Genomic DNA, 144,179 nt, shown 5'->3' with positions numbered 1-144,179 from the left:
AGATGAACTATTCATTTTTCTGTTTCGTATTGTGCCGGACAACGATAGGTTCTACTGCAGTTGTTCTCAACCTTTTTTAACTCACGGAGTCCTTTTTAGTATTTAATTTCTATGGCGGGCTCCCCCGTAGGCTTCCTTTTTTATATATATACATTTGAAATCAATTACGACTTCCGTTGTAACGGCAACTCGGCCATAACGTCATTAATTGGCGGCTCTGACTAATTTACGCGGATAATAATGCTTACGGATCTCGCTTATAACGTCGGTCATAACGTGATGTCCTCGGATATAACGACGCGTTTTTTTTGTCATAGTTAGGCTGATAATATAGCACGTCTATGCTGAAAATTTCGTAATTTTGCCTTTCAGGACAATTTTCTTGTAATAAAAAAGCCCTTTCTTTCCACACACACACAAACACACAACAAAGCTAACTTTAATTCATATCCTTAACTAAAATAGGCAACGGATGTGCGTGTATGGTAATTATGATTATAAGTATTAATATATTAATCCCACGTATTTGCCATGTTCAATGCCGTCTTAACACATGGGCTCACCAGGCGCGGTCCGAGGAATCAATTACGGAAAGGGCCTCGTGAAAATGAGATCATATTTTCGACACTGAATATGAAACTGTATAGCAGGTAATTTTTTTCTTCCCCTATCTCTCTCTCATTCTAGGCAAGTGGGAAGCCCCCCAGAAAAATCACTTTGCCCGTAGGATATGTAATGCTGATAAGATTGCCCGGGCTGTGCTTCAACGTTTTTTGGCCAATGCTTATTTTAAGGAATTAGTGATTTCACTGACAATAGGCAACATTTTAGTCAGAGTTTGCGGTGTCAAGTATTTATGATCTCAATTTCACGTATTTTTCTTGATCAAATATGCTCACCCTCAATGTAATAAAAGCAACTTCCCAACACGCAACCACGCTACTCTCCATTACACCTGATTATATTTTTCATTCCCATAAGGGCTTGAAACCGTCGACCTTCTGGTGTAACGACAGCTCGGTTATAACGATGAAATTTCGCCGAATCTTCTATGTCGTTATAATCCAGTTTGACTGTATTTATCAAATTCACTGATTTGTTCACACGGAGTCCCCAAGGGTTCTGCGGAACACCGGTTGAGAACCACTGTTCAGTAAACGAGAAATTACTGTAACTTTCTCGGGTTTTACATGTGAGAGCACATGTAGGTTTATCTTGAAATGATGTGTTTTTTGCATTGATAAATTCTGGCCAATCGGAGTAGTCCCGGACAGTGTTTTCCAACAGTTGGTCCGCCAAACATTTGGAACAGTTGATATACACACTATAAACACTATTTGCACGTTATACCGTCTTTAATATTGGTTTTTACTTTTTGTCTTATTCGTCAGCAGTTCGCTGCGAATAATATTCACTTATTCTTTGAAGGTCCGCAATTTATTTTCTTTCGTTTATTTAATTTTTTGATAGCCAATAAACTATTTTTTCCAATTTATTCATTTCTTGAAGAGTGCGCGGGACACTTAAGTGACCTAGAAATGTGCCGCAGGTGACTTCAGTGATCTGGAAATGTGTCGCGAGTCACTGAAATGAAGTAAGAATGTTCCGCGAGCCATTTAAGTGATTTGAAACAACGGCAAAATCACTTAGGCGATCTGTAAATGCACTGCAGATGACTTAAGTGGTCTGAAAATGTGCTGTGGGTCACTTAAGTGGTCTGAAAATGTGCCGTTGGTCACTTGAGTGGTCTGGAAATGTGCCGTGGGTCACTTAAGTGGTCTGAAAATGTGCCGTTGGTCACTTGAGTGGTCTGGAAATGTGCCGTGGGTCACTTAAGAGATTCAAGAATGTGCCGAGGGTCACTTTAGTGATTTGGAAACAGGCCTTGGGTTACTTAAATAAAGTAAGAATGGGCCGCGAGCAACCAAGTGATCTAGAATGGCGTACCAGGTCACTTCAAGGATTTGTAAATGTGCCGCGGGTCAGTTAAGTGATCTGGTTATGTTCTGCTTACTTCATTTTTACAAAATTAAGTTTGAGGTCGTGCGCAAATGCGGCCGGCGGGTTATAGGTTGAGCATGTATGGGTAAACTAATTGTAGCCTCTTCTGGTCAGCGCTCCGGATAATTTTGACTTCCTCACTGTGAGGAGTTTCAAACACACGGTGCATGAAACGTCCATTGCCTAGCAACAAGGACCATCATGGCTGAAAAAAACGCACACACTAAATTGTATAATACACTAAAAGGAATACGCTAAGATTGTCATACATATATTCAACAACAATAATACCTGGAGTTCTCCGGATATTAGCAACTCTTGTGCGATTCTTCCCAATAGGTCAGTGGTTCTTAATGTCCACGCAACACTTGGGGTTCTTCGAGAGGTTTCAGAGGGTCAGTGACGTTCGATGATTAAATTGTTAATTTATTGTTCTTATATTATTATGTACTGAACGTCATTCGGTAAAGGAGCCCGTGTCTATGTCTTACTGGCACAAAATGTCCGGAGAACACGAAAGGTTTAGAACCCCTGCGCTATATGCATGAAGACAAAGGTTGTTTCTTGTACCATGGGTTCATTAACGCTCCTGAAGCGACAACTTAAACGAACAAACCTTCAGAAATGGCAGCAAATTTGGGACCAAGGAACAACAGCTAGGAAAGTGCTCGAAATCGTCCCTCGAGTCGCATACAACACATTAAACTGGAATACGGAGGAGACTATGCTCATAACAGGACACGGCCCATTCTCTATGTATCTACACGAACGGAAACGCCGCCGAACAGACAAATGTGCCTGCCGTATGGTGGGAACTCCAGTTCACTATACCACAGAGTGCAAATTTACGAAGCATCTACACATGTACAAATATTCCGAAAACAATGGAAAACAATGGTTCACTCAAATAATAAGAAACAAAAACACGGCAGCGTATTCATGTTGCTCACCGAATAAGGTGCTAAGGGAGATGGCACGGTTGATCCCTAATTGTATATATATTCCCCCACACAATATTTCTATTTTGTGTATTTTCATCAAATCCATCCGAGCGAGTGAACTCAACCCAATAAAACTGATGCTGGCTTGGAGTCCGCAAGTTATCAAACCCATTTTCTCACAAATAAGGTGTTAAGCGAGATGACTCGTTCTGATGGATATTTTATATTTCACAATAAGATTCTCATTTCGTTGGTTTCATTTGTATCCTGTTTATATGACAAGTGTAAGATAACAGATGAGATGGCATGGGGGCCCTCAATTGCTTTTAAAACTTTAAAACATACCTCCATCCTAATATGTGTACATTCATCTTAACAAAACCCAGAAACATTTCTCCAACTTCCAACCCCATCTCGCCTGTAATCACCACAAAATTTGTTAATCGCGACAATACCCATTGTCCGTTGAAAATATGCTGTAAAAATCTTGTATGTTATGATTTTTTTTTTCTTTTCTTTTCTTTTTTTTTGACACAAAATAAAGTATTCCGGACTCTGCCACGAAGATGGGCTGGAAGAGATCTCATCAACAGGATAAGTCCGCGTTGGCAAAGTTCTGGCGTTCATTCATTCGTTTACCATGGGTTCTTATTCTCCCTTCGAAATAGTCTGGATTGTCACTAGAAAAAGAAGTGTCAACCACTGGCGTATGCAATGAGGGTGGTTTTGGGTTCAAACCCCTTCCCTTCACTGAGCCAAGATTATGGTGTTTTTTGGGTAAAAGATGAACCCCTCCCCGAGAAAATCCTTCGTAGGCTGCTGATGACGCCTATCAATTAAATATGGCTTTGTTAGCAATGCTCTGCGGTTCATTTCGGTTCATACGGTTCATTTCGATGTCCCCTGGAAAGGACGTTTTAAGACGTACTTTAATAGATCTCAGAGATTTATCAGATTTCAAGGTCGGAAATTTATGAGGTTGTGACATAAATGCGGAATATACGACAAAAATAGTCAGAAAATGTAAAAAATGGTACTCAAAAAAATTTGTTTATTCGTCCTTGTACATTGGGACGAATTGCAGAAACCTTTCATATGCTGCTTTTCCCAGGAAATCTCTTCTGCGAAAACTGAATTCGTACTTTATTCGTATTTACATACAGAACAATGCAAAGCCTTTTTTTCCTTTTTCTATCAAGGGAAAAAAAAGACCGATGTAACAAATCGAATTGGACAAGAAGCAAAACAGATATTCCCAGCTTTTGATTTCTCCTACACTTTATTTTCCAAAGAAAACTTCCGAAGAACATCACACAAAGCAGTCAGTTTACAGAGAATTCGAGGAATAGTATTGTGCTTTCCTTTTGATATCTTTACTGAATGAATATAAAGGAACCTCTCGAAAAGTTCGCATCAAGGAGAAGTCATCGGAATATCAAATTAAACTTTGTGGGTGTAACGTTTATATGCACTGACCGAGCAGAAAAAATTTAATCCTACGGGGAATCCTTAGTCCGCCATTTGACGGGAAAATGGATGCAAATTGTGACAGGGATTTTACAAGTGAGGGAATTCGATTCGCATCCATGCTGTGCCAGAAATCTATGGTCGGAAAGATTTCCCGAATGTTGTTGCCCTGGATAGTCTGCAAATTTATTTTATGGGGTCGAATAAGGGAGATAATGGCTTAGAGATTTGATTTCTTGAATATGTTTACATTGCAAGAGCACAGGTGTCGGTTCGATATGGATCGAAGTGAACATTTTCAACGGGATGGATAGGATGGACTACGTGTTATCAAAACACCGTCAATCAACTGCTTCGATAAGGGGACAACATCAGCATCTGTCTCATCTCTCTCTCTCTCTCGAAGTAAGGAACAACTCCAGGTTGTGGTGTCGCAGAGTGTTTTTCTCTAATAGGCTTGTTAATAAATGGAATAGCTTACCTCCGTGGGGTCGTAAATTTTAACACAACTGACGCGTTTAAAAAGAAGTACGAGAGGCATAGTTGGATAAATCGAGAATCTATCCATACTTAGATAAGACAACCGTGACCTTTTTATGGGCAGTGTATTCATCATCAACGACAACAACAACCATTTTTAATCCACTGCTGGATGAAGGTCTCCTCTAAATTTTTCCATTCTGCTCTGTCTGATGCTTTAGCCATGCCATCCAGTTGATTCCAGTCACTTTCCTGATCTCGTCGATCCATCTTGCGTGGGGACGCCTTCTCGGACGTTTGACACCACGGGGGTACCAATCTAGAATACTTGTGGTCCATCTGTTGTCCTGTCTTCTTGCAATATGTCTAGCTCATTTCCATTTCAAACGTTTAATTCTTCCCATTATATCATATACCTTTGTTTGTTTCCTTATCCAAGTGATTCGTTTTCTGCCTCTTCTCGTGATGCCTAGCATACATCTCCCCATGCTCCTTTGTGTTGTCTGTAGCCTTTGTGTCGTCTTGCTTGTGAGTGTCCATGTTTCAGCTCCATAAGTCAGTGCTGGTAGCATACACTGGTTAAACACTTTTCTTTTCAGGCATAACGGCATGTGGCTCTTCAGAAATACACAGTTTTTGCCAAAAGTGCTCCATCTCCAATCCTGATCCTTGTGTTTGTTTCATTAATTATTCCGTTGTCCATGGTAATTTCTTGTCCCAGGTGCAAAAAAAATATATATAATTATATATCATTAATTATTTTTATTTTTTTGGTGATATATGCGTTTGGGGGACGGGTATATTATATTGTACGGGTATATAATATTGGGTATTTTGTTATATTTGACATCCATATTCTGTGTGGGCAAATTTTTTTCAGCCACCTCTGTGGGCAATTTGCCTGCTGCATTTATATAATCTCTTAAGTTTAGAATTTATAGCAATTAATCAGTGCATAATTAATGTGAAGAATTAATTGTAAAGAACTAAATTTTCTAACAAACAGACACCACATCATTCAAGATGCTGCAGGGAGGTAAATCAAATCGCACCGCGAGGTGGAAAAAAAGGTTGAAATCTACTGACAGGATTTCGTCTACAAGTGTGAAGATTTAGTTACTACTCCGATAAATGAGTTTCACAATACTGTAGTCAAAGTCAGTACACTATAGTACAGAACACATTACGATACTACAACGGCAAATTAAACAGCTCCATTAGTTCATTATCTTGCATCGATGGCCGTGAAATGTGGACTTGTTTGCGTGAATCAATATTAATCCTATCTAATATTTACTTCTGCGGTTGCCTTCGCGCCCATAATGACAAACATTCTGTGGATCTGCATGTGATGGGATTCAAAACCATATTCTATAGTTTCCAATTCGAAACAAAGACAAAGGCCTAACAGTTTTAGTTTTAAAAAGCGGAAAACTTAGATCTAACTCGTCTGCATCTCGATGACACAATGAATACTTCCCCGTTGTGTCTGACGGAACAATTGTGAAAGTTCAGACGAACTTCTGAGAAGTTTAAGAAGTTGTCTCCTATCAGGGGAATACGCATACATATATATATCATGATAATTAACATATCCCTGCACATCCACCTAATATAAGGCGGAAAGATCCGCTCACACATATTATCTCGCAATGCGAGGGAAGCCAATCATTTCTACGAGACAAGATTTCAATAGATGTTTTTCCTTTTGAACGCGCTTAAGATCGTACGTTTTGTTTTATTAGCTGAGCTTCACGACCATTATTCAGAGCTTTCAAAGCGTCAAAAAATAGTTGGGGAATGACACCAACAGCAGTCTCCTTCGGTGAATCGCATCGATGCGATTATTGTAGTCGTCGTAGATTTAGGGAAATTGCGTGTAATTCCGGCTTCTCCTTTTGTCTGGCATATTCTGTTTAGAAGTCCTATTATACTTACGAGTCACTGAGAAATGTCGTATGGCTTTGACAACTTGTGATGTCCTTCCTTTTTTTTAGCAAATGATATTTCTAAAGACATGCTTTTTTACATCTGAGAGCTGAACCAAAATCCTGTGATATGAGAGTTTGTTTCCCTGTCTTAATGATGCGCTTTAGGATTTTATGTGTAATGGGAAAATATTTGAAGTCTTAAAAAGAATGTACCAGTTCAGACCCGAGCATTCATTTCTTGAAATTTTCAAGATATATCTGCATTTTTGATACTCAAAAAAATGCATTGAATAGATAAATGTCATCAAATGAGCCGTTAAGTGCAAGAGTGGTGCAAGTCAAAAAATGTACTTTTACGATAATTAGTCCTTTATCAGAACTTCTGTAAATTTTGAGTTATTGAATGAAATACTTTTTTTTTTTCGCAGTCAAGTCAGTATTGAACATGTCCAACTATTTCAGTGATACTCATTCAGAACTGGATGAATTATTCCATAGTAAATTAGGATTTACGCTGTTTTTGTAGGAAAGATTTCCCGTGAAAAGTAACTTGCGCTATTTGAGAAGTTTATTTTCGAAAGGGAACATTTCCACTTTTGCTAAATTTACAGTAAAGGTAAAAAAACGTATTCAAAGACTATTGGAAAATAACGTGAACAAACTATTGGACTATTTTCGACGTATTCCTACGTTTTCTTTACAAAAGTCGAAAATAGCCCAACAGGTAGTATGTAGGAATGGTAGAAAGATATTTGAATACTATGTTTTTCTTGATCAACATTCAAGAGTTATCCACATTTGAATTTTGGAAATGTCCCGTTTCGAGAGAAAATTAATGGAAATGTTACTTTTTGTTAAAATTAGAGCTTGTCGAGGGCGAAAAATTGGAAATTTTCACGTCACTTCTTGATTCCAGAAGGTTTTAGCGTTTCAACTAAGAAGGTACCCTTACTGCCATCTCATCATTAACATAAGAAACACGATAATTCCGCCGCTGTGGTGGTCGAGTGGTTATAGTGACGGACTCGCGATGCGAGGATCCGGGTTCGAACCCCACAGTGGTGGTCGGCTGAAGTTGGTTTTCTGTGGTTCCCAACTTCAAGGCGCAAATGCGAGCCGATCTCCCCGTTAAAAAGTCTCGCCACAGAGAGCAACAGTCCTACAACGATAAATCATTCAATCATAACACTTAACTCATAGTTAGAAAAACTGGTGGCAGATGGCAGCACTACACATAACAAGCATTACAGAGAAACAAAAAAACTTCACGTCAGGTTTCACTACACGTACACGCTCATTCCCGCATGTACCGATTCGTTGGAGGTTCCGCGGGGGGGTGCATGTAGTACGTAGGGCAACCAAAAAATGGCTCGGGGATCCTTGATGTTCTTAAGTCAGCCACCTCGTTGGGCAATTTGCCCGTTGTGGCGTTGTATTTGTAATTCTACAGGGGAAACCTCCCACAACGGACACTCCCGTTAGCGGACGCCTCCACTGACGGACAGAATTTTGAATTATATCAACTGGACTCAGCGTAACTTACTATCCATCAACGGACACTCCTCGTTAGCGGACAAAATTTTCGTCCCGTGGGTGTATTATCGAGAGATGAAAAATACCGAAGTGTGTGAAAAAGGTGGATATGTTCCCCTTTTGATAGAAACGTCTAACTCTACGCATCGTAATTTCTACTAAAAATATTCCAGTTTGAATAATCCCGGTTGCATAATCTGGCAGAGCTTATCCAAAAAACTCACAAGGGGGCCGTTCAAGTATTACGTAAGCAAATTTTTAGCCATTTTTGACTCCCATCCCCCCCTTGTTAGCAAAATTTCGTCATCATCTCTGCCCCTCTGAATCCTAACGCATATCGGTGGGATCGGGGACGTACACGGGGGGGGGGGGGCATAGGGGGGCTCGTGCCCCTTGGCACGATCAAATATTTATATTTTTAATGCAAAAAAAATATTTTTTTAATTGAAATTTCGCAAGAAAATACCTTTATATGTCATTATAATCAATTTCTGTTAATTTCAATGTTATTTGAAGGTTATGAGCTCAAAATTTATCTTTAATGAATTTATTGTGACCCACCTTCTAAGCCATACAATGATAAATCGCATAAACGCCGTGGCCCGCGGACCAAATATGACCCTGGGGGTTATCTGATGCGACCTGCCCTCCTCAAACGTAATTTTGTAAAAATGAACTAAGCGGCACATTTACAGATCGCTTAAGTGTCCCGTAGTACAATTACAGGGCATTTAAGCGGACCGTGTCACATCACTTAAATGACCCGGGGCACAGTTCCAGAACACTTAAGGGATCCGCGACACATTTAGAGACCCCTTCAGTGACATGTGACGTAGTTTTAGAGCACTTAAGTGGCCCACGGTGTGGTTCTACATCACTCGAGTTACCCGCGGCACATTCTCAGATTATTTAATTGATGAGTATCATTCTGCTGCACACCTTCCTCTAGTTCTTATATCTTTTCGTGTCCTTGATCTCTTGAGTTTGATTTCTTATCTCTTCCGTTGACCGCAGTTGTTCAATTTCCTCTGTTTGTGTGTCCTTTTTGTTAATGTTTTTCCCACTACCTTCGTGACTATAAGTTTGTAGGCATTGGCTTCTCTTCCCATTTCCAAATCCTTCCAGTTGCTCTCTTCTCTCTGAATTTGACATCTTCTGGTTACCTTGGTTTTGATTTACTTTCTGTGCCGTATCCCACAGTTGTGTTGATTCCTCCATCATCTGATGTCTCAATTGTATTTTTTTTTTTGCTCTTCCTTATCCTGGTACTTGATGGTGGTGTCCTGATATTTGTGAAATTAATCGTATTCTCTGATTGAGAGCTTCATCTAATCGGCCGATAGCTTCGTACAGAAATTGATGCACCATTCTCTTCCACAGTTGATCGTCTTCCAGCAATTCGTTACCGTTGCCCCCCCCCCGAGGGGGTGGAGCTTCCATTACAGAAGGAAAATGTTTCATAATAATTATAACGAAGTGGAGTTTGTTTCTCGCGTCATTATTTAGGAGCAATTTGTTCGTCTTCGATCAATGGCAATCCTCATCAGACTCGCATTGATCGTGATCGCCAAATGAAGCGAATTACGAATAGCTAGAAAGATGGCAGTTCTTGAACATTCGAAGACGTATAGTGACCCCCCCCCCCCCCCCACGACTTTCCTTTAATATTTTTTATTTTCAAGAAAAAAGTTAGGAAGGCAGAACTTACGGAAAATGTCTCGAAAAACGAGTCAAGGTACGAGTCAATTATAAAGTCAGCTAAGTATTTCTGAAATAGTAATATGACCAGTTGAGATCTGAGTGGCCATACGTCCCGTATTTCCAAGTGAATTCCGGTACTTTCACGTGATTTTAGTCATCCGACTTTGTCGCAAAAAATGTCCCGTTTCCTCACGTATTTTAAACGAAGCCTGCTTGAATTTTTGTCTTTCATTGAAATCAAGGATTGAAATTATTTTTCAACTAATAAATTAGATAAATACAACCATAAATAAGAATATTCATCTCATATAGGCTGACCATCTTTTCTCGGGGAAATTTTGTTTTTAAATACGGGACATAGTCAATTGCCATCAAGTTGTAGCGAAATTGACAATTACGGCGCAAAACTTTCGAAAATATCACAAAAATAGCTGTTTTCAATCCCGAAGTTTGAAAATATTTTCAGAATAAGATCGTTTGTGATGATTCGCCAATTTCAAATGTGTATTTTGTTTCCCATTACTGATTCAAATTAATTTTTTTCATTCCCCACCCAAACTTTTCCTCTCAAGTGAAGGAAAAAGACTGCTACCAGAACGTTTCCATATTTGCCCACATTTTCACTTTGTGCTCAGATTGTGCTTACTCTGAAAATTATATTATAAAATGGGGTTTTTGGGTGAAATTCACAGGCTATGCTCACGTTTTATTTGAAAAAAAAATCAATGTTACTATCAATGCATAAGATGCTGAATTAAATCTTTTAAATTTATTAACACGATCACAACTGCCTGCCAAATGTAAAAAGCAGGAGGTTTCTGACAAAAAAATAATAATAATCACAATGCTCTGTATGGTTTTATGTACATTGAAAAATACTGCCTCACTCAATACAGTATTTCAAAGTTTTTCAACTCACTTTTCATCAAATTATAATACAACAAAGGGAAAAAACGGTAATTAATGCTTAATTGCCAGGTTTGACCGATTTCCAAAAAATAATTCCAAAGAAGAATGAATCCATTGTGTTTGGTTAAATATAATACCTGTCTGATGCGTTAGTACTATATTTGTATTTTCTCTGAATGTTACATGTATTGGCAATACTTGAACTGTCAAAAGTGAGTTGAAGGATTTTAAGCTATTTAGTGAGGAGTATTTTCCAACCTAAGTAAACCATACAGAGTAGAATGCTTATTAACTTTGTCATAAGCCTGCTGCTTTTCATATTTGACACGCAGCTGTGAATAAATTAATTCATTCAATTAATTTTAATCAAATTATTATTTGTGCTTTGAGAGTAACATTGAGTTTTTTTTAAGTAGAAATGGCCTGTGAATTTCACCGAAAATCCTTCTTTTATTATGTATTTTTCAGAATAAACACATCCAGAGTACAAAGGGTAACTGTAAACAAAGTGAAAATGTTCTGGTAGCTTTTTCCTTCATTTGAGGTAAAATGTTGAATGGGGGATTGGAAAAAATGAATCTGAATCCGTTAATGAGGGGAAAAATTTTCGGAATTCTCGAATCAACACAAACGAACTTATTCTAAAAATATTTTTATACTTGGAGATTGAAAACAGCTATTTGTGGTATTTCGGAAAATGTTCTTTAGTTTTGTGCCTTAATTGGCAATGTCCCGTATTTTTCTCGAGAAAATATGGTCACCCTAGTTAGTACTCAAAAATGATGTGAATCACGGCCATCTTAGCAGCATCATAAGCCGCCCCCCCCCCCCGGGCTAAATGATTTTTATGGGGGCCCTTCTACTCGGCTGAAAATACCTGCTATCCAACTTAAATACTTACTGCCGAAATTTTGACCAGATCTCATTTCATGAGGTCCTTTAGCCTTTCAGCATTTGAAGCCCCCGAGCCGTGCCCGGGTGAGCTGATGTGTTAAGACGACACTACTGCAATATGTGTAATGGTCAGAAAAAATACAAATATATATCTGAAAATAATGTCAACTCATACTTATTGAGTTACGGAAATTACCTGTATCAACGTTTTCGATTAACATGACATATTCAAGAAAACTCCGACCAAAAACCGAGGAAAAACCGGGACTGTCCTAGGAAATATGGGATGAATGGTCACCTTAATCTCATATATTTGCCACGTTTAAACGTCTTATTTTAGCCGCAAAGATATCTCTGAGGCTAAATTTGCCCTCTCCAGGAAGTGCCTCATTCTTACAATCTCGACAGCAATGTCTACATTGGAAGCGCTAAGTTGTTTGGAGCTCACGTTTCTACGAAATTCCTCTTGGAGAACTGTTCAACTAGATTCTTCGTTAGAAACATAGTCAGATCTTCCTGTTTATAAACTGGCAGAGAAAATTCAAGGTAATAGCATGATTACTCTTGAACTCCGACGCTTCAGCAAGAATGGTACTCCATTTTTCACAGTGTTAGTGACGAAGCTGGGAACACACTTGCCTGCAGATGTAAAACTTTGGTACCTTCGCCAAAAGATCTCTCTATTTGTTGACAGACAACGGCAATGCAAGTTATGTTTCAAATTTACTCACATCGCAAAGCTTTGCCCAGCGAGGGCCCAATTTCGTGAAAAATGTGGAGAGCAGCATCATGTATCAGTGTGAGGCTCTCATTCAGCACTAGACAAATCATGCGACTATTACAACAAGCAATGTGAAGTTCTTCAGATCAAACCAGAGCGACACGTCTCTATCGCTGTGGTTCGACAATCTGTTAACACAGAATCATATGCCACAATAACATCAAAAATAGATCCTCCTGAAAAAAATAAGGTCACTTCGTTTCTTCAGTGTGAACTTCAAACTTTTAGGGGAAGCATTGTTAAACGAAATCAAAATATTGCTAAAACCCTTTACCATGTTACCAGCAAAAGTGACCCTGGAGCCTGGCGGCAAAAGAAAGATCACCAATTCAAGTGAAAATGACCAAGCTGGTATCAACTCATCTCAGAATCAAAGGTCCTCTTCCCGTTCTTCATGTCCGGGAAAGAAAAAAAGTGGAAAAAAAGAACATTCTAGTTTATTTTAGTAGATAAGTTCTCTTCTGGCTCTATATTGTTACGATCTATAGACGATAGACGGCGCGATTTGTTCGATGGCTCTCAGAAATATCAAAATCTGTTGATACCGGTTTCGATATTGCGCAAAGGAATGCGATTGGCGAAGAAATGATGAAGGGTTGGACAGAAGCTTCCAGAAGGTTACGCCCATCCAAACAGTGGCACCACAAACCCGGTACTATGACATGAAATAAAACTTTGTGGAATGTTCGTTGTCTCGAAGTTTCGACAGGAGCTTTAAGTATGAGGCGATCGCTAGAAAGAAGAGAGATTCCAGATTGGAGAGACTGGATGAAAAGTCAGTTGTGATTGAACTTTGCGAGAAAGTCGTTAACTCTCTGATTAGCTAGTAGATACGTGTAAATTGCTGTTCTGTAAATTAATCTGTGTTTGTCCGTCGAACCGCTTCCTGTTTTGCAATTTCGAAGTCTTGTGAACAATATTTTACCTACCTTCCATAAACTGCTTTACTTTCAATAATAGACTTAATAATAGCCCAATTGGTGAATCTATCACTCAGGGAATGCCAGGGGCATAAAAAACAAATATTCTTCTCCGAAACAATTTCTGCTTGGACATTCTGATATCTTTCTCATTCAAGAATCCCATTTGGATCCAAATAAAAAAACATTTTCCTTCCTGGTTGCCATATTTATGGCCGAGACAACTCTTACTGCTATCAAGAAACAAATTTCTTAAAAATTCCAATTTTGCAACGATGAACTTTAAGCTCTCATCATTTCAGTTTATTTCAATGACAAAATTATATATATATTGCAAATTGTTACAGACCACCTTCAGCTCCATTCTCTACCTTTTACCTCAATATCATCAAAGGAAAAATGAGAAGTTATTTTATTTTCGCAGGTGACTCCAATGCTCACCATCCAGCCAGTTGTCCCTAGAATTTTCTACCTCTGGCAATAAAATTCTTGACTGACTTAATCTGAACAGTACCGCTCTCATAATTCAATGTAGTCTCACATACTTCTCTGCTGAGAGAAACTAAGTTATTGACATGTGTATAAACCATAGACTAAAGATATAAATAGACCGCGCTCGCTATTCATAAAACTTGTCGAACGTGAAGAAAAGATGAGCAGTATTGTCGGGGGAAGAACAGGTTCTGCGCTATTACATTTGGCTCGTTTTCGCAGAACATAGTGATTTCGTGTTAATGCTAGGATGTTGTTGTAACGAAATTTGACTCGATCGAGTTGATGAAAACTTTCCTTCATTTGTTCAATGAATTTCGTTCATTCTTTTGTAAAATATTTAGGGAATATGGGATTTGAAAAAAAAAATCAATTGTATATAATATAAACAAGTATTGAAAAACGAAATTTTTTTATTTTCCAAAAGGGATAATTCCTAATAATTTAAGACTTTTGAGTTTTTAAATCTTATTATATATATATATAACCTATCTCTTATATATACAGCCTATTTCATTTATATTTTTAAGTATTCTCTTCTCATTCACTTTGTCACTTTTAATTTCGAAAATTTATTTTAACTAGGAGTTATTAAAACATAAAAATTATCATCCAAGAACATTAAAATTACTTTAATCATACATTTATTTTGAGTATATAATTATAATGCAATATATTATGTTATGTAATGTAACTCATTCACACTCATACCATATTCAGTCATGAAATATTTAAATAATAAGTAAAAGTTTCATTTCTAACATTTTCTTGAAAAACCTTTTATAACTTTATCACACAAAAATGTAAACACTTACATAATATTTCAGAAATAAAATGAATTTTTCAAGAAAATTGCAATACCTCATCGTCAGTACTTTTCTAAATTATAAGAAATGAAATTTCGTGTAGCGTATACATGTAATAATTTAGAGTACGTAAATTTATGTTACATGTGACATATGTGTAACCTCTTCGATCCAGAAGTACACATATGCGAATCTTCATTTTTTAGGCATTAAGTAGTTTTTAGAATGATTCTTTCATTCAATTAACATCTGAGGTGCACATAGTGACTTCAGATCTTAGCTCAGACGGTCCTAATAAAGATATTGACTGAATATTAATTAATAAATTAATTAATTGATTTTTCTTGTTTGAGGGCAATTTCACACATACAACACAAACACAAATTAATCAATAAAAAAATTTCTTTTCTGTAATAGTTTTATCTCAAGCGTGAAGAGAGGTAAAAATACTATTTTTAGAGGTAGTTATACATTTTTATGCAAAACTGCCATTGTCTAGAGGGTGAGTTTTCATTACATTCTATTTAAATACAATATTTGCCATAAATTCCTCATTCTGAAAAGCATATTATCTTCAAGTTGAGCGAAACTCGAATAATCTCACTATCTCGCCAAATATCGCCAAATCTTGCGGAGACGTATATTTCAGTTAAAAGTTAATAAAACTCATTACTTCAATCATTTATTACCAAAAATTCTATTAAAACATTTAATAATGGCTCATGACATTTGAATTTTACCAAAACTCGGAACTTTAATTGAATTAAATCCAAAATGGAATCGTTAAAAACTGAGACTACGTCAGAAATCCATCAAATCGTCAATTTAATATTCCAATTTTTAATTTATAAGAAGGGGAATCAGCAAAAAAGTTGTGAAAACACAAACCTTCACAAACCCTTGTGAAAGGATACTGGTCCCCCTTCCCTAAACCGTTCAGAACATCCGAAAGCTGCGCAAGTGTTGACCATTCTAATCAAAAATAAGACAGCACGTGTAGATCGTCATACGAATAGCCATAAGGAAAGCATTGCTAGCGAGATTCCCTGACCAGCCTTTTGACCGGAGTCACGTGACTCCAGATCTTTGCTTCACATTGTAACCCCTCGCGCGCGCTCTATATTATTCTTACTCTGTGGTATAAACATTGGAGTGTAGGAAACTTCTTTTTAAAAAGAAGGCCGTAGTTATATATATAGACAGTCTCCTCCTGTTATAAATTTGATAGAATACAAAAAAGCTCACGCTACTTTTCGACACAATTTAAGTTTACCTTCAAGGAACTTCAACCACCAAACAAAAAGGGTAAAGACTCTGCTTCTGGACCAGACAATATCCTCAACAAAGCCATTCGTCAACTACCTCCAGACATCTTACAATATTTACTCCAAAGTTTCAACTCTATTTGGATTTCACATCTTCTGTCCCTGAATCTTTTAACGAATGAAAAGTTATTTTTATCCTAAAAAAGGAAAGACTTCCACTGAAATTGTTTTATATAGACCCATTACAATGATTAGCACCTTCACTGAACTTTTTGAACGAATCATTCTTTCTTGTCTTCAATGGATCTCTCTACAGCATAACTTTTTCTCACATAACATACATGGATATCGGCCTAAAACTGGTACTGAAAGGTGTCTAAGAGAGACACTGTTACTAATATTTATGGAAGTTTCTCGAAAGGCCACCAGGGCTATCTGATTGGTTTGGACATCCAAGGTGCATGCGTTCCTAATGATATTTTGATTCATAAACATTATAACATTAGTTTTGGTACTTTATTTTGCAAGTGCATCACTCATATCTATCCAACAGAAACCACTATATTCATTGGCGGGGCAATAGGTCACCCAAGTTTCATGTCAGTAAAGGTCTTTCACAGTGTTCTACCCTTTCGCTATTCTTTTTTTCTGTTTTTTACACTCGATTTGATTCCGATAATTCCAAAATTTGTAAAACTTTTTGTTTATCCAGATGACCTGATTTTATATGCTAGCTCCCCTGAAGGATTACAAGAAGCTCTCGTAATTGCCTATGGCTTCAATCGTCTCAACATCCAGAACAATCCAAACATCACAATTTTTTCAGACTCTAAAGTATCTTCTATTTTAACTTCTATTTTCCTCTTGCTCTGAACGATACTAGCATCCACTCACATTCTGTCATGTTATTACTCTATAAATGTATTGCTTATATTTGTAACCAGATCAACTCGCTGACTCTTGTGTGGGTGCCAGGTCATGTCAACATCTCTCTCAATGAAACTATTGGTAAAGCAGTTCGCATTGTAGCTACTCGTTTTGCTCCACTGATAGCTCCAACAGGTTTCTTCATGGAAGATTGCAAAGCCAGAACCAGAGGCATTCGCAAAACAACTTGGCTGAATCAACTTCAAGCTACTTGTCCACCTCAATTTTCTATTTTCCCCAATTTTGTTGATAAAATCTCTGGAATAATGTCCTCTAGAAAAATAGAAAACCTTATTTACAAACTCATTTATGAACGAGCTCCTCTCAACAAGTACTTATACACTATTAAAAGTCAAACAGACCCCAACTGTTCCCATTGTCCAACGGAAGAAACTGCTTGTCATTTCTATTTCGATGTCCTTTCTATCAAAATATTTGCAACAATAGTCTCTCATAGATCCTTTCTCAAACTAATACATTTTATGCATTTTAGAGTGGACCTAAGAAATCAAGTCAATCAACCTAAAGAAATCACTTACCAGAGTTTTGCTTGCAGTAATGCTTCATTTCCTGCCGTTGTCATTTTTCCGTAATTTCACCAATATTTGGCAACTTTGTTAAGTTTTGGCGTCATTTTTGTCAATAATTGATGTCCTGTGTTTTTCCGTACTTGGAATCCCAATTACCCGTATTTCTCTCCATGAAATATGGTCAGCATGAGAATGACCCGCATTTTCTCGTATTTGAAATTTTCCAAATGCATATGCTTTATTTCTCTTGCGAAAGATCATGTTGCGTGCTGCCATCTGTTTCCGTACAGCGGTAACCAAAATATTTTATCAATGTTGAAGATGTTAATGGCGGAGAAAAAAATGTTCCATTGAGAAATCAGAGCCCAGAGACGCCATAAGAGGTGTGCGACAGCTGCGTTTCGGAAGGGGTCCCACACTTACGGTAATTATAATGACTCATAAATTCTGAATCGTGTCATCCATATATAGTTTAATTTTAAATTATTTTTCATTCTGGAACGTAATAACATATTTCGTTCGAAAATGATGAATTTTCATCCATTCTGGAACTACCTCTCATTTACTTTGAATTTTCGTTCGGGCGATGGAGTTGTTTCTTTACTTTATTCTGCATTTTCATGGGTGTTGGAAGTTTTTTCGGTTTAGACAGGTTTCTGTTTTATAAAGGTGTCCCTAAAAATACGTATACAGCGTGATTCAGAAAAGATGGGAAAAACTTTAAGAGGTGAGCGTACACACCAATACCAACAATTGTCATCAAAGAATTAGTGGTCTGAAACAAAATGCAAACGCGCTAGCGCGTTTCGAAACGGCCTCTGTGCAAACGTTGAAACGGCATTCCTGTTGAAATTTATCAGGGAAGAAAAAGAACATCATGCATAGGTTGACCATATTTCCTCGAGAGAAATACGGGACATTGAGATTCCAAATACGAGAAAATACGGGACATCGCCAATTATCGCCAAAAATGACGCTAAAGTTGAGCAAAGTTGCTAAATATTGTTAAATTACGGTAAAATCACAATGGCGGGAAATGAAACGTTACTGCAAATTGCAGTGGATTAAAATGAATTTCACGAAAAAAACGTTCACCAAGACAAATGTGGGAGATAAATATTCTCATTTATAGTTGTAATTATCATAATATAGTTTATTAGTTGAAAAATAATTTCAATCTTTGACTTCAATAAAGAATAAAAATTCAAGTAAGCGTCATGTAAAATACGGGAAAAACCGGAACACTTTTGCGAAAAAGTCGGGACGACAAAAAATACAGAAAGCTCACGCTACTTTTCGACACAATTTAAGTTTACCTTCAAGGAACTTCAACCACCAAACAAAAAGGGTAAAGACTCTGCTTCTGGACCAGACAATATCCTCAACAAAGCCATTCGTCAACTACCTCCAGACATCTTACAATATTTACTCCAAAGTTTCAACTCTATTTGGATTTCACATCTTCTGTCCCTGAATCTTTTAACGAATGAAAAGTTATTTTTATCCTAAAAAAGGAAAGACTTCCACTGAAATTGTTTTATATAGACCCATTACAATGATTAGCACCTTCACTGAACTTTTTGAACGAATCATTCTTTCTTGTCTTCAATGGATCTCTCTACAGCATAACTTTTTCTCACATAACATACATGGATATCGGCCTAAAACTGGTACTGAAAGGTGTCTAAGAGAGACACTGTTACTAATATTTATGGAAGTTTCTCGAAAGGCCACCAGGGCTATCTGATTGGTTTGGACATCCAAGGTGCATGCGTTCCTAATGATATTTTGATTCATAAACATTATAACATTAGTTTTGGTACTTTATTTTGCAAGTGCATCACTCATATCTATCCAACAGAAACCACTATATTCATTGGCGGGGCAATAGGTCACCCAAGTTTCATGTCAGTAAAGGTCTTTCACAGTGTTCTACAATTTCGCTATTCTTTTTTTCTGTTTTTTACACTCGATTTGATTCCGATAATTCCAAAATTTGTAAAACTTTTTGTTTATCCAGATGACCTGATTTTATATGCTAGCTCCCCTGAAGGATTACAAGAAGCTCTCGTAATTGCCTATGGCTTCAATCGTCTCAACATCCAGAACAATCCAAACATCACAATTTTTTCAGACTCTAAAGTATCTTCTATTTTAACTTCTATTTTCCTCTTGCTCTGAACGATACTAGCATCCACTCACATTCTGTCATGTTATTACTCTATAAATGTATTGCTTATATTTGTAACCAGATCAACTCGCTGACTCTTGTGTGGGTGCCAGGTCATGTCAACATCTCTCTCAATGAAACTATTGGTAAAGCAGTTCGCATTGTAGCTACTCGTTTTGCTCCACTGATAGCTCCAACAGGTTTCTTCATGGAAGATTGCAAAGCCAGAACCAGAGGCATTCGCAAAACAACTTGGCTGAATCAACTTCAAGCTACTTGTCCACCTCAATTTTCTATTTTCCCCAATTTTGTTGATAAAATCTCTGGAATAATGTCCTCTAGAAAAATAGAAAACCTTATTTACAAACTCATTTATGAACGAGCTCCTCTCAACAAGTACTTATACACTATTAAAAGTCAAACAGACCCCAACTGTTCCCATTGTCCAACGGAAGAAACTGCTTGTCATTTCTATTTCGATGTCCTTTCTATCAAAATATTTGCCCCATCGAGGGGTTAGCGCACCAACCTCTCGACGAGTATAAAAAACAAGCCTGCCGTTCGGAATCGGCAATAAATGGTAGGTCCCGGTCTAATTAGCCCTCGTGTGCAGAAAATGACCGTGGTGCGACAAAAATGATCAAATGATCAAAATATTTGCAACAATAGTCTCTCATAGATCCTTTCTCAAACTAATACATTTTATGCATTTTAGAGTGGACCTAAGAAATCAAGTCAATCAACCTAAAGAAATCACTTACCAGAGTTTTGCTTGCAGTAATGCTTCATTTCCTGCCGTTGTCATTTTTCCGTAATTTCACCAATATTTGGCAACTTTGTTAAGTTTTGGCGTCATTTTTGTCAATAATTGATGTCCTGTGTTTTTCCGTACTTGGAATCCCAATTACCCGTATTTCTCTCCATGAAATATGGTCAGCATGAGAATGACCCGCATTTTCTCGTATTTGAAATTTTCCAAATGCATATGCTTTATTTCTCTTGCGAAAGATCATGTTGCGTGCTGCCATCTGTTTCCGTACAGCGGTAACCAAAATATTTTATCAATGTTGAAGATGTTAATGGCGGAGAAAAAAATGTTCCATTGAGAAATCAGAGCCCAGAGACGCCATAAGAGGTGTGCGACAGCTGCGTTTCGGAAGGGGTCCCACACTTACGGTAATTATAATGACTCATAAATTCTGAATCGTGTCATCCATATATAGTTTAATTTTAAATTATTTTTCATTCTGGAACGTAATAACATATTTCGTTCGAAAATGATGAATTTTCATCCATTCTGGAACTACCTCTCATTTACTTTGAATTTTCGTTCGGGCGATGGAGTTGTTTCTTTACTTTATTCTGCATTTTCATGGGTGTTGGAAGTTTTTTCGGTTTAGACAGGTTTCTGTTTTATAAAGGTGTCCCTAAAAATACGTATACAGCGTGATTCAGAAAAGATGGGAAAAACTTTAAGAGGTGAGCGTACACACCAATACCAACAATTGTCATCAAAGAATTAGTGGTCTGAAACAAAATGCAAACGCGCTAGCGCGTTTCGAAACGGCCTCTGTGCAAACGTTGAAACGGCATTCCTGTTGAAATTTATCAGGGAAGAAAAAGAACATCATGCATAGGTTGACCATATTTCCTCGAGAGAAATACGGGACATTGAGATTCCAAATACGAGAAAATACGGGACATCGCCAATTATCGCCAAAAATGACGCTAAAGTTGAGCAAAGTTGCTAAATATTGTTAAATTACGGTAAAATCACAATGGCGGGAAATGAAACGTTACTGCAAATTGCAGTGGATTAAAATGAATTTCACGAAAAAAACGTTCACCAAGACAAATGTGGGAGATAAATATTCTCATTTATAGTTGTAATTATCATAATATAGTTTATTAGTTGAAAAATAATTTCAATCTTTGACTTCAATAAAGAATAAAAATTCAAGTAAGCGTCATGTAAAATACGGGAAAAACCGGAACACTTTTGCGAAAAAGTCGGGACGACAAAAAATACAGAAAGCTCACGCTACTTTTCGACACAATTTAAGTTTACCTTCAAGGAACTTCAACCACCAAACAAAAAGGGTAAAGACTCTGCTTCTGGACCAGACAATATCCTCAACAAAGCCATTCGTCAACTACCTCCAGACATCTTACAATATTTACTCCAAAGTTTCAACTCTATTTGGATTTCACATCTTCTGTCCCTGAATCTTTTAACGAATGAAAAGTTATTTTTATCCTAAAAAAGGAAAGACTTCCACTGAAATTGTTTTATATAGACCCATTACAATGATTAGCACCTTCACTGAACTTTTTGAACGAATCATTCTTTCTTGTCTTCAATGGATCTCTCTACAGCATAACTTTTTCTCACATAACATACATGGATATCGGCCTAAAACTGGTACTGAAAGGTGTCTAAGAGAGACACTGTTACTAATATTTATGGAAGTTTCTCGAAAGGCCACCAGGGCTATCTGATTGGTTTGGACATCCAAGGTGCATGCGTTCCTAATGATATTTTGATTCATAAACATTATAACATTAGTTTTGGTACTTTATTTTGCAAGTGCATCACTCATATCTATCCAACAGAAACCACTATATTCATTGGCGGGGCAATAGGTCACCCAAGTTTCATGTCAGTAAAGGTCTTTCACAGTGTTCTACAATTTCGCTATTCTTTTTTTCTGTTTTTTACACTCGATTTGATTCCGATAATTCCAAAATTTGTAAAACTTTTTGTTTATCCAGATGACCTGATTTTATATGCTAGCTCCCCTGAAGGATTACAAGAAGCTCTCGTAATTGCCTATGGCTTCAATCGTCTCAACATCCAGAACAATCCAAACATCACAATTTTTTCAGACTCTAAAGTATCTTCTATTTTAACTTCTATTTTCCTCTTGCTCTGAACGATACTAGCATCCACTCACATTCTGTCATGTTATTACTCTATAAATGTATTGCTTATATTTGTAACCAGATCAACTCGCTGACTCTTGTGTGGGTGCCAGGTCATGTCAACATCTCTCTCAATGAAACTATTGGTAAAGCAGTTCGCATTGTAGCTACTCGTTTTGCTCCACTGATAGCTCCAACAGGTTTCTTCATGGAAGATTGCAAAGCCAGAACCAGAGGCATTCGCAAAACAACTTGGCTGAATCAACTTCAAGCTACTTGTCCACCTCAATTTTCTATTTTCCCCAATTTTGTTGATAAAATCTCTGGAATAATGTCCTCTAGAAAAATAGAAAACCTTATTTACAAACTCATTTATGAACGAGCTCCTCTCAACAAGTACTTATACACTATTAAAAGTCAAACAGACCCCAACTGTTCCCATTGTCCAACGGAAGAAACTGCTTGTCATTTCTATTTCGATGTCCTTTCTATCAAAATATTTGCCCCATCGAGGGGTTAGCGCACCAACCTCTCGACGAGTATAAAAAACAAGCCTGCCGTTCGGAATCGGCAATAAATGGTAGGTCCCGGTCTAATTAGCCCTCGTGTGCAGAAAATGACCGTGGTGCGACAAAAATGATCAAATGATCAAAATATTTGCAACAATAGTCTCTCATAGATCCTTTCTCAAACTAATACATTTTATGCATTTTAGAGTGGACCTAAGAAATCAAGTCAATCAACCTAAAGAAATCACTTACCAGAGTTTTGCTTGCAGTAATGCTTCATTTCCTGCCGTTGTCATTTTTCCGTAATTTCACCAATATTTGGCAACTTTGTTAAGTTTTGGCGTCATTTTTGTCAATAATTGATGTCCTGTGTTTTTCCGTACTTGGAATCCCAATTACCCGTATTTCTCTCCATGAAATATGGTCAGCATGAGAATGACCCGCATTTTCTCGTATTTGAAATTTTCCAAATGCATATGCTTTATTTCTCTTGCGAAAGATCATGTTGCGTGCTGCCATCTGTTTCCGTACAGCGGTAACCAAAATATTTTATCAATGTTGAAGATGTTAATGGCGGAGAAAAAAATGTTCCATTGAGAAATCAGAGCCCAGAGACGCCATAAGAGGTGTGCGACAGCTGCGTTTCGGAAGGGGTCCCACACTTACGGTAATTATAATGACTCATAAATTCTGAATCGTGTCATCCATATATAGTTTAATTTTAAATTATTTTTCATTCTGGAACGTAATAACATATTTCGTTCGAAAATGATGAATTTTCATCCATTCTGGAACTACCTCTCATTTACTTTGAATTTTCGTTCGGGCGATGGAGTTGTTTCTTTACTTTATTCTGCATTTTCATGGGTGTTGGAAGTTTTTTCGGTTTAGACAGGTTTCTGTTTTATAAAGGTGTCCCTAAAAATACGTATACAGCGTGATTCAGAAAAGATGGGAAAAACTTTAAGAGGTGAGCGTACACACCAATACCAACAATTGTCATCAAAGAATTAGTGGTCTGAAACAAAATGCAAACGCGCTAGCGCGTTTCGAAACGGCCTCTGTGCAAACGTTGAAACGGCATTCCTGTTGAAATTTATCAGGGAAGAAAAAGAACATCATGCATAGGTTGACCATATTTCCTCGAGAGAAATACGGGACATTGAGATTCCAAATACGAGAAAATACGGGACATCGCCAATTATCGCCAAAAATGACGCTAAAGTTGAGCAAAGTTGCTAAATATTGTTAAATTACGGTAAAATCACAATGGCGGGAAATGAAACGTTACTGCAAATTGCAGTGGATTAAAATGAATTTCACGAAAAAAACGTTCACCAAGATAAATGTGGGAGATAAATATTCTCATTTATAGTTGTAATTATCATAATATAGTTTATTAGTTGAAAAATAATTTCAATCTTTGACTTCAATAAAGAATAAAAATTCAAGTAAGCGTCATGTAAAATACGGGAAAAACCGGAACACTTTTGCGAAAAAGTCGGGACGACAAAAAATACAGAAAATACCGGGACTGTCCCGGGAAATACGGGACGTATGGTCACCCTAATCATGCATGTAAATGTAATCTGGGGAAGAAGAAGAAACCATATGCAAATCTGCGTCACAGTGAATATCTACTTTTCCAATATTGCTAAAGTGCCTTTTATTCACCGTGACGCAGATTTGCACATATGGTTTCTCCTTCTTCCCCATTACATTTGCATGCATGGTGTTCTTTTTCTCCCATTAAATTTCAACAGGAATGCCATTTTAACGTTTGCGGGGCGGCCGTTTCAAAACTCGCTAGCGCGTTTGCATTTTGTTTCAGACCACTCATTCTTTGATGACAATTGCTGGTATTGGGGTGTACTATCTCCTCTCAGAGTTTTTCCTTCTTCGAATCTTTTCTGAATCACCCTGTATGCAGTGATTTATTTCTGTCACTTTGCGAAACTTAAATTTTGATAATATCACCCTAAGGCCGGGATTACATTATAAAAGTTTGAATAAATCCCTCGTATAAAAGTTGAAAAATCCAACCAATAAAGCTCATAGATTACATTTGTGAAAATGCAACCGATAATAACTATTGGCTAAATTTTTCAAATTTTATAAAAGACCTTTTTGAAAACTTTTATAGTGTAATCCCGGCTTAAAGCCATTATTATACTATGTATAAATGTTTGATAAAATACCCTTTTCAAAACTTGAAAAATTAAACCAATAAGCATATCGGTAACATCCGAGTGAATGGAATCAACAGGCTCATTGGTTGTTTCCTTTTCAAGTTTCGTAAAATATTTTTTGTCAAACTTTTATAGTGTAACCTGGCGTAACGAGTATTAAACAGAGACAGGCATATTTGAATTTTTTTATGTTTGTTGTTTCAAATTAATATGCATTTGAAATTGCATATTTAATCCGCTAATCGTTAAAATTCAATGTAAAACGTCCTCCTGAATAGCAATAGAATGAACTTTTGTCAAAAGTGAAAAATGTTTAATATTTGAAATAGAAGAATTTTTTTAAAATCGTCACAATGAGATCAACAAGCAAGATCGTTTGTGAAAGAAAGATCTACATCTCTGTAACACTTAAGTTCTACTTCTCTTCAGCCTCTTGTCAAATGCAGTTTTGTGTTCAAATCTAGGACGTATTACTTGTTTTCGTCTCATATATTGCCCGTCTTAGACAGGTTTCACTGTATATGTTTCACTTTATTTTATTATTTTTTGTATTGTTATGAAAACTGCTTACATTGTTTTAATTTAATTTAATTGTTATTGCAAAATATATGTTGCATACGTACCATGCACAGGTGAAAATAATTAATTGGTTTTATGAAAAGAAGAAAGGTTATAATTTTTTTCATATTTATCAAACTGTTTGGGAATTATTAATAATCACCGGTAAAAGTAATAAATGTAGTGAAATGTAATCAAACTTTCTCTATCGGGATGATTGGTGATTATGCATAACCATTGGCGTATCATTTTTACACATAGTGACATATAAGTGTCCCAGAGCTGCTCTCAGCATCTGGAGCTGGCTCATGATCGTATACTCGTAATACCAATTAATACTAATCAATTATCCAACCATTACGTCCTCAAGTCGGAGTGAAAGATTTACAGCTAGGATGACCATATTTTCTCGAGAGAAATACGGGACATCGGGATTCCAAATACTGGAAAATACGGGACTTCGCCAATTATCGCCAAAAACGACGCCAAAACCAAACAAAGTTGCCAAATATTGTTGAAATTACGGAAAAATCACAATGGCGGGAAATGATGCATTACTGCAAATTGCAGTGGATTAAAATGTATTCCACGGAAAAAAAACGTTTGCCAAGGCAAATGTGGGAGATTAATATCCCATATATAGTTGTAACTATCATAAAATAATTTGAGTTGAAAAATAATTTCAATCTTCGACTTTAATAAAGAATAAAAATTCAAGTAGGCTTCGTGTGAAATACGGGAAAAATCGGGACACTTTTGCGAAAAAGTCGGGACGGCCAAAAAAAGAGAAAATACCGGGACTGTCCCGGGAAATATGGGACGTATGGTCACCCTATTTACAGCTATAACAAATAATGTTTTATATGAGTAGGCTGACCATATTTCCTCGAGAGAAATGTGGGATTCCAAATACGGAAAAATACGGTAGATCACCAATTATCGCCAAAAATGACGCTAAATCCAAACAAAGTTGCCAAATATTGTTGAAATTACAGAAAACTCAAAATGGTGGGAAATGAACCATTACTGCAAATTGAAGTGAATTAAAATGAATTCCACGAAGAAAAACGTTCACAAAGACGAATGTGGGAGATTAATATTTTCTTTTATAGTTGTAACTATCATAAAATAATTTATGAGTTGAAAAATAATGTCAATCTTTGACTTCAATTAAGAGTAAATATTCAAGTAAGCTTCGTGTAAAATACGAGAAAAACCGGGACACTTTTGCCAAAAAGTCGGGACGACCGTAAAAACAGAAAATAAAAACAGGACTGTCCCGGGAAATACGGGACGTATGGTCACCCTATATATGAGGATATTCTTAAATTCCACACTTATAAATTAGTACATATATATTATGCTACTACTCCTTGAGCGAGAGAGGAATGGAGAAAGCAATACGTCAAGACTTACCCCAAGCTTTTTGTCATCTTCCGCTCCTCCCGCTGATCCATTTGTCTTCCCACCAACTTTTTCCCAAAACTTTTCATCCAAAAAACGGGACAATCACTTCTCCCCAACCCCTAGTTCCTTCTCCCTCCTACAAACCACCTTTTTTCGTCCAATTTCTTCCTGTTCCCTCTCATTGGTTCCGGTCTCCTAAACATCACACCTGCCCCCTTTGGGTCCCAGCTAGAATCCCCTACTGGAATCTCGCTGCCGCCCCGATGTCTACATACCAATGACAAAATCCGTCTGGCACTCCTTCTCAAGATATCAATTCTGAGAATCTGAACAAGGCGTTGGATATCCTGTGCATATAGGTGCCTCACCTATTTTTATACATGGATTTGCTCATTTCTGAATAAAGGTCCGACCCAATTCCCAGACTGTCTGGCGTCGTAAATATAAATATATTCTAAAAGGCTTCATTAAAATTCAGTGATTAGGGTGAATTATAAATATTAATTAATAGTCTACAAATTTTTGTAACAAGCTAACGAGTAGCTTGTTACATAAGAACCAATTGAGACCGAAGCCAACGTCGTAAAAATGTTGAAGTCGTATAAACAAAGTTTTACTATATATCGTACCTCCCCAATAGCGGGCAAAAGTTTTGGTCCCATGGATGTGCGTTATCGAGAAGTTCTACTGTACGGAGTAAACGTCCACAGAATTCTATCTGCCAACAGGGAAAAACTTTGGCCAGGAACGTGGAGTGCTGTGCTTCCAAAAACTCCACACGCCATACAAAAGCGTCCGAATTTCGCCACGCGCTCCCTCTCTTGGAAAGCCGCGGTTCTAACCGCGTCCAATTTTTCGCGCAAGACTGCCCCGCTCCGGGCGCGAGGGAAAGATTGTACGTGTAAAGGGACATGCGACAGGATTATCGAGAGACTATTCTACTTGTTTTCCTAGGAACTGCTTTCAAATGGTACTGGACGGGGAAGAGGGGTGTTGATTCTTTCCGAATGCGAAAACTGCTTTCCCAGATGGCCCCTCCACGTACTAGATCAGGGCCCCAAGGCTGGGATCTTTGGCGGGATCCTGGATCAGACGTAATATAACTCTACAGCGTCCTTCTATATTTTTACGCTATGAATTCATAGCGTGAAAAAACAAAAAACGATGAGAATTACCCAGGGCCCCAACGCCTTTCTGGGGGCTACGAGTACAATGGAGAGAATAAATTTTGTTCTTGCCTTCTTAAACTTATCAAACTCAATTTGAAACTGAAATCACCAATTTTCGTTGAATCGACATCCTACAAATTTGATCAATATATACAATCGGATTCGTCATATAAATCAAATTAATTTATGAACTTTTAAGGGGCCATTCAAATATTACGTAAGCAGATTTTGAGCCATTTTTGACCCCCCCCCCCCGTCAGCAAAATACTGACCCCCCCCCCCCCTCAGCAAAATTTCGTCAGAAGCTTAGAATATTTCATATCTTCAAAAAGGGGTGGTTGATGAAGTAAGCAACCTTCAGACCACCCTCCCCCTCTTGGTCATCAAAAGTCAGCAAATATGAACCCCCCCCCCCCCCCCCGATGCTGACGTAATACTTGAATGACCCCAAATAAAAATTTCACTCAAATTTTAATCGGATCTATCGAGTTAATAAACTCAATCAAAATTTTTATCTGGGATTAACATTTGATCGATCAATCGGACCAGCCCAATTGTTTACATATCTAAAAATAAAATTTCCACAAACAATCTTCAAATGAGCACACGATGAACGGGAGCAGAGAGAAAAACGGGGGATGAGAGAAAAATGTAAAAAAAAAACAGTGTTGTGGGTAGTTTCATGAATTTCACAATACATGTTGTTTACGGACACAACAGAAAAAGAATGTGCACTATTTTAAATGAGAGACGTAATGAAAAATTCTCCAGAAATATATCATAATTAATGATTTTTTTCTCACTCTCATATGAGCAAAGTCATTTATAATGTCATCAAAATCTAATTTTTGAGTTATCTCAGCTTTAATACATGATAAAGCTAAAGATGACAGGTTTTCTTGTAAAATACTTGAGTGAGCTGATGAGTTTATCCTTTTTAACCACTTTACGATCAAAGACGTAATATTGCGTCGAAGCGCCAATGGAATAAATTCAAACAAGTCTCCCTGTTTTGTTTCCTCTCTCCTAGTCACCGCAAAGCTTTGTTGCAACCCTATGACAAAAAAGTAGTTCTTTTTACCTCTGTAATGTATCCTTCTACTACGTATATACATGTACGTAAGAGTGAAAGAGAACTGACACAGGCAGGGCCGCAACTAGGGGGGGAGCAAGCGGGTCTCGTGTCCCTGACCACAGGTTGCGCAAAGTTTATTCTCAAACCTCTTCTTCAATATTATAAGGGGGCGCCAAAATGCGCACTTGCCCCGGGTGACCAAACATCTAGTTGCGGCCCTGGACACAGGTGAGAGTGAAAAGATAAATCTACTTCACACCTTACAGAGAGAGCGTATAGTACTCTATTATACTGTTTTATTTTCTTTTTTTTCTCACTTTCTACTTTTTTTCCCCTTCCTTTTTCTGACATGCAGTTAGGTTAGGACAAGGCTACCATATTTTTTGCCAATTCGTCAAACATTGGTTATCACTTGAAATATTTTGTATTATCTAACACGTTTTGTGAAAACTAATTATCATGCTAACCGTACACAACTTCAATTTGGCTCAAAATTATTCAAGCCAAAACCGGGATATTAACGCTTCACAAAAATAATCACGAGGTCCCGGATTCGAACCCCACCGTCGCAACAGTGGTGGGTGGCTGAAGTTGATTTTTTGTTGTTCCCACAACTTTCTCGCACAGAGAGAAACAGACCTACAAAAGGTACAATCGTAATTCAAACATTGCACTTCACTCAAACTTCTAAAATATAGATGGCAGCACTGAAAAATCAGACACAACACTAGACACGCACTCAGACAGTTAAGCCCCGTTCACATGTACAAGATTGGGGGTCGCTTTGGTGGTAATTACCGGCATGACAACTTTTATCCCCTCGTAGGGAAGAAAAAGGTGGGAGAGAAGCTCATCAAAAAAAGCCCATCTTTCTTGGGGTAGATTGGAGGTCGACACCGACCTTCTCTCCCATAATCCTTTGCGCCGCGAAAACTGCTATAAGCTCCTTCGTCAACCATCTTGAATCAATCACTTCCGTTCAACCTACGTAACCAGCGACGACTTCCGGAAAGAATAGGGGGATTACCGGCTTAAACTAAACGACATGTGAACGGTTTGTAGCGAAAATCCCCGTTACCAGGAATTTAACCGGGATGTTTTATTGCACATGTGAACGGGGCTTTAGGTACACACACTTACACTTCCGGCACAACTCACTAGGTAGTGAATTGTCCATAGATGGCGAGAGGTCTGAGATGTGCTCGGTTTGAACGAAGTCGTGAAATACCAACCAACATTCAAAGCAAAATCACACGCATGAACATTCATACAAATGATTTACTGTTTGGAGACGCTTCTCAGTTTCACAAGAAAAAACTAGAGGAGGAATAGTTGCCTCTTTTCGAAACCCCCCCCCTAATATCGGGGATGTCCGGAAGAAATACGGGATGTATGGTCACGGTGAAGACATCAAATAACCCTCTAGGAATAAAGATTATATGGTCACACTGTTATCTTGGCGGCTGCCCATGCATGAAAAAAACTATGTACGTCATCCCTATCAACGAATCAAAATGTGTTTTACAATCTAATTCTCTCTGACATACAATAAAACGCTGACTTTGATTGGCTCAATTTCGTTATAACCACCCACGTGTTTATGACCTACATGAAAACAGTTAAATGAACCTGTTAGGAAGCGTAGGAGGATTCACGTATGGACTTCAACATGCCATCAGCTGTCATCTCCGCCGATAGTACTTTTAAACAACATATTCAACACTGATTGTTGGAGGTTGATAGCTGGAGCTGGTTTGAAAATTAACTTTGCTTGGTTATTTTAGTGTTTAGGGTTATCTCTATATTGTATTTTGTGGTTTTGAAAAATATATATTTAAGTAATTTATTGATAATAGTAGCGTCAAGAGTATTTTTAGGCCTACTTCAATAAGTACATTTTTTGAGGCTTGGTAAGCCACATTGTTGGCTTTTGGTCCAGTTGACGTCCAATACTAATTTTCACCTTTTCCTCACGGTGACCTTAGTATGTTACACTGAAGGATAATTATCAAGAGTACTTAGTCATGACGAACAGTATGGAAACTAATGAAAATGGACAACAATACACGGATTCGGTTTTCAACAACGCCCCATTTTGGAGCTCTAATCTTTCTGGAGAGACCATACTTGAGCTGGCTTCCGATTTTGACAAAGATATCACAATCAAACTTCATGGCTCGACCCCTATACCTGATTCAAACCCGAAAAAGGTTCGAGACTTTATAGCTAATAAAATTTCGGATACCAATCGAATTAAAGAAGTAAGATTTTCTCGTGCTGGAGACCTTCTGATTTCAACATCGTCAACCGATATTGCGTTAGAGGCTCTGAAAATTACATCTTTTGGTGATATCCCAGTTGTGACTTGTGTGCTAACAGACTCGCTGTCCTCACGATACATCGTCAGAGGTATTCCTACATCAGTAGAGCTTTCTGAGGTGGCCCAGGAGCTGGAACATAATGATCTTACTCCACTTAATATCCGTAGAATTCTTCGTAATAAACAACCTACAACTTCAATTATAGTGACGTCATTGGGCTCTTCAATGCCTGCTGAACTTAAACTTTGGTACCAATTATTCAGACCTGATCTATTCATTGAACGTCCCCAACTTTGTCTACGTTGTTTTCAGTTTTCTCACAGAACAAAGTTCTGCCGGTTATCATCCCCCCTTTGTCTTTATTGTGGTGAAAATCACCTTGCCAAGGACTGTAAAGGTGTGAAAAGATGTAAAAATTGTAACTCTGAAAATCATCTACCCACTGATAAGCTTTGTCCTAAGTATCAAAACGAAGTGAGAGTATTGAATTACAAGTTAACTAAAAATGTCCCGATCCATGTTGCTAGACAGGCATGCAGAACATCCAGCAGTTCATATGCAGGAGTAACAGCTTCATCAATTTCTTCGGATAGTTTTCAGTCTTTTAAATTGGACATAATGAATGCAGTTTCTTCCGAACTAAAAAAATTCAGGGAGGCACTTGTTGAAGAAACAAAGCAGTCTATTGTGGAAGCAATCACACAAGCAATAAAAGAGGTTATTCCCGACATGTTGAAGTCCCTGATGGAGGGTGTTCAACCTAATTTGATGGATCCGAGAAATGTTCGAAAGAGGCCTAGCTCACCGGAGAACTTAATATCTGATGCAATTCAGTTTAACCCTGTTCGAGGAGGTAAATCTAAATTACCTCGTGAACTGGGATCTCCATCGCAGAGCAGTGGAAAGTGAATGAAATCATGGTTTTGTTTGTTTTTTTTTCCCCCCCTTTTTTTGCCAACTACTTTTCTTTTGAAGAGCTTAATCAGCTCCTTTTTTTTTGATTTTCATGTCAAGTCGACGTCATATAAGGTTATCTTAATGTTTTTATGTTTTGTGGAAATGAAGTTAATTTCCCAGTAGTAAGCATGGTGCAGTAATTTTTTTAACACTGAGTTTTTTATGCCTAATTTTAGAAATTTCAATATCCTTCAATGGAATGTCAATAGCATCTCTTCAAAAATTACAATTCTTAAGCAGTTTATAGATAAATTTGATATTCTGGTTTTCCAGGAAACATGGCTCTCTCCGTCCAAAAAATTCTTTCTTCCTGGTTTCCATATTTATCGTCTTGACAGGAATTACTCCTCAGGTGGTGGTATCATTACAGCCATTCGCTCTTCAATATCCTCTAAATTGGTGTGGTCCTTCTGTGATCCCTCAATGGAAATTCTTATCACGCTAGTTTTTATCAACAATAAATCCTTTTTCCTAATCAACATATATAGACCTCCTTCTCCCTTTTCATCAGGTCCTTTAGACCAGGCTATTTCACATGTTTCTGGTGATTTTTTATTACTTGCTGATATGAACTGTCATAATAAAGCATGGGGTAGTAATCACGACTCTAGTGCGGGCAATCAATTATACAACTGGATCCTCCAAAATAACATTTGCCTTTCTCCTCCCAAATGCCCAACCTTTTATAGAGGTTCTACAGCATCTTATATTGACTTGTGTTTCAGCTCTCCCAACTTAAATCGTCATTTGATCTGGTCTACAACTGCTTCTCTTTACAATAGTGATCATATTCCAATTCGGATTTCTTTACCCTCATACCGTCTTGCTGCCATCAATATAAAACATTCCATTCACTGGCCTACTGTTGTCGCTCATCTAAAAGAGATCAACATGGAATCAATTTATAATAATCTTTATGACCAGATCAAACAAGCAGTTCATTCATCCTATAGGAAAAAACAAAAAACATTCTCTTACAAATTAAGACTTGATCAGGATGGACGTCAATTACTTAAGAGAAAGAAATGTCTGTTCCGTACTTATCGTAGAATTCCTTCCATTCAAAACTTAATCAATTACAAACAGCATGCTGCCATTTTCAGGCGTCATCTTAGAATCCTTCGGTTCAAAAATTTTGTTTCAGAGATAATGCCACTTTCTTCCCCTTCACAAATTTATTCAGTTCTTCGTAAACATAAATATGTGGCTTCTAAGTCATGGGATAATTCCAACCATATTTTTTCTACTGCTCAGAATAATGTGGTAACTCCTTCAGACCAAATAGCTCTTCTAAAATCTCATCATTTTCCAACATTCAATGATGTTCCTTGTTCCTTGTTTATTGGCCCACCTCGATCATTTTGTGACACCACTAATAGTTCCTTCACTGAAGGTGAACTCATGAAAGCTATCAAGTCTGGCAGATCAAATACACCAGGTCCAGATGGCATTCCTCTTAAAACTTTCAATCATCTCCCCAAAAAGGGACTGGAACTTTTATTACCCTTTAATAATTTATGGCAAACTTCAACTTGTCCTCACTCATTCAAAGAGGGCAGAATCATTTTTATACACAAATCTGGTAAATCACCATCTGAGCCGAAATCCTTTCGTCCTTTGACACTTATTAATACAATTAACAAAATCTTTGAAAGAATAATTCTTTTCAGACTAAATTGGATCTCATTGAAATTCAATATTTTTCCTCCATGTTTTTATGGGTTCAGAATTAAAACAGGGTCAGAAGCTTGTCTCAGAGACATTGTATTTAACATTCATAAGTCTTTTCAAAGGAAGGAAACCAGTTATTTGTTGGCATTGGATATTCGTTCTGCATACGATTCTGTAAAGCACAATTTGTTAATTCACAAACTGGCCAGGATGGGTTTCCAAGGTCTCATACTTGATTGGCTCTATGAATACTTGACTCATAGATCTCATTACATTGATTGGAGAGGAGATAAATCCCAAATATTTTCTCCGTCCTGTGGTCTATTACAGGGCTCCTCATTATCTCCCATCCTTTTTGCTCTTTTTACACTTGACATAGTCACATATATTCCAAATCATACAAGTATTTTTATTTTTGCTGATGATATTTTCCTTTATACGAGTTCAGATGATGGTACTACAGCAGAATTAAATATGAAAGAATCCATTTCGCAAACTCTTTGTTGGGCCAGAAATAGCTCTTTAGATATCTCAGTAACGAAATCCAAATTCTCCATCTTCTCGAGAAAACGAAATGTTCACTTTCCTTCTTTTGTCATTGACAATATTCCCATTCCTTATGACCCTTTTATTAAAATTTTAGGTATTTACTTCGAGCGCACTTTACGTTGGAAAAAACACATTCATCATCTTCATTCTAAGGGTACCTATAGTCTAAACATTTGCAAATCCATTAATCATGCCTCGAGGAATATTCCATGTAGTTTTATCAAACCGGTGTTCAGAAACATTATTACAGGTATTCTTGGGTATGGATCAGTCATTTGGCTCAATGCAGCTGAGTCTTCTCTTCTTAAACTTAACACAATTTATAATTCAGTCATGCGCTCAATTCTCTGCCTGCCAAGGTCCACTAGAATCAACAAAATGAAAATGATTCTTGATTTTCCTAAATTTCAGGATCTCTTACTCTTAAGGATCACCAATTTTTGCATTAACTCAACTGCTTCTCCTACTCAGGGTCCATCCAACCTTTTGAATACTGGTTTTAACAAACTTGCTCCTCCTTTGTCAAACAAAATGGACCAATTTTTGGCACACTGTCAGTTCTTTCCACTGCCTGTTATTCAACCAGTATTTCCAAATGAGCCTTGGCGGCCTGACAATATCTCTATTATCACAGATTCAATTTTATTTCAACAATTCCCCAAAATTCCAGGTGTTCAACATCTCTTTCAAAGTTTTCTGGATTCTATTGATCCAAATACAATAATACTAGCAACAGATGCTTCAAAGAAACAATATGTTTCTTGTGGTGCTTACTATCCTGCACAAAATACTATTAGAACTTGGTTTGCTCATCCTGACTCTTCAATTTTCTCAGGGGAAGCCTTGGCCATTTCAATGTGTTTAAAAACATTTCTTCCTAATAACAAACAATGTATGATGATCTTTTCGGATAGCAAATCAGTTTTGTTGGCATTGAAATCATTCTCTTTCCGTTCTCACACTGTCATTCATCTTCTTCATTCACATTTAAACTGGGCCAGTTCTTTCTCAGAACATATTTCACTTATCTGGGTTCCTAGTCATTCAGGCATCATTTTAAATGAAATAATAGATAGAAGTGTTCGTCTTATGGCTTCTTCTGTACAGGCTCCTTCTCCTACGCACATATACCCTGAGGACCTTCGTGCAATTTTTCACCAGAAATTTAAAAACTCAAATTCAGTCTCTCAGAGAAGTTTACTTCCAGAATTTTCTGGCTTCTATAAGTCCTGTGAAAAGTATTCCCATCTCTTTTCTTCTCGGAAGTTGGAAATTTTGTTTTTCAAACTCATTGTTAATAGGGCTCCTCTTAACACTTATTTACATTTTATACACGAACTGGATAGTCCAAACTGTTCACACTGTGGTGAGTTGGAAACTTCTGAGCATTTTCTTTTTCACTGTTCTAAGTTCTCTCATATTCGGAATCAGACACTTAATATTTGCCATCCTCAAATAAACAATTGGAATAAATTTCTTTCTACTTCTCCTAAAGTTGCGATTCAGAGGTTAGAAGAATTCCTTACTCTATGTAATCGCTGGTAATTTTGTTTTTTCGGTTTTTTGGGTTCCATTTTTTCTCTACACACACTCATCAAGGGACTACATATCATTAGCATTTTGTTTGTAACCAAGATCGTCCCCTTGGTTTGAAGAAATCATACTCTCCTTCCCGCTCATCACCATTTTCGTGTTTTTTTTTTTTTTTTGTCAAATTTTTGTGTTTCCTTGATGGTTGTATTACTTTGTATTTTTCATATGCCTTACCTGTGGTTTTTTTTTTTTTTTTTTTTCTTTTCTTTTCTCCCTCTCTCCCCCCTTTCACTTCAGGGATTAGCCTTGGCAGCATAGAGCCCTGAATAATAAGACCAAGACCAAGAACACTGATTGTTAATTATAAAAGGCAAGCTTTTCAACTGTCAATAGTAAGATGTCAAATATTTATCTTTGGCAATTTAAACGAATCCGCGGAGATGTGTGTTTTAAATGACCTATTTATTACGTATTTACTTTGTGACATTCATTGTGTAAATAATCTCTCTACTAGGTTTGTTGTTGACTAGTGTTTCTCGATGAGGGGGGCGCCCATATGGGGGTCCTTCTTGCTGTAGTGGGACATTTTAAGGGGGACCCACAGTTGAATATAAAATGGAAGGGGAGCCCTAGCAGGGGGCTAATGAGGTTACACAGCCCTGTGGGACGAAAATGAGATGTGAACAAATAAAGCTTCCAAGTTCAAAATTGTGGTTATTTTTAGAATCTATTTCAAACTTCCCATCGAATCGGTCCTATAAACACATGGGGGTCCATCCAGTTAGGGCCATGGGGGGGAAGGAGTCCTCATCTTGAGATCTGGTGCTATGTTATTTAGAATACGTATATGTGAACTGTTGCTTCTGGCTCAGAAAGGGCCCCCTAGAACATCACTCGTGTCTGGAAGCCCATGATCTTGAGATGGCCCTATGTAAAATCATGAAGCTCGCTCTCTTAGATTTTTGGTGTGGACCCTACATAACAGCTCCACAAAAAATTTCGTGCAATGCCTTCAGGAAGCTTATTGAACTTTAGTGTGGCTTCTCTCTCTCTCTCTCCCCCTCAGAAGCCTCTTCTGTGAAGGATTGGAAACGGCCCAAAATCTCTATAAGAGGGAAGCTCACTGAACTCTAGCACGTTTGCTCCCCACCCTCAGAACATTTGCCTGGATGCCCATGATGTTAAGACAGTGAAGAGAAAAAGCCGTCTCTCTATCTCTAAACCATCCCGACTGGGGGCCATAGGCGGAGATAGACTTGGAAGTCTGGGGGGGGGGACACTATGATGATGATGTCAATTCATATATACATTAGATCAGTCGACTCCATCTTTGACACTAGGGGATTGCCCCCCCCCCCCGCTACTCGTATCTCCACCCATGCTGAGAGGCTACTAATGTCTCTACTTCAGTGCCTCACGCCACAGCACATGAAATTTTTATGATTATTTCAATGTTTTGGAGAAGGAGACATAGAATGAAATAACAATACTTTTTATACCCAGAGCCATATTTATGGGGGGGACTAAGTTGGCTATAGCCTAAGGTGACAAATTTGGAGGGGGCTTCGCAATTGAGGAATTAGTCAAGTAAATTAGACTGCAATGGGAGAAGTATTGCACTCTGATTATAGAGTGGTCAGCTGTGTACAGAATTTTCACATTTCAGAGTTTTTATTCCTCCCCCTGCAGATTTCAGTACTTTTGCAGCTATCTGTCAGCATTCAAAGACAGCATCTATAAGGCCTGAATTCGCCTTGTTCCTATAAGATCGGGAATGCACATTTTTTGAAAAGTCGTAAAGAATTGGGAAGCCTGTTCAAATTGTGAAACACTTTCCGAGAAATTGTTCAGAAAAAAAACTGAATCTGCAAAAAACTTTACCTTGAATGTCCACAGTTTTGTCGTCTAGCTGCTATGTGGTAGTCGCAGTTTCACATCACAAAAATCATGGATATGTACATAGAATCAGCTTTTGGAGGCTCTACCAGGATTTCTTCCACAGAAATTCTGTGTGGGTCACTAGCGCTCAAAAAGAATTTTAAATTAACACATATTTTTTTTTCTACAATATTTCAGTTTTCTACAAAAATATTTCTAACTTTTGATTTTCTTAAGGTAAACATGGTCCCCCCCCCCCCTCCTCAAAACACATTTTGCTTTTGATGAAAATCCAGGTTTGGAAACACTTGATTGTGAAGTGGTAATTGGCTAAAAATATGATTTCCTAAAATTTCCCAATTTTGTATTGGCTATTTCTTTGGAAAAAAAAGCTCTGGTTTCCACGATGATCACACAGACCCACAACACAAATATGTATACATTAAATTTTTCAAATCCGCAAATTACCAATTTAGAAGATACATGGGAACAGCTTTGGTATAAGGGACAGGTTGGCGATTTTTGGTGACTTTTTTTTCCGACGCCAAATATGTCCGACGGTCCAAGAAAGAGCCGCCAGACACTACATGCGCCAGAAAAAAAAACCGCCAGCATAGAAAACAGTAAAAATCAATAAAAAAGAATGGTATAAACAAAAATAAGCTCTGGATTGTTTAAAAAATAAAACTGTGGATAAAAATAAATCGATCAGGGTTTAAATAAAACCCGGGCATTGTTTAAAATAAAGCCCCGACCGTTGTTTAAATAATAAAGCGATCAGGGTATAAATAAAATACGGGCACTGTTTAAATAAAGGAAAAAAAAGGGAACAATACAACCTGACCAGCGATGAAATGTTATCCAAACACTCGGAATAAGCACAAACGACAAAATGGCTGTACGGCTGTTTGAAAAGACGCGCTAAAAAACTAATGCCGCCTGGCAGAATTTTTCAGAACAACGACAACCCAGCAGAACAACACCGAACCAGAGTGCGCCAACGATGGCAACTTATCACCGGAAAAAAGTCGCCAATTTGGCCTGTCCCTTATACCAAAGCTGTTCCCCACAATGGCTGCTTGCCCTGTTTGAGAAAGTATCTAGTTGCAGCCCTAGATAAATGACACCACACCTACTGAACACAAAACGGAATCCCACAAAACACGCCAAATGTCGGGCACACGTACACTGTTAAGTTTCACCAACATAAATCTGACATAGCTCCCATATTCAGGGGTGAAAATATGTGGCAGTTAAATGGCGACAGATCAGAGTGGTGGACCATCAGGAAGGGAAAATAAAATCATTCTAGCAGGAAATCGCTTCGCAAGGATTTATATGAATAGGGAATCAGAACATGAGTGTCTGAGAGAATGAATCTCATTTGCTTTAAGTTTTATCAGAAGATAATATTGAAAGAGCCAAGATTTCTTTAACGAAATGGAAAATCAACCAGAAGGGAATTTATATAAATATATTGATTTATTAGTAAATATGTAACTCTAACCAATTTTCCAATTACAGTGGATCCTTCTTATAATGTTTTTCAGAAAACTGTCATAAAAAAAACGTAAGCAGCAAAACACTTTAAACGGGAAATCTTAATGAGAATTACTTAGAGCTGGGACTGTGTGTGGAAATAAGTTATATTAAAGCGTTCTTAATAGGAACGTTATAAGCGGGATCAACTGTATATTTTCGATTTATTACATGTGCAGAATTCGATACGTTAAATTCTCAGTGCCAATGAGCTTCTTTGCAAGCTTTTCCTACTAGTAGACAATGAAAGTAAATGAGCCTTTTTGGATAAAACCTGTTTTTAGAAATGTATTATATTTGATTCACAGAGATACCTGATTCTCCTATCCAAAACATGACCCGCTGCTCTGTCTCAAAGAATAGATATAAGCAGGTGATCAAATATATACAAGAGATACAAGTGAATTATAGGGGCCCTACTTTTTTTTTCAAGATAATTTTTTTCCGAGAGGGTCCTACTTTCACTCAAAGACCCAGATTTTTCTAATAACCTGGGTCTGGACCCAGGTAAATTAGAGTACAGCGACATCTCTGTATAGTTATGATTCCATTATTTATTATTACTCCTTAACAGAATTTTATTACTCCTTAACAGAAGTCCTACGTCCTGATGTGATCACATTAAGTGATGTAGACTGTATATATATAATATATTTGCTGCATTTTTAATATCAAAGTACTAGTTGGAGGGGTATAGGGGTCGTCTCAAAACTGTGAACTTGGCGAGGATATGAACTATGACCATAGAAAGCTGGCACAGCTCTCACTATAATTATTTTTTTCTTGATTCACACAAGACAAATAAATCATATCATGGCATGGTAATCAGTTTTTTCCTTAAACATTTGAAAGTGAAGATGTGTGTGTGTTTGCAATGGCCTTCCTACTATATAATGTGACGCAAATATATAACTTCCTTCAGTTTCTTTCAAGTTGATTTTGAATTTCCTTTTCCGAGACCTTCCTTCCTACTGTACATTATAAGAAGTATCATGATTCTTTATATACATTAGGCAGTTTCATTCTACTGCCTCACAATTTGTAAATAACAAAAATATGGGATTTTCACCCAAAGGGGAAAAAGTTATGTTTTATAACAGAATAAAAAAATGGAAAAGGATTGAACCTTTCACAACCAATTATGTGGGAAAGAAAGTATTGTGGCGTTTTACACCGATAACCGTTTACCATAAATCCTGTTCAATCAAACGGTATGTATGGTCACCGTACGCATGAACAGGACTTTTTCAGATATTGGTATTATTCGGTTACTGTTATCAGAAATTTGGATGTGAACACATTAAGCATTGTGGACTGTAATGCAAATGATAAAATTAAAAAGTTTAAGTAAGTAGTATTATCCACAAGCAACAAAATCATACATTTGCCTCTGTCTGTAACGATAATTGCTTACATAACTGTATTACCCTCTGGTCCTGATGCACTTTTCATAGTGTTAACATATTCCATTTACAATGATAACTCTATTATAATATTTTTTTCAAACACCGACGAGGACAAAAAAAATTAATCTATTAAGGAAAAGGGTTCTTATTGAAGCTTTATGAATGAAACCTAAATATTATTTGACTGTAAAATGGGGGAGGGGGTTGACCATTAAGAGAAGTTTCACTTTATTTCTATCATTTACAAGTTTTTCATCGAGTATGAAATCTGACGAAATTTTCATTGTCTCTTTACAGCGATAAATCCCCGATGTCTCCCATCGAAGAATAGATTTTTCTATTTATTCAAGAGTTCATAAGAAGTGACACATACCAGTAATTATGGAGTTCGCACGAGCTGTATTTGGAAAGTCGCCTGAAGGTTACAGTGGAAAAAACACTACAGGTTCATTCATATATTTATATTGCTATACTGTAGATTGGGATCATTCAAGTATTACATCAGCATCGACGGGGGTTTTCGATTTGCTGACTTTTGATGACAAGAGGAGGGAAGGGGGGTTTGGATGATACTTACGTCATCAACCACCCTTTATGAAGATATGAAATATTCTTAATTTCATCTTATTCGGTGCACCAAAAATGGAAGAAAACGTTTCAATAGTTATTGGGCATCTGAACTAACATTTTCCCTATTGGTAAGTCCCCTACAGAGCCACTTTAGTGATCTCTAAATGTTTCACTGATCCTTCAAGTGCTCTAGAAATGTGTCCAGGTTGTGTAAGTGCTCTGGAACTGTGCCACGTATCACTCAAGTGATCCATAATTATGCCATGGATCACTTAAGTAATCTGGGAATGTTCTGCAGATAACATGAGTGATGTAGAACTGCACTGGGGGGCTGCTTAAGTGCTTTAAAATTGTGCCACATGTCACTCAATGGATCTCTAAATGTGCCACGGATCATGTAGTGTTCTGGAACTGTGTCGCGGGTTACTTAGGTGATCTTTGAATGTGAAAGTGATCTTTGAGGCTTACTTCAGTGATCTGAAAATGTGTCATGGGCCACTTAAATGCTCTGGAATTCTGCCACAGGCCATTTAAGCGATTTGTAAATGTGCAGCTTAGTTCATTTTTAAAAAATTACGTTTGAGGTGGCGGGCACATCAGATAACCCCAAGGACCATGGATTTAGAATGTATGGCTTGGAGGGTGTGTCACAATTAATTTCTTAAAGACAAATTTTGAGTTCTTAGCCCTCAAAAATAGCATTGAAATTAACTGAAATTGATTCTAATAACAAATAAAGGTATTTTCTTTCGAAATATTAATTTAAAAAAAATGTTTGTATTAAAATGTAATTAAATTATGAAATTAAAATTATTTTTAAAAAATTGGGGGGGAGGAGCCCCTATGCTCCCTCCCGCGTATGCTTCTGATCCCACAAATAAGCGTTGGAAGGTAAGGGGCAGTGCTGACGAAATTTTGCTGACAAGAGGGGTCAAAAATGGCAAAAAATTTGCTGATGTAATACTTGAACAGACCCATTCCTGATTATCCAATGTTCATATGGCCATAGATGTGTTAGAAAATCAAAATTGCCAGATTTAATTTTGCCCGTCATAGTACATTGCTCAAAACAATTAGGGATTATTGCAAATTAGATGATAATTAGTGACATAACCACATCGCTTTTTTATTCATGGTGAAAGAAAAAGGATTGAAATGCAAATTTATCGCATTTGCAAACTTTGGAGCATGCAAATTTTTTTGTGAAGTTGAAAATCATGTGTCACCGGCAGCCAATGGATCATGGCTCACAACGAACTTTATAATGGTGGTCAAATTGAATTTATTAAATGCTTCTTGTGATTGCTTCAACAAATGAATGTTTCAACAGCGTGATTTAGACAAATCAGCAGTATGGAGGGCTATTGGTCATCTAGAAGTAGGTCAAAGACAACCCTTGCGTGATGGAAGTCATTGGCATTTCTCAAAATATGATTTCCTATCTGTGAAATTGACTATTGGAAACTGGAGATGTAACCCGAAGTTCAGGGCAAGGCTATAGGCTTTCAACATCACAAAATGAAGATCAGTATTTGTGGGAAAACCGCAGGATGAATACCATTCATTTACACAGCAACATCTTCGGACATTTACTGGAACCAGTGTTTCAACTCAAATAGTCAGAATCTGACTCTACTCTATTGGTCTTTATGCTTGCAGACCTATGGTGCTCATTGCTTTGACCAGAAACCACCGTGCTGCCTGCAGACTGTGGGCACAAAAACGTGTCAGTTTGGATCGAAATTAATGATCCAATTTTCTGTTCCCATTTCACTTTTCAACCTGATAGTAGGTGACTGTGGATCTGGAGAGAATGTGGCACTCAAAACAATCCATCATTTTTGTCTAAAAGTACCCAGTATGGAGGAGGTGGATTGATGATCAGGGCGGGTATCTCAATAAATGACTGCACCTACCTGTACATCATCAGGAATGGATCACTGATGGCTTAGGGCTATATAGATGAGGTTCTCTGACCTTTTGTGATCCTTACACCGCAGCAATTGGCAATAAATTCTTTTTCATTTACACTAGCATTACCCCCACATCATGCTCAGCTTGTGGATGACTTATATTTTGATGAAGGAAACCTTAAAATGAACTGACTATCATTTTCTCCTGACATGAATCACATTGAACATGTTTGGGACATTCTGGATAGAAGAGTTTCTGGTCAACATCCCCCCCCCCCCAATAGACTGTTCAGTAATTGGAAACTGCAGTCTCTCATGCGAGTCCATGCCTCACAGGTATCAAATATTGCTTTCTGTCTGGGAAAGGCACGGCCGTATTAAAATTATTTTCATCCAAAAAAAAAACACATTTCCCCCCTCCCCTGTTTTTATGCATAAAATATGCATTTCCCTGTTCTTCAGCATAAAACTTGAATAAAATTTTATTATTCCATGCATGATTACCTTTTCTCATTGTACTACAGGGGTCTGGATGACATTTCAGCCTCCAAAACTTCCCCTGTCTCTCTTTACAGCTGAAACTGCTATATATCCCTAAAACTGACTAATGTCATGACATGGAAAAAATTCATTTATAGTTATCAAGGCTTCAGATAATGTTATTCATTTTTTTCCCTGGTAAGGTTTTTCCTGTGCATTCTGCAGCTAAAGTTATTATCAGACTGCACAACTATGTTAGAGGCTAGAAAGTGTTTCGCTCCTCCCTTTTGACAAACATTTACATACCTAATATTGTAATCATTTTGTAGTATTCACTGTGATCCATGAGCGTGTGGAGCTGCTTTTGCAGTGGCGCCTCTATAGCGAACGCAAAGTGTATGACAAAAAACAATCCCCTTCCTTCAGTTTTTTAATCAGTTTCTTTCATTCTATTCCATTTGAATTCCCTTTTCTTGAGAGACTTCCAGAACAGAATTACTGAATGTACCGTACATTATGAAAAGTATCATGATTGGTGATATACATTAGATAGTTCCATTCTAACGCCTCACAACGACTTAATAACAAAAATGCAGGATTTTGTTTTAGCAGTGTAAGTAAGGTTTGTTGGATGATTGAGAGTCTACTGTGCTTTATGCATGGTTATTTGAATATATGCAACTTTGTGTTGCAATAGGAAATAATGTAATAATAATGTATTTTTGTAATACTTTTTCTAGTTGAGACTCTAAGTGAAGATGAAGACGATGCATATTTTGCTGATGTCACTGAAGCAATCAGTATTAGGGCTAATTTATTTGGCTCACCTTCAAGTGGCAATGGTTACTCACCTGCTCCGGGTGGTTCATTTTCTGCACTGACGCCTTCTATGTGGCCTCAAGATCTTCTCGCATCTCTAGCTCAGGTGATATTTTTCTCTCACATCTTTATTGGCACAACTTGACACGGTTTTCTTTGTTGTTGTTTGGGAATTTTTTTATCTTCTGAAGAATCTAATTTTATTTTTGTGTTTTACCTCGTAACAGCCAGAAGATGCTGGCTGCCACCCTGATTACAGATTTGACGAATTTGGTTTTCGAGTTGATGAAGAAGGTAACTATTCTAGTCATTGCATTCAACTTTTGTTTCTGACAACTTTGGCATTTCACTTCCATTGGGAGAAACATTACCCTCAAGCATACTGCAGACTAGTTACATTATGCAGGGACAAATCTTGAATGCTTCGAACTAGGTGGCCACAGAAAGCACCTACTGAAGGGGACTTGTTTTTTTTAGGGTGCCATTTGAGGGGAGGGGTGATTTTTTGTCACCAAAATATTATTCACTTACACTTGAAAAATGTCCAGAACTGGCCCTGACATTGTGCCATATGAGAGGTTAAAAAATTTGACATTTTGTGGTTGTCTATTTTTTCTACTCAATCAAGACATTTTTTATGAATTTGTCCCAAACAAAAGATGTCATTTCTTTGAATGAATTTCCCATTTACAAACTAATTGTTCTTGTCTGTACAAGTTCATAAAAACAAATGTGGACTGTGTATGTATTTTTTATGCAATATAGTGCCTCATTATAACATGCATATGGATATTTTGCACATTTTATTGGAACTGCTGTTGAAAATTTAACCTACTGTCATGAATTCATGTTAAAAAGTGGAATAAAAATTAAATTATAGAATTGGCAAACTATTGAAATTGGTTGAGCACGTCTCACCTAGGTGATCTAAAAAGAAGTGGGAAGATGAGAGATAGTAACAAATGCAAAAATGAATTCGGCTAAATCATATAAGGAGTAAAATAAAATTATGTTTATCACACACACTTAAAACCTCAACATCGGTGGCTAACTGCATATCTTAATTTTTTGACCCATTATGAATTATTTCACGATCACATCCTGGGTGCCTTTTCCAGGGCTACAACTGGGGAAGGGGGGGGGGGAGAAAATTTGGTTGGTCTGATGCCTCGGGCGCTAGACCAGAGCTGATCTCCTTGTTAAAAAGGCTCGCTACAGAGAGCAACAGCCTTGCAACATTACAAATATTTAATCACTACATTCCCCTCACAATTTGCAATAGAAATGACTGCACTGAAAAACAGGGAAAGGCTGGAGGGGGGGCATGATGATGATTTTGTTAATTCATATACACATATGCATAGACCAGCTCCATAGATGATAGCTTCCCCCCCCCCCCCATATCTCCATCCGTGTGGAAAAATCGGGCACAACACACTAGCACTCAGACCATTAGATATACACACACTTTGTTCCAGACTCTGCCACCAAGCTGGGCTGGAAGAGATCTCGACAATGAGATAAGTCTAGTGGCTAAGTCCTATCATTCATTCATGGCATTATTACTCCTGCTCATTCAAGTAACAACCTTTTTTTTTAAGTTAAAATTTTATTGTTAGGGGGTGCCATTGACCAGAGCTGGAGAAATATTAGGTGCCAGGTTGCCATGGTAACTAAAAAATAGGTATTGGCACCTAAAATTTTCTTTGTGTAGTTACTAAATTGCAAGCTGAGAGCAGCATGAAATGTTGGAAAGCAGCATATCTGCCAACATGAAAGAGGGTCACTATGCCCTGAAAAAATCAAAGGAAGCATTATTTTAGACCTTTTTGTTTGAGTGCAATTTTTTTTGGTGCCTTGAAGATTGTTCTGGCACCTAGATTTTTTGCAATTTGTCCAGCCTTCAGCCTTGCCATAGGTTGTAATTACTAGCACTAAGCAACTTGTTTGTAAGATATGAACTTATATATATATTTATCAGCCAAAAGGGAAAGAAATTTTAAAATTTTATCAATCGTCTTAGAAACATCATTAGTCATAGTTTATATAATTTTTATATTTGTGATTTCTTAACTCACAGATGGTCCGGAACAAAGCTCAAGCAAATTACTGAGTGTAGCTTTTGTAGAAGACCCGCAGCATCGCCTACAGTGGATTGCTCATCTTGAGTTCACTCACAACAATGAAGTCGGGGATCTCACTTGGGACAAGGTGAGTTCTTTTCAGTTAAGTTTAACACCAAGTGTTCATGAATGGTATCAGATTTTCTTTCAAGAAGCCATTGCACCTTTTAGTGTACATGCATCTTGCATCAACGTTGAATTTTTAGTTGTAGCTTTGTCTTTTAATCAGTAGATGGTGTTGCGGCACACATGAGAATGAATAAGTTTAAGATATAGAAGGATGGAAATGGGTAGTTGTTAGGAAAGATGGTGTGAAACACCACTTTTTTTATGTCTGTCAGTGTAAAGTTTGTAATTTATATATTTGTGCATGTAGTAAAGGAAACTGGATGTGTTTTTCTCTGTGAAAAGCCCTCATGATATTTATATTAATGCATAATTAATGCCGGAATTATCATGTCATGTAATTAAAGTCCACGGTGCTTAATCTGATCAAATCAGGACTCAGGGTTTCTGATAACAATAACTGAATGATAACTACATCTGAAAAAAATCTATTTGCAAGTATAGTAACCATACATGCTGTTTGGTCAAGTAGGATGTTTGGTAAACAGGTATTGGTATAACGGGGCAACTGTTTTTCTTTCCCATATAATTGGTTGCAAAATGTTCACAATCATTACATTTCTATTTTATTTTATTCTAAAACTGAACTTTTTCCCCTTTAAGCTAAAATCTTGTATTCAGTCATTAAAATGCAACTGTTTAATGATATCAAGAAGTACGAAATGTTTTTTAATGTGCACTATACATTGATCTCTTGAAGTCTCTCGGAGGGACTTTTTTCAAATGGAAGATTAGCTAGCATTAAAAAAAGAATCTTACTGCAGAGAGCAAACAGGTCTTCAACACTGCACTTTTGTAAAACAAGTAGCAGTACACATGAAAACTTCAGTTTTATTGGAACATCTTTTTCTCTCCCTCTCTTCCAGGTTGAGCCATACCTTCCAAGAACTGAGAAGTTAGGAGCGATGGTCAGGCAAGGTATTCCTCATTCCTTGAGACCACAGATGTGGATGAGGCTTTCGGGTGCTATGAAAAAGAAGATGGCTTCAGATCTCACTTATAAAGATGTTGTGAAAGCAAGTTCGAATGATCATATTATGACTTCAAAGCAAATAGAAAAAGTGAGTGGTGCTACCGTTCTCATACTAGTATTTCTCATTATGCAGTGCAATAATCATAATTTTAATAATTTGAGAGAAAAGAAAGAATGTGTGTAAACATGTGTTATTATAACTAAATGGCTGGTATCAGAGTGAGCCATATTGGTAAATTAGGCCTCCAACTTGCCATAAATTTATTTCGGTTTGGCTTATTCTTGATTTATTGATTGCGTTAACTCTATTTGCTATCAATTTTGTGCTACCACAGACTTTTAGTACTAGGAAGAAATAATTTTTTGTAAGTGATTGGGATGCATAGGGAAATCTTTTGATAATTTTTTTTTTTATTCTTCTCCAATGTTGGCGGCTATGATATCATGACATGAAGTGTGATAAAAAAAAAACCCACTGTATTATTGTCATTTGCATTTCCAGGTTTTAATAATTTTATACTATCTATTTATTTCATATAAACTCTGAAATTGTATTGAATCTATATACAGTCGAATCCTATTACAAAAAACTCCAAGAGACCGGAGAAATCACTTCATTATAAAGGAATTCCAGGTTTTCGCATTGTTTCTATGTAAACTTATCTGGGAGATTAGAAAAGAGTGTTCGTTAAAACTTTTTTTTTTTTGCTATAATAGGATTTGACTATATAAAATTGATTTTCTATGCATGTGCGCGCACTTGTGTTCTCTATACAAATCTACAATTTTAGACCAATTGTCGCCAAATTTTGCCAAACGGGACCCGACTACTTCAAAAGTTTGTCAGAGTAAGGCAAATGCCCAAAATGGCCAAAAAACTGTCGGACAACAATGGTTTCTCTGCCTCAACCATCACTTTTGAAATGTTTTCTTTGGTTACCGTGGTTCCCTAGCAATGTGTTTCAGACATGCATATGCCTTTGCAAGGGTTGTCACTTCTTTAATCCTGTCAGTATATGTATAATATGACACGAATGTTGCTCTTCACTTGTTAATACAAGTTATAAGGATGACTGGATGTTGTGAAGATATTTATTATTTGAGATGTTAATTTTTTTAAGGAAGGAAAAACTCACCAATGCCTCTACCGGGAGTCGAACCCGGGTCCCTCGATTGCCGGACGAGTGCTCTGACCACTAATATACGCTCTAGCGAAGGAGAATCTCTATCTCCTCTGTAGCTTAGTGGTCAGAGCATTCGTCCAGCAATCAAGGGACCTGGGTTCGACTCTTGGTAGAGGCAGAGATGAGTTTTTCCTTCCTTAAAAAAATTAACATCTCAAATAATAAATATCTTCACAACATCCAGTCTTCCGTATATATTGTATATGTATAATAGTTTATATGCCTTTATAATGGTTTGTCATTTTTTTAATCCTCCCAATAATTGAAGAAAACCCTAGCAGCGCCAAGTATTAGAGCTAGTAGCATATAAAAAAGCAATTGCTGTGTAAAAAAGTGTTCATTTACATACTTATATTTCTTTCTTTGGTTCTTATTTTTGTTTTTTGCAGGATATTTTAAGAATTCTTCCAAGCAATGCGTGTTTTTCCAGCTCGAACAGTACTGGAATTCCTCGTTTAAGAAGAATCCTCCGGGGATTAGCATGGCTTTATCCTGACATAGGTTATTGTCAGGGCACAGGAATCGTGAGTATTGTCTACTTCAGCATTCTTCAACTTCTAGTCTGTTGACTGGTGCCAGTCAGTGAGAATTTCCTGTTGAAGAATATTTTTATTGATCAACTTTATTGATAAAAACTGGATCAGGGTATTGGTGAGATTATTAGCAAATTCACATATCGCATGAAACTAAGGGAGGTAGTCGGGAATCAATTAGGAGATGCTCCAGACGAACTTGAATATGATTACAGTATGGGCTAATGAATGGAGCATGACCTTTAGTGGTAAGTGCTCATTTGGTCGCTCATTTTGGTTCAAACAACTTTTATTTCACTTTCAAGTTGAATGTTATTACTATCCCGGATGCAACAAGGGTCACCGATTTGGAAATCATCATTGATAGCAGCTTAGATTTTCTGAACATTGTTCAGCAGTGGTCAGAAAAGGTATGTAGAATGCTCTTGTTTTATTCTTAAAGTCACTTTGCATTCTCCTAAAGTCATTCTTCCACTTTTCCAAGGTTAAGTCCCGCACTGGAGTATGCCATAAAGTTTTGGATACCATACCTAAAGAGTGACATAGACGTAGTTGAAGGGGGTGCAGAGAAGAGCTACGCATACTTTTGTTGGCATAAAAGCCTTGCACTGGGAAGAAAAACTTGATTTCTTCAGTATGTTTACATTTGAGGAATTCAGGTGTCTGGAGATATGATTGAACTGTTTAAAACTTTCTACGGGATGGATGGGATGAACCATGAATTTTATTAATACACAGTCAATCAACTGCTTCGACGAGAGAACACCAGTATCGTTTAGTAAAGGACAACTCCAGGTTGTGGTGTTCTGGTTTTAGAGGATAGTAAATTTTAACTCGATGAACATGTTTAAAAAGTAATATGATAAATAAATATATATATATATATATTGGGATAAATCAAGGAGCTATCCATGCTTAGATAAGACAAACATAATCTTCTTTATTATATAGTATTAATTATTAGTTTTTTCTTTCATGATATATTCTTTTATATTGAGTATTTTGGTTACATTTGGCATCCATATTTTTTGTCATCTTTTTTCAGCCGCCTCGTTGGGTAATTTGCCTGTTGTGGCGTTTGTGTTTGTGTTTTTATAATATTCATATAATAATCATAATTCAACCAATGCATACTAGTTATACTATAAACTAGATATGATAAATATGGAAGAAATCATGATGAAATATCACTTAAATTCAACCAATTTTCAGTTTTTCGCAGTATGTGATGGAAGCACTACATATATTTTGGCGGGAAAAAAAATTAAATCAAATGAAAAATAAGTGTTATAAGGATAAAATATGTAAACTATATTATCAGCCTTGTAATGCTAGCCTTCTTAAGATTTACCACCATTTTTAAACATAACATCACCGACCAAATACATCATCCCAGACTGAAGTTTTAGGAAAATGTCTGGTAAATTTAAATAATTCATTGATATACTGAGAAATTGCATTTTCTGGATGTTATGCTGAAACTAATATTTGGAAAGAAAAGCGATTTGTCTCCTCCGGGAATCAAATCCGGGTTCCCTTGAATACCGGGAGAGTGCGCTAACTAATTCACCAGAGAGACACTTTTCAATTCCTTATACGGTAACACTCATTAGTATCATGAAGCGCTGAGTGGAGACATAGCAGCCTCCCTTAACTACAGCCCGTTTCTCCGCAGTTGGCGTTTGTTGGCCCAGTTGGCAGTGGGAGGCTGTTATGTCTCCAATTAACGCTTCATGTTACTAATGCGTGTTATAAGGAATTGAAAAGTGTGTCCCTGGTGTATTGGTTAGCGCACTTGTCCGGTATGCAAGGGGACCTGGGTTCAATTCCCAGAGGAGACAAATCACTTTTCTTTCCAAATATTAGTTTCGGCATAACATGCAAAAAATTCAATTTCTTAGTATATTTCAGGCCAAAAAATACCATCTCTTAATATAATTCATTGATAGTTTATCATATTTACCAATAAGAGTTCGGGATTATATATAACAGCTGGTTAATATGATAAATTCAAAAAATTGGTACCAAAATGGTTTGTGGTTATGCATAATAACCGGACTGATCAGATTTACTGAGACATCTAATCATGTGATATTCTATATATGCTATGGAAAAAGCCAGAAGACTGGTGAAACCTAGGATTTACCAGTAAGACTTTTACCAAGGCGACTTGGTAAAAGCCAGAAATACGCTTACAAACATTTTCATTTCAGACTTTAACCAAGTCAAAAACTTTTTTTAATGAATCAATTGACCATGATCACAACATATTGCTACCACTGGGAGTCCCACATCGAGGGGTTAGCACACCGAACCTCGATGAGTATAAAAACAAGCCTGCTGTTCGGAATCGCCAATAAGTTGTAGGTCCCGGTCTAATCGTTGGTGCGACAAAAGTGATCAAATTGATGCCATATTAGTACCATAGATGTACTTCATACTGTTCGAAGTAAATTAAAAAACCCATTTTTTCAATTAATAAATTATGACCATCATGAATTTATTATTTCCTGAATTTTATTAATTAATAATTACAGTTATCTAATCATAATTAATGATTAACTAGTTAATTATAATGGATAATTATTAGTTATTTAATAATTATGTGGGGCATGACAAAACAAAAGTTTACTTGTGATTAATTAAAAACAAGCTTTTACTGTGCAGAGTAAATTAATTAATTTTTTCATAATCAGGGGATTGAGATAAGTTCATATGAGTGAGTTAATTCATTTGTTAATTATTAATTATAATTAATAAATAATTATCAATTAGTAAATGACAGTAACTGAAGGTTAATTGATTCATTTAGAAAGGGGTTTGACTTGGTGAGAAAGTCTGAAATGGAAACGTTTACAAGCATAATTTGGGCTTTTACCAACTCACCATGGTAAAACTAGTATTACGGGTAAATTTTAGATTTTACGAGGCTTCAAGCTTTTACTGTATATAGATATTTTTTTCTCTCTTTCAGATTGCATCCTCAATACTGTTGTTTCTAGAAGAAGAAGATGCTTTTTGGTTGATGTGTACTATAGTAGAAGATCTATTACCTGCATCCTACTATTCTAGTACATTACTCGGAGTGCAGGCAGACCAAAGAGTTCTTGCCGCTTTGATTTCAAATTTATTGCCCGATCTGGATTCTGTTCTACGAGAGCATGATATAGGTAAAATTTTGTGGATTTCTGTTTTGAATTTCAACCAAGTTTGAACATTTGATTATCAGTGATATTTGTTGGTGTATCTGTTATGTTGCCTTTTTGCTCTCTCACAACTTCACGGCACTAACATGTCATGATGAACAAGTCTCTCGTTATTTATTTATTTCAAATATCACGTCTGAATTTCTCTCAAACTTTTTTGTTTGTGATCGTATAGTGAAAGTTTTTATTGATATTGTTACCATGCCCACATAACCCACAATATTAAGCATTAATTACCTTAGCTGTGCCATTAAATTAAACGAATGAAACAAACAAATTTTTGTCACACACACATTATCTATACTTAAGAAAATGATTTATTACTTTCTTTTTTTATTGTTTTTGTATTTGTTTATACTATGAAACATTTCTCAGAGTAGGTTCTTTGACATTCTCATGTTATCATTAAACTTATAAACATATTCACCTTTCAAAGGTTTTGAACAACATGCCTCGCTCTCTCTCTCTGCACACACCATAATAGTAAAAAGAATTATTATACTGTTATCATCTGGGAGAATTTATCATGTTACACCAAAATTTGACCCATTAAAAAACTTCAATGTATGTGTCCATATTTGCCTGACCACACCAAAGACAGAGAGGAAAATTTACATACTCATGTGTCAGCCAGGAATGACATCACTCCACCAAAAGGATCAGTTCTACATTTTTTTCTGGAGTATGGTTCAGTTCAGCTGTGCACGTGCTTACAGGTAGCATCAGCAGTTTCACATTTCTCCTGGACAATAGGACAAAAAGTCATTTGGACAGACTGCCAGTTGAATTTTAAAGACCCTTCTATGAGATGGCCAGAATGACGGGGAGACACAGTTCGCACAAATCTACTTGAAGATTTATTTGAGAACGATGATGACCCGACTCAGGTGAGTGGAACTGGATGAGGAGAACTTTGTCACAAGTGGCCGCATGGTTACCACAGGAACAATAGGATGAAGACTGGACTAAAGCATGTTCACAATTTACCAAACTTGGCCATTTTACCAAACGTGGGGCTCAGGTGGACGATGGAGTGAACAAAGAATGACAACTTGATAAAATCAGCAACTAGGTTGAACTATGACCAAGTAGGATGATAACTGATAATTAGGGATGAAGCGAAAGTGGGTGATGATGATGTTGGGCCCAGCATGAACTCGATGGACAGACTCAGTGAGCACAGTAATCCCTCCAAGTGTTGGACTAGTGTACGCCCTGCCCATGAGAGGGAGAGGATTTTGATTCCATTGCTGCTGTGTGAAGTATTATTGATTATTTTATCCCAAATTGGTGTTTTAAGTGATTTCCCCATAAACATATATGTATATCTGTCTAATTTCCAAACACACATTATAATATATATACACACAGCTCAATACAAAGCTGGTTTTTCTACCAAAACTTTTTTTACTCCCAGTCATTTTTTTGGGTTCAACTTATACATCCCAGCTGCTTAGTTAACTGAAGTTATGACAGTTTCTTTATTTCGTTTTTTATTTGCATCATATCTTGGAGTAATGCAAATGAAAATTGCTTTGTGAGACTAATAAGCCTATGTGGCCATTCAAGTATCACATCAGCATCGATAGGAGGGGAGGGGGTTTGATTGATGCTTATGTCATTAACCACCCTTTATAAAAAATATTAAATATTCTTTATGACATCTTACTAGGTGTGCCAAAAACAAAAAAAACCTTTCGCTAGTTTGTGGGCACCTGAACTGACATTCTCCCCATTAATAAATCCTCCATAGAGCCACATTAGTGATCTCTAAATGTTCAGCTGATCCTTCAAATGCTCTAGAAATGTATCGGGGCTGGTTAAGTGTTCTGGAACTGTGTGCTATGCCTCACAAGTGATCCGCAATTATGCTGGGCATCATTAAGTAATCTGGGAATGTGCCGGAAACTTAAGTGATTTAGAACTGCACTGGAAGCCACTTAATGCCTCTAAAACTGTGCCACATGTCACTGAAGGGATCTCTAAATGTGCCATGGACCTACTTTAACCGATGTGCCACTGGCTGCTTAAATGCTCTGGAATCGTGCTGCTCAGTTCAGTTTTACAAAATTAGGTTTGAGGTAGCAGGCCACATCAAATAACCCAGAGGGCCACAATTTGTCCTCTGGCCATGGATGTAGCATATATGGCTTAGAGGCATTTTCTTCTGAAATTTTAATGTTTTGAAATATATTTTGCATCAAAAATTTTTTTTATCATCTGGGGAGCAAGATACCTCCCCAGCCCCCTGCCTCCTACCCACATATGTCTCTGATCCCAATATGTGTTAGGAGGTGAGGGACAGAACTGAGATGAAATCTTGCTGACAAAGTGGGGAGAGTTAAAAATTGCTAAAAATCTGCTGACATAATATTTGAACGGCCCCTAAATATTCAAGCATAATGTGTGATTTGCATAATTAGATGACTGATGAAGCAGTAAAGTGCACAGTCATTTGCTGAAGCTGAGTTCATATTTCTTTTTATTAGAAATGTGATGTTATGCGTGCAAATTTGTCTATTCATCATCAGGATGTGTTCTGAAATATATTAAAAAATTTCTTTTTTTCTCCTTGAACATCAGAAATGTCTCTTATCACTCTGCATTGGTTCTTGACAATATTTGCGAGTGTCGTGCATACAAGGATTCTCCTCCGTGTCTGGGACTTGTTTTTTTATGAGGGCTCTGCTATACTTTTCCAGTGTACTCTGGGGATGTTAAAAATGAAGGTACAGACTGCGGTTTTTTAATTAATGTTATTTCTCTGATTGTTATATAATGTTTTTGCTTTAAAATATTGTACATGCAAATTTCTTGTAAACAAAAAATTATATCAAATATTACACACTATGAAATCTAGATTGTTGTATACAGTCCTAAGAAATACAATATTAATTTTAGAAGATATAGAGCTACAGTTCAAGCTACTAAATTTGAATGGCAGACTACTTAACCCCTTTACGTACAGGCTTTTGGTAACAAGTATGGACGACGTGCAGTTGAACTAGCACCCCACCATCACTGCAGTGGTGATCGGCTGAAGTTGGTTTTCTGCTGTTCCCAACTTCGAGGTGCAAATGCGAGCCGATCTTCCCATTAAAAAGTCTCGCCACAGAGAGGGATAGGCCTACAACGGTATAATTATTCATTCATTACACTTCATGCACTGTGAGTTGAGGAAAAACTCATAGTTTAAAAAAATTGATTGCAGATGGCAGCACTGCACATAACAAGGATTACACGGAAACAAACTTCACGGAAGTTTCACTATACATACACACACATTCCAACATGTACCAATTCGTTAGAGGTTCCGCAGAGGAATGTGGACAAGGTGCATGCCTGGTTTAGTAGTAGTAGTAGAACTAGCAGAAATAAATGTCAAAAACTGGTATCATTGTTTACATATGTGCAATGAAGCAGGGTTGGGGTTTTGGACGTCCGAAACTGGTTTTGGACAGGACACGTGGGATAAACTGTCCAAAAGTGTCTGAAACTGTCTAAAACCTCCAAGTTTCAAAATGTTATGTGGAAACCTTTTGGATTTTTTGTTTTTTTTCATGATACTAACATATTACCAAAAATTCTAGCAGAAAATAAAACTAAATCAAAAATATTTCAAAAAGGTGTCATTTGTTTTTTTTCCTAAGTAAACTTTCACCAAATTGATGGTTTTAAGTTGGAAATCTGATAGTAAATTAATATCACGTATATAACTGTTTAAATATAAACACATTAGTTTATGACAAACTAAAAACTCAGTTTTTAGTTTCTCATAAATGTTAGGAGTAGAAAACTCCTCATCTTATTTTTCATGTATGATTATGAAGCAGGTACTGTATTTAGTACAGTGATTGTCCAAAACCCTGCCGAATCTCTCCAAACACTTTTCTTTAAAAAATATATTATATTGAAGGTACCAAATACGCATAGTCACAGTTAAATAATCATTGCATTATTGTGAAACTCAACATAAATATTATTTTTTATTAGATAGCAATATAATGATGTGAATATATATCAATGGTTAAAGTGTTTATTTAATGCAAATTGCTCTATTTTGACTTTTCAAACTTTTTTTTTTAATTTTAAATAGATCTTTCTATTTTACATTCTCAATTTTTAAAAACTAATTATAAATAAAAGAAAATATATCTGAAGAAAATGAGGCCACTATGTAGCACCTACTCATGACTAACAAAACACAATTTCACAAACACTGATTACGCCTATATGATGATAAAAGACTTCAAGACCCAAAGTTTTTGTTAAATTTAAATTGCTGCGGTTATGAGGCCAGGAGCTAATATTTTACCGAATAAATTCAAGCTATATTTACAATTCTATCATTCAATACTATCAATACAATACCATTATACAATTCATACAATTACAATACTATCATTCAATACGAAAAACACTGGAAGAAGGCTTATCAAAAGACTGTTTTTAACACTTTGGTTTTTTTTATTTTCATGTCGCTCAAGTTATTGCATCAATTGAAAGAATATTTTCAAATTTTGTTATCTTAGAAATCATTTTAGCACAGATAGGGCAGCTAAATTAGTTATGTGTTATATCGAATGTTAAAAGGTGCAGCTGCGCTTGATAATTAGTGCTCGATTATTACGTAAGTTTAATTTTATTCTGTAGTCATATCTATTGTTTTTTTTTTTATTTCCATGCAACAACTTTTTATCCCATTCTTGTATCTTTCATGTTTTCATAAATCTAATATCTAACCTCAAGACAGTTCAGTTTCAATTGTTTGATAACCTGATATCAGTTATATAACCCTTTGCACATACTGTTTTGAATTTCAAAATTTTATATTTAATGTAATTTTAATATTATAATATAATTTATATAATATAAAGTTTATTATTTGATTATAGAAGTTACCTCTTCATCAAATTGCAAAGTTTCTCACTTAGTTATAAATATGAGGTTTTGGACAGATTAGGACAGTACGATTTTATATTTTACCGTACTATCCAAAATCTTGCCAACTCTGGTAAATATTGTTTATGCCTATTCATGCCTTAAAAATACAGAAGACAACTGAATGCTATTGGGTAGCATCAGAATCACCAAACTTAGAATAGGCCTATGTATCCAACTGCTTTGTAATGCAAACTGTTGTTTCACCTATTTGCACCATAATTTTGAATGATGAATGCTAGTTACTGTCCAGGAGCATGAAGAGTAATAAATACAAAAATTTTTTTTTTTCAACCAGCAGAAGTTTTTAATGACTACTATACTTATTGAACCCTCAAACTAAGCAAATGAAAAACTAATAAATCAAATGGTCCACATACACCCCGTCCCCAAATAGCCTTTAAAGCAATACAATTTCTGCTTTGGCAGAATCATTAATTGTAATCTCTAACATTTATAATATTTGGCAATATATCAAGGATTCCCTGCTCAATTAAAATCAATTACATAAATTTTATTGATAGGATTTGGTAAAAAGTAGGACGAAACCGAGCAAGTAGGACATTTTACTGAAAAGTAGGACGAGTGGGAGCCCTGCAAATAGGTGCTTGTTGCACACCTCTAGCCAGTTTAATTTCTGACCTCACAGCAAAAAATCATGTCTCTTGATTAAAATTCTTGTACTGAAATGGGTATTCTACTACCTCTTTAATATTTGGTCTAACTTTTTGAAACACCCTGTATTGTTTTCAAATAAAAAAAAAAACATTCAGAAAGTGACAAAAAATTTATAAAATGAAAAATAATTTACACTCTTCGTTTCTCTCTCCAACCCTTTGCATATACTGCTTTGAATTTCAAAATTTTATTATATTTAATGTAATTAATAATATTATATAATTTATATGATATAAAGTTTAATTGATTATAGAAGTTACCTCTTTATCAAATTGCAAAGTTTTTCACTTATAGTTATAAATAGGAAGTTTAGGACAGTTTTATACAGTACGGTAAAAACCACGGTAAATACCGTGGTTTTTACTGTACTGTCCAAAACCTTGCCAACCCTGCAATGAAGTAAAGAAGATGGGGAGGGGAGAGCAGTTTTCATTCTTTCTCCCACTTCCAGATACTCTTACCCTATGTATGTTATGCTGTACTTTTTTTTTCAATCATCAAACTTTAGAGGGGGAAATACGACAATTTTCTTGTTCAGTGTTACCATTGAAAAGTCTTGAAGGAAGAGAAAGAGCTCACGCAAAAATGTACAGTAAAAGTCTATTATAATGAGTATGGCTTACAAAACGAGAATCTTGTTATTGAAAATAATTCACAAGTGATTGTCAAAAATTAATTAACTTGCTATAAGCAAATATTTTTTATTTATAATTGAGAATCAGAACACATTTACTATAAAGACAATGGAAATTCTCAAAAAGCATGTTTTCCTTTCTTTATACATAAAATGGACCCAAAGGGTTTTTTTTATCTCTTCGCCCTACTCATTCATAGATGTTTCAAAACGGAGCATGTGGGTACCTCTCAATAGGTAAGAGGACCACATGCTGTATTGTATCTTGTTATTTATATAGGAGATGGAAAAATTCAATTTTTCCTGTAGGTGTGGTGATTGAGTAGGTGGTGGATCACCTCTGATTTTGACATTGTTATTTCTCTGGAAAAATCATTTCGCCACCTCTTTCCTTTCTTGGAATCTTCTAAAACTGGACACAGGACTTGACTTTCAGGGCTTTATTGCACAGAGCAAACAGATCTTAATTTTCTCCATCATTAGTTGTTTTTCGCTACCAGATCTTGCAGTTTTTTTTTTTCTGTTGTAATTGTTGTAGTCTGTTGTAATTGTTGTAGATTGTTGTATACAGTCCTAAGAAATACAATATTAATTTTAGAAGATATAGAGCTACAGTTCGAGCTACTAAATTAATAATTTCAAATCTCCCCCCCCCCCCTTTTTTTTTCTACAGTCCAAAAAACTAAAATTTGTGTTTGTAATGAGAAGTTTGTTATAATGGCAACCTTCCCTCTGATTGCGAACTGGTTATAACAGACTTTAACTGTACTCCTTCCATTTACACAAGGCAGAGATATCTCATCTCTGATCGTTAAGTGGTTAATGACTTTTTCACTTACCAAAGACAGATTCTGATTTTTTGAATTGGTATGGGGTTTTCCCCTCCCTCATTTCACTTTGCCTCATAGAGCAATATGACTACTACAGTAACTCGACACCCCAAAAGTATCGACAAACACGTAGGCTTAAGCAGATGTTGACCCAGCAGGGTTTCACTCTAAATTTTTTCCCCATCGCTTTTGTGTACATAATTATATACATTCAAACAATTTCATTAAATAAAATGCTAATTCTCATTCATTTTGATTTGGGGTTGTTTCATAATAGAATCAAAAGGTGTAAAAAAAAATTGCCTTATGAAAAATAATCAAGTATATTTTTGGATATATGAGTGGTGCAGTTATCCAAAATAAATAAAATTTTTCTCACTTGAAAATTTCTATCTAACTAATTCAACCATTTTTCGAAAATTTCTGATGCTATCCATGCCTTTTTGTTGCCATAATAGTTCACAGGAAGTGTTTCAACATTTTTAAAAGCTCTGCAATTTTTTTGATTTTCCAATAACTAATGGTTTCAATTTTTTTCCAACCCATCTGAGAGTTTGCTGCCAAAAGAACTGCCAAACGATCTTTGTGTTTTTTACATCCTGGACATTTTTTCTCCTTTCAAGGTAAGAGTCTGGTTGAGCAAAGACTAAAAAAAAAAAAACGTGTCTCATCACAATTAAACACATCTGCATCTTATGATGATGTGTGAATTTTCTGTTGGTTTGAGAATTTCATTCTTAAGATTTTCAACAGTTTCTTGAGGTACAGATACGCTCTCTGCACAAACTTTCCTGAAAACAATCCCATGGCATTCTTTGAATCAGGTGAACCATCCACTCTTGCAGTGAAATCACTTTGATTGAGACTTTTTGCGAATTTTTTTGCTTTCTCTTGAATTATTGGTCCTGATAATGGGATTGCCGGAGATCAAATGGATTTGAATCACAAAAAAGTTGCTTCTTTTCTACATCACTGAAGTCTGATTTCTTATGTGTTTTTTGCTTGGTTCATAAGAAGACTCAACTGCTGACATAATTTTTTCCTTATTTTTACCTAATGTTAAAATGGTGTTACATGCAACTCCATATTCTTTGATGAGTTCACTTTTTTTTCCTAATTCTAGTTTTTTTTTTTTTTTCAAAATTTCAACTTTCAATTTTAAAGTTAAAGTATGAAGTTTGCATGGAGCCATTGCATCCACGGTTGTTAGTACTTGCGATGAAAACCAAGTGATATATTCAGCATCTAACCACAGGCTTTAGCTCTTTTTATTTTACTCCTTTTCCAAGAAATCATTCCAAGAACACAACTTTCTAAAACTGAGTTTTACCAAAAACATTCTCCGCAACAGACAATATCAAAACTCCCAATAGATAAGATTTTTTCCTTATTGGATGTCGACAATATCCACACTTTTTTTTACCATGAAAAGAATGAAAGACCTTTCCTATAAATGCCATTAAAATGATAAGCCAGTCAAGAGGTTTCAAACATTGATTCTTCACAAGTATGTCCCCATCCCCAACGGCTAAAAGGGGCCCATCATAGAGAACAAAGAAACAAAAGATTGTCAAAATACCCACGAACAATGTCGAAAAATTCTTATAACTGGTAACACACGAGCAGTTGTAAAAACCAGCCATGGTAAAGGGACAAAAATTGTAGTCGACTTAAACAGAATTAAGTCAAACATGTGTCAACTTAGAGTTCTCCCCCCCCCCCCCCCACATTGAAATTAGTACTGTTCCAACTAAGGGAATAATAGATGTAGAGTTTTATGTGGATAGTAGAGTTATCCACATATTGAGCTACAGAGATTCCACTTGTACTACCAAACCACACATACACCTTCTCCATATTCCTCTGTGGACCTTCTAACAAATGTGTGTGCATGTGTTGTGAACCTAATGTGAAATTTGTCTCTGTGTAATGCTTGTTATAGTGCTGCCATCTGCTATCTATTTTTCAAGAGCAATATGGCTAGAGGGCATTGACAGAATAAAGGGGAACAGAGGAAGCGACTGCTCACCCCCCCCCCCCTTCTGAGAGCAAAAGAAATAAACTAAAAAATTGTTGCATCTTGGAACCCTTCACCCTCTTCCTTCTAAGTCAGACTCTATAGTTGTCTTATTTATTCGCAACTATTGAAGTTTGATTGTTAGCATAATGGTAAATTTATTACAAGATATACGGAAGACTGGATGTTGTGAAGATATTTATTATTTGAGATGTTGATTTTTTTTTTTTTTTTTTAAGGAAGGAAAAAACTCATCTCTGCCTCTACCGGGAGTCGAACCCGGGTCACTCGATTGCCGGACGAGTGCTCTGACCACTAAGCTACAGAGGAGATAGAGATTTTCCTTCGCTAGAGCGTATATATGCCGAACGGAACCGTGCAATGGACGGTGAAACCGATCAGCTAATAGCTCATGGACGACGAGCCACCAGAGGGCTATATATATGACATGAATGTCGAAATTTATTGTAAAATACAGTAAAATCTCCTCTAACAGCCACCTCCAAACAATAGTAATCTTCAAGCAACAGGCACATTTTGTTTGAACCGAACACATCCCATAGACTTAACACTACAGATAACCTTCGAACAATGGTCACTTTAGACATGGAGTCAGGAAGAAAAATAAGCATTTCGCTATGAGGAAAAATAAATTTCAATAGATTTTTTTTTCCTCAAGCTCTATAGGAAAAATTATGTATGCCTTCTCTTTTCTTCGGTATAAATGCTAGATGGGTATATTGAAGGCAGTGGAGAGGGAAAAAGCCACTTAAGTGATCTATAGTCATGCCACAGGTCACTTGAATAATCTTTAAATGCACCACTGGCTATTTAAGTGATCTGCAAATATGCTGTGGGTCACTGAAGTGATCTGAGAATGTGCCACTTAGGGCCTGTACAGGAGCGGTACCTGCTCTCATGGGCTAAGGCAGCCAGTTGGTGGACCCAAATAATGGTCCATTGGTTCAAACAAAATTAGGTTTGAGATCGCAGGCCACATCAGATGACTTAGCCGGACAAATTAGGCCAGTGCATCATTGGTTGAGCATGTATAGTATATTTGATTGTGGGTGGAAATGAACTATTTGAGATTGCTGGAACACCCTATGGTCCATGTCATTTTTCTTGCCAAGTTGTTTGTGAGGATGTCAAAATAGCACTTTTGATCGATTAGCAGGGCTGCAACTAGATGCTAGGTCGCAAGAACTAGATCGAGGCTAGATGCATGCTTGTCCCTTGTAATGTTGAAGGATAATTTAAAGAGTGAAATTTGTGCCCTATTTCTGGTCCAGTGTCCGGGACACCAGACCACATGATCCCCCCCCCCCTTAGTTGGAGCCCTCTCAGTTAATCAGTAATTATATACAGTGTCAAAAATCAGATATTCCAATAAAATCAAATTAATTATATTGCAATCATTTACAGAACGGATTATCATTTCACATGTTATATAGGTTGCAAAATTTTTTTCTGAAATAAAATGCCCACTTCCCAATAGCAGCCATATTTTTATGGTCCCATTTGTGGCCATTGTTGGGAGGTTTTACTGTATATCAATCTAATTAAAAGGTTTCTACATACATGCCTTTCATGCAGTCATTAACTTTGATATGATTACTTCTCACAAAATAAATTTGAATATTAGCGAATATATATATATATTTGCTACACTGGATAAAATTCATATAAAACATGAAAAGAGATTACGTTAAATTATCATTACAGGAGTCGGAATTGAAAGTCTTGGAAAACTCTGCTCAGATTTTCAATGCACTCTCTGATATTCCTGGTGAAGTTGAAGATGTTGACCAGCTCTTAGAAGTAGCTTTTGAAATTGGTGGTTCCATTACTGACATTGGTCTTGAAACTCAGAGGCGAAAACATCTTGCTTACCTCATGGCTGACCAAGGTGCTTTGCTGAATCCCGAGAACACAAAAAACCTACCTAAACAGGTGGGAGTATTCTACTTGCTTTGCAATGATAATATTTTGACATTCTCTGTAAGAGTCAGAGAACAGGCACTACTCATATACCCAGTGGAAGAAAATATGTTAAAACATGTATTGATAATGTAAAAGTATTTCAATGACAGTTAACGGAAAAGCATTAATACCCCCCCCCCCCCCAATGAATTAATAATCAAATTCGTATTGAATTAACTCTTCTTAATAATGCATGATAACGCTCTCTTAATGCATGGTTTTTGTATTTCTTCCAGCATCTCAACAGGAGACAGTTGAAAAGGTCTAAGTCTATGTTACAATTGATTCTGTTTGGGGACGATGAGATGGATGACGACATGAAGACCAAAAATGTGCGCCAAACTGAAATCTTGGTAGATCTTCGAGAGGCTATTCTTCAAGTTGCTCGTCATTTCCAGTCTGTCGATCCAAAGCTTAAAATCGTGAGCAATTAATTTTTATTCTTTTCATTTTTTACCATGGAAATTCATTGTGAAATATTCAGATTAAGTTGAACGAGCTATTAGTAGTGTCTATATCATATTGCTACAATTTTTTGTTTGTTGTTTCGCTCAAGCACATTTAAATTCATATATAGTGGCAACCAATTTATCAATAGATTTCGGATTTCCACTACATGTGATAGATAAGCTAACCACCTCGTTACAGTGATTAAAGCCTAGTTTTTGAGATGTAAAAGCTATCGCAATATTCACGATTACACAGCATTTATTCAATATACTACACTCAAAAAGTTCTGAGACTTATTTTAATATGGAAGAATGAATACAGATAGAACCTGTTTATTAGGTGTTTACTTCAAAGTAGCTACCCTGTGCAATTATGAATTTTTGCCGTGGTTTTGTACAAAGATGTAAACAGGGGTGACTTAAGTGAGGGTGCAAGGGGTGCAGTGCACCCGGGTGGCAAGTGATAGGGGGTGGCATCTGAGACTTTAGTTAGATTTAAAAAAATTTTGAAAAGTAAAATTCACATGGCATCACGCTTTTGAGTCATATCTTGAAGAGGATGGTGTTGAGGAAATGGGTAAATCCTAGGACCATAATATAATAGAAATAAGAATATACTATGTCACAAGAGGAAAGTGGTGCATTCTAGTGCCCTCACCCAGTAATTTTTCCGGAACGATTGAATAGGAGCAAATGAAAAAGTCTGCTTCTCACTTTTCCAGTCACTGAAGCACGAGAGATGCCTTTGAAATAAATTTCTTAATAAATGTCACCTCGTTATACTTGCTCTTTACCCTTTACTGGAAAAATATAAGTAGTGATGGTTCATCAATAAGAGCTGTAAGGTGAATTAAGTTATCTGGCATACTTAAGAATTATAAAATAATCCTGGACCAAAAATCGAGTAATTTTCCTTAAATGTGGGATGTATGGTCACGCACATTTCGTTATGGAAACACCAATGTGCAGCTTTATACTAGAAAAAAGAAATCAGGTTTAACCCAGGGTCTCCTATGCTGAAACCCTGTCATTCTTCCGCCAGGGTTGTCTTTAAGAGCGGCACCTGAAGCTTTGCACTTGGGCAGCAGATAAGCTCGAGCCGTCCCCGGTTGTAAATACGGATTCCAACTTTTTTTGTCACATCACCCAGTGCCTTCATCGCTGCTCGCCACACTTCTTCAGAATTTGTGAATCGTTGCCCCTTGTAACATATCTCCCATATGGGCTCATATGTTCCATTTATCAGCATTGTCGTGTCATCAGCAAACCCCTGGCAAAATAACACTAATTGATCTCCTGGGAGAAAACCCAGCTGAGTCAAGGATTTGAGAACGCATATTTATTTTTTATGTATAATATATTATTGCATGATGTTGAAATATATATATATATATTTATTTCTGATGAAAATAATTGCGTTGTTATTAAATACTTTGTCTCACAAGGGGAGGTACCCAGGGGCTTCGGTTTTGTCATAATAATTCCATGATCTCAAATTAAAATAGCTTTAAACATCGTGGAGAATCAACAAGCGATCAACTTCCTTCATCTTGTTGAGACTGTTGGCATCGAAAAAAGTAATAGTGTTCTAAAAATAGTCCATGCCATGTGTCCCCTGTGCAAATCAATTGAATGATGTCATCAATTTCTTCATGTGCTGAACGACAACTGTACTCTGATTGGTCCGAAGACAAATCCATTCTCTATTATAAATAGTCCGGCACAAGCTACATCGATGCATTCGTTCATCCAGCTTTAGTTTGTGGGCAGCTTTGGGTGTAGAGTAGAAAAGCTCTTCACCATAACATGCTAACATCATGTGATGTGTTGCAGTCCACTTACAATGTTTGATTAATATTTTCAAGTGAAGTGCATCATACTACTTCGGCTGGCCCGTTATTAGTAATCACAATTTCTCTCGTTAAATTCATCAATGATTTCGTGAAGTTCTATTTGTGATAAAATGGGATGACTTGAGTATTGCACGTGTCTGCTTGTCAATGAATCTGTCTCCCATGGTTCTCTTGGAACTATTTACGAATAGTGATGTAATAATCATCGTCATAATTTGATGAGATCATCGAGATAATCCACTGTGCTTTCGTCTACTGACATTCTGATGTTATTGTCGGCTGTGCACTCAACGGCTGATCTTTTGACTGTGATCATGAACTCTTGCCAATCGATGTAGATTGCTTCCGGGATCTTCATCTGACCCTGCAGAGAAATCGTGGCTATTTCTGCAGTTAAGAGGAATGTCATCGACGTAAACTGTTGAGATTGTTTCTTTGTTAAATGTCGAGATAATGGCTAAATTCATTTAATGATAATGTGGAATTAATAAGAAACTGATGTAATTTAATCGTATAAATTATGTGTAAATAAATAACTTAATCAAATTTGCCAATGTTTTTCTTGAATTTACCTGAAGACTTGTGTAATTTATATATGAATTTAGGGAAGTAGCTGATGATTACGTTATACCCTCAAGCAGATTTTTTATCTGAGAGAAAGGAAAAAGTCACATGGGACAAGATCAGGGGAATAAAGTGGTTGTGAAAGTATAGGAATGTGGTGTTTTTTGACAAGTAAAAATCTGACACAAGGAGGAATTTGCGAGTCCCTAAGCATCTGCATGATTTGGTTAGACGCAAGCGACCAGATCTTTGGAAGACTAAGTCATGGGTGCTCCATCACACCAATGCACTGGCCCAAGGGTACCTCCTGGTGTCAGATTATCTCTGTGAAAACATCATATTCTGATACTTCCATAACCCACTTGTTCCCCTGATGTTGCCTTGTGTGGTTTTTCCTCGGAAAAGAATTTGCTGAAGGTGCAAAGATTCTCGTGTTCCGAAGAATTGCAGGGAGCAGTGACTACTACTACTCAACTGTACATGCACCGTGTACACATTCCTCTACAGAATTTCTAACAAGCTGGTACATGCCGGAATGTGTGTGTGCGTGTTGTGAACCTAAGGTGAAGTTTGTTTCTATGAAATGCTTGTTATGTGTATTGCTGCTATCTGCCATCAATCTGTCAAACTATGAGTGAAGTTGAGGAAGGCACTGGAGGATGCGACAAAAAGGAATTGCATTTACATCTTTCTATGAACATTGGCATAAATGCATAATTTGATCAGGTAATTATTTCAAAGGAAATACCAAATAAACGGGTTCTATCTGTATTCATTCTTCTGTACTAAAATAAGTCTCGGAACTTTTTGACTGTAGTAGCACGTATGGATGTGCTGTAGTTTCATGAGTTTGAAACTTGCTCATTATGTGTCAGAATATTTCTTGATTATTTGAAAAACAGACATGTACTAAAAACTGCTACTGAATTACACATGCACCTTGTAAACATTCTTTCTGGTAATTTTCAACGAAATGATGCATGTGGGACAGTGTTTTGCTTATGTAATCTGTCTAGCCTTAATGTATCTATTATGTCAGAGCATGTGTGCTTATGATGATGTGGGTTTCGTGAGTTGAGATGTGCTGCCATCTGTCTTCCACACACTGGAAGGTGCACCAGAGATTTCACTATATGACATGTTCACGAAATAGCTCCCAGTTGGTTTGGGTTTTTATAAATTTTTTTTCTTCTGTCTAATAAGACAAAAGTATTTGTAGCCAAATTAAAGAAAAGGTCTGAAACAGTATAGAGGGGCCATTCAAGTATTACATAAGCAAATTTTTAGCCATTTCTGACACATGCCCCTGCCCCTTTGTCAGCAATCTTAACGCATATTGGTGGGATCATTGCCGTACACGGGGGCATAGGGTGGCTCATGCCCCCCCCCCTCCGACGATCAAAACTTTATTTTTTTTTAATGCAAAAAATATATAGTTTTTAAATTTGAAATTTCAGAAAAAAATACATTTATATGTTATTATAATCAATTTCTGTTAATTTCAATGTTATTTGAAGGCTATGAACTCAAAATTTATCTTTAATAAATTCATTGCGACGGATACACCCTCTAAGCCATATAATGATAAATCGCATAAAGGACCTTAGCCCGCGGACCAAATATGGCGCTGGGGGTGATCTGATGCGAACTGCCCTCCTCAAACCTAATTTTGTAAAATGAACTAATCTGCACATTTTTACAGATAGCTTAAGTGTTCTGAAATTGTACCACGCGACACTTAAGCGATCAGTGTAACATTTAGAGTTCCCTTGAGTGACACGTGACATATTTTTAGAGCACTTAAGTGGCCCCCAGTGTGGTTCTACACCACTGAAGTTACCCGCAGCACATTCTCAAATTATTTAAGTGATCCACGGCATATAATTACGGATCACTTAAGTGATGCATGGCAGTTCCAGAGCACTTAAGCAGCCCGTACACATTTCCAGAGCACTTGGATCCCCGAAACATTTAGAGATTACTAAAGTGGCTCTGTAGGGCACTTATCAATGGAGGGGGGGGGGGAATGTTACTTCAAGTGACCACAAACTATCGAAAGGTTTTTCCTCGTTTTTGGCGTACCGAGTAAGATGCCATTAAAAATATTTCATATAGGGTGGTTGATGACGTAAGCATTATTCAAACCCCCCTTGTCATCAAAAGTCAGCAAATTGGAACCCCCCCCCCCCCCCCATCGATCATGATGTAATACTTGAAAGGCCCCATAATACTTCATTCATCAACAATAAAATCTATTATCCTATTTTTGTATAGATTTTTCTATTCACATCTACATGCCATTTATAAATCTGAAAAAAAAACCCCTTTTTACTGATTGATTTTTTAAATACAATTCACGCCAATTAAAAACTGTTTTTGAGGAGTTGAAGAGCAATTCTCCCAGGTTGAGTAACATTCGGAAATAATGAGATGTTTCTTGGTCGGAAAAATTTGACACTGTTTTGTAAATGACGTAATCATCAGCAAAGGGTCTGATACGGGAGTTTATGAAGTCGGGTAGATCATTTATATGAATTAGAAATAATAATGGCAAGAGGACTGAACCCTGGGGTGTGCCAGACTTGACATGAAGGAATGGAGAGTTCTGGCCCTTGAATGAGACAAACTGGCTGCAGTTAATGAGGAAGGCCTCCACCCATTTAAGCAGTTGAACATTTAGACCAAGGTGTTTTAGTAGCAGTTTATTATGGAGCACCCTGTCAAATGCTTTAGATAATTCTAGAAAAATGATATCTGTTTGTAGGTTTTTGTCAATGGTGTCTGTTAAGTCATGTGAAAAGTGTTAACTGGGTAGATACAGATAACGATGATCTGAATCCATGTTGGTTAGGGAAGAAAGAGTTAATCATGTCTAGGTGGATACAGATTTCCTTGGCAATTATGTGTTCAAAGAGCTTGCAGCAAGAGGATTGCAATTGGTCTAAAATTAAGAGTATGGGACAGTGAACCTGTTTTATGAACGGGAATTATCTTATTAATTTCCCAATCAGAGGCTAATTTAGATGTGTTTAGTGAGACATTGAAAATAATGAAATGGTTAGAAATTTCATCTGTGCGAAATTTGAGGATATGATTTGGGATCCCATTGGAGCTAGTAGAGTGGGGTTTTAGTTTTTTTTAGAATATTCAGGAGACCAGCTTTAGAAAAAGAGATGGGATTGGAGTTGTGAAGTGAATCAGAAAAGAAGTATTGTGTGGGGGAGAGTGGGATTGAAGGAGAAAACAGAAGAGAAGGCACGATTAAATTAGGAGGCAATATCAAGGGGAGAAGTTAGGTCTGAGTTTTGAGTGAGGAGGTGCCGGTGTTTGGGGAAACAGGATAATGTCATTAATGCTGGGATCCCAAATGTATTTGATGATGTTGACAAGGGCAAAGTTGTGAAAGAGTTTAACTTTAAATCCGGAGTCGCAACATTTTTGGAAGGCCCTCCAAATTTGCCCACGTAGGTGAATAGTCCTCAGAGATTGAAATACTACTGTTTTTTTTAATTTAAATGCATTTTTAAGAATTTCAGTTTTAGTTTTGAGTTTATTAAATTTAATTATTGAAAGTCTGGGACCCCGGGGATTCTTTTAGAGTCAATTCTATGACAATGGTCGATATTGGAGGCGGAAATTTCAAGTTACAGAAGATTGGAACAGCATTTAATTATATTTTAGACTGAAGAGTCGAGGTAGATTCGATGTCCGAGGCCTCCTCCGGGAGGCCACAAAAAGTTAGGTTTGACTGACGAGAGCGGTCCTCTATGTCGATAACTTTGGAGGTGAGCGAAGTTCAGAGAGGTCGGAGACTTGGTGTTGGAGATCCTCAATAGGCAGAAATTCATCTACTGCACTTAGTCGCTGGGATAATCCATTGAGTTGAATACTGATAGAATCTTGCTTTTGGGATAGGAGCATGAGATGGTTTAGTATGGCAAGTCGCTTATCCTGGATATTGTGAAGCATAGAGGAATCGGAGGGAGAAGGGTTGTCTGGTTCTTTGGAAGAATTGGAAAGAGAACTAGATCTCTTGCTTTTGAATTTGGAAAACTTGGGGAGAATGGGTGACCCTAGGACTAGTGTTAGACTCAATATCACTGGAAAGCAAAAGCAGTGGAAACAGGTGGGGAAGGGTGGATGAAAAAACTGCTTATCAAGAGGAACAACCCTAAACAAAAAATGGCTAAGGTGGGGCAAGACATTAATAAACATGTGATAGGTAGAGGAACTATGGGAGGAACATAAAATATAATATATGAAATAATCAAATAAAGGATGCGAGATTGATGTGGGAGAAATAAACTTAAGAAACTTATAAAGAAAAACAATTAAAATACGGAATGTAACATATATGAAAATGGGACTAGCCTGTAGAAATAATAAGATGGGTTTTAGCATCATGCGAACAGAGAATACGTCCATCTTGCATCCTGAGATACACTGAAGAAAGTCAGTTATATAGAAGCCGAGAAACGCCCCATGTTTTTGAGAGTACAAGTTCCAGGTGGCAGCAGCAGGTGGTATGGAGAGTCCACTTTGAGTGTGGGGAGGCACACCAACCTGTGAACTAGAACTAAGTATATGGCTTGCATCGGGAAGAGGGAGAAAGAAAACCAGCAGTAGATAATCCGGCAGTATTTTTTCCGATACAGGAACAGTAGAGAAAATGCGAGGAGTCATAATCGTGTAACATAAAAAAGATCTGTAGGAATAGTAAGGGGTTTTAGCACCATGTGAACAGAGTACATTGATCTCAAATCTATTTTAGCAAAAATAAGGTCGTCAAACTTTTTATGAATGTAACTGTGTATCTGAAAAAGTTCACAAGTACAGTGACCATACATCCTGTCTGGTTGAATTGGATGTATGGTAAACAGGTATTGCTAAAATGAGACGCCTTGTTTTCTTTCCCATATAATTGGTTGCAAAATGTTTCAATCTAGCTCTATTATTTTTTTTATTCTACTTTAAAACGGGACTGCTTTTTTTAAAAAACTAAAATTCTGAATTTGTTATTCAGCCATTAAATTAGAACGGTTTAATGTATATCACAAATTACGATTTTTTTTTTAATATACACAGTACGTTTCATAGATCCCTTGAGAAAGTCTCTGAAAAAAAGAAATTTTAATCTGGTCAACTGAAAGAAACTGGTCAAGAACTGAAGGAAGGAGTTTTTTCGTCATACATTTACCTTTACTATATGTACATACAACATTTCGTACATAAATATTTGTCAACAAGGGGGGGGGGGAAAAGAACACTTTCTAGCCTCCTACATAGTCTTGCAGCCTGATAACAATAATTTACAGGGATAAAATTGAGTTTGGTTAAACCTTAGCTTCAGACTACGTAAAAACTTTTGATGAAAAAAAAATACAAATACAAATACAACGCCACAACAGGCAAATTGCCCAACGAGGTGGCTGAACATCATGGATCCCCGAGCCCCTACCTACTACTGCTATACCACACATGCACCCCCCCCCCCCGGAACCCCCCAACGAATCGGTACATGCGGGAATGTGCGTGTACGTGTAGTGCAACCTGACGTAAAGTTTGTTTCTGTGTAATGCTTGTTATGTGTAGTGCTGTCATCTGCCCCCAGTTTTACAAACTATGAGTGAAGTGTTATGGTTGAATGATTTACCGTTGTAGGACTGTTGCTCTCTGTGGCGAGACTTTTTAACGGGGAGATCGGCTCGCATTTGCGCCTTGAAGTTGGGAACCACAGAAAACCAACTTCAGCCGACCACCACTGTGGGGTTCGAACCCGGATCCTCGCATCACGAGTCCGGCAATGGACTAATGGCTAACATTATCAAAAGGCCCAATAACAAAAAATGAATGTTTTTCCATGTTATGATATTAGTCCATTCTGTTTCCCGCAAGGCTGTCCCAGCATGATACAACATGGTGCCAGTAAACAACAACTTCGGAAATAACAATTTGTTAGAAAGTGATAACAATAACTAAATGATAGCCCATGATTCTAATAAGTGGTGTGGACTATTTTTGTTTTCTATCCCGACTTCTCAGAAAAAAATGGGCATAGCCTATAAGAAAAAGTGTATGAACAGTTGAACTCCAGGCTACAACGAGCTCCAATTCAACAAATTCTTTGATTTAACCATTTCATTTTCTAATCTTCGACAAAAATGAAAGTCAAACCCCTATTTAATGAATAAAATTTCTCAATAAAATGATTTTTTTTTTCAAACTACCCTCAATTTTTTCTTTCTTATAACCCAAAAACCACAAAGAATCAAAGATTTGACTTTCCGGGATTAGACTTTCAGCTGTTGTTTAGAGACAACCCAAAAATTAGGAGTAGGAATCTGTTCTTTTTAAGTGAAGGGGTTGATAAAGCCATTATGAGCAGGCATGGGAAGGTTTCAGTTGCCAATTGGTGTACACCAGAGGTCTTCAACATTTTTTCTAATCACCACTACCCATCCTTTACCCATCACCAAAAGAAGAGCACTGTTACGACAAGTGTGAAATACAAAGTCATGGAAGCAGGATGATTTCAATCTTTGAGTGCAATTTGCATTGGATTGGATTTTGATTTTATTAGCGCAAGAGCCAAGTAGTTCAAACTGTGCCAAATGCAGTTTGTACAAGGTATCTAATTGAAATGTTGATTAAGTGCTTGTGAGCACCGATTTGTAAACGAGCATCGAGCACCCTAGGTGTTTCAGGAAGCACCATGGTGCTCACAAGCAATGGGTTGAAGATGCCTGGTGTACACCAATATCATAAAGCAGCATGCTGTCCACATGTTTAAATTCCAGTAAAGAAGTTACTTCAAGTTTCTCTGCTCTGTCTTGACAAGTAAAGAATTGTGGTTCATGTGAAGAGAAAGCATTTTTTGAAAAAGTAAAAAAATGGCTATTTTGACAGAATTCTATAAAAATGTTGGATGTACCAAACAACCTTCTGACAAGAAATTTTTCATGCATCCTAGTTTTATTCTTAAGGTTATTTTTTTTTTTCAATTTTTGTAACGGTAACCCCAAATTAAGTAGCTTTTAAAATTTTCTGTTCAAAGTGTGTTTATGCTTCTGATCAATTTGACTCAGATTTGGTAATTTCTTCGATTCAGCATATAAAATTGTTGGTTTCTTCCAATTCATCAAATTGGGGGTTTAACTGTTATTCTACACTAAGGTGGGTTTTTTGGATAATCCGCCAATTATGTTTTATTTATTTATTTACAATAACCCCAGAAGATATGAAATGCTCTTACACTGGAAAGTAATAATAATATAAAATAATAATGAATAAATAATGAAAATAATTAGAAATATTAGAAGGGAAAACGCTTCGCATACAGAGCCATGTCCAAATTGTCAATAGCGGAAGCAAATCTTGTGTAGGGGAGACAAGTTCTGATGGCAGTTCCATATTCTTGCCATACAGCATCTGTATCAGTGGGAAAAGCAATCTCTTCTGGCTGTTGGTATTCTTATCTGGAAGCAATGCCTCTGTAGGACAACTTGTCTATCTATGATCTCAAAGAAAGGTTCTCCCGATGGTAGATAAACAATTTAGTAGACTAGTTTGTAGCACACCTTCAGATCTGCAGCCAGTCTATGTCATTCCAGTGAGTGTAAACCCAGAAATTGAAGCCTCTAGTAATATCAACCGCTCATGCTAGCTAATCGTTTGGTAAAGTGGTAAAGAACCTCTGTGGCTCTTTAAGAAGCGGTATGTCCTTAATTTTGCAAGGGCTTCATACTTGCTGTGAACAGAACTCCAGAGTTAGGCAAACGTGTACACAAAAAGCATATGACTACGTATGTGCATCACACTTATGGTATGCCATACATACATAACATGTATGAAATTCTGTTAGCTTTGCAGACTATGCCATGATAATGACTTATCAAATCCAGGATGCGACTCATTACCATACCTAAATCCATGCATGTATCTAATTGCTGTAACGTTTCATTACCTAGTTGATAATATTCAGGATCGGTGTGTCTGCATAAATGCATTGATCTGCTTTTTGATGTTGACACGGGACTCCACTGAAAAATTTGTTGGCATGCAATTCTTAGACCTCTAGTGTTTTCTGCTGGAGAGAATAACTTTGTGTCATCAGCGAATTGCAATTGAGGGATTGATGAAACAGCCCAAGTGATATCGTAAGTGTACAAAGTAAATAAGATCGGACCTCACACTAACCCCTGGATGACTCTGCTTGACATCTGGCATTCTCTGGACATGACGCTGGCTACCTGATGAACCTGATAAACCCTATCTGATAGCAGTACTTGAATTATCCTCACAATTTCATCAGGAACACCCATGCCAGCTAGCTTCCTCAGTAGTAGCAATCTGTCTACTTTATCAAATGCTTTTTGGCAGTCAATGTAATTTACATAAATTTCTTCTGAATCTATAGCACTCGCCCATATATCATGTCAAATCAACTGCTGCGCTGATAAGGAGCAGCCAGGAATGGAGCCAAACTGAACTGTTTTCATTTGTTTCTCATCATTTCATTTGTTTTTTTCATTCACAATTTGTATTTTTACATTTTGATTTTCGATAATTGCTTTTTTATTTTAATTCATTTGTGTTTTTTCCATTCATAATTCTTTAGAATCTTGTAGCTGATTACTCTATGGAAGGTCATACAAGGGATCATGAAGTTTTTGCTAATGTATCCAGGACTCGAAGGAGACGAGCAAAAGCATGCCTTGATTTTGAGAGGCATGACGATGATGAGCTTGGTTTTCGTAAGAATGATATAATCACTGTGAGTAAATATTTATTGCCTTCTTCTCCATATCCCCTATATACATATTTCTTTATATTGATGGTACAATTAATATACCTCACTAAACATTCAACTTCAACTTTCATTAAAACTTTATTATATTTGGGTAAAGGTGAGATGAATACGAGAATTCCTTATAAATAAATGCAGGGTCAATTTATAACATCTTACAGAAACATTTCCTCTATTTAGAATTTGTGAAAACTTGCATAATAGTACTTGATGATTTACACATTCCTATACAGGGAAGTAAAGTTTGTATCAAATATCAGCCCATTTCTTGTCACAATTTGGCATGCTGTTATAGTGGTGCCTCACAATTAGACACTAATTTACCATCAAATCAATTTCAAATATTTTCCATTCAAGTCCCTGGAATATAAATTAATTCATAAATTCATATTCGCAATCAATTCATATTCATCAATGGTATTTTGAAGTTTCTGGAGAGCAATAATGTGACCAAAAAGACTTGAAACACCTGCCAGACAAAACCATATTGCATCAATTTGATGGAATCATTTTTGTTTGGTTCAGACAGCAACGTGCTCAAAAAGTTCTTTTTTCACATCTGTGGTGCCAGTTTCCAAAGCAAGCGATGCTCTTTATTAGAAATTGTGTGGCAACAAATTATTCATGTCAAACTAAAGTTGACTAAAAATTTAAAATGCAGTAGTATGAGATTAGAAAGCTGGATATGCGCAGAAAAGAGCTGTCATGAGACAAAATGAATCTACCTACTGTTGGCAGGCTATCATTTTTACATTTTCTAGGATCGTCTCTATCAACATAGTTTCTCAATATCTAAGGTGTCTGGTACCAACTTGTTTCCAGGTTGCTCAAGTTTTCAATATAGTTGTGTTTTTTCAGATGCAGTCCAGATACACACAAGTGGTATGCTTTATAATTAAAGAGGTTCTCAACATTTGATTTTGCTTCTCGTGGCTCACCATTTCACATACATCAATGATTGAGTTCTTCGAGAATAATATATTCTTTTATGAAATCTTAGCATATGTATCACAAAAAATTTGAAATTTGTGGGATTTTTGTGTAAAATTATCATAATGGCACATAATATCAAAGTGTTGCTTTTCATTCCTATTTTTTACCATCTATAATCTGATTTTTTTTTATTTATTTTTATATATAATTCAGATGCATTTGGTTGTTTTTTTTCACTCAAATTATGATTTGTTTTATTTGCATGTGACATTTGGTTCGTTCAACTGTTTAGCATATGCATGTCTGTCTTATCTCACTATTGTATTGGTTAAAAAAAATCTTATGTATGAACCAAGTCAATGCTCCTTATTCTTTTATTGCCCAGAGTCCCCTCTGAACCATATTTTCTTCTTGTGCTCTTCCCCCTATTATAATGCCGCTTTTAGGGGTGTTTTTCATCATTAGTATGCGAGAGACAAACTTTATGTTTAGGTAAATTATTAGGATCAACAGAAATAATTCACAATGGCTTCACAAATGAGTATATCGCTGCAAATTAATTGAATCTCACTGATGTCTTAATTGAAAATATGGCAGAATTTCTGAATTCCGGTATAAATGAAATAAGTTCTTAGTGTCCTACCGACATGAATGAGAGAATAGGTAACTGTGGCACTTGGGATGCAGGCTAGATAGAGTAATTGGCATGTATGTGGAGGAAAAGAGTTTTAAACCTGTTTATTTCTTGCAGATAATAAGTCAGAAGGATGAGCATTGCTGGATAGGGGAGCTGAATGGATTACGAGGGTGGTTTCCGGCTAAATTCGTAGAACTCTTGGATGAAAGAAGTAAACAGGTAAAACAGAAGCATTAAATATCTGATAGAAAAATTTAAAATATTGGTTGTTGGGGGGTGTTTCTGGCATCACATTTCAATTAAAATTCATTACATGCCAAGAGGGCGTTGTTAATAACTGGCCGTGCAGGAAATACAGGAGAACACAAAGTTCGGTCAGGGCTTGGATATCTAAGCGTTTTTGTGTTGGTTCGCATTTTAATTTAGCACTGGATCAGAACCGTGAGTGATTACCACACTCAAATGGACATAGCTACTCAGAAGAATAAGGGACTGGGCTTGCTAAAGCTGCTAACCTGACAGACAAAACTTGAGTTCTAATCATCGAAAAGCATCCCAAGATTTTAGGGGGTTAATGGCAACAAGTAATGCCTGAAATTATAAATAACTTCTGTACTTCTCTATTTGTAGCGATGCATGTGCAATGTGAATTTTTTTTTAATTTGAGATTTTCTCCTATTTGCTCACATTCATGCTTGTTTATTTCTGTCCTTCACACAAAGCATGTTCTGTTCCTCCTCCTTTCATGTTGTTTGGGGTATGAGAGACTTGTTTTATGAATTGTTCATTTTTTCATCATGTTTCAATGACTTGAGCTTTGAAAACGCATGCATGAATACTAGTTGTTGATAGACTATGATAGATTTATGCTGGTTATCTGTTGACTAATGACAACCAGAAGTTATATCTAGAGTGATTCTGAACAGTTAATTGGTTGGGTATTTATGCGGGTCTTTACAAATTTCATGTGCCAGGCCACTAAAGTAACTGAAATATTGAAATAAACTCTCAAAATTATGTGTTATTGCTAAATTAGAGTCAGGGTGAGACAAAATTTTCTAAATTTTTGTCTGCATGTTTACTAAGGCAGGTTAAAGGGGTTCTCAAGTCTCAGAAAATGGGAGAAATTAATAAATACAGTCAACGCTCAATTTTATGAACCTCCAATCTACGAACTGTTCGTTTTTATGAAGTTATCTTATGGTTCCAAACTATGTATGTGCTAGTAATAGCTAGTATATGCTATTACTTTAAAGAATAAAAATGGATTACCTTTTGGGTTTGATAATACGATTAAATACTCGACGTTTTGGTTTACCCAAAATTCAAAGCGAACACGGCTATACACGTTTTTTAGGAGTCAAACATTTTTTTTTTGTCAGATAAAAAAGGGCCTAAAACAATTTTCCTTCAACAGTTGACACTTGTTTTTATGAGCCCATACGTACGTGAAAAATAGTTTATAAATGGAAAAGTGTTTTAAAGTAATAATACGATTAAATACTCGACGTTTGGGTTTACCCAAAATTCAAAACAAACACAGCTATACGGCAAACGTCGAGTATTTAATCGTATTATTACTTTAAAACCCTTTTCCATTTAGAAACTATTTTTCACATACGTATGGGCTCATAAAAACAAGTGTCGACTGTTGAAGGAAAATTGTTTTAGGCCCTTTTTTATCTGACAAAAAAATATGTTTGACTCCTAAAAAATTCTGGCTCTGATACATAAATTTTCTTTGTTTTGTTATTTATCAATCCTTGTACTAATGTATCACATTGTATTGCCATTTTTGCCTTTAAAGACATGATTTTTTATGAAATCCAGTAATCCCTTAGTGTTTATCTTTTCCTATATGCTCAGAATGAATTAAGATTCTTATTTCACAATAAGAGATAATTTATGAATTTTCACTAGACTACCTATGAATTAATGTAACCACACTAGTCAATATGAGCAAAAATATTGATTTTAACAATTTGTTTGAAGGAAAAAGTCGATTTTCCTTCTTAATTTAAAACTGTAGATCTAATTTTATTTAAGTTTATTTGTGTGTGATTTTTTTCCCTTTTAGTTTTTGCTTTTGCAAAGGATTAATATATATATATTTTTTCATCTGCATCCATTCCTTTACACATTTTAGTATTCGAGTGCTGGAGATGACTCTGTGTCTGAGACTATAACAGATTTGGTTAGAGGAACGTAAGTTTCAATATTTTGTTATCCTCCCCCTTTCCACAATATTTTATGCATTGAATACTGTACTGACGTGAATTTAACACACACCCTTTTTCTCCAATGCAATTTTTTTTTTCTAAGTGCCCATAGGAATAAATAGGCCAATGTAACGCTGGATAACATTCAAAAGCATTTCTCTCAGACCCCTTTATTTCATAATAAACACAATAAAGAAGAAACAACAATTTTTAGGTAAATAACATGGAAATACTATGAATTTCATGTTTTGACACTCGATGGGAGGGGGGACATCTTCAGAAGATAGCTATATGACCACTATCATGGTGGGGTTAGTTACAACATCTTAATTCCTGGTTGCTCAGAAGAAGAAAAATATAAAAATATATGTCAATCACAGTAGTGAGGATGAAGCAGAGTAGCTGCATGTAAATCCAAAGCAATGCCCTGATTAACTGCTTTATAAATTGAGTTATTTGATTGATGTATTGGAATTTTTTTTAACTTCCAGCGTGAAATTAACCAAAACCATGGTAACACGTACAGTAGTGTTGATTTTTCATCACTTTTAAAAATACAGGGTGATTTAAAGTTCCCATGTTCTGAGTATACTCATCCCAGATGCAGCCAAATTTTCAAGATATCTTAATGAGACCATGGGAAAGAGAGATTTATGCAATATAAAAATAGTTCAATTTTTGACCAACAGGTGAAAAGTTGGCAATTTTTTTTATTGTATTTCCTTTTTTCCCCTTGGTCCATATAATGTATACAGAGTGATTCAGAAAAGATGGGGGAAAACTTTAAGAGGTAATAGTACACGCCAATACAAGCAATTGTCATCAAAGAATGCATGGTCTAACATGAAATGCAAACGGCTGCTCCGCAAGCATTAAAATGGCATTCATGTTGAAATTTATTGGGAGAAGAAGAGCACCATGCATGCAAATGTAACTTGGGGAACAAGAAATTGTATGAATATCTGTGTCACAGTGAATAGAAGGCGCAGACGCCAGCCCTGTGAAGTTATTCTAGCATGCAACTGTTCTAGTAGTTGTAGCATATGGGATAATGGTGCATTTTAGTAATATTGAAAAAGTAGACATGCATTTCATTTGTGGAGCTGTGAACAGAAGTACCACAGAAGCAGCGCAAATGTACAGTGAGTGTTTTCCCCACAGGCAGTTGCCAAATCCGAAAACATTTGCGTGCTTGCATCGGCAGCTGTGCAAAATAGGATCCTTTCTTGCTTCCCAGTCTGATGCAGGTCGTACAAGGACAGGAAAACAGGTGTGAAGATGAGATTTCCCCAGGTTACATTTGCATGCATGGTGTTCTTTTTCTCCCGATGAATTTCAACAGGAATGCCATTTTAACACTTGCAAAGCAGCCATTTTAAAACATGCTAGCACTTTTGCATTTCATGTTAGACCATGCATTCTTTGATGACAATTGTTTGTATTGGTGTGCACTATCACCTCAAAGTTTTTCCCATCTTTTCTGAACCACCATGTATACCAAATTTCAATGGAATATGTCCACCAGAACGGGCGCTATATAGGTGTGAGTAGTTTCAATATTCTGGCACTGCTCAGATAATAGTGCCCATCAGTACACTGACATGGATCAGACCTATGTAGTGCCTGTTCTGGTGGATGTATTCTATTGAAACTTTGTATATATGCTATATGGACCATGGGGGGGGGGGGGGGAGAGAAATTCAATAAAAAAAGTAAAATTTTTTCATCTGGTGGTCGAAAATTTAACTTTTTTTATTTCATTTCATAAATCTCTTCCCCCGTGGTCTAATTAAGATATCCTGAAAATTTGGCTGTATTCAGATAAGCAGTTTTTGAGAAAAACTTGATTATAATCACCCTGTATAGACCTATTGACTGATGGTAACAAATTAATATCACTGATTCAGATCCCTAAGATCAAAATTTAAAAAAAAAAAATTGAATATTTAAAAAAATTTAAATATGAAGAAAGGAGAAATGCTTTCATATGCTGTTTTAATCACACATTGTATTTGTTAATTTAACTGCATTTTGATGGTTGGCAACTCAAAATTTCTCTGGAAGAGATTCCTTGTGACCTTCCTCAAACCTTTTGTGCCCCCCTCCATCCTTTGTATGTCACTCAGTGGACTTTATCCCCGCTTTTACCACTTTTTTTTTTATAAAACCTAGCTTTCACCTGAGAGGGGCTGGCTTTTATGTTTTGGTGTTTTAACACAGACGCATGCATCCTTATATCATTTTGAGTAAAGTATCTGATGATATTATTATAAGCTTAATAAAAAAATTTATTGCTGGGAAAAATTGTTGCTATAATTTTTCATTTTCAGTCTTTGTCCAGCAATTAAAGCTGTTCTTGAGCATGGAATGAAGAAATCATCGATACTTGGTGGTCCGTGTCACCCATGGCTCTTCATAGAGGAGGTTTGTTCATTTTACTTATTTCTTTTTGAATCAGTTATTTCACGTTGCTATCAAGGTTTTGTTAAATTCTCTAATCAAATTAATATGAGAGTTTTTAAAAAAAATCCATATTTCACTCTTTGTGAAATTTTGATCCACTAAATTTGACAAATCTTTGGCAAATTTATATACATGGTGTTAATTCAAAGTCATAATTCCCTTTGCTGCTTTTTTACTGGCGAACCTGTGATCTTAGAGGTATACTTTCAATTAGAAAAAGTATCCAAATGATATCTAGAACTCTGATTTGTCATTCATGTTGCATAGGGTTGTGTAATCAAAATTAAAAAAAAATAATAACTTTTTATACGGGCACCCTGTCTTCAAAAGCACAATTAGAAAGTTGTTGCCCTGTCTTTCTTGAGGCCAGCAAAAAACTTTCACATTTCCAAGTGTAATATTCGCTGAGATATTTGAACTCAAAATTGGAAAAAATAGAAAAGAATGGTGTAATCTGATGGACAATGCTTCTTTTTCCTCATTTATGCTGTTCTATCCCAACTTTTCACGGTTTTTATAATTCAAACACCTCTGCAAATATTGCACTTGGAAACATGATTTTTTTTGGGGTCTCAGGAGAAATGGAAGCAATTTTCTTATTGGGTTTTTGAGTATAGGGTGTCTTTATAAAAAGTTATCATTTTTATTAGTTTTACCAATAACTAATAGAGCCTCCTACAACATGAATGACGTATCCAAGTTCTACACATCATTTGGGTACTTTTTATAGGCAAATTTTTTCAGTCACCTAGTTGGGCAATTTGCCTGTTTTGTGGCCCTTGTATTTGTATTTTTCTAATTGAAAGTATGCCTATAGGATCAGCGGTTTGCCAGTTCAATGCAGCAAGTGGGAATTGTTGAATCACCCTTTACAGCAGTGCAATAGATAATATTTCTGATATCTTGAATCTTTCAGCTCATTTTTTTCCTCCTTTGAATACGAGTTTTAAGTAGCAATTATTTATAAATGGGAAAGAGTTTTTCATGCTTGATAGCCATTGTTAGTTTGAGTTCATCTTCAACATGTCCGTGATGCAAGTATTTGGCATCATCATGTTCAGGAACGGATTAACCATTAAGCAAAATAAGCATGTGCTTAGGGCATCAGGAGAAAAAGGGGCATCACAAAAAGTTATCGAATAATATTTTTATTAATGTACAATTTTTTTTCACAATATCAACCATTTAGTAGAAAGTCCTCAAAGATCATATTGGAAATGGAAGTATCTTACAATTCTTCTTTGACGCACGATGAGGCACATGCTATTTCCATAGCAACACTATTGAAATCTTAAATCTAGAGAAACTAATAATATTGTAAACTAGAGTCCACACACGTTAGCATGTGTTTTGTTGTTTTTTGGTTTTTTTTAATTTTTTAAATGTGATCCTCACGTATTCCTAAGAGATCTGTATGATCTATCCAGGGATTTTGTTAGTGTTAATCCATGCCGGAACCAGAATTTGAACCCGGACCTGCACAGTCAGAAGTTAGCTCCCTAACCACGTGGCATTCCTAATAGTATTATAGACTCCAGATAGTCACGCAGGTAGGAACTGTACCATCCAAATGCGGATTAAAAATTAAAAATATTTTTGTAAAAAGAATTAAAATAGCAAAAGTAAAAACTTTAATATATTAACAAAAATTAATATCGGTTAATTTAAAATCCTTTTTGAAGGTTAATAACTCAAAATTTCTCTGGGAAGATTCCTTGTGCCCTTAAAAGATCTATCTTGTGTAGTACATTTTTGATGGGTCCCTTATCTAGCTGACGTACCTGCCTTCCGATTTGCATACTTACTCTGGAAAATTGTAACCAGATGTAATTCTAGATCGAGAAGGCACTGAGTAAGTCAGGTTATACAGACTAAGAACATGAACTTAAAACATGCGGGTCTGCAGGTATGCTCTTATATATGGATCATAAGTGTATCAACTGAGTAGTTTGACCCACTGTAGAAGCAAAAGAAATGCTACTAGATCTAGATTACGAAATCTAGATCTCTGAACTCTCTAAAACTCTGAAAATGTATCAGAAAAAAATGTCCTCGACGGTAGTGATCAACCAAACATAAAATACAGTAGAGTCTCAATAATTTAAGTCCTGAAATTTTGGAATTCTAGATAATCTGAGGTATGCTGGAATTTTTTAAAATTCCTCCTAAAAAAACTTTTTTAGTGAGAAATAACTATTAAAAAAAATTACCTAAACCTTTTTCACTCCTTAACGGAATTCAGAGGAGTAAAATTAAATTTTTATGTTTGAATCATGCATCTCGATGCATATTGGCCAACATGCTAATTAGTCACATGTTCCCATTCACCTCAGATTATTGACACTCTACCGTACTTGTGGGTAATATTGTGACCATGATTAGGTTCAGTGGTTCCTCCTGAAGCTGGTTCGGACATTCTAAAAAACGTTCAATGGGAGAAAATATCTTCGAATGTTTTGAAAGACTATGTCTTTTTGGAAGATATATGAAAGGAAAAATTCCAAAATTTACATTTTGGCAAAAAATAAAAATAGTGATAATAACATTAATTTGCATTTCTGTGGCTTGCTCAATTCTCACAAATAAGATGTAAAATTTATTTGAATTCTTAATTAAGAAAAATTTTAAGGATAAGCTACAGAAATGTAACTTTATAATTTTGAAGCTAGAATTATGTCAAGCATTGGAACAAAAATTTACAGAATAACAGGCTTCATCTCTACTAAAAGTAGAAGCAAATGTGTTATATGTAGCTTTGGTTTTGAAGATGTCGTCAAAGACTACAAAAAGTGAAAGGGAGGACCTTTCAAGCAAATGCAATATGTGCTTAGAAATATTCACATATTCTATCTACTTCTGAAATATAAAACTTTATTTAACGCGTTTCTTATGGGTTTTATTTTTCTCCAAGTGATACATTCAATGAATAGATAGAAGGAAAATAAATACAAATACAACGCCACAACAGGCAAAATGCCCAACGAGGTGGCCGAGAAAAAGATGCCCATAACAATATGGATGTCATATATTTTGATAATACAGCAACCCAATTAAAAATTCAATTAACAAAAATTATGAACAATATATACACGTGATAAATATCATACAATGCCCATAAAGAATACTTATGGTTGTCTTATTCTAAGTATGGATAGCTTCTCGATTTACCCCATGTTTATCCTATTTCTTTTTAAACGTGTCAATTGTGTTACAACTTACTACCTCCGGGGGTAAGCTATTCCATTTATTAACAACCAAATACTGCAAGTATGGTCACCCTGGAGAGAATTGGCAGTATCTGATATTGTCAATTCTCTGCAAAAAAAGCTAAACATGAAGAAAGTCTGAAAGTAAAAATTATTAGCCTTCAAATGTACAAAAATTGGGCAATTTCATGAAAAGGGGAGGGGGGCAGCAAAATTACTCAAGTGCTTAGGGCCCTCAAGGGTCTTAATCTGTCCTGATCATGTTTCAACAAACAGTGTTGGGGGAACATTAAGGGTGAGGTCAAACACTGTGGAATGTCCAAAAAACTCTTTCCTATGATGGCAGACATAAAATCATATTGGTAGTGTTCTTAAGGATATGCAAAATTTTCTCGGGGTGGGGGAGGTGTTCAGATTTTCTCTTTCTGAGGGTGGTTTTACTTTTTTTCCTGCAAAATAACACTATACTCTTAGCACAAGGGGGTTAGAACCCCAAACCCCCCTTTGCATACGCCAATGGTAGTGTTCATATGTATTTATTATTGAGCAATTATTTGTAGATTGTAATCACATTCATTTTGTGATGCCTTTGCTTTTTTCAAGAACTTAAGTTGACTTTTAGTTTTCATTTCAGGTTGCGAATAAAGAAGTAGAGAAAGATTTCAATTCTGTGTATTCAAGACTTGTTTTATGCAAAACATTCCGGTGAGTTAATTTTTAATACAGTCTACACCATTTAACATCGGGATTCTTGGTCCCTGATAACTATATCCGACAAAAGTCCCATTTATAAGTATAGTAACCATGCATCCCGTTTGGTTGAATGGGACGTATGTTGAACTGGATTGGTAAAACGGGACGTATGTGGAACTGGATTGGTAAAACGGGACAACAGTTTTTTTTGCCCATATAATTAGTTTCAAAAAGTTCAATCATTTCATTTTTAAAACAAATTCTATTCCATGACGAGACCTCTTTGTTTTTTCTTTAAGCTACAATTTTACATTTTTGTTAATCAGCCAAATGAGGCGTCAGAATGAATTTGTGTAATGTAGATCACTAATTACAATATTTTTTTAATGTACACAATACGTTTCATAGATTCCTTAAGAAAATCTCTCAGGAAAAGAAATTTGAATCTTATCAACTGAAAGAACTGAAGGAAAGTGCTTTGGTTTTGTCATACATTCCCCTTCACTATAGGAAGGTCATTGAAAAGCAACCCCACACATATATCTATCACAGCAAATACTACGGACTGATTATGGCATTAAATACGGAAATGTTTGTCAAACAGTGGAAGGGGAAGAGAACACCTTCTAGCCTCCTGCACAGTCTTTCCAGCCTGATTACGATAAGTTACAGGGAAAAAAAGTATGATTCGTTAAACTTTAGCTTCAGGATGCTAAAAGAACCTTTCGATAGAAAAAAATTTGATTGCATTATTTGAAATCCAGATAACTATAAACAAATTTTTTCCCATGTAACAGTATTGGTCTGTTCCGTGCAAAAAGTGATAACAATACTCGAATAATAACGTTATCCGTGATTATAATAAGTGGCATTGACTGAATAACAATCCATGTAATTTTTTTTATAAATATCATACAAATTTAGTTGTGAAATTTTCACAATTGAGATATTGGGTTTTGTTGAAGAGAATTTTAAATCATCAAAACTGTCTTTCATATGAATATTATAGTTAGAATCTATAGACTACTTTACTGCACACCAACTCTGGTCATATATCGCCATATGGCAATTTTGAGTTCGGTGGGAAATGAAGGTGGTCTCCCCAGGCTCGGTAGGTAAAGAACTTGTTTCTGACGTTCTATGCCCGGATTCGAACCAGTGGACCTTGACGGTAACCTTCATAGTGGAAGATCTTACCACTGCATCACTTAGGCACAGAATCTATAGACTGAAATAAAAAGTTTAAGATAATATAATTTTATTCATTTAATCAAAATACAGGTACAAAATATTTTGAGGCTAAGCTGGCTTGTGAGCCTCAAAAAATAATAACCTTTATGTGTACAATAATAACGCAGAGAGGGCTCCCACTTGTCCTATTTTTTTACCGAAACTTATCAAAAAAATGCATATAATTGATTTTAATTGAGCAGGGAATCATTGATATATTGTCAAATATTACAAATGTTGTAGATTGCAATTGATGATTCTGTCAAAGCAGAAATTGCATCGTTTTCAAAGTTATTTGGAGGGGGGGGGGGGAGAACGTATGTGGACCATTTAGTTTATTAATTTTTTGTTTGCTTAGTTTGAGAGTTCAACGAGTAGAGTAGTTGTTAAAAACTTCTGCCTGGTTGAAAAAAAAAATCGTATTTACTACTTGATGGTCTGAAAGATGGGACAAAAGAGATGAGACAAGGGGTCCAGAGACCCATACTGGTTAATACATTGCAAGTTTATAATGAATACTAATAAACACTTACTCATTAGTGAACAATATCAACAAACTAAAATGGAAAAAAGAAATACAATTTTTAAAAAATGCAAAAGAAGGGATTTAAAAATTAAAATTTCTTTTTTTTTGCATAATGGTGGAAAATAAATACTGAATATATTTTTTTCGAGTACCTTTATATGATGGAAACCTGTCTATAACTGAAAATAATTTGTCTGTTTATACAGGTTTCACTGTATATTGGGAGGAGAGAGACAAAAGAATTATCTGAAGTTGTTAGTGCACTGTTTTGGCCAAAAATTGTTTTCCTTTCCAAGTCATTTCTGTAATTTTGCTTTGGATTGAGTCAATGTTATGGGATACTGAAATAGTGTTATGGAAAAAAAAAAATTTAATAAAAATGTTTTTATTTCTTTTATATTTTTTTGTATGATTATGTTGTTTAAGGGGGCTACAGTCCATCCCTACTTTTTAGTCCTTTTTTCCCCATCTTTTCTTTTTATGAGTGAGAGTCCTGAATGATGAAAAGAAAAAAAGCTTTCTATCTATATATACAAGTTGATTGCAAGCATGTGTCGGTTTTTAACATAGTCTGAATCTCCATGAATTTCATCACGTATATATAATGCTATCAAATGCAAAAGAATTTTTCCCTTTACAAGTACATTCATACTATAAAGTAAGTTCTTGCCTTTTTATTTATCATTCAAAACATTTCACAATTTATTGACAGGCTTGATGAAGATGGTAAGGTTCTTACTCCAGAGGAGATGTTGTACCGGGTGAGTTTCTTCTCTGTTTTTGAATATGGATGTGAGGCATAAATGTTGTCAAACTTTAGGTATTTTAAGTTGTTCAGTTAAGTTGTTCTTAACAGGGGATGCCACGGTTGAAAACTAATTAAGCATTAAAAAGCTAACAAAAAATTAATCATTTTCCGGGTTTGAGATGAAAAAAAAAATTTTTAATGTTGATTGTGTTGTTGATTCAGGAAAATTGAAATTGTAAGTAAAATTGAATTCTTCATTTCATTAAAAAATATGAACCATACCAACATTTTGAAACCTCAATTTTCTTGTTTTTACTTGTAATAGGACTGTCATGCATAATTTGCATTGCAAAAGATTATTTTTTGGTTAGCGATTATACTTGTTTCCATTTTGATTCAGGAAAAATATTATTAGTAGCCATGGTATTTTGTGGTTTGTTTACATTTGTACCTTGCGTTATTAACATGTAGCACTTAGATTTGATAGCGTTGTCAGCATGACAAAAACATTTAGTCAAGTGTCGAACATATATAAAATATATTGTTGTTAGAGAGGGCTGGTATTTTCATCCATGAGTAAAGAAGACTGCATTTACTATTTTTCTCTTAAAAGTTTGAAAAATCTGAAAAAAAGTAATTTTTTTTACAAATGAACGTATATATAATTATACATTTTTTAAAATTAATTCAAAAAGAAATAAAGTTAATCAATTGTAACAGAAACGATTATTTATCATTGCCAAAAAAGGAATTAAATAGTATTTGAAAAGATTATAAAAAACAATTGATAAATAGCTAATTAGAAGTTTTCTAATGAATTGTAAAATGCATTTTCCAAGAGGGTGCGAAAAGGTAAATGGTATTGCATTGGGGATGCGGGAAAGAATAGAAGTTAAGAACCACTGTTTTAAACAATCGAGACATTTAATTTATATGCATATTATTATTCAATATATTTCAGTCTGTTCAAGCTGTAAACCTGTCTCATGATGCAGCAAATGCTCAAATGGATGTCAAGCTGAGATCATTAGTCTGCATAGGTTTGAAGTGAGTACTGCTAATTGCATAACATACTCATACATCTGTTAATGCAATGTTGAGATATCTGTAATTAACACATTGTGATTGGGAAATGATGGAAAGGCATGGATTTAATCTGCCATGTGTTGTTGCATGATGAGACTTGGAAAAGGGGGTGTTTTATATTCACAAATGCTGAAGATTGTAAGCATGGTGTCTGGGAAATACAGTTTAATCATGAGTTTGCCCGAGTGCAATGTGGGCCATATTCCATATTTTGCCCAGGGTTGCTTTTGCCAGTTTATGATAGCTAAGTTATTTCCTTTTACCACTAAGTACAACCACTACTATCACTCACAACAGCACATACCTCTCATTCATTTAACCCTTACAGCGGCAATGACTTGATATCCCGCCTAACTTGATGCCTTTCATTTCGGCAATCACAAAATATCTTGCCACCTTAAAACCCACTTACTTTGGCAGTCCCGAGCCCAGCTACCGCATTGAAGTTGCTCTCACTGTCGAACATTTTTTTATCATCCATGCACAACATGTTGATCAACTGCCAGTGGGCGGAGTCAGCTTTTGTTCAAAGTCTGATAACAAAAGAAAGAGACACAATATTTTCCCCTTTCCTTTTGGGGTAGCATAACATATATGCTTAGAGAATAAATAACAAAAAATGATAGTTTTTTCCATTCTATATTCTTTTTTAACTATTATTTTCGGTGTTCAGGAAAACCATTTATCAGCTCATGCAATCAGGTAAAAAAATATTCTTTAAAGTAGGTGGCAATTTCTAGAATGTTTAGTGATTTCCACTGTGGCAGTTATAATGTGAATCAGGAAAATTTCAAACACCACTCAAACGGTTAAGAAATTTCTAATATATTCATCTTCTATTAATTAGTGGAATGTGCCAGAAAATGTGATGTTGAAAAATGTGTATTTATGGTGTTGTGATGTTAAATATGAATGTGTCGGTTGGTTCAGCGGACCACCACTGTGGCGACGGTGAGGTTCGAGCCCCACCGGTGATGAGAGTCCGTCGCTATGACCACTCGACCACCACAGCGACTGGTCCCTAGGTACTACTACTAAACCACACATGCACCTTGTCCATATTCCTCTACGGAACCAACGTATGTGTTATGGACCTAATGTGAAGTTTGTTTCTGTGTAATGCTTATTATATGTGGTCATGTCATCAATTTTTCTAACTATTACTGAAGTGTAATGATTGAATCGTTGTAGGCCTATTGCTCTTTGTGGTGAGGCTTTTTGACAAGATCAGCTCGCATCATTAGAATTTTTTTTGCATAATTAACAAGGTTTTTTGGAGCAGAAAGGTTCCTGACCAGGTTAGGGAAACGAGGTTCATTGCTTCCTAATGGACAGGGTTTACAGCAGTGTTCTTCAACCATTTTGTGTTCATGCTGCCATCTTTCATTTTCTGAAGTAAAGATAGAAATGTTTGAATTTTCATCGTATGTCAGTATCGTATTGTAGGTCTGCCTGCTTTATAACAGCTGCAGACCGATGGGAAATATGAGAAATAATTTGCGGACTGAAAAATAAATAAATGGGAAAAATAATTTGAGGACATGTAAAAAAAAAGTAAGTAAATGGAAATAAAATTTGCAGACCAGCAATAAACATATGAAAGAAATAATATCTTGATCAGAAAAAAATAAATTAGTGGGAGAAATACTTTGCAGACCGGCAATAAATAAATGGGAGAAATTATTTGCAAAAGACCAGAAAAAATAAAATAAATTGAAGAAATAATTTGTGGACCAGCAGAAAATAAATGTGAGAAACAACTTGCAGACCAACAAAAAGATAAATAAATTTTAAGAATAGTTTGCAGGCCAGCAAAAAGTAAATGAGGAAAAAATATATATAATTCTCTCTACATGATTGGCACCAGTGGTTGAAGAATACTGGTTTACATCCCTACTATTGAACCACATATGTGCCTCATCCACATTCCTCTGCAAAACTTTTAACGAATCGGTACATGCTAGAATGCAAGGCTGTAGCGAGGGGGGACTTAGGGGTCAGGTCCCTCTCCCCAAAATGAAAAAATGAGCAAAAAAAGAGGGGGGGGGAAGATGACCAAATCTATTGATCTATCACTTTGGTCCCCTTCTGAAATGAAAGTGGTCCTCCCGCCGAACGAAATTTCTGGCTATGGCCTGCTGGAATGTGCATGCATGTGTTGTGAATCTAACGTGAAGGTTGTTTCTGTGTAATGCTTGTTATGTGCAAAGACCTGCCATCTGTCATCAGTTTTAGTTTACATAACTTGAACTTAATATTCCTTACAGACCCTCTAACGTAAAGGGTATCTGTTGGAAAAGTAGCAACATCCTCCCTAGCCCATCAATCTATTCACCCCACCTGACCAAACATAAGAACACTTTTTCGAAGTATATGGGGGTAAAAAAATTAAAATATCACATATACTCGTGTATAAGCTGAGATTTTTTGTATAAAAATTCGTTCTTCAAGTGGAAGGGTCGGCTTATACTCTGGTCAATTTTTTTTGAGAAAATATCGATCCTCGCAATCAGTAGTCATTTTGCAGTGGTATTCAAGAAACCTTCATTATTGGTATGGGATATGTTCAAATCCCACAGAACCGATAATATCAAAGCCGAGGCAAAGAAATTGAAAACATAATTGGCTTTGATACCAGGTTGGCTAACGTCGATTGTACAGCCTTTAGATGTGAGCATCAGCAAGCCTTTCAAAGACTATTTAAGGAATTTGTGGATAGAATAGATGAAATCCAATGATAAAAAAACTCCAAAAAGTGGTGCCTTGAAGAAACCTGGCATTGGCTTAGTGTGCCAATGGGTATGTTATGGTGTTCTCCCCAAAAGATATATTTTACCATAACAATTTTATTTATGAGAACTATGAACATTTTTCTCCTTATATTAATATCTTTCAACACTTTGGCCAGTGATTCGAATAGGGCATACAGAGCGTGGTTACCTTGACCACAAAATAACCCTTATCAACGGGGAGTGCTAGTGCTCCATCTTAATTAACATTTACCACATGAAAACAAGTAAAAAAAAGAACCAAATTACTACAAGTCACACATACACATTTATAATAGTTGAGATAATTAAATTTTAATTACTTTTCTTCCTCAATGAGATATTTTAACAATACAGCAGCATCATTTAAAATACTTCAGAACTGACATTGAGCAAATTCAAAAGTCTCTTATAGCAGAAAATAAATACTTTTCCAACATCAACATTTAACAAAACTTTACTTTAAACAACGAAACAAACAGAATAATCTCGAAAATGTGCATTGTCATAGCGATCATTAGAATTAAGACACATTAAAGAAATTTCTACTTAACTGAAATAATTCAACGGGGGGAGTTTGATCTAACCTCAAAGAAATCATGATATTAACAAAGCTTAACAAATTTCCAGATCACCGCCACGAACTCAAAATAAATGGTGAATGAGAGAGAGAAACAAAGAGGAAAATACCTCACATACTCACAAATTCTGAGTGACTCGTCGTTCTGCCACCCAGGGGTCAGTGTTCCTGCCACAGTTCTTGGATCTCGAATCAAGTTCTAGGGGCATCGGGAAACAGGCAGCCTATCCAAGATAGGACAAAACTCTCCGGATCCTTCTCAGGCTCTGCTCTGGACATGGTGACAGGCTTCAGGATTGCCTCGGCAACAAAATGGAGAAACTACTGCGGTAGCGAAAGCAACATCTCGCGAGAACGATTTCACATTACTAACATCAAATTTACCGCGTTTTTCTCGACGAGAGAAAACACGGAAGACTGAACCAAGACTGACCAACGACTAACCAAAAACTGACCAACCCACCGACGTTTCGAGGGTATAAGTAAAATGAAAAGTGGGCGTGGCTTCGAAAATGCGCACACTTTGATTCGTGGCGTAAATTTTTACGACATCAATTTTGACCAATTAAGGTGAAAGGGCAAGTCTAAAATCCGGACAAAATAACGCCCTGAACGAAACTTTCTTCCTACAGGGAGACTCCTCTGATCCCAAGGACAATGCACTAAATGTTATACAAAAAGGAAAACGCTTAATTACGTACACACATCATTAAAAAAATACAAATTAAATTTTACCATTAGATGGGAAATTAATTCCGCGTTCCAATGATAGGTCACATGACATACTTTGACGCATAATTAATGATACAGGAAGAATTTCGTCATATGACAAAGAAAATTAAAAAAATTAATTAACACATGATTTTAAATTCAAGATGACACATGGAATACACTTTCTTGAATTATCTAAATATCTTCCAATCAGAATTATTATTCAAATTCAACGTTAACAAATATCAACGGCACGTGTGTAAGTTTCCATTTTAAAAAAAAGAAATTATTAATGAATTACTTAATTAATGATTCCACAAAATAGATCAGCATGTATGTCTCATCCTCCAGAAAAATTCTGATGACGTTGCAAAAAGTTTCAAACACGAAAAGCGGTAATTTTGTGTGTTTCCCTCCGCAAAAATAAACAAACAAACAGAAAAAATATTCTCTCCACGTCACCTTCGTGATCGGAAACGAAAGTTCGAAAAATGGCCATCTCCTGCTTCACTATCCTGGAACAAATTTAAATTTTTACAAACTCTTAATTTTTCCAACAAAGATGCCTCAAAATCGGTTCACTGTTGACACCAAGGAGCAAAATTTCCAGGGGATTAATTTAGAATAATCGGTCAAAGTCTACGATATCGAGATCGTGTGGAAAATCAAAAATTTCGAAAACACATACCGCGTGTACAAAAAATAGGTGTGTAACCTACTCGTTTTCCCAACTGAAAAAGGACAACAAACTAATTTTCTTACAACACAAAACACATTGCAGCGTCCCTTATGGGAGTTGCTTGCCCGGTTCGAAATATCCAGCAATAAAGTGGCAAACGACAAGTGGAAAATGATTAGAAACAAACTTTCGTATGAAATATTATTATTTATTCAAATTAATTATATGGGTTAGTTAATTTTAACAATGGATTAGTATATCTTAGAGCCCTCTATTTGACGTTAGCAGTAAAGATACTGGCTCACCAATTGATGATCAACAACAGTCAACTTGTGCAGTGATCGGACATCCGATGTTGTTAGCTTTTCCGTAAATACCAGAGGAGTTTTCTCAGTTGAGAACCGGAACACCTTGATCAGTTCCTGGGGGCCTCACGGTTGAGGGCCGGACCACCTTGCTCAGCTCCGGGGGGCCTCTTGGTTGAGGGCCGAACCACCTTGATCAGCTCCAGGGGGCCTCTCGGTTGAGGGCCGAACCACCTTGATCAGCTCCGGGGGCCTCTCGGTTGAGGGCCGGACCACCTCGATCAGCAATGAAGAACTTTGGCTGTGAAGATTGTTTTATAGTTTGATTCCGGACCTGCCGGAAAACGGATTCAAATAATGTAGATTATTGCATTTTAACAATTCAGCCTAAGGCCAATAGATACGGTAGTAAGACGGTGAACCGTCCTACTAGAGGGCTTCAGTTGAACAGAACAAGATTAGACGAACGCAATGTGAGAGACAAAGAGGGAGGAATTTATACTCCCCTTTTACAAGAAGTTTGGGACCACATGTCCTCGCATGGCCTTTTCGCCTCAACAAAATTATCGAATTTGCATATTCATGCGTCACTATTATAAACATTACAATTTAATTACATTGGAATCTGGCAACATGACATAATCCGGAGAGCTGATCAGACTCTCCCGATTATGTAAACATTACCAACATAACAATATGAAATGAATTGTTCCGACGGAGGTCTGCAGCCCCCCGCCGAAAATAAGTGAGTACAACACTATATTTTCGTATCCGCACAACGAGACTTGCAACAACTCCCCCGGGAGGTTCTTCAATAAAAATAATTTAAACTGGGCTAAGCCTCGCCCAACTATACATATATTGGATCAAACCCCTCCACGAAAATAGCGGCATCGTCGTCATGAGGGAAATTAATTTATGTGGGACATCAGTAGCCCGACCTCTGGCCCGTTCTCGTTCGACAGCCGAAAGACCCCACCCGCCGACTGCCGAACTAATCGAACACTCTGGCCCTTACCGGTTCGCCAGTGGGTCCTCGGGTGGTTTCCGGTAACTGAGAGGTCCCTGGGGTCTAAAATAAGAAGGAATTTCCCACATAACGACAAGATCACCATTAACGTAGAGGGATCGGATCCCGATACGTTACATATCTACTATTTGACACAAAAATATGACACATAAATATGATATGAATAACTCTCGATTACAAAAACACTATGTCATATGTCAAAAGAGGGGGAAAAGTGTGGCATGACTTTTCCACCTTGACAGGTACATGAGGTGTGGAATTCTGTTTCCACCGAAATTATCATCCGCTCCTTCAAAAAGTGTTGCATCAGCAATGCGATGGACGTACCTGAAGATTATATCCTCTTTGAAAGTGACAATGGTGATGACAGCCCAGATGAAGATAAAATCTACATGCAGGGACATAGGGAGTATATACGGTATATAGTAAACACAAAAAATTTAAAAATGAAACATCTGTGGTAAGCACAATGCACATCACAGTCCAAGAGAAAAAGAGAAAAAAAGGGGGAAACAACAGAAATGAAAATATGGTAAACACACAAGAAATGCAAAGATTAAGCATCTGTGGTAAGCACAATGCACTTCACAGTCCAAGCACATATGTATGAAAAAGGGCAGGAGAAACACATCAGTTATACAGGGTGATTCAGAATAGATGGGAAAACTTTAAGAGGTGATAGTCAAATCCCATTCTAACGACTACCGTTATTGCAAAAAATCTTGCTTAACAAACACTTTTCTAATTCCCCCACATAAGTTTACATAGGAACATTGCAAAAACCTGGAATTCCTTTATAACAAAACTTCATCATAACAAAGTGATTTCTCCGGTCTCTTGGAGTTTGTTATAACAGGATTCGACTGTAGTACACACCAATGCAAACAATTGTCATCAAAGAATGCATGGTCTAACATGAAATGCAAATGCACTAGCGCATTTCGAAACAGCTGCTTCACAAACGTTAAAACGACATTCCTGTTGAAATTTATTGAGAGAAAAAGAACACCAGGCATGCAAATGTAACCTGGGGTAGAAGAGGAACCCATATGCACACACACACAAATCTGCTTCACAGTGAATAAAAGCTGTGGATGCCAGCCCTGTGAAGTTATTCCAGCGCGCAACCGTTCTAACAATTGTAACGTACGGGATAATGCCGCACTTTAGTAATATTGAAAAAGCAGACACGCATGCATTTCAGTATGAAAATACTTAGCGTATTCCCCAGGTTGCATTTGCATGCATGTTCTTTTTCTCCCTATAAATTTCAACAGGAATGTCGTTTTAACATTTGCGGAGCGGTCATTTCAAAACACATGCTAGTACATTTTCTGTTCATGCTAGACCATGCATTCTTTGATGACAATTGTTTGTATTGGTGTGTACTACCACATCATAAAGTTGTTCCCGTCTTTTCTGGATCACCCTGTATATATAAATCAGTTATTGGGGCAAGCACAATGCACATCACAGTATGAGAAAGAAAAGGGGGAACAACAGAAGTGCAAATACAAAAAACACAAAATGCAAATATGATAAACACGAAAAAATACAAAAAATTAAGCATTTGTGATAAGCATATTGCACGTCACAGTCCAAGTACATATGTATGAAGAATAGAAAGGAAACATCACAGTTAAATCACTATGGTAAACACAAAAGAATGCAAAAATTAAACATCTAGTTTACATCACTGAAATTGGAGCACTTCTGACAAATAAAAATAGTGTATTATGTAAATTATGAATTTCTAATCTTTTACATTAATGTTCTCGGGAATGGCATTTGAATATTAAATACTTCACTATCTGATGGTGAGACACTTCAGTGGCAGGGTTGTAACTATTTAATGACATAACAGTGCCCCAAGCAAACCTAATCCCACATAGATAGATGAATATTATAGTTTCAGATGCTAATCTGCCCTGGAGTCTCGGCAAATGACTTTAGTGATGCACCTGAATTTGCCATAAGTATGGAAAACACTGTTCCAATTTTAAATCAATACGGGGGAATTATTTGTGAGTTTCTGATTTTATTACTGTAATGAGGAAAACGTGTGAGAATTTCATTTTTCTGCAGGTCTACATGTTGCTACATCCTCTTAATAATTTTTCCTATTCTTTTTCTATCAAGTGAGCAAGTGTTACACTTATGGTTCGAGGTTTTATGTTCTTGTCTATGCGTCGTCCAAAAGTGGCATCACCCGTGGTCATTCATAAACAGTCCAGGATGGGTACAGATCAAATGCGAACTTAGGTAAGAATTTTAGAGACTATCAGTTTATTAATGAAAATTTTTTTCAAGACAAAATGAATTACACATTTTTAATTTTTGTAGGTGAAGTATCTAGTTGACTTCCCTTTTCAGAATTATATTCATCATATACCATGAGTTCCTGACCTTTCATATTCCACAGACCCTTTGTGCCAATATGATGGTTCCACAAACCCTTTGTGCCAATATGATGTTCCACAAACCCTTTGTGCCAATATGATGGTTCCACAAACCCTTTGTGCCAATAAGATGGGTCCATAGACCTTTTACAAAACAATACTCAGTGTATAGTAATGGGAAATAATAACTTCATTGTTTTCTTGTCTGAGCTTATTGAACTCGTAAAATCTTTTAAGGGCCCTTGGGTAAGAACCCCTTGCTTGAAGGAGACATTGGTTTTTATGACTATGATAACCATTTTATAGGTTTTTTCCAATGTTATTAAAATTAATTTTTCTTTTTTTTTCTTTGACCTTTCGTTATTTTTTTTTCTTGCCACCTTCATGGGCAATTTGACTGTTATGGCCTCAGATTTTGTTATTTGTATTGTGACATTGCAGATGAATGCTTAGAAGAAAACTATCGATAATTCTAAAGTATAGTTAAGACTCTAGGCTTCATTATTTCAGCTAGTATTGGTGAAGCAAAATAATTGTCACATGTTCAAATTTCTCTAGTAGCTTTCAGATCAGATTCAATGATTTGCATCAATGCATTTTTGGCCATATTAGTATTTTTATTTTTCAATTAGTCTATCATTAAGGACACTTCAGTTAGCCAAAGTGTGCTTATCTATATTAGTTGCAATTTGATGCCACAATTCAACTATATATTTGCTGCATATGGCTATGAAAGAGCCTATAACGGTACTGTTAAATTGACCAATGATTGTCCTTCTAGGTATAACTAAATATATCTTGGCCAATTCTTTTTTTAAATTTATGATAGTTGGACAGCGTAATATTTAAGCATTTTCAGGAAAAGTTGTGAAATTTCAATATTTTAAATGATCTGGCTCATCGTGAAGATCGACAGAGAAGATTGAAAAAGGTCAAAACCGGCATGATCCTCCTAGTATTAAACCTCAGCTTCAGAATGCACAAAAAAAAAAAACTTTCAGAGCTGAAAAAATAGCTGTTTAATAGTTTGGTGTAACCTTTGTACCATATTGATAATAAATATGTCCATTCAAGTTGAAAAATTGCATATGTATATTTTCCTTACAGTCGTCTGCAAAATAATTATTCTTGGGAAAACAAAATCAAACTGCGATATCACTATAACGGTACAAGGCAAACCCAGTAATTTTATCTAAGATTCCTGAAGTTTGTTTTTATTCACCAGAAATTCTTAAGTTTCATATAATCTGTTCATCATTTCTGTGTGTGACTCACAGTGTTTTGTATTTGAAACAGGCTATTGGCACAATTTGCTTTCAATCTGAATCCAGACTGGGAACTTCCATCGAAAAAAGAGCCATCGCAGCCATTGAAAGAAGGTGTTCGAGACATGTTAGTAAAACATCACCTCTTCTCGTGGGATTTGTGACATGAATGAACGGTGATTAAAAAAAAACCTGTCATTCTGACGTTCATGACACGGATTTTCCTTTTTATAATAATATATAATCTATACATTCCTGCTGTTTGCCAAAGTGAAACAAAATGATCGTGATCATTCATATATCGATGATCAGGTCAATTTATGAGACAATGTAAAAACCAAATGTAATACCCTGTGAAATTATATCTTTTATTTTTTGGATGCTTGTGTGAACTTTGACGAGAGAATGTTACTGATATCGATTGGGGGAAAAATAGCAATATGGTGGTTTCTGATGCCAAAGTATCACATTTTGTATTCTCACCTTAATAACACGAGTAAATTATGCACTGTAGATATACCCTTGTGAATGTTGGAGCAAAGAAAAATCAGAGAAAGACTGGAAGGAAAGTAAATATTCTTGGACTAAACTCAAACCAAAGCTATCTCATCGATCTGTGTGTGAATGTTAAGAAACAAATATTTATTTGTGGTGTATAGGAATACGGGACATACTGGGTAGATGTTGGATCCGGCAGGTTTTGATCTGTATGGTTTCAATATGTATTCCTCTATTAACTTTGTAGTTTTCATATTGTTTCGGTTATTTCAAAGTTCTGCTCAATTGTTTGAGTATCAGTACGCTGAAACTTGCTGGGAGAAAGCTGATGATACACTTTGCACATGGAGAATGCACACCTTTATTTGGCTTGAATATCCCAGTTAGATTAATCTAAGAGCCCGAGGGGCATGTTAGTAAGATGCTTGTTTACCACCGTAAAGGTTGCAGTCAAGTCCCACGTTCAAACTTGGCGAAGGAAGAATATAGATGAGATATTTTCCCTAATGAGCTTGAAGTGACCATTGATAGATGGCTGTTTTATTTCCATCCCAACTTGTTAATGGTTAATGGTAGTAAATCGCAGTATAGTGATATGGCCACAGTTGGTGTATGCTGAAGTAGTAGTTAGATTAATCTGAATAACGCCAAAAGAGATGTGCGATGTGTTGAGACCATGATATGGTTGTTGAGGAACTTTATTACAATGAAGAGGGAAGAATGACTTTTACCTCAGCAGGAAAATAGATGGTGTCTATGCTAGACAAGAGGCTAGAAGTCAAGATTATGAAATGTGATGTAAACATTCTGATGTGATTCAAATAGCAAAAATTGTCCTGACACCAGAGGTGCCAACATGAAGATAATATTGGGGAAGACTGAAAAATACTGGTCGTCCCATATATGTGAGACTCAAGCGTGTATACAGGAGAGGGAAAGTGCATTACATTGTTTTTTTCAGAAATTATTGGGGGCTCAAATGATTTCAGCCCCTAAGTTCTGGTCGCTATGTGAGGCACTATATATGGCTAAAGTTATGATACTGTCAAAGTAATAACAGTGCCTGAGTGGCGCCGTGATAAGATGCTTGTCTACCGCCATAAAGGTTTCCGTCAAGTCCACGAGTTCCATCCTAGAGAAAGAACATAGATAACAAGTTCTTTCCCGATAAACCTGGGGTAACCACCAATAGATGCGCCTTAATTTACGACCCAACTCTATTGTAGTAAATGCAATATATGATCTGAGTTGGTGAGTGGTGAAATAATTGTAGTCAATAGAATGAAAAATGCTGTGGATTATGGTGTGATGTCATTCTTTGTATTGTATAAAATAATATATTGCGCAATCATAATAGCTTGGCATGCTAAGGAATGAGAGCAGAGTTCAATCCCATTGGATGCATCATTTTTTTCAGTTGGTTGTTGATTTTCTTGGTTGGAAAAAAAAAAATTCCAACATTAAATTTTTAATTTGTGATTTGAGAAATAGGTGGCAGCACCTATCACCTTACATCATTATACTCTTGACACATTTTTTTAGGTTGTAGCTGCTGGAACACTCCAATGCGATCACACTTTAGCGATAATAAAGGCACACAGACAGAGATGTAAAATGATGCGGTATTCTATAATTTCCTGTATATAAGCTGGGGTCTTATCCAAGAAAAATTTTGTTTTCTAATGCTCCATGGGCAATAAAACAGTATTTCTATACCCCAACGAGATGAAAAATTCCAACCCAAAGTTACAGTTGCTGTGCTGTAGCATTGCATTGTGATGGAGTCGTATGGCAAGGGCCTGAGTTCAATCATAACGAGCAGTAAAGTGGTGGCTCGTTGTGGTTTTCCAACTTCAAAACATATATATACAAGCTGATTTTCACTTTCAAATGTCTCGCTCAGAGCGACAGACTCCACAATTGAATGAATATTCCAGAATATATATCACTCATAATTTGAAATATAGATGGCAGATGGAATATAGATTGGAATATATAGAAAAAATATATATCTTGTATATTATTTCCCCCATACGGTTCAGGAAAAAAACTGCCTTGAAAATAATTTTTTTCATCCCGATTTGCATATTTTTTTTATTTTTTTTGGAGACTGTATCTAGGGTTACCAGATTCGGAAACAGAAAGGAGGATGCCTGCACACACACCCTTAGTGACATCACTTTTACAAATTTTCATTACAGATTTTGCCACTATTGTGAAAAATTTTCCTGATTAAAACAGAATGGCAAAAAAATTCTGGGAACTCCCAACAGCTATTGGTCAATGGAAAAAAACATAAAACGTTGATGAAAATATATCTTTCACAGTGGAAAAAAAAGTTTCTAAGAAAAAGAAAATAATTCCGAAAACCCTGAAAAATCAAATGAAAAATCAAATTTTCCGAAGCTGGTGAGGATGCCTAAAATGTCATCAAGGAGGAGGACATTTGGTAAACCCTATTCATGTCTAAATTGGCCGTTTCTTCGGATGTTACCTGTTAAGTCTATGGGATGCATTTGAGTCTAACAAAATGTTGCCGTTAAAAGAGGTTTTACTATATACAGTGGGACTGTATGTAGGAAATTACAAGATGAAAATTTTCCCCAAATAGTAATACTTCTCTGTATGATCATGCTTCATACTGTGGCTCTATGTTCAGTTGCATTTATTTCAACGAAGCAGTTTTGACATGGTCAAGATCTTGAACCATTATTTGCAGAAGGAGAAAAAATTTGGTGTAGAAATAGGAATCAATATTGGCACAGATATGTGTTTGTACCATTGTTATCAAAGTTCGGGCAAGCATGTAATACACACACACTGAAAAAACGATTTACTATTTTTGTGTTTGCGCTCGTGCTATGATAATGCCAAGCACACCAAAATTATAAAAATAGGAAAAGTGTATTTTTATATAAATTTGGTAATGGTGAAAATTCTGTTTAACATGAATAAGATTGATTTGCTAAGTTTTTTGTTTTGTTCTTAACTGAGTATTGTTTTGCGGATAACAAAAAAACAAACAAACTGCGGAACAGAAATGGTAGTTTTGTTTCATTGATTGTGCACAGTTTTGCAGTTGCTGATACAAATGTTATTATTTATATTTTGCTATTAATATGAGGGATGAATTTTTAACAATAGGATTTTGTTTAACTTGGGTAATGTGTGCGGAGTTTCGCGGGCAGGGCCGGAATTATAGGGGACGGGGGAGGTAACTACCTCAAGCGGCAAAATTTAGGGGGGAATGGCAGTTTTAGGTGTGAGCAAATGACACTGTTATAAAATTTTAAAGTTGTGGGAGCTACAAGAATTCTAGTTACAGCCCTGGTCACGGTTACCAAGAAACTCAATCAATAGCAGAGATCGACCATTCCTACAACAGGGGTAGCTAAAAAAATTGTTATTTGGCACACAATTACCATAGCTTGACAAATCTTATTGCACCAGCTCACCAAAAATTGGTATTGCCGCCTTAATTTTTATACATATAGTTAGTTACTTAAGTTGGAGTCTAGGGACAATGTGACGTTTTTTTTTAATTCATTAACCATGTCCATTAAAGTATTTTTCAAGTTTTATCAATGAAAGCAATTGTATAAAATTGAAAAAATAACTTGTTGTGCCAATCGCGATAATTTTTTTTCTATTTTTATGATAGATTTTCTCCATAATACAGGGTGATTGTAATTGAAGTTCCCGTACTCTGAGTAGTTTTTCCTCAAAAACTGCTTATCCAAATACAGCCAAACTCTTAGGATATCTTAATGAGACCATGGGAGAGAGGTTTATGGAATAAATAACAAAATAGTTCAATTTTCGATCACCGGGTGAAAAAGTCTCTTTTTTTTGTTGCATTTTATATTTTCCCTATGGACCATATAGCGTATATATAAGAAGTTTCAATGGATTACATCCTCCAGAACAGGCACTACATAGATCAAAGTAGTGTCAGTATATTGGAACTACTAGACCTATGTAGCGCTTCTTCTGGAGGACATTTCCCATTGGAACTTGGTATATATGCTATATGGTCCATGGGAAATAGGAAAATTCAATTAAAAAAAGTGCCACTTGTGCACCTGGTGGTCGAAATTTGAGCTTTTTTTAATTACATAAATTTCTCTCCCATGGTCTCCTTATGATATCCTAAGAATCAGCTGTATTCGGATAAGCAGTTTTTGAGAAAAACTACTCGGAGCATGGGAACTTTAATTATAATTGCCCTGTATATTGACCTTTCTAACCTTACATTGGTTCTTGAATTTGCAAGCTAATGTTTGCTTCCTGTGAATGGCAACACCCAGTTTTCATTGCAGGTTAATGCCTTTAATTTTAATTTAATTTTGCATGCGAAATAGCACCAGATATTTCACTCCCTTGGATGCTTTGCTGCCTGAGCTAAAAGAGTAACTGGTTCATCAAGCTCGTTAGATTTGGTTTTGATCTCGAGATCAAATGCAGTTGTGTTGAGTTGATCATAGCATGAAAATCTTTCATTTCTGCTAAGAAAACACATATCTGGAATAGTACTCAGTATTGAGTCGTAATTCTTCACACACAATCTCAGAGAATAATTACAAATACATTACAAAAGCTATTAGCAATCGGGCAGCTGTCAAATTTGTGTAGAAATTTAATTAGCTTTGAATTATGACAACAGACTGGTCTAACAGGTATCTTATGATAAGCCAGGTTGCATGCAGGGAAAAGCTCGTGGTTTGATCACCAAATTTGCCATCTAACTTCTTCAGCAATACACGAGTATGCGGAGCTCCAAAATTGCATGATTACCCCTGCTGACCAAGTATCTCGTTGTGGTCCTGGCAATGTAATTTATTGTGATCCTGGATTCTAATTTGATTGACAACACTGGTTCCCTCTCCCCCAAAATCTTTGTTTTTGAGGCCTGGGTCTGATTTTTTTTCCTATGCATAGTATGGTAATATGGCACGTACATAAATTTCATATATGATGATTTTGCAAGCGGAGAAGCATTTTCACTATGCGCAACTTGATGGAATTGTGATTGAGAGTATAATTCACAAATGTTGATATTTTTTATGCAAGAAGCATTCAATTGGCATCTCCTTGATTGTTTTGTTGAGATAAAGATTGTGATATTTCATAAGATTGTGAGTTGCTTATTTGTTTCTATTATCGGACCAAATATTGCGTGGATAATGATTTTTTAATGTATTTTTGTTTGTTTTTTCATCTTTCAGTATTTGGGCTTTTTTTGTACCATGTTTTATTTTCAGGATTTCGTACTTTTTTTATATATCTTATGTTATCACATTTCTTATCTATGTTTATGTATTGGCTTGCTTTGCACATGTTATACATATTCACTTTTGGGATGTATTGTACATACACCACACTTGCAAATTGTCATTTTTGAATTTTCATTTGACATTGTTTACTTTCATTGCACATGCAATTATTATCAGAGGTTGGTTTTTTTTTTAATTTGTAAGAAAAATGTATTAGCACTAATGCATTTATTTATGTGTTCCTTTCATTTTATGATCTCGTAGCTGTACATATCGGTACAAAACAGACTCATGTTTTAAAAAATTAGTTAAAATATATATATTTTTATTATATTTATATTTACAAATGCTGAGCCCCCCTTTATATTGTGGCTTGATATATTGGTGAACTTTTGATATATGTGGATGGTACATAGGCAGAGATACTCTCTGTATGAAATGCTGGGGAGGCACAATAATTAAAGCTGGAGGGAGGGGCATTATCAGGATGCCAATTCATATATATGCATAGACATTCGATCATTCTGCTTCATTATTAAAATGTGTGTGAAACAATGGTTTTTTTCCCCAATTTTCCTCCTTTTTTTAATTTGAATATCTCGGTGAATATTACACTTAAGCATGGGGAGACAGGGCAACAACTTTCTAATTGGGTTTTTGAGCACAGGGTAACTATATAAAAAGTTTTTTAATAACTATACAATCCCTTGCATTATGAATGATGCATCTGATTACTACACGTTATTTGGATACTTTTTCTAATTTGAAGTATTCTTCTAGGATCAGTGGTTTGCCAGTAAAATGTCATATTCCCTGTTGCCTATGCACCCTGTATATGAGGGGTTCACAACCGTAGTAGAACAAGTCCATTTATCTTTATTATGGATAATAACACTTTAAAGTCTCTGATAATTAGTTCAGTTCAAGTGATGCAAAGGAATTAAATATGTCAAAGTTCCATTAAAACTAATTTTTTAGTGCCTTGCTATACATGTTACTACTAAATCCAGAAGTGCGACCATTTCGCGAACTGGCAGAGAGGTTTGACCATGGTCTGATTTTCAGGAATGATTCAGACTTTGACTGACCAATTCATGAAGCGGCCGGAGATCCCTATCCAAAATTTGATGTGCTGATGTAAGAGGTTCCGGTAGGTGCCAAATCCAAATTTTTTTTCCCTGCCAATGTTTGATACACACCTATATATAGTAGCTGTATCGGATTAGCTCCATGTGACAAGAGAGGAAAGACTATTAAAATAATAATAGACATTTTGCAGTTTTTCTGTTTCATTTTGAAAGGGGAAAAAACTGATTACTACAACATATTACGTTTGATGGATTGCCATAGCTAACATGGACATAATTATTACGGAAAAAAAAAAACCGTCAACTTGGCAATGACCCAGAATCACGTCTTTTGTTATCAGACTTTGACCAGGGATGTCCGGCCACTTTTTTGAACTGAGTGACCTAAGCCGGAAATTCAGGCATTGGCTAGGCCAATATTCAATGAAATTAGACGTAATATATATATGTCATGTCCACATGTACGTGTCTACATTATATAAGGCATAGGCAGAGATAGACTTGGAAGTCTGGGGGGGGGCACGGTCATTATTGCTGGGGGGGCAAGATGATGTCGATTCATCTATACATATATGCATTCGATCTGTCGACTTCACTTTTGATGCTGGGGGGCAATGCCCCCCCCCCCCCCCCGTATCTCTGCCCATGATATAAGGGGGATTTTGCATATAAATATTATTTAAATAAATATTGCATGATAGTTAGCCTAGTATGTGACTAAGTCGGTGACAAATAATAGTTTTGAGCATTTATTTAGAGATTTTTCTAGTCGCATTTCATTCCTGCTTTAACGAAAGTTGTATTTAGAGATTTATATATTATATATTCATTATTTTAATTCAGTGAAGCAATGCATTTTTTTCTTCAAATGTATATTGTTCTTGTTTCTTTTTCCTTAAAATACTTGTTCAGTATTCTTTGAGTTATTGAAACCATTTGACTTCTCTGTGCTCCATTGAAGTTTTTTAATGCAAAGGTCTCTCTGCTTTGATCATCACAGCATACGTCTTCGATGTCAATGTCTTTGAGGAACACAAAGATATCAGCTAATTATTGCTCTCCTATATGTATAACACTATATGTTCTTCCTGTGACTTATGAAGCATACGCAGATCTAGGATCCTTCCAGGAGATGAATAAATATGAGAAAAATTGGTCTATCCCATCAAATACGAGATGATCCAACGAATTTACACAATAAGTTGCCCCTCCTGGCACGTTGCCTTAGATACGTGCATGTTTTGAAGTGTACTGGGTGGATATATATCATCGACCGCCCAATAATTACACATGATTCCTTATGAAAAACTAACATGGAAAAGTGTTTTCCATTTTAGGATCGGACAAATATTAAGGGAGTTCTAACGTTTTGAAATTTTATGACATATCAGTTTTGTAACGATCATTTACAATTAAACGCTCTAAATTATCCAATGAAAAAAATTTTCCCCCATGCAGCGGGTTGCCGCTAATTGAAAAAACCCTGTTAGAAGCCAAGATCAATTATTTTCTTTCATGCGATTGGCGCTTTTTCCTATTCGTGTAGAGTGATGTTAACCTTGTCGTTATGTGCTACCTTCACCTTACCATATTGTAAAATTTATCATCAGATTTGTGAAGCGTTAGCCAAACGAGATCTATTGAAAAAAAAATTCTCAAAATCGACTTCTTTTTGCCAATGATGATTATCAATGGTGATAATTTTATTTCCTTCACTGTCAAGTCAAATTTTTCGATTGAAAGGACAAGGAAAACATACTGGTTTGCATAGCTTTAGCTTTCCTGAGTACTATCACGATTTTAGCATTGCCATCGGCTTAATAACGCCAAGTTATATGTTTGGTGCACGTTCGGTGAATTTGACAGAATTCGAAAGTGACATCAATTTTTAGTGCGTTATGACTCCATAATTATTGGTCAAATGCAAAAAAACCGATACAACTTATCCATATTAGTTTTTCACGAGGAATCCCGTGTGTAATTATTGGGCGGTCGATAGTATCCACCCTGTATAAGAAAGTATACTAATGTAACTTGCTTGAAAACCTTCTCACTGATACTATAAAAAAAATGTATAATTTTTCAATGATTACACTGATAATTCGTGCCTGGTGAACCAATTGTGATATCGCTGGTATATCGCATCATTTCATGATGCCGATTGCTGTTAACTAAACCATAGTCAATGCCTAATTACCTCGATAGCATCGATTATTTCAAATTATCTGTTAATGCGTCAAAGTTTTCAAAACGGGTGCTATCAAAATTAGTAAATTAAAATCTTATATGATATTTACCGAAATGATAGATTTGATCTCGTGCTACAGTGAAAAGAGTTTGTCTCGATCATGGAAACAAATTATTAGAATATCTGGTTGAAGAGTAACATTTTATTTCGTATTTGTATCGCAAACTGCACTGTCTTTCATTTGATAATGTTATAATCAAACCCGAAAATGATACGAAATTTTATTCGCAATACGTTTGCATGAATGTTGTTGTCAGTGTGTTCGTTTTTTCTTCTAAACATGTGTTCATCAAACCTGACCAGTGATATCCCTAAAAAGACAAAAATAACAAAAATATATGTTTGTCACAAAGATTAAAGTGTTTATATTGCATTGAGTTGACTGTTTCGTGTAGTACTTTTTCCTAATCTCGTAATTTTCTCTCATTTTTCTTTCATCGAAGGGAAACTGACTTTAAGAGGTGGTATTTTTTCTATCCGAAATATACAATTTCCTGGATGTTATGCCGAAACGTCTCCTCCGGGAATCGAACCCGGTACACTTGCATACCGGGCAAGTACGCTAACCAATACACAGGAGACATTGTAGTTAAGGAAGGCTGCAATGTCTCCACTCAGCGCTTCACGCTAATAATATGTTTTATAAGGAATTCAAAAGTTTGCCGCTGGGGTGTATTGGTTAGCGCACTTGCCCGGTAGCTAATTTCGCAAATGCACCGCGATTACACGATTTCAGCCAATAGGGTATCTTCTTGATTTACGGTAAATTTAGTTTGCGATAATTCCCACTAACTTCATATCGTACGATCTGTCGGTCACAAGGTGACTTCCTTGTGTATAATTACAATGTATTCTGACAGACTAACACGCTGTAAGCCAAACAAAAATTAATTTAATTCGCGTTAGGGAAAAGTCAAAATTACGTAGTTAATGGCAGCGAGTGATGAAGTTGGTGATACATTAAAAAAAAAACCCCCGGTGCACTCGCGAATAATGCTGCAGGGTCGAAAATGGTTTTCTTGACGTGTTAGATTTTCTGGAGTTCCCAGACTAAAGGCATATCAAAACACTGAGAAAAACTTGTTGCTTGTATTGCAGGGAAGTCCTACACATGCCCGCAATCTTCCAGAATGTTCGAAATTCAATGCACTTGAGCAGGGCAGTAGTGTGCCTTTTCGGGGCCCCTGGGCAAACTTTTCCTTTTGGCCCTTCGTGAAAGGGTTGTTATGAAAATAAATAGCTTTTTTTTGGGGCTTCCTGTTCGGCTCGCCCAGCCCAGTTACGGCCCTGCACCTGAGATGTGAAACCTACATTATAGCTCATCAGGTCCGTAGTCAGAAATTTCGTTCTGTGGGCGGAGGGGGGGAACCAAAGTGATAGAACAATAGATTTGACCATCTTTTTCCCCTTTTTTTCGGTCATTTTCTCACATTTCGGGGGAGGGGCACCAGACCTCGAAGTCCCCCTCGCTATTGCCTTGCAGCTCTGAATGACACTTTAACCTGTTAGGGGCCGTTCAAGTATTACGTAAGCAAATTTTTAGTCATTTTTGACCTCCTCTCCCCCCCCCCCCCCGTTGTCAGCAAAATTTCGTCATCAGCTCTGCCCCTCTGAATCCTAATATTTTCATAAAGGGTGGTTGATGACGTAAGCATTATCCAAACCTCCCCCTTGTCATCAAAAGTCACCACCACCAAACCAGAACATGGCTCCCACTCTGTCCCAATTCATCAAAAGTCAGCAAATCGGAAACCCCCTCCCCCCATCGATGATGACGTAATACTTGAACGGCCCCTTACTTTTTTTCGATGCACATTTATTTCAACCACGCATTGCTATGTGATTCAGTGTGATCTAGACTTACCAAAACTCTCCTGTAAACCTGGTGCTAAGACAGTGTCGAAAGTTGAGTCCGTTTCAGCTCAAATAACTCGCGTACCCTTGATTACAGAAGTATACTTTCGAGTAGAGAAAGAACTCTGTACTGAATCTGTAAAGAAATCTGTGCTGAGATACAAAATTTAATTCTTTATATGGTTCCGTTGTTCTTGTTAACTAGAAGACTTCAATTGTTTCATTATGAGGACTTGAAGGAATCGACTAGGAGTAGAGGCTTCAAGTCCAATCCGCATCTTTTCGTGTTGCAGCCTGTAAGTAGCCATGTTTAACACGTGGTGAACGGATGCGGATGGGCATCCTCCGACCCGCACTGGCCAGCGGGGAGGATTAAGGCCAAAAACCCTCTTATGGCAGCGACCAGCAAGGCATGAAGACACAGAGTGCTAAGAATCTCTGGGTTGGATCAGGCTGCCACATAAGATGATGACCTTATCCACGTATAACGGACGATCTCTTTTTTCAGAAAATCGTTTGCAGGCGTTGGAAGAAGAACTGGAAAGAATGATGAATTTGGACATTCTAGGCATCTGTGAGGTGAGAAAATCTCGAACTTGCCAGTGGACATTTATTTTACTACAGAAGAACAGATAGTGAAAGAACTAGTGGAGTAGGATTTCTTATTCACAAAAAGTAGAAAAATCCCATCGTTGAATTAGATAGTACATCTGATAGAGTTGCAAAGTTGTTAATGCAAATATCAAGCAGATATCGGATACAGATTATACAAGTCTATGCACCAACAACAATCTATTCTGAGGAAGAAGTAGAAGACTTTTATGAAGGATTAGACGCGAGATGAATAGTTAAGGAAACCATCATATCAAAATAGTAATGGGTGAATCAATTGACTCTGCTGTCCCTCGAAAAAGTGACTCCAAAAAATCTTTTCCTCGTTGGTTCGACACTAATGTAATCAAGGCAATACGCAAGAAAAATTCAATTAGAAATAAACTTCTATCTAGTCATGGTCAAATGCATCTTAACAATTTTCGTGACCAACGTAGACTCGTTAAATCCCTGATCCGAAGTGCACGAGACGCGTATTATCGCCGCATTGAAGATGATATTCATACGGACCCTTCTACATTTTGGAACTTTATGAAATCTCAACGACGAAAACTTACACCGAGAAACTTCAATTATGAAGGAATGAGTTTTTCGGAGGATGAGGAAATTGCAAACAAATTCGCCGAGTACTTCCAGTCTGTATTCTCTTCTCAGGTTCAAAGTACATCTTGGGAATACTACAGTAGTGAACATCAGATAGCTAATAGACTTGATATTTTTGACATTGGTGAAATAACTGAAAGTGATGTTATCGGCGCTATACGGCATATGAAATCTGTCAAATCCATAGGCCCAGATGGTATTCCAGCCTACATAATCAAAGCATGTGGAAATATTTTTTCAGAACCTCTCGTAATTCTCTTTAATCTCTCCTTGCGTAAAAATGTTTTCCCATCTTCTTGGAAGCTCGAAAATGGCATTCCGATTTTAAAAAGCGGTCTAGTATCCGAAGTCACCAACTATAGACTCATTTCTATTTTATCCGTCACAAGCACATCGTATATTGTAAATTGTACAACCATATCCGTCTAGAATTATCTCCATCTCAACATGGGGTTTTGCCGAATTGCTCTACTGGAACAAATCTTGTTCATTTCACTCACGATCTTGCTAAGTCAATAGACGCCAACAAGCCAACAGATGTCGTTTACACGGATTTCACTAAGGCTTTCGACAAAATAAATCACCAGACACTACTTTACAAATCCCGTTCTTTCAATGTGTCCGAGAACTCTATCATGTGGTTCACCAGCTACTTAAATTTGAGAACATCCCAAGTTGTATTTCATAACGCAATTTCAACAAAGTATGTCAGTGGATCAGGTGTTCCCAGGGTTCGAATCTTGGACCATTACTTTTCTTAATATTCGTGAATGACCTTCCTCGGTGCTTCAGTGCATCAAAGTTTCTGATGTATGTTGATGACGTGCAAATTTATCGCGAAGTTGGGAGTCTGGAAGATTGCATGGCTCTACAAAGAGACCTACAGTCTCTCCATGATTGGTGTGGGGCTAATTTCTTCCACTCAATGTAAGAAAATGCTACGTCATCAGCTATACAAGAAAATTGTCATCGACCGAATTCGACTACACCATTGATGCTGTCTCGATCAGTCGTGTTTCCGTAATCAAAGACTTTGGTGTTTTCTTTGACTCTAAGCTTGCATTTACCGATCATATATATGATCTCACCAATAAATGCTTAAAACTGCTAGGATTTGTTGTTAGGAGCAGCAATAATTTCAAATTAATCGCGACACTTTTCAGGACTTATATGCTCCCGAAACTAGAGTACTGCACTATTATATGGAGTCCTCACAACAATCTAGACTCACTGATTCTAGAAAGAGTTCAGAACAGATTTCTACGTTACATGTTTTACAGGCAATTTCACGTCTACATCAATGACGTAAGTACAACTAAACGGCGACGTTTTTTCCATTTCCAATCATTGGAATGCCGAAGAAGAAGAAGTTACCTTCGCTTTTTGTATAAAAGTGTCAATAATGTAATTGATGACTGCTACCTTCTTCAACTTGTTGATTTTTCTGTGCCAATTGGAAATAGGCCTGTTCGGCGGACTTTTCGCCTCTCTAAACCCCGAAAGAAAAATTTTACGACGGTCCCCTATTTTTGAGATGTGCAATATATATAATCAGTGCGATGTGAAACCCGATATGTTCAATTTAACTATAAGAGAATTTCTTAAAAGTTATGTGTGAGTATTGAATATTCATGTTATTAAGTTTTTCCGTATGTATTTCTATTGTTCCACTCGTTTTTGTTTTTGTAGTATGTTGTATTTGCGTTTTTGTATTTTTCTTCTCTTGTCCATCTCTGTAATTGGGCAATTCTTACCTGTTGAGACGTGAATAAATAAATAAATGCTAGGATTGGAGAGAGAAAAAATGGCGAAAGTTCAGTCGGAAGTCATGGTTACGGTGTACAAAACGACAAAAGAAACAGACTCGTCGAATTTGCAGAGAGTGAACAGTTATGCATCATAGATGTGTGGTAGATGGCAGCACTACACATAACAAGCATTACAGAGAAACAACAAAAACTTCACGTCAGGTTTCACTACACGTACACGCACATTCCCCCGCATTTACCGATTCGTTGGGGGGTTCCGCGGGGGGGGGGGTGGTATGGGCGGGGCGTATGTGGGGTGTAGTAGTAGTAGGTAGGGCCTCCAACAAATGGCTCGGGGATCCATGATGTTCTTAAATCAGCCACCTCGTTGGGCAATTTGCCTGTTGTGGCGTTGCATTTGTATTTGAATTCGTTTTTTATGCCGGGATAGTAATACCTGATTGATATCCCCCGGCATCTGCGCTCTTCCAATGTAAACATTTTCAAAAAAATCAAGTCTAGCTTATGAAAGCACCGCGTGCAAGGGCGTAGTGAGGGGGGGGGGGACTTGGGGGTCTGGTCCCCGTCCTCCGAAATGTGAGAAAATGACCGAAAAAAGGGAAAAAGATGGCCAAATCCATTGTTCTGTCACTTTGCCCCCCCCCCCCCCGAACGAAATTTCTGGCTACGCCCCTGACCGCGTGCCATCAAGAGCACGCGTTTCATCCATGTCTCAGTGCTCGCTGCTAAAATGTAAAAAGCCACATACTCTTCATCAAAAAACCAGACACTTGTTATCGAGTGTAAAAACTTGGTTTTATTAAAAAGGGACCGTTTCTGTACAGGTTTTCACGCAAAGTATTCGTTTGTTCGAGAAAAAATATGCCACAAAACAAAAACATCTCCAGGAATCTACCGATTGTCACTCAGACGATGTTAATTGGAGTTTCACCCAATCGGTTTGATCGTACAAAAAAGAAAGTCGCCACTTTTTTTGTGTGAAGTGGTGCATCCATTCTTGTTTCATATTCGTGATAAATTCATTCTTCATCAAACTCCCGTCTCCTCGACAGTGATGAGTTTGGCCTTCCTCATCTGTTTTTTCTTCTGGTACCTTTTCCTCTGGATCGTGTCGAAGTGAGGTCTCCTCTTGATTTCCACGGCCGAAAGATGACAGCACTTGTTGAAGAGGACACCCCTACCAGCGACGCATTGCTCGAAGGTTCTCATGAGCTTCGTTCCGTAATGCGGCACTTTATACTGACCGTAGAATCCCATCTTCCTATTGTGGGCCCTGTTCTTGTTCCTCATCATGATTCTGGCAGCGTAGAACTTGACGTGGCAATGGTAACCCTTGTCGCCCGCCAGCTGGCCCAGTGAGCAGCAGGCAACGTCTTTACTGTACTTCAGCCCTGGAAAAAAGGGGAAAAAAAGATGGCAGAATTCGTGAGTCTTCGTGTTTTTCGGTTTGATAAATATACATTTTTCCGGTTGTAATTTAGATACATTACCTGTTCTGATTGGCAATTTCCGTTTCGGCGAATACTCGCTCCATTCGAACCCCGTATCTTCAATCGGTTCATCGATGTCTCCGCTGCCTTCGAATTCCTTTTCCATGTCGGTGATACGTGCCACCTGCTTGGTGTTCAGTGTGCTAAGATAATCTGGAAGAAAGAGGTAAAAATTAATTTCTGATCATCAAATCGTATATAAATTAATTTATATTTTTGCAATTGCAATGAATAAAATTCAATTCTGCAATGTCGAGAGTACTGGATTCGTTTTCTGGTTGGCATGCAGAATGAGTTGGCGCCATTGGTCAATTTAATGCCAAATTGGTTTGCCAAGATAGCTCAAATTATAAATACGAGCCACGTTCTAGGTATGGATACAGGATATTGGAGTTTAATTTTTTTTTCTATAGTAGGTCTGTGTGCTGGCATTGTTCTCAATTGTTAGCTCAGCGGATATCTTTGCAACATACTTTCAATTGAAAATTGCTTTCAAGTGGCATTCAGTTTCTTAACCCCTTTACGATCACGGACGTAATATTGCTTCTAAATGCCAGTGGAATAAATTCAAACAAGTTTTCCCGGAATTTTCACCCACGCCATTTTCTCTATCCTCCTCCTCTTTTACTATGTACGGGCATCTCTTCCTCCACCTCCTATGCAGTTTTTTCTTCCCATTCGCAATTCTTGTAACCCGCACCTCTTCGCTCCCCACTGTGAGCGTAGCGTTAATTGACGCTGACTGGTGACTAGCGGATGTTCAAATTTCATATACTTTCCTACTCGACTCTCCCCATCGATGGCACAGTCGGTAGTGAAATGGGCTGTAAAACTGTGGGTCTCGGATTCGAATCTGATTTTTTTTCCCCGCCCTTTCATCTTTTTTTAAAGGTATTTGATTCATTTTTCTTCATTGCACTTTTTTTTTGAACCATTGCACGAGTGAAACCCTGTTCATTACCTTAAATGCTAGCGTAATTATATAAGTTTAGGTTCACTTGATCTCAAAGCTGATATTAAACGTCCCGACATCCCCAGAGGGGTGCAGGTCAGGGGCGTAGCCAGAAATTTCATTCGGGGGGGGGGCGACCAAAGTGATAGAACAATAGATTTTACGAAGGATTTAACAACTGGCTGTTGCGAAGATATATTTTGGAAAGAGAGAAAATTCAACTGTGCCTTTGCGGGGAATCTATTTTTTTTTAATTTTCTCTCTTTCCAAAATATATCCTTCGTATGGTAGCGGAGAGTGACGTCATCCTTGCATAAGTCGCCATCTGGTGGCAGCGTCAGCAGTTGTGAGCTTGGCCTGAGTCTGCTCCGGCCGTCCATGTACGGTCCCTTTCAGTGTACACGAGCTCCAAGGAAAGATTGAGAGATTCGGTGCCTCTGCAGTCTAGTGGTTTAGGGCGTGGGTTCGATTCCCCGCAGGGAAAGTTGAATTTTCTCTTTTTCCAAAATATATCTTCGCACCAGCCAGTTGTTAAATCCTTCATTTGGTAGCGGAGAGTGACGTCATCCCAATAGATTTTCCCATTTTTTTGGTCCTTTTCTCACATTTCGGGGGGCGGGGGCAGACCCCCAAGACCACCCCCCGCGCGATAACTCGAACCGTCATGATAAATAAAAGGATAAAGTGATTCATTTATAATAATTGAAAGATCGGGGAGGAAAATTGTTTCCACACATCCAGAAAATAAAATAGTTGTACTTATATTCGGGGGTGATGGGTCCATGATGTGCTTGCTGCGTGGGGGTAGCGGAACAGCAATTCGCCGGACCATACAAGATAACGTGAGCCGGCATGAGTCATGAGGAAATAAAAGAGAGAGAGAGAAATCGCATCGCCCATCATCTTTTGAGGGCGGTCATTCACAAACATTGTTTATTTGAGCGAAATTGCCAATCAACTCTCGCATTTGGCGATAAGTGCGCCAACACTGCAGCGAGACTCTCATTATTTTAATGGTCGATTTCGCGTAGCCACAATCCGAAACCTGTTTTTTAGAATCACGGAGAATTATTATGTACTAATTTTTAACTTGGTCGGACAGTACGGACAGGGTCATCTTAACGCCTGGGCGGAGATACGGGGGAGGGGTGTGGGGGGGGCATTGCCCCCTTAGCGTCAAAGGTGGGGTCGACTGATCTAATGTATATATGAGCTGACATCATCATCGTGCCCCCCCAGCAATAATGACCTTGTCCCCCCCCCCCGACTTCCAAGTCAATCTCCACCTATGCTACCCGGGCACGGCCCGGGACCTCAAGAGAAGAGGGGCCTCAGAAAAACGAGAAGTAGTTGAATTTTTCGAGAGTTTTCCAGGTAGGGCCTCAGAAAAACCACTTAGTCCGGGGGTCCGTGGTGCCATTAAGATGGCCCTGAGTGTGGAGACTGGATAGTCGAGAGCCTACTGTATTTCGAAAATTTTACCACCCTTTTTTTCTATGTTCAGAAATGCCAAATTAGGCATTCACGTCAGTCATTTTCATCGTTTATCGACAAAGTCTCAGAAGATATTGCCAATGCCGTCTCAACGCACGAACTCACCCTGGCACGGCTCGGGGGGGGGGGGGTGCGCTCAAGAGGAGAGGGATCTCACAAAAATGGGCATTGGTTGAAATTTTCAAGAATTTTCCAGGTAGGGCCTGAAAAACAACACATGGGCCTGGGAGGCCCATGATGCTCTGGTCCCTGGATATTACAGCCCCTAATGCTTTCATCATCAACAAATGATTACAAAAGTGTACCAATTCAAAATCTTTGAAATATAAACTCAAATTAGTTTTTTAACAGTTTTTGTCTTCATTAGTAAAAATGGGTCGTTGTTTCAATTGCAGTTTAAATTAATAATTGATTTATGTTTATATAAATACATATATTATATATTTGTATAATATACGTATTCAATATACACTCATGTCCATAAATTAAGGATAATTCAGAATCACACGGAAATCGAAATCTAAAGTAAAAATTTCACCTGTAGAATTATCACACACATCTGCAAGAATGATATGCAAATTTCAGGAAGCCACCACATGATGCCGATAGTACGTCACAATGACGAGAGTGTAAGAGGGGGGTACATAAGGAATGGTGGCAAAGAAGTAAAATTGGTCACAAGAGTTCTGTAAGGCGCTCGGTGCCATAAGCGAATAGTTATGACACAGAGGACGCATGTGGATGATTTTTTACGTGGTAGAATTATCGGCCGCCTGGAATGTGGGCGTACTCAGATGGAAGTATCCGAGGAACTTGGAATTGCCCAAAGTGTCATCTCTAGGCTTTGGCAACGATTCCAAGATAACGGAAATGTCAGTAGACGTTACAGTACAGGTCGCCCCCGAGTTACAACGCCGAATGAAGACCGGTATTTGGCAGTAACTGCCAAAAGAAGCAGACGGAGCACAGCATCCGACCTGTCTCGTCAGCTATCTGCAGCCACGGGTACCACAGTTTCAAGGCAAACCGTGTACAGACGTTTGGGAGATATTGGTCTATATCATAGTCTCCCAAACTTTTTGTTCCATCGCCCCCTTCATCAGAAATTTTTTCCTCTCATCGCCCCCAACTCAAGTAAACCCATAGGATCCTATGTTAAATCAGTAGGTTCTATCGCCCCCTTGGACCATTCTATCGCCCACCAGGGGGCGATATTGCCAACTTTGGGAAACACTGGTCTATATGCTCGCAGGCCTGTCAGATGTGTTCCGCTCACGGCAACTCACTAATCGGCAGTGATTAGCCTGGAGTAGAGAACATGAAATGTGGACATCATCACAGGGGGCTTGTGTGATGTTTTCCGACGAGTCCAGGTTCAGCTTGCAGTCTGATTCACGTCGGAATTTCATATGGAGAACGCCAGGTACCCGTTACCACCAAGACAACATCATTGAACGACACCGTTACGGTGGTGCAGCATTGCTCGTTTGGGATGGAATTATACTGGGTTCCAGAACAGATCTGCATGTTCAAACCGGAACCATGAAAGCCCGAATTTATCGGGACATCATTCTGGAACAACATTTACGTTTGTTTAGGGGTGCCACGGGCGCAGAATTTGTGTTTATGGATGACAACACCCGTCCTCACCGAGCAAACATCGTAAACGAATGCCTTGAATCTGAGGATATAACCCGTATGGAATGGCCAGCATTCTCACCTGACTTGAATCCGATAGAGCATGTGTGGGACATGCTTGGCCGACGAGTTGCAGCCCGTCAACCACCTCCTACATGTGTACCGGAACTTCGGAGAGCATTGCTTGCTGAGTGGAGTGATCTTCTCCAAGATCAGATCGATAATTTGATACTCAGCATGCCTAGCATGCGTTGTACGGACTGTATTTCATCCCATGGGAGACATACAATGTATTAACCATCATACCAACCATGTAATAGTAAGTTTTTGTAAAGGAGATATTTTTTTACAATTGCTCCAGGGAGCAAAAATCGTAGTTTTTATGAATGGTATCACACATACACCATCGTTTTTGTTCTTTATCTTTTGTTTAATAAATGGGCTTTATGAATAAGTAACGTTTGTTTTGTTTCTGAACCTTTATTTGCCGGAGCTGGCATTATCCTTAATTTATGGACACGAGTGTATTTTAATTGTCTTGAATAATTTTTTCATTATTATTACTAGAGTAGTTTTTAGCATTAAAGATATACAGGGTGTCCCAAATTTTTTGCGCAGCAGATATCTCTGCAACCACTGGCTTTAGAAACATACATTCAAATACAAAAGATTTCAAATGACGTGCAGTGACTTAAAATTTTAAAATTTGTCTGAGGGGTGTTATACGTGAAGAAATTAATTTTTTATACAGTCCCCGTGAGCTCAAAACCCCTGTTAGAACGTTGTTGCTCTGTCTCCCCTGAAGCCAACAAATAAAAAAAATTCCACAATTTCTAAGCACAATATTCACTGAAATATTTGAATTCAAAAATCGGAGAAAAATTGGGAAAATGAGGAAAAGAAACATTTCCCATTGCTTTTTACGCCGTTCTTTTCCAACTTTTCTCCTATTTCTTGGAATTCAAATATCTCCGCAAATATTGCACTTAGAAACGTGGAAATAGCTCTTTTGTAGGCCTCAGAAGAGACAGGGCAACAACGTTCTTACTAGGTTTTTAAGGACATCGAACTCTTATATTGAAGGACCGGACACAATTCAATGCTCTCAAATACCCAATAGAACGTTGTTGCCCTGTCTCTTCGGAGGCATGGCAACAACTTTCTAATTGGGTTTTTGAGGACAGCGTGTCCGTATGAAAAGTTATTTTTTTTTTTAATGTATACGACCCCTCAAACAAATGACGAGACTGAGCTCATTAGTGTAACGGAAAATTTATGTGCATGAATGTGCATCAATTGGAGATAATGGAAGCGAGGTCATGGCCCACACTCCGTTTATCGGGTCACTCTGAAAAAAAGTGCGAGGCCTTAATTCTCTTGGTAATTCCCCCCCCCCCCCTTATCCGTCATCTCCACCCATGACCCATCAAAAACATATATAAACTAACATCAGAATACAGAATGAACCGAGCACGTCCAGGCTCTATCGCTATTGCAATTTAAGCACAGTGGTCATAAGACCGCGGACGTACCGGGAAAACCTACTGGTGTATCAGCCAAGCGAAGCCACCCCAAGCCAACCCAACCCCCTAGGCCGCCCCTCACCAACTCTCTCGTCACCCTGCCTCCTTCACATTCCCAACCCAATAATAGCCCAGCACCACCAGGACGTTCACGCCCCCCCCAACCCCAACTAAACATCCTCAGCCAAGTCCCACAACAGCCGCCACCCGACCACCCAAAAACCCATATCACTCCCCACGACCGAATTCTCCCGCCCCCAGAACCATCCCGCCCCTTCCGAAGCTTCATTGTAAGTCAAAACAATAAATAGTTACACACAAAAACATATTTGCAGACATCTGGATGCTTCACGACACTGGCCTTTACGGCGCATCCGTTTCGTTGTAATGTCAGTTCTCAACAGTTCCTCAGATATTCATCGCATTGCGTGTAGGGCCGTTATGACCTGGCTACACAGTTATCCGTCTTCTTCACGTACAGGGCTCCTGTGGCCAGTCCACACAGGACTCTTTCTCCTTCACGTGCAGGGCCCCATTGGCAGGGCCGTCTTAAGAGCATCATGGGCCCCCGGGCCAAGCGGTTTTTTCGAGGCCCTACTGGTAAACTCTAGAAAATTTCAACCAGATCTAACTTTTGTGAGGCCCCTTTTCTCTCGAGGCCCCCGGGCCGTGCTACGACCACCTAGATAGATAAGGTTATATAGGAGGTCGTGGCCCTGCCCGGGTGGGCCCATGCGTTAATGGGCCACTGCCCATTGGCCTGACTGCACGGGTATCCAACTTCTCCACTTGTAGGGCCCTCATCCTAACAAATCCTCGAATGGAAACCGGTGGGCTTATGGGCCTTTTTCCCTTATTGGGCCGGCCGAGCTAAATATCTTCTTTTTCCTCTTGTTCATCGTCAAGGTGAGATCTAAGGATATGCCGGTGAGCATATTAGCCTCTTTTCCAAAAAGGGCCAGCCCTACGTAGCTACTTTTCCCTCCAGTATCAAAGGTCAGAATACTTATTCTTACACGACTAACTTCATTTATCTCTTATAGTCATTTCTTCGTTTGTTTCCGTTTCTCTTTGAACACGAAAGTGCGACTTTACCGAATTAAAGAAATGCTTGTTGATGTCCGGAACATAAAATTTTTTTCGAGACTAGTAAGGGGCCGTTCAAGTATTGCGTAAGCAAATTTTTAGCCATTTTTGAACCCCTCCCCCTTGTCAGCAAAAGTCAGCAAAAAGCTGATCCCCTCCCCCCCTTGTCAGCAAAATTTCGTCATCAGCTCTGCCCCTCTGAACCTTAACTCATATTTTCATAAAGGGTGGTTGCTGACGTAAGCATTATCCAAACCCCCCCCCCCCTTTCCCCTCAAAAGTCAGCAAATCGGACACCCCCCCCCCCCAATCGATGATGACGTAATACTTGAACGGCCCCTAACATGTAAGCTGGGATCCCACAATGACTGTGTCCTGACGCAGGGTAAGAATAAGGCCGCTTCTCACTATTACTGGATCCTGATGCATTGTTAGATAATTAAGGTAAAAGAGAGATAACAGAAAGTCTTTGTTGGACGTAAACCGCAAACCGCTATCGGTAACCGCAGCCGGCGTCAAGAAAAGCCGTACTTTTTCGGAAATTTTCTAAGGCTTATAAAAATTTGATAAAATCCCTTTTATAAAACTTGAAAAATTCAACCAATATAAAGCTCATAGGTTACATTCAAGCAAATGCAACCGATAATCTTATTGGTTAAATTTTTCAAATTTTATAAAAGAACTTTTAGAAAACTTTTATAGTGTAATCCCGGCAGGAAGACGCTTGGTGAGGGAAAAAAAACTTCCCGTTCTGTCATTATTCTATCCTTGTGAGAAAACTTTCCTGACACAGGGATACAACAAAAAACGGCGACTTGACAGCAGCAAAAAAATTGCTACCGCAGGGAGTCCCCCATCGAGGGGTTAGCGCACCAATCTCTCGATGAGTATAAAGAAAACACGCTTGCCGTTCGGAATCGGCAATAAATTGTAGGTCCCGGTCTAAATAGTCCTCGCGTGCAGAAAATGACCGTGGTGCGACAAAAATGATCATTATTATACGCTTTTGTATTGAAAGCCATAAATTATTGCTTCCCCGAGGACGATGCCTGGACCCAGTCACTGTGGGATCCCAGCTTGTGAAACAATTCATTAATTTAGGGGTTCTCAAACCGTTCGCCGCGGTGCCTTGGTGTGCCTCGAACCTTTCTCAGGGAACCTTCCAGACAAAGGTTGCTTTTTTTGAACAGATTCTTTGTTTAACTGCTATGGGGGAGCCGGGGATACGTGTTGATTAAGGAAAAGGGCACCGCGGACGAGAAAAAGTTTGAGAACTTTCTCGAAACTGAATAAGAGAAAACATGGATTTCTATTTTCCGGTAAAAAAATAGAGCGGAAAAACAGAATCGACCATATATGGGATTCGGGGGAGGGGGGAAACTGGCACATTTTTTCTGGATATTTATTTATCTTGACCTGTTTTCTTGACCTTCCGCGAGACATGTCCCTGGTCGAGAGAGAGAGAGACCTTTGAGCCAATATCTCATAACGTTGAGGAAACGACGAGAGATGAAAGATTGATTCCATTCTCTTCGATAACTATTTCAGCAATCGATTATTGACTGACCAGAAATGTGAACTTTGCCGCTTTATATATATATATATATGTATGTATGTATACATACCACCACTTGAATAATCCGATGGATTTATATTAAGATACATGGATAACGTAATCTATCTGGGAACTATGCAGATGCGTGAATGTGTGTCTTAAGAATCACTGATACTGTTGTATCGAGTAAATAATCGAATCGAAACCATGTGATCTTTTTCCTACTGCCATTACAATAACAAAATTCGATTGGTTTTGAGTGGTGGATACTGCGCAATCGGATATTTTGGCGATATTTCTTCTTCCATTTCACAGATTTTTTTCTCTCTCTTATGGTTTGCAGAAAAATTCACCGCCATGCAATTCACCATTAGGAAAAAATCCACCGACCTGCATCGACGATGAATCCGCATCGACGGAGAATTTCACCGACAACAGAGTTCGACACGAGCGTAGGTGTACGCAGAATTTTCTCGGGGGAGGGTTTCAAAAATTTTTTTTCTTCTGGACGGGGGTTTACGTTTTTTCCTGCAAAATAACACTTGAGGGGCCTCGGGGGAGGGGGGGGGGCTTTTGCTTACGCCAATGAACACGAGTCAGTGAGCCATAAGTGAGAGAGGGATGACAGAGTGATTGAGTTATTAAATGATACAGATAATAAGTGAGAGAGTGATTAGCGTTGGTGAGTAGTGACCTAGATATAGAGTAAGTGACCTAGTGATTGAGTGTCACGGTGAGTGGGCCCAGTGGTAGACTGAGTGATGTAGTGAGTGAGCGAGTTAAGTGCGTGACCTGAAGACTGAGTGTGACATAGAGAACGACCTAGTTAGTGAGTAAGCGAAGTGAGAGTAAGCAACCTAGTTAGTGAGTGAGTGACAGACTGAGCGACCTGGCGGGTTAGTGATAGAATTAGCTACCTAATCAGGAAGTAACAGAATGAACAACCTAGTTAGTGAGTGATTGAGCGAGTGACAGAGTGAGTGATTAGGTGATTGTGTGTATAACAGAGTGGGCAATCTAGTAAGTTGATGATAGAATGAGCGACCTAGAGTGAGCGGCCTACTGAGAGACTGATCGAGTGGCATAGTGAGCGACATTGTGAGTAAGTGATCTAATGAGTGAGTGATATAATAAGCGAGGGACTAGGTGAGTGAGTGACCAAAACTGTACAAGAACGTGAATAAAAATAGTGTGAACGCATGTGAGTGACCTAAAGATTGACCTACAGAGCATGAGACCAGGTCGATGAGTGACCTAGAACGTACGTAAACATGTAAGCGAACAAGAAAGTGTGTAAGCATGTGAGTGATTAGAAGAGTGACCTAGAGTGTGTGCAAGCATGTGAGGGATGAGAAGAATGACTTAGAGTGTGTGCAAGCATGTGAGTGATGAGAAGAGTGACCTAGAGTGTGTGCAAGCATGTGAGTAACGAAAAGATTGACCTAGAGTGTGCGAAGCATGTGGCCTACCAAATTAGTATGCGAATGACCAAAATAAGTGACCTACAATATGTTCAAGCACATGAGCTGCCAAAGAGTATGGAAGCATGTGAATAACCAAATGAGCGACTATAAGTACGACCAAATCAGTGAGCAACCGAAAGAGTGACCATAGAGTGTGTGGGCATGTAGTGAGCGAGGAACCAAGTCAATGAACGACTGAAAAGGTGACCAAATAATGGCCAAGAAAGTGTTGAAGCATGGGAATGACTTGGAGCAAGAGGCGTATTTACAGGGGCGGAACTAAGCGGGCTATAGCCTAGGGCGGTAAATTCGAAAAATTAATAATTGGTTAAGAAAATTTTGACTAGAATGAGAAAAGGGCGGCCAAATTTGTGTAGCCCACAGATGACGAAACCATAAATCCACCTCTGCAGGAGGCACGACCAATCTTTCCTTATTTATGTGGCGTGGCGCGCTGAAGTAGAAGTTCAGTAGCCTCCCTTAACTTCAGCAAATGGCCCCCAGGTGGCGGCAGTAGCGAGAGTGAGATGGTTTTTTCTAAGCCTAATTACATGAAAGAAAAACTGTCAAGGTGTTATCTCGGAATAAAAAAGCTTACCGGTCTCCGCTGGAGAATCGAATCCCTAGTCCTCTTGCACACAGGGCAAAAAAAACCGCACTATACATATACACCGCTGGAGACACGACCATTCCTTCCGGTTTGCAAGAGGGCTGGGTTCGATTCCCGGCGGAGACCAGTAGACTTTTATGTCCGAGATAACGCCTCGGCATATTATATTATCCAGAAAAAAAATTTCCCTTCATACATTTAGGCTGGGGAAACAGAAATTCAATTCACTCTCGAATGTTAACGTTTAATCAAAATTGTTACGAGTAGAGCCCGGATTCTATGCACTAAAAAGTAGCAAAATATGCACTCAAAACGCTTAAATATGCACGAAAAGATAAATGTGCACATAAGATATAGCCTACCATGAAATTAAAAATATTATAATAATATCAATGCGCGAAAAATGAAAACCTGCCGATAGTGTCGAAGTATGGCACAAAAAGTAAAAAAGATACGCAAAAATGGGGGGAAAAAAAGATGCATCTAAAATCAGAAAAATTGTCAAAATACGCATTTAAAAATGCTGAACCTTGGTTTAAAATGTCGAAATATGCTTTCAAAAATGTCAAAAAATGCTTAAGTTTCCCTGAAGAGGGTAAAAATGTGTAAAAAATTGAAAAGAACGGACATTTGAAAAATGCGGAGGCAAAATGAATGCTTGCCGTAGCTAAAAGAGTGTTTAGTTGAAACTCGGGCAGATAAAATCCGTCGTCTAGCCCTGAAAGTCCTTCCATTTATAAATACAAATACAAATACAAATACAACGCCACAACAGGCAAATTGCCCAACGAGGTGGCTGACCCAAGAACATCATGGATCCCCGAGCCATTTTTTTGAGGCCCTACCTACTACACCACACATGCACCCCTCCCCCCCCGCGGAACCCCCAACGAATCGGTACATGCGGGAATGTGCGTGTACGTGTAGTGAAACCTGACGTGAAGTTTTCTGTTTCTCTGTAATGCTTGTTATGTGTAGTGCTGCCATCTGTTTTTCTAACTATGAGTGAAGTGTTATGATTGAATGATTTATCGTTGTAGGACTGTTGCTCTCTGTGATGCTACATATATTATAGACATAGTACCCACGTTTTGCAGCAGAAGGTTCCTAGCATAGGCACCGGAACCGAAGGGGCTGAAGCTATTTTAGCCCCCCCCCCCAAACGATCGAAAAAAATCATTTCGGAGGGTAGCTAAATACTTAAGCCCCATCCCTAGAAGTATGCCTCTAGGATCAACGGTTTGCCAGTAAATTGCGGTGCGAGCTGTTAGCTTTGCACCCTATATGCGCACAACACGTTCCTGCGTGTACCGATTCGTTAGAAATTCTGCAGAGGAATGTGTACGAGGTGCATGTACGGTTAAGCAGTAATAGTAAACAGGGCTGCAATTAAGGGAGGGCGGATGGGGGGGGGGGTTCTGGTGTCCCTGGACTAGGAAGAGAGCTGAGTTTACTATTTTTCCGTTAAAAATTACGAGAGGGGGACGCCAAAATGAACACTGGTGGCGGACGAAAGAGTAAATTTTCGCTTCTATAGTTGTGGCCTTGGTAGTAAACACACGTTTTGGAATCATTATACGCTTGCACGATGCAATTGTTGCAATTTCCTCAGAATCGGAACGGTTCCTGCTACACTAGAATTTCAAAAACCTCCCATAACGGATAATTTTTGAATCCCGTTGGGCTTCAATGCACTTCACCACCTGTTACAGGACTCTAATCCTTTGGATATAAAGTTCTCGGTCCCACGGACGTTCGTTATCGAGAGAACTCAACATTCCCTTGCTAATTAATAGTAAGAATAATAGCAAACTCACCATCGAAATGTCTGGGCCTGTACCAGTTCTGCGCCGATATAAAACCCACAAAACACACCAGCAATGTTAAAGCAAGACATGGTTGGACTGCCATTTTTTGTTTTTTTCAAAGCGTTATTATCTGTCCTTTGTTGTTATAGATGACGATGTTGGACAATCGAAGTCTCGACCCCGAAAGAGCGGACGAATCGGTCGACGGGAATGAACCTGCGGCCCCATCAAATTCCGCATGCGCCAGCAAAAAAAAAAAAATAAACCGTTATCACAGCGATCTCTTTCGATATCATACTTTTTTTTTATTTGCTCTCGTAAGTGCCAGACGGATTGAAGTCAACTCAAATCAAGATATTTGCTTTGATTAGGTGCCAAGGTCAAGAAGTTCAGTCTTGTCCAAAAGCAGATGAAAACCAATCGCCTTTTTAATCGATTTTCACACGTTCCGTTTCTTTTCCTTCCGTTCACACTTAAGTTTCAGGAAACCCCCTATGAGTAAAAAACGCTTTTATGTATGCACTTACTCATTTCACAGTCCGACAGAAACTTTGTTTAACCTCTTCGAGACAAATACGAGAAATTTACACTTGTCAGCAAAACAAAGGTAGTACGTACTGTCGTCAAATTGCCAGTTAACGCTAGAATTCCGTGTACATGAAAATTATTAACATAGGCATAGACCAAAGCTGTAACCAGGAAAATTTTTTTTGACAGGAGTGAACGTGGTTTTGCCGTCCTCTCCACTGTAAAATGTTCTTTGCTTCTCTCCACAACTTGCCACCTCCTAAAGGTTACCGCCCAGGGTAGTCGCTGGCAGATGGTGGAACTAGATGAAATGGATGTGAATTGCTATAACAGCACTCCCCATCCCAAACTACCAAGTCTGGTTACATTCAAGTCTGATATTCAACTGGGAGATGTAGAAGAAATTTCCAAAAAAAAACCGTATGTGGAAGCAAAGCAGAAGGACTAGATGATATTTATCCGAGGGTCCTTAGGGAATGAACTAATGAACTGTTGGGGACAGTCGCACAGATATACAGGAGTCACAGAGTAAGAATAATATATATCTTTAGTCTATGACAGGAGTAGTGTTGCTGAGGATATCGTCCCAAGGGATTGGAAACTTGCTAATGTCGTTCCGATATTTAAGAAGGGTAGTAGAGAAGTTGTGCCCAATTATCGTCCAGAGAAAGTGAATCATTCCACCATCTGTGAACTTTTTGATAAAAGAATGAATGTTTTGTGGCCAAATGACGTGGAGCATAATGATGTTTTACTTTTCTTGACCAATACTACTCCATATATGATAGAAGCAGGGAGAGCGATCAGAAGCTTCTATCTAAAAGCTGTAATGTAACTTGCCTTGCTCATGCAATGCATAGCATTTGTGAAAAAAAATTCGATCACTCTATTCAAACGTTGACCATCTTTCTAATGTAAAAAGATATTTGTGAAATCTCGTTATATATACCATAGAAGCCTTTCAAGCCAAAGCTCCTCCATTAGCTCTGCCTCCAAAGCCTGTTATTACGAGATGGGGTACATGGCTAAATGCTTGCAGTTTACAGTGAAAATTTTCAAATAGTCAAATCCATACTAAATCAATTCGATACGCGGAAGTGCTGTATCAAGGGCGTAGCGGGGGGGGGGACTTGGGGGTCTGCCCCCTCCTCCGAAATGTGAGAAAATGACCGAAAATCCATTGTTCTGTCACTTTGGTCCCCCCCCCCCCCGAACGAAATTTCTGGCTACGCCCCTGTGCTGTATGCATTAAAATTTCACAAACTTCGTTCTGCCAAGGGAATATTGAAGTATAGTTGGAGTACATAATATCAAACTTCAGTACTTTGTGTGGTTTGCAATATATCCAGTAGAAGTTTTTGGGTGTACCAAAGGCAGGGTAGGCCAATCTGCACAACAGAATTCGACAAAGTGATCGAAAAAAACAATGGACTTACTTATCCTCAGACAAATTTCTAGTCTTGACGGAAAAAGTCCGAAAATTTCGAGATTGAAGAGGAACTAACTGTGAGTGGATCAGCACGTTCATAAGTTAATCAGACGTACGCAAAGGAGGGCGTTTGGGGTTCTGACCCCCCTCAAGCCGAGATTATAGTGTTATTTTGCAGGAAAAAATGTAAATTCCCCCCCTGAGAAAATTCTGCGAACACCTATGTGCCCAGGGGCGGTCTTAGGGCAGTGCGACCGGTGCAATTGCACCGGGCGCTAAATGAGAAGGGGCGCCGAAACATGAGAAGGGCGAAAAATGAGAAAATGATTTCTACCCGCTCTAGGGGAAGCGCCAAATCCAAGGTAAAAGGGCAGAAAAAAATTCGACATGATATGTTATGACATAAAATATCGCTGTTCCTTTGAACGCATCAAAACGAAAGGATTGAAACAAAAGTTTTTTTTTAATTAGGGGAAGTCAGGGACATAAAAGGGTCCCGCTCGGGTAGAGATTTTGTCTCGAACCACCCCTAAGTGCAACGTGTGTGTGTGTGTGTGGACTTGAAAATTGTAACAAACCGTACATACACAACCGAACATCTTTTCGGAGTTTAATGGATCTTGTTCCAGATACCCGGTGAGTAACGGTAAAGCTTCCTATGAGGCTCCTAGACAGTTTCTCTGGTAAGGTGCGACCGCAAGGACATCTTTTTGCTTTCAAGAAACTAATGAGGAACGTATGTTGGAAGTTCAATTTGATTTTTTTAAACAGCTTTGTAAATAAGATTCTACAATCATGGAACCCCCCCCCCCAATTCTGTTTTTTAAACTAAAAAAAAGTGAGGTGCAAAATATATATTGCTTTATTCCATTGGGATCGTTGTCCCTAAAATATGCTTCACGGCATTGTTTTACACCTTCGTAAGGTACTAGGTGGAAGAGAATTGCGCGTTATCGTTGAGATTAAAGCCGAAGTCCCTGAGGTTAAAAAAAAATAACCCCTTCTCAGTGCCGTTTTAACGCATGGACTCACCCGGGATCCTCGAAAGTAGAGGGGCCCTCACGAAAATGAGATCTAGTTAAAATTATCTAGAATTTACTAAGCAGGGCCTCAGAAAAACCACTTGGCTAGGGGGCCCCATGATGCTCTTAAGATGGCCCTGTTCCTTCCCCAGGTCCGTAGCATGCTTTCTCGGGCGCTGACTTTTCTTGAAATGGTTATGCTCAGAAAAAGGAGTTACAAGTGCCCCCCTCCTCCCATTCCGCTCCGGTCACCACCCAAGTTGCTTCGGAATAGGTACGGGCCTGCCCAAGTTGCAGAGCCCGGTGCTTTAGCTGGTGTTTGCCTGCCCCTTCCGTTTCTTAGTACTGGGTCTGAAAGGGATAATTTTAAATGAAGTTCACGTGAGTTTTATAAATATGAAAGTAATCGTACGAAAATATCACTTTCATTATCAGTTTAACTCTTACGCGTGAAACTATATACTTATTTTACCATAAAATTCAATTAAAATAAGTATGAAGAAGATAGATCTTTTGCGGTAAGTACCCTGCATAAATGTGTGACGTTTTTTAATGTTTTTAAATCAAACAAGTTGGGTTTTTATGCTTGTTTACAAGTTAAATGGTAGTAACCCCATTTTAGGAAGAAAGCTTTTACGACTTCTTCGTCCCTTAATATCCAACAAAGAGGTGGGGGGGGGGGGGCGATCACCACACACCGAGTCCGATAATATGGTAGAATGAATATGTCCCGTATTTTATGGGACAGTAATGACTAGAAAAAATTGCCCCCTCCGACACATCACTCTGGATCCGCACCTGGGGTGGGGGGCGCTGACTACTGTTTTTGCACCGGGTGCAACTAGGTCTAAGACCGGCCCTGTATGTGCCCCTATAACATCTAAACCTTTAAAAAAAAGGTGAGAAGTTCAAATATACATATTACTTTTTATTCATTAAGTAGATAAATGCATTTCCACGGTACATATTTGTATATTTCTGCTTATAGATTACATAGCCCATTCAAAAATTACAATTTCTTTATTAGGAAAGTTCTGTTGGTAATTTTTTGATGTAATGTTGAGAAGGGTGGTGGAAAAATGAAAGAAAAAAAATCTGATTTGGTTCTTATTGAAATATTTTCCTTAGACTTTTGAACATAACTAATTTTCAAGAACTTCATATTGCTATTCTGACGCATATTTGTCATTTTTAGGAATTTCTTTTCAAGTTTTTAAAGCATTTTTTACGAGTTTTCTGAACTTTTTTGAGTTTTTAGGGCATTTTTTACAATTTTTTACGTCAACAACATCCGGGCCTTGATTATTACTATCATTGATGCAACTAGGCAGGGCCGTAGCTAGCCATTCTTGTGCAAGAATTTGAATTCAGGCCCCTTCTGAGTCCCCCTTCCAAGTGGGCCCTGTGCAGGTGCACCTGTCTAGTTAGGGCTCTGCAACTAGGGTCACTGATTTGAGAATTCTCTATTGACGAGCTTCTTAGATTTTCTGAACATTTTCCGCAGTGGTCAAAAAACCGAATAGAATGCTCGGTTTCATTCACAAAAAGGTTTCTTTGTGTACTCCTAGTCATTTTTCAGCGACTTAGTTCGTCCTGAACTGGAGTAATGCCATAAGGCTTTGGAAACCACACCTACAGAGCGCCATATACTTAGTTTAGGGGGTGCGGAGAAGAGTTACACAAGCTCTTCTTGGCATACAAGGCTTAAGCAATGAAGAAAGACTCGATGTTTTTTAATATGTTTACATTGGAGCAACACAGGTGTCTGGGATATGATTGAAGTGTTTAAAATTTTCAACGGGATGGATAGGATGGACCACGAGTTATTAAAACACCACCAATCAACTGCTTTGACAAGAAGACACCAGCATCATTTAGAAAGGGACAATTCCACGTTGTGGTGCAGCGGGGAGTTCTATAATAGGGGGTTGTTAACAAATGGAATAGCTTACTTCTGGGGGTCATGAATTCTAACACAACTGATACAGTTTAAAAAGAAGTATGATGAACATAGTGGGATAAATCGAGAAGTTATCCATATGTAGACAAATAAGACAACCATAATCTTTCTTATGATCAGTGTATATTATGTAGTATTACTTATACGTGTTTTTCTTTCATGATATATGCTTTTATATTGGGTTGCTATAGTTTGGCTATTTTTGTACACATCTTTTATCTTTTTTCAGCCATCTCGTTGGGCAATTTGCCTTTGTGTTTGCACGTGTATTTGAAAATTTCAATTCACTGAGAAAAAAAAACAAGCAATCCAGTCATTTAAGACAGTAGAATCATCTACTAATAAACATAATTGAACTGGTAATAACTAAAAACAGAACACTGAAATATTGTTTTTAATGTAAATATTTAATTATATTTATAATTGTACTATACACATTCAAATTTCATTGATATTCTCCAAGAAACGTCACCACGTTCTTGTCTGTCTCATGAACCTTGACACAATGAAGGAAGGTTGATGGTAAGAGCTTGCTCAGAGATTCCCAAATGAAGACAGCAAGATTTTCAGTCGTACTGGAACGAAATGTGAGATTCGACTTGAGAATAAATGAATATAAAAAAAACTGATAGATACCTTGTTGTTAAAAAATATATTATTACACGGCACATACATTTTGCCCAGAAAGGACAAGTTTGAAAATGAAGTTATTAAAAATACTAACAAATATCTTATTAATTTTGAATATGAATCATCTTTGTCACACAATGGTAATTTTCTACGTGCAAGGACTAGTTAGGTCAGGGCAGCAGTGCTCGACATTATTTGCACATTTTGTATCGAGAGGCGGTTGAGCTAACGCCTTGGTGTAGTGGATTCCCTTGATGTAACAATGCTGCTAATTTTGTCGCTACTTCTGTTATAAATTTGGGTCAGGATAGATTCTGACAGAGACTGATTAAGTAATTTTTCAAATACAGATTATTTGCATCGTGTCGTGTGGAGAGTGTTTACTAACAAATATTTGTCTGTACAGAATACAAGGGAAATGTCTTGCATGACTGTGTGACATTTGAATTGTGTAATGCACCTATTTGGAGATATTGAACATGCTTTTTATATCTTTGATGTACAAAAGCAATTGAAGTAGCACTACCTGTCTAGTAGCATGTAAAACCACTTTTTACCCTGATGGCACCCATAGGCGAATAGGCCTACAGCACAGGAGAGCGATAGCCCCCAACTCTCCCAAAAAGTGTAATATTAGCATAGATGGGAGGGTGGAGATGGACTAAATCTGCCCCGCCCCCATTTGAAGAGCCTGTATCCACTTATGATGGCAGCCATGATTTGTCTTGGTATGGACTTTACAAAGAACTGTCAGCGTTCAGGCATCTTACAGTTCCACGACTTCTTACATAGTCTTCTACAGTTCAGGAAGATTTTGTGGAGAGAATATCTAGAGAGAATGTTTCTTTCAATAGCATTTCAAATGTGCTCCATTGGATCGAGGTCTGGTGACGTAACTGGCCAGGAAGTCAAGTCAACATAAGTGAAGCTTTACACAGAAAAAACTTCATGTTTAGGTTCACAACACAACCACACACATTTCAACGTGTGCCGATTTGTTAGAAGTTCCACAGACAAATGTGGATGGGGTGCACGTATGGTTTAGTATTAGTAGTGGTGAACATCCATGGACTGTTTCTCCAACCATTTGGATAAAATGCAGGAGTGATGGCTTGGTACACTGCCCTGTTGAAGGATGAGGTTGTCAGTGATATGCTGCAGTCACATGAACTGGAGCGAATGGTCATCAATGATCTTTGTTCCTCTATGAGGGATGATGCCATACACACCAGAGGGTTTCATTTTGGTCTGTGTAGTAATTTGCAGTTCCCAGGCAAAAATTCCACTTCTATCAGCTTGAAGGTTACCCTAATGGAATGAGGAATCCATCGTTTCATGAGGTTTGCACTATACCCGTACCTACTAATTCTACTCATCTGTCCAGGCAACCATTTTTTTCAATGCTTCTCAAGTCCAATGGCAATATTCTCATGCCCAGGCTAATCGTTGACCTTTTTGACATGCAATCAGCAGAGGTGCTGTGATGTGAGCTAGGCAATGTCGACCACTTTCATCCACACACTATTTGTTGTTCCCAGCAGTTAACCTGGCAGGGATTGTTTGACTAGAATTGATGACCAGAATTAAACTCTCAACACGTGGCATGTAAAAATAACATTGCCTGCATGACCTCTGAGGTGAAGTTGCCCATACGTCAGACACTGACAATTTGCACTTTGCTGATAAATGAACTTAAATCCTTCGTCTTGACCATAATGAACTATAGTATACTAATTATTAAGTAGCATTATTTCTATTGCTGGAGTGCTGCTTACATCATGCCAGCGATGTTGGTCACAGACTGCACACAAAGCTTTTTTTTGCATACCACCAACAGTCTCTAATTAGAAGATGTCACTCTCCGCCTATTACTGAAGAATGACATTATCTTTTGATAAGTCGTCATCTAGTGGCAGTGTGAGTAATGGAAGCTTTGGCCTGAGTTACGTCTAGCTGTCTATGTACGGCTCTGTTCAGTGCACACGAGTACTAAAGAGAGAGGATTAGTTACCTTCGTAATGTAGTGGTCTTGCCATAGCAGTTTTGTCCGTTGTGCAGTTGTGTGGACATTATGCTGGACTCATCGTGAAAATCTAGGTTTGAACCCCATTGGATGGCATAGTTATGGTCGACTGAATTTAGTATTCTTCAGTTTTCCAACTTCAAATCGCTAACATGAGTAGTCTCAAATTCAAAAAAGTCTGTGCAGCGAGCAGCAAAGACCCTTCAACATGATACTTACATAACATGAAAATTCAAGCATTTTCCATTTTCAGAGACAAATGATGATTTTTTTGCTTGGCTAAGATACATGAAATCAATAGGCATTTTGGATATTATGCCGAGGTGAACAGGAAAAAGTGTTGTTTCATTCCACCGGGAATCAAACCCCCAGGACCTCTTTCATACCGAGCAAGCACACTTACCATTCTACCATAGAGAGTTTTCCTTATAACATGCACAGAAGCGTGATTTTTTCCTGAGTAGAGACATTGCAGCAGCTTTTTAACTTCAGCCAATTGCCTCCCGGTGGCGGCAGTAGAGATGGATGATGCTTTTTTTCCATCCATCCATAAAAAATCATCATACATCTCTACTGCCGCCACCTGGAGGCCATTGGCTGATGTTAAAAAGAGGCTGCAAAACACTACTCAGCAAAAAACCATGCTACTGTGCATGTTTTAAAAGAAAAAGGATTGTCTCTCTATGGTATAATGGTAAGTGTGCTTGCCCAGTATGCAAGAGGTCCTGGGTTTGATTCCCGATGGAGAGAAATGACACTTTTTTCCTGTTCATCTCAGCATAATATCCAGAATGCCTATTGATTTCATTTACCATCTTTACTTCAAAATATGGAGGACAAACAGCAGCAAGAACTCAAAACAAGCAGAACTCTGACAACATAAATATGTTAGGGCCATGCATACCCACATAACATGTTCTGACATGTACCGATTCATTAGAAATTTCACATAGGAATGTGTAGGAGGTGCATGTACAGTTAAGCAGTAGTAGTCTAGTGCATTCACCTGGCAAGTAAGAGGATTTGGGTACAATTCCCTATAGAAGCAGCTGAATTTTCTTTCCTGGATTTATCTTCACATCAGCCGGCTGTCGAAATTTTTGTCTCAGATTCAACTGCTTTTGAGCGTATGGTGAATGTTTGTCACAGAAATCATACAAATTTAAAGAAAAAACCAATACACGAACCTGACTTTATCTTTGAAAAATGGCACATCTTTATCGAGGTTGTTGTGATCTAAGACATCAATGATGGCGACCTGTTTCATAAAGGGGGAAACATGTTAAAGTTTATATCATTGCAATAGACCAGGGGTTCTCAAACTGTGTGTCGCCAACCTTAATCAGGTGGCAGGGCCGCAACTAAGGGGAGAAGTAGGCTGGTCTGGTGCCCTAGGTGTTGGACTAGAGGAGGTGGTGAATTCATATTTTAACTGCTCCTTCTACATTATACGGGGGGTTCCAAAATGTCTGCTTGTCCCAGCTGACAAGGCCCAGGACAAGAACACTACAGAGCAGTGGCCCTGATAAAGCCTTTTTTTGAAAAAAAGACTCTGTTAAACTGCTCTCTGGGGGAGAAGTTGATTAAGGAAAGGGGGGAGAGCAGATGAAAAAAGTTTGAGAACCCCTGCAATGGACATTTTCATAGTTGCCAACTTTTTGAGAATGAGAATTGGGGAGATTTTAACACAGACCCAAATTCGAAAACCGCACACAAATACAAAAAGCTTCTTTAAAAATAAAATAGGGATTTTTCATTCGGGAAAATGAAATCATGGGGATATGAATGAAAAAATGTCCTTTGGAAAAATGCTACACATTCATAGTCAACTATCGTCAAAGAGTGGATGGTGAACCGGCTGCCATTACTGCACTCAAATCAAAACCACAGCAACAGAACACTGCCATTGGGATAGAAAAAGAGGACAGACAGACGGAAAGGAATGTATCACCATTCAAAACATGTCATCACGTTGATTCGAGACAATAGGTGTTTGGCAAATGTTGTCTTTTCCTAGCCAAAAAAGAAAAATTTCTTCAGAATTTATTAGCAATGTACTTTATGCATGTGTCATTTTGGAAGAAAGAACACATGGACTTTTTTGTGTAAATGCTTTAGATACATATATAGGGTATTTGTAATTAAACTGACAGCACTCAGAGCCATCTGTAGCTTGATCTAACAACTGGAATGACATCAAACTTGGTAGCAGGGAGCCAATGAAGACATGGAAGAAGAATTCAATGAAAAAAATTTAGTTTCAAATGGCCACGATGAGGGAAAAGGCAGTGTTGAGCAGCAAATATGTGAAAAGTTCCGGAGAACGGACAGATTAATAATAATGATGAAATTACAGGAAAAGCATCATGCTTCATTCATCACATGCACTTTCCTGACGAGGACATCAACATCCTTCAATGTGACTGCCGTTCTCATGGGCAACACTTTGCATCCTCTGCACAACATTCTATTCAGCCAAATGAAACATGTCACGAGAAATGTTCATCACAGACCATATCACTTAATGATCAAACTAACAAAGTAAGGGTCACTTGTCGCAACTTTTCGGTTGCATGGGCGACTCATGTTACCGGATCTAACTTCACACATTTTTTTGCTGTGGGAATACCTCTAGTCCAAGGTTTATCTTGTTGTTGTCCCAAACATGACTACCTTAAAGGATAACATACCAAGGACTGTGATAAACATATCTTTCAACATGTTTCATTTTGCCGGAGAGAATGTTGTGACCGCAATTCTCTTGTGCCACACTTAGCATCCTTATGCTGACTGCCATGAGAACGGCAGTCACATTGAAAGTGTTTGATGCTTTTGCTGGAAAAGTGAATGTGATGAAGAAAGCGTGATATTTCATTGTGATTTTGTCTTTCTTATTCATGTGTCTGTTCCTTGAAACTTCTTTTTAAAATACGACAGTGCCTCATTTTTCCCTATCGGCGACATTTGGAATCAATTTTTTCATAGAATCCTTCCTTCCCATGTTGCCATTGGTCCACCACCAAATTTGATGTCATTCCGGTAGTTTGATTGTTTATTTGAGCTACAGATGGCTCTTAAGTACTGTCAGTTTAATTACAAACACTCTGTATTTTCCTCTCAAAAATAGCGATTTTTTTCGATTACAGCCAAAATTTTGGATTTTTTCAGGAGCGTTGGCAGCTATGACATTACATATTTTTTTGCTTTGATACATTTCAATGATGAAAGGAAAATACATTGACACATAAGTCACAGGCAATAAAAGACGATAGCAACCATCTCACCCTCATGTATTCTTTCAAATCATGTAAATTCATCACCATCCCAGTTTGAGGATCGATCTAAAAAAGTACAATTCAATAAGAAAAGTATTAAGACTCCTAGACTCCTATATGCGATCTGTACAGGAGAAACGTCTCGATCTCTAACAACAGACACATCAATCATCTCATCATACCTTTCCTTTCACTGACACTTCGACTGAAATGTAGAAAAACAAACAGTAATTAATTTGCAATACTCATTTTCTATAACGAGGCAATTTCATAACATCAATAATCACTATTATTAATTAAGTTCACATTTTTTACACACAGTCGTGATGATAAGAAAAGAGAAAAGCATGTCTAATGAAGTCTCAAAAATTGCTTACACACAATAAGCAATATTGGGATTCAATTCAACAACGGTTCACAGCAGATGTAAAATTGGTTGTACCTGTGAACATGTTGGCACCTTTGTTACGCCTCCATTTACATTGGTCTAGATCACTAGCTTATGATTTTACTTACTGCTACTACATTTGCTTATCACACATTTGCCTATGGTTCTATGTATGATATCAAAGCTTTAACGAGGAAGTCTCACTTGTATATCTGTGATAGGTCAGCGGAAATGCCCCATGGGTGATTGAGACATAGATAGAGACAGAAGTGTATTTACAATTTTGCTACCTAAATTTTGTCACCCTTTTATTATTCTAGTCTAATTTTCTTGACCACTCATTCTTCGAATTTACCACCTTGTACTATAACTCGTTTGTAAATATGCCTGTGTCTCACTTTATGGCTCTATACTTTTGCTCACTCACATGCTTGCGTACTCTCAAGCTCACATTAGTGAGGAGTTGTCGATCACCACTGTAGGCAGCCTTTGGTTGCGATTGTATTTTGTCGGATTCAGGCAAGGAATTTACTTTTCAATCACACGAAAGAAGGCGAGGTGGTGCAGTGACCCCGTTAGCACGCCTGAACTTTCTCATCCTTTCTTTGTCGTCGCTCTTATTAAACTTTATTTTCTTCCTCCAACTGCCGCCAAAACTCAGTATTTTCCATCCAAAGCCGCGATTGAAAGTAAGTAGAGGATCGCGTGCCCTCTCCTTAAGTATCTCCTGTACACGATCACGTGCCTGCCTTCGGAGCGTCAGCTTGATGATGATATAGGATGGTTCGTGACTCATACGTTTTACACCCGACGAAATTCACGATTCAACACGTCGAGAATTCTGCACATACCAGGTGTTTTAATGCATATTGCTCTCATTCATTAACACATACTTTTTCTATTTCACCAATAAAATTCGATTTTTAATTTCAGCAATTATTGATACTTTGATACACACTTCACACTCTTCAAAGAAATACTATTATTATTATATATATTTTTTTAATAAGCACATTATTATTCTTTTAACATTTTTTGTTTCAATTTTAAGAAATATTATTCCTTTCATATTTTTAATTTTCATTGCTCTGGTGTCAGTCGCCCCATTATGCTGTCATAGTTGCTTCTCGTGTTTAGTATAAAAAGTGATATTTTTAGAATTAACCTGAAGAGCCAAACTGGTACAGACATGCGTATGCAAATAAAGAGATATGGAACCAATCAGAGTACGGCGCTGCGGTTGCCAACGCCTATATAACACAACAAGTGTCTGGCATAGTTGTTAGATCGGTTACTGCTGCTACAATGGCAGGTTATCGAGATTTAAGTGAGTTTGAACGTGGTGTTATAGTCGGCGCACGAGAGATGGGACATAGCATCTCCGAGGTAGTGATGAAATTTGGATTTTCACCTACGACCATTTCACGAGTGTACCGTGAATATCGGGAATCCGGTAAAAAATTAAATCTACGACATCGCTGAAAAAGATCATGCAAGAACGGGACCAATGACGACTGACGAGAATCATTAAACATGACAGACGTGCAACCCTTCCGCAAATTGCTGCAGATTTCAATGCTGGGCCATCAACAAGTGTCAGCGTGCGAACCATTCAACGAAATATCATAGATATGGGCTTTTGGAGCCGAAGGCCCACTCATGTACCCTTGATGACTGTAGGACACAAAGCTTTACGCCTCGCCTGGACCCGACAACACAGACATTGGACTGTTGAGGACTGGAAACACGTTGCCTGGTCTGACGAGTCTCGGTTCCAATTGCTTCGAGCTGATGGACGTGTATGGGTATGGAGACAACCTCATGGACCCTACATGTCAACAAGGGACTGTTCAAGCTGGTGGAGGCTCTGTGATGGTATGGGGCGTGTGCAGTTGGCGTGATACCCCTGATACGTCTAGATACGACTCTGACAGGTGACAGGTACGTAAGCATCCTGTCTGATCACCTGCACCCATTCATGTCCATTGTGCATTCCGACGGACTTGGACAATTTCAGCAGGACAATGCGACACCCCACACGTCCAGAATTGCTACAAAGTGGCTCCAGGAACACTCTTCTGACTTCTTTAGACATTTCCGATGGCCACCTAAATTCCCAGACATGAACATTATTGAACATATCTGGTATGCCTTGCAACGTGCTGTTCAGAAGAGATCTCCACCCCCTCTTACTCCTACAGATTTATAGACAGTCTTGCAGGATTCATGGTGTCAATTACCTCCAGCACTATTTCAGACATTAGTTGAGTCCATGCCACGTCGTGTTGCGGCACTTCTGCAGGCTCGCGGGGCCCTACACGACATTAGGCAGGTGTACCAGTTTTTTTTGGCTCTTCAGTGTATTATGCATGTTGGTTTCCTATGTTTCCTGTGCAATTTTCTTCTTGGCATTTGTAGCATCATTAAGCCGGGTTTTCCCGGTCATTTTTCCGTCATTCACATAAGTTTTCCGTCATTTCAACTTTATCTGGGGGGGGGGGGTAGGGAGGGTAAAAATGGAGGGGGGGGCAAAGCGTTTGGCGCCGGAAAAAAGTCGCCAAAATGGCCAATCTCTGGATTATACAGCACCCGATCCCGCTATTTTTTTTTCGGCGTCCGTAGTCAGTCATGGCCTTGGCGACTTTTCCTTAGGCCATCGGACGTATTTGGCACCGAAAAAAGTCGCCAAGGGATCTGGATAAGCTAATTGGCGACATCATATCAGTTTTCCGGCTAATTGGGTAAAATTGGCGACGAGATCATTGTTGTGGGATACGGGTCATTATTAAACTGGTCATGGAGTTGCGTTCATGATAATGAGCACATACTCACCTTTGTAATTATGACCATGGCTATTCGGCCGGTTGCATTTGCCATACACCGTCACATTTTCTTCGGCCGTCAACGCATTGCTGGCAAGGAAAGAAAAAAAGGCATGAAGGATTCAATAATGGCGTTTAAGTGATCGCATAAAATAAAGTTGTTGAAACAAAATAATGAGAGAGAGAAAAACCTGTGCAGACGATGTGCCGCTGAGAAGGTTTCTGTTCTCGTGAGATAAGCAACAGGTGCCGAAGACGCCATCATCACAAAAATATGTAAACAAAAACAACTTGTTGCCACCAGACTAAGGCAGCCAGCATAAAAATGAAAAAGAAATTATTCACCTTTCTTCAGTGTGGAGCTATTCAAAATAGATGGCAGCACTACAACTAATGTGTGTTTTCAACAATGACCTTCTCTAGAATAATAAACTGACCATATTCCTGTGAAGAATACGGAATCGGGATTCCAAATATGAGATCTCGCGTCAAAAATGACGCCAAATGCATACGTTGTTAGATATTGCAGAAATCATTGAAAAAAAAAACGCCAATGACAGGCAATGAAGCATTATTGTAAATAGCAGTGGATTAAAATGAAAAATCCACGATATACAGTCAAATCCCGTTATTACGAACTCCCAAGAGACCGGAGAAATCACTTATATGAAAATTTCGTTTAAAGGAATTCCCGATTTTTCATTGTTCTAAAGAAAACTTACCTCGGGGATTAGAAAAAGTTTCGTTAAAACGAGATTTCCACTATAACGGTATTGGTTAAACGGGAATCGACTGTAAAACATTTAACATGACAATTATGTCTTTTTTAAACACATTTTTAACGTGGGTCATTCATACAGACATTGAGTGCATATATATATATAGATGTGCCGGAACCTAGATGCTAAGGCCATTTGAGCCCTCTCAATAAATTTTATTGGGGGGGGGGGGAAGGGCTGATCTCCATCAAATAAAATTGATGAATATATAATGCAATGCGAAACACTTCCCCCCCCCCCCTCCTGCGTACGCGCTGGAGTTCCGTATACATGGGATAACCTGTAACTTTCAGCAACTCCAATGTTTGTTTTTATTTTCGAAATTAAGAGCTAACCCCAAGGGCCCTTTAACACCATGCCCTCCAACAGTGGCGCTGATAGGGCTTTAGCACTGGGGCTCGAAACGGTTTTCATAATTTTTTTTTCACTTTATAAATTCATTATAGATTGACCCGCCAAAGATCCCAGCCTTGGAGCCCTGCATAAGAACGTTCAGGCACTCCATGATCTTGAGATGTGATGCTAGAGGTGGCGACGTGAAGAAACAATTCATCGAGGCTGAAAATCGTCTCTCGTTCCGTTTTTACGGAGCTCAGGTCGGATTTGAGTCCTATAAATTTGAAGATTCTTAATTGGTTGCAATACATGCATAAAAAACTACTACAGTCAAACCTCGTTAGTGCGTCACTCCTTGTCCTCTAAGGGGGTTCCAATGTTATTAAACTACTGAGAATACATAGCCCACTCCGCTGAATGAGTCCTTTTTGTAAAAGCACCCTTTCGAAAATTCTGTGGTGTTTGGTCAGAACATAATAACTCCAAAATCACATTTTTGAGATATAAGCATTTTCATTGTCATTTAAAAATCAAAAATAAAGCATACACGCAAATGCAAATGAAAATATCATACATCAGCATGTTGCTTAGCCGTATACACGTATTTGTACATTTATCTCACTTCTAATTAGTTATAATTAGCAAAACTTACTACTAGATCAAAAAGCCATTTTTTGGAGATATCATATTATTCTGATCAAACACCACAGAATTACCATTCAAATCGGAAACTCTTCGTACAATATGCACGATAAGTTCAACGTTCTCAAAAAATCGTCAACGAATAAGGCAAATACCAGGAAATACTAAAAAATTCCTGATGCATTTCTACACGCTATGGGTGGATAAGAGTATCACGCTGAGCGAGTTTCCCACTTGGACTACGTACCAAATCTTAATCTCGGTGCTCAACGGAACGACTGCTTGCGAAAGGGAGCCTTCCGATTGGTCTATTCAAATTATCTTTAAATTCTCGTTAGTAATGCATTTAAACCATGGCGCTGCGATCGGTGGCGTTTATTTATTGTTGTTTACTAATTTTCTTTTTTGAAGGCCTGGATGTATTTGCCTTCGCCATGGCCCCCACATCCTGGAGTAGGGCCCCTAGGCTGGAATATTTTGCAGGCCCCCCCGACCAGACTTTCACGGGCCCCTTTATGATGGATTTATAGCGTGAAAAAACCAAAAAATAATGAAAATCGTCCCGGGCCCCAGAGCTGGAGCCTTTTGCCAGTCCACCCCTTGTGGGGGCCATGGCCTTCGTAGAAGTCTAAATCGGCCGTGGATTTCACTTTGTGAAAGACTCTCGCTGCCTGAATTTTGAATCGATGGTCCTTTTGCCAGCAGTGAGCAATGGTCGATTTTTCACATTCTTGATTTTTAACACGGCGACCATGTTCATTTAATCCAGTTTTTATGGGTCTCCGTGTTTGTGCTATGTAGCCAAGCGGACAATTACCGCATGGAATATAATAATGTCCCATTGTTTATTCTGTGGTATAGCATCTTTTTAGGGGGTTTGAAACAAAAGTTTAGTATACACATCTATGGCTGTAAGGCTAAACATTTTGAGAATCGGCTTGATCTCAAGCGAGACTATTCGATTGTATAGTATAACTACACTTTCTTTGAGTGGCTTTTCAGTAATATTTCCAAAATGGTTTCTCTTGCCGGGGTTTCATGAATTTTCTACTTATTTCATCAACGATCTTGGTGCTTGAACTCCCTGTCTCTAGCAATCGCTCTGATGATTTCAAGTTCACGGTCTAACGTGTTTCGATCTGAGCAGATGTTAAATGATCTCGCGACATAAGTACGAAACTCTGAGAGTT

The 144,179-nt window shown here is 37.5% G+C and overlaps 4 protein-coding genes and 1 non-coding gene across 10 annotated transcripts; 2 read left to right on the top strand and 3 right to left on the bottom strand.

The window, feature by feature from the left end:
• Nucleotides 1-31,221: 31,221 nt before the first annotated feature.
• On the top strand, nucleotides 31,222-109,075 carry LOC149063669 (small G protein signaling modulator 3 homolog). Of its 6 annotated transcripts, none has more exons than XM_089255811.1 (21): nucleotides 31,222-31,329; nucleotides 36,906-36,978; nucleotides 41,729-41,876; nucleotides 45,135-45,319; nucleotides 45,441-45,507; nucleotides 47,294-47,424; nucleotides 48,329-48,523; nucleotides 50,009-50,143; nucleotides 53,127-53,322; nucleotides 55,942-56,087; nucleotides 64,184-64,411; nucleotides 64,678-64,863; nucleotides 75,925-76,080; nucleotides 77,798-77,902; nucleotides 79,830-79,888; nucleotides 82,233-82,326; nucleotides 86,194-86,276; nucleotides 88,733-88,781; nucleotides 89,730-89,815; nucleotides 98,067-98,189; nucleotides 99,623-109,075. In XM_089255811.1, exons 3-21 carry the CDS (start codon nucleotides 41,813-41,815, stop codon nucleotides 99,753-99,755), a joined length of 2,421 nt encoding a protein of 806 aa, XP_089111937.1. In that variant the 5' UTR covers nucleotides 31,222-31,329; nucleotides 36,906-36,978; nucleotides 41,729-41,812; the 3' UTR covers nucleotides 99,756-109,075. The 6 variants fall into 6 exon arrangements, with proteins under 6 accessions (XP_089111937.1, XP_089111935.1, XP_089111938.1 ...); XM_089255809.1 differs by having other exon boundaries at nucleotides 36,906-37,000; XM_089255812.1 differs by having other exon boundaries at nucleotides 31,228-31,308; nucleotides 36,968-36,978.
• On the bottom strand, nucleotides 62,717-62,788 carry TRNAA-GGC (transfer RNA alanine (anticodon GGC)). Its single transcript has one exon. It is a non-coding gene; the product is annotated as a tRNA-Ala (tRNA).
• Nucleotides 109,076-111,746: 2,671 nt separating the features above from the next.
• Nucleotides 111,747-112,196, top strand: LOC149063668 (uncharacterized). Its single transcript, XM_089255709.1, has one exon. The coding sequence runs from the start codon at nucleotides 111,747-111,749 to the stop codon at nucleotides 112,194-112,196; it is 450 nt and encodes a 149-aa protein (XP_089111835.1).
• Nucleotides 112,197-114,306: 2,110 nt separating this feature from the next.
• On the bottom strand, nucleotides 114,307-127,404 carry LOC149063667 (uncharacterized). Its single transcript, XM_089255858.1, has 3 exons — nucleotides 127,165-127,404; nucleotides 115,027-115,179; nucleotides 114,307-114,927 (listed from the first exon to the last, which is right to left on the bottom strand). The coding sequence occupies exons 1-3, from the start codon at nucleotides 127,256-127,258 to the stop codon at nucleotides 114,566-114,568; spliced, it is 609 nt and encodes a 202-aa protein (XP_089111984.1). The 5' UTR covers nucleotides 127,259-127,404; the 3' UTR covers nucleotides 114,307-114,565.
• Nucleotides 127,405-132,482: 5,078 nt separating this feature from the next.
• Nucleotides 132,483-141,500, bottom strand: pr (6-pyruvoyl tetrahydrobiopterin synthase purple). Its single transcript, XM_089255844.1, has 6 exons — nucleotides 141,424-141,500; nucleotides 141,243-141,322; nucleotides 138,205-138,227; nucleotides 138,032-138,088; nucleotides 135,935-136,005; nucleotides 132,483-132,669 (listed from the first exon to the last, which is right to left on the bottom strand). Exons 1-6 carry the CDS (start codon nucleotides 141,495-141,497, stop codon nucleotides 132,540-132,542), a joined length of 435 nt encoding a protein of 144 aa, XP_089111970.1. The 5' UTR covers nucleotides 141,498-141,500; the 3' UTR covers nucleotides 132,483-132,539.
• Between the last annotated feature and the right edge of the window lie 2,679 nt (nucleotides 141,501-144,179).

This window comes from Pholcus phalangioides, unplaced genomic scaffold (genome assembly GCF_987345545.1).
Source record: "Pholcus phalangioides strain wild (caught in Gottingen) unplaced genomic scaffold, Ppha-v1.0 ptg000172l_1, whole genome shotgun sequence".
Lineage (NCBI taxonomy): Eukaryota > Metazoa > Arthropoda > Arachnida > Araneae > Pholcidae > Pholcus > Pholcus phalangioides.
This window is presented reverse-complemented; position numbering and strand designations above follow the sequence as displayed.

Coding starts and splice junctions, on each gene's coding strand:
- LOC149063669 (XM_089255811.1), top strand. CDS start 41,813: ATGGAGTTCGCACGAGCTGTATTTGGAAAGTCGCCTGAAGGTTACAGT. Junction 48,524..50,008: donor CTTCAAAGCAAATAGAAAAA/GTGAGTGGTGCT, acceptor TGTTTTTTGCAG/GATATTTTAAGAATTCTTCC. Junction 53,323..55,941: donor TCTACGAGAGCATGATATAG/GTAAAATTTTGT, acceptor CTTGAACATCAG/AAATGTCTCTTATCACTCTG.
- LOC149063668 (XM_089255709.1), top strand. CDS start 111,747: ATGAGTTTTTCGGAGGATGAGGAAATTGCAAACAAATTCGCCGAGTAC.
- LOC149063667 (XM_089255858.1), bottom strand. CDS start 127,258: ATGGCAGTCCAACCATGTCTTGCTTTAACATTGCTGGTGTGTTTTGTG. Junction 115,180..127,164: donor CAGGCCCAGACATTTCGATG/GTGAGTTTGCTA, acceptor TCTTTCTTCCAG/ATTATCTTAGCACACTGAAC. Junction 114,928..115,026: donor GAAATTGCCAATCAGAACAG/GTAATGTATCTA, acceptor CCTTTTTTCCAG/GGCTGAAGTACAGTAAAGAC.
- pr (XM_089255844.1), bottom strand. CDS start 141,497: ATGATGGCGTCTTCGGCACCTGTTGCTTATCTCACGAGAACAGAAACC. Junction 138,228..141,242: donor CCATGGTCATAATTACAAAG/GTGAGTATGTGC, acceptor TCTACATTTCAG/TCGAAGTGTCAGTGAAAGGA. Junction 136,006..138,031: donor ATTTGAAAGAATACATGAGG/GTGAGATGGTTG, acceptor TTTATGAAACAG/GTCGCCATCATTGATGTCTT.